The sequence below is a fragment of the Leucopleurus acutus genome, assembly GCF_964270905.1.
Source record: "Leucopleurus acutus genome assembly, chromosome: 3".
In the NCBI taxonomy this organism is placed as follows: Eukaryota; Metazoa; Chordata; class Mammalia; order Artiodactyla; family Delphinidae; genus Leucopleurus; species Leucopleurus acutus.
Genome location: NC_139145.1, coordinates 30,558,582 through 30,702,760, shown reverse-complemented (window position 1 = coordinate 30,702,760; position 144,179 = coordinate 30,558,582). Strand labels below are relative to the sequence as shown.

General features: G+C 45.8%; 3 protein-coding genes across 4 annotated transcripts in view; 2 read left to right on the top strand and 1 right to left on the bottom strand.

Moving 5' to 3' along the window:
- Nucleotides 1-36,266: 36,266 nt before the first annotated feature.
- LOC309960028 (uncharacterized protein C5orf58) lies at nucleotides 36,267-41,140 on the top strand (the record flags this gene model as incomplete). Its single annotated transcript, XM_082836581.1, has 2 exons — nucleotides 36,267-36,360; nucleotides 40,989-41,140. The coding sequence occupies 2 exons, from the start codon at nucleotides 36,267-36,269 to the stop codon at nucleotides 41,138-41,140; spliced, it is 246 nt and encodes an 81-aa protein (XP_082692707.1).
- Nucleotides 41,141-43,444: 2,304 nt separating this feature from the next.
- On the bottom strand, nucleotides 43,445-88,324 carry LCP2 (lymphocyte cytosolic protein 2). Its single transcript, XM_082836582.1, has 20 exons — nucleotides 88,093-88,324; nucleotides 83,975-84,037; nucleotides 79,104-79,150; nucleotides 69,482-69,547; nucleotides 69,028-69,059; nucleotides 68,388-68,425; nucleotides 65,552-65,750; nucleotides 63,298-63,395; nucleotides 60,840-60,906; nucleotides 60,655-60,738; nucleotides 57,808-57,833; nucleotides 57,672-57,691; nucleotides 57,472-57,579; nucleotides 56,065-56,116; nucleotides 53,062-53,183; nucleotides 51,523-51,572; nucleotides 48,098-48,192; nucleotides 47,414-47,491; nucleotides 45,713-45,868; nucleotides 43,445-44,148 (listed from the first exon to the last, which is right to left on the bottom strand). Exons 1-20 carry the CDS (start codon nucleotides 88,168-88,170, stop codon nucleotides 44,026-44,028), a joined length of 1,602 nt encoding a protein of 533 aa, XP_082692708.1. The 5' UTR covers nucleotides 88,171-88,324; the 3' UTR covers nucleotides 43,445-44,025.
- Nucleotides 88,325-126,617: 38,293 nt separating this feature from the next.
- The window catches only part of KCNIP1 (potassium voltage-gated channel interacting protein 1), a gene marked incomplete at both ends in the record, with an annotated part of 357,573 nt that continues 340,011 nt past the window's right edge, over nucleotides 126,618-144,179 (top strand). For both annotated transcript variants that reach the window (XM_082835805.1, XM_082835804.1), the window contains one exon: nucleotides 126,618-126,705. In XM_082835805.1, coding sequence (XP_082691931.1) covers nucleotides 126,618-126,705 — 88 coding nt within the window. The remainder of the gene's footprint in view (nucleotides 126,706-144,179) is intronic.

Below are 144,179 nucleotides of genomic sequence, written 5' to 3'. Positions count from 1 at the left end.
TCCCAAAAGAAAATACACTGTAGTGTCATTTGTTTCAGGGAATGCAAAAAAGGTTTCAACAACTAACAGGGCATGTTTCTGAGCAAAATATGCCCCATATATGATGTTGGAACACATATTGTCAGTGGCCGCTCGTGTGTCTGTGTTCTTGCAAACAAACCCGTGGAGTCGAGTTAGAGAAGGTCACTTCCAGCCTCTTTGAACCACAGGGCACCTGCCTTGTCCACACACAAACCAAGCAGTGCAGATTTATTTGGCGGGAGAGGGCCTCTGAGGCCGGTCATACTCGATGAGCGCATCTCAGGACGAAGTGTCTGAAGTGTTGCTAACTTGGCTTCCTGAGAAACTGAAGGGGGATGTGAGAGAGGCCAAGTGAACGGGGTTCGTGCGTCGAGCCAAGGGAGGCAGGAAAGAGGAAATACAGGAGAGCAGACAGAGGCAGTGACTCCATCTTTTCTCTGGGCTGCATCCCTACGAGCTGAATCCCCACATTCCCAAAAGCTAGAGATCCTTCCATCAACGCTTTTGTTCCACAGGTTACTGACCTCTAATGAGACCCATTTTTTTCATGGATTTGGTTAAAAAATAAATCTGTTATTTTAGTTAGGGATTTGGGTGTCCTGTGAGACCTGGTCACAGTGATGGTTTCATTTCTGCCTGAGAGGGAAGGGTGTCAATTTATAAAGCTTTAAACAGTAATAATTACCTGAAAGACATTTTATGCAAAAATATATATATTCCAGCTGTTTCACCCAATAGCGCTAAGAACTATGCAGGTATCATTAGAGTCACTTTATAGATGAGAAAACAGAGGCTTGAGAGAAGTAAAGTGCATTATCCACGGTCACCCAGCTTGTAAGAGGGAGAATTGAGACACACATTCAGGTCTGTTTGACTCCAGAGGCCATGATCCTGAACTTTACCCTAACCTGCCTGACCACCCATTACGAAAGCCTCAGCCTGTGCTGGGTGCCCCAACAAGGGTACGTCATTCAATCCTCCCAGGTGAGGTAGGCATTATGGTTCCAACACATGGATGAGCAAAGTGAGGCTCCAGAGAGGAAAAGCATTTTCCCAAGTCACACAAATGTTATGGAGCTTGACTGGGGTTCGGACCCCAAGCCCTGATTCCAAATCCTGGGGGATATAAAATGAGAGTTTGAAGGTGTAGTGATTATACCTTCCCCAGCCCACCATGCTCCTTATCAGTCCTACATGTTGGGTGAGTTTCATGGGTAATCAAATCAGTAACCTCATTTTGCAACCTACGATTCCTATTTTTTTACTTGCAGCTCATTTGGACAAGGAAGGTCGCCATGTTTGAGAAGACAGTTCAGTAAAGCACTCTTGACCATCCCCAGGGTTTCTGCATCCAGGGTGGGTTGGATGGGTCAAAACAACCAACTCCAGTTCAAAAAGGAAGGGAGGAAACCCCACCCCAGAGAGCAAGCTGATCTCCCAGGGGCTAAATGCCACGACCCTCCTAACTCAGTCCTGACCCATCCATCACAGATCCCCTGGTGACCTTCCACTATGTGCCCCAAAGTCAAGACAGAACCCAAAGAATGGTGAGTTCTGTCAATCTGCTTTCACTGGACCCCATCACGGGGAGGTGAGAATAGAGAGGACTCACTTATTCGGGCAACAAATATTGGTGACCATGAAATTGGTGACACCATGTCATGGGCTGGGGATTTGGTGGAGAGGAGCACAGACACATTCTCCAGTATCTGAGACTTACATCCTAGTCAGGGAAACAGATAAGAATCGGGGAAACAGATAAACCAGACCAGCTATCAGATGGTGCTAAGTGTAAGAAGACAATAAAACAGGGGGTGTGATATTGGGGAGTTTGGGGGGTAACATTAGATGCAGAGGTCAGAGAAGGCTTCCCTGAGGAGCTAACACTGACTGGGACCTGACTGATGGGAAGGGGCCGCCCTAGGAAGACCTGGGCATCCCGAGCAGCCCTGGGGAACTCTGTTTGGGGCAGTCACCCGTCAGAGTGTCCATGATGACAGGAAGGTCACAAGAATCCCCAGACTCTAATTTCGGTCCACAATGAATCACATCCCTCTGCGAGCACCACGGCCCCAAACCCCCACTGCAGCCACACACCCACAGCAGAAGCTTGTTTGCCCAACAGAGTAGCGTTCCAAAACACACTCAGCGAAAACCTCCCTGGGGAGGTGAGGTCTCCAGTTTCTTTCTTCCCTTCCTTCCTTCTTCCCTTCCTTCCTTTCTTCCTTCCTTCCTTTCTTCCTTTCTTCCTCCCTTCTTTCTTTCTTCCTTCCTTCCTTCCATCTCGGCCATGCCTCATGGCTTGCGGAATTTCAGTTCCTGGACCAGGGATTGAACTCGGGCCAAGGCAATGAAAGCGCCGTGTCCTAACCACCGGACAGCCAGGGAATTCCATGCAGTTTCTCCTTTAAACAGTAAACATTTTGGGAATTCAGAGCTTCTCACAGGATGGCACCTGCTGTAAGGGCCTGGAGTTAATTTCCACACCTGCCTTACTCAGGATTCTGCATGAAATCATAAGGGAAAATGGAGGCATAAGTTTTCATTGCTGATAGAGGCTAGCTGGCATTCGCAAAGGGGAAAGCTACTGGCATTAACTGAACACCTTGAGCACCAGCCTTGAGCTGGATACTTCACCTGTGTTGTCTCCTGCATTCCCAGGCGGAAGGTATTAAAAGATGCAATTTTATAGCCCGGGATACTGAGTTCTCTGAGAGGCAAAACAACTTCTTGAAGGTCACATAGCGAGGAAGTGGCAGAGCCAGGAAAAATTACCCTATATTACATTAATTTCTAATGGGTTACTGATTACATTACATTAATTGCATTAATCCAACGTATTGATCATTAATCCAATGTATTGATCCATCATACTAGGTTCCAGGCTCCTTGTTAGATGCCTAGGCTCACAGATGATTGCACTGAAATCTCACCATATGTGATTCCTATTTCCATCTGGCAGACGATAAGATTGAGACTCAGGGAGCTGGAGTATCTTGCCCGGGTCACTCAGCTCCTAAGTGAAAAGCCAGGATTCAAACCCAGGTATCTCTGATTGACACCCTCTCCCCCCTTTTTTTTTTCAGAAAGAGAGACTAAAGAGACTCAAGCGAGGAAAAGATAGAAATGTTCCATATTAAAAGAGACCAAAGAGCTATGACAACCAAATGCAAAGTCTGATTCTAGACTGGTAACTGTACTGAGGGGAAAGTGTTATTTTGTGGTCAACTGACAAAACTGGAATGTGGATGGTAGATTAGATAAAAATTCGATATTGAATTTATGATGTTGGTGACTCTGCTATAATTATGTAAGAGAATATCTTCATCCTTAGTAAACATACAGTACAGTATTCAGAGGCGAAAGGCCATGATATATGCAACTTGTTTATACGGTTCAGAAAAAAAAAATTGTGTATGTGAGTACACGCATGTGTGTGTGTGTGTGCACACATGCATGTAGAGAGCAAAAGCAAATGAGGCAAAATGTTAACAGTAGATGAATCTAATAGGTTTATTTACTTTTCTGTAAGTTTGAAATTATTTCCAAATAAAAAGTTGAAAAGAGAGAGAAAGAATTGCCAGATGTCAAAATGAGCTTGTGGTTTTTTCCTGAGTCCTCCTCCAAGGATTTTTGACCCTTTTCTGTATCCTAATTCTTCCCCTCTGTCTGAAATGCCACCATTACTAATTCATTCCTTCAGCTTTACATGTCTAATTTTAAAATGCACTTATCTTTGAGTTATGTGTCATTCAGATCTTAAGGAGATGGAGCTGGAAATGTTAATACGCACCATCATTTGTTGAGTGTTACATGCCAGCGATGGTGATAAGGACTTTCTCTGTGTTGTCTCACCTAATCAACTTAATAGTCCCAAACGCCATAAAACGTAGGCACTCTTACTCTCCTCATTTTAGAGACCCAGAAACCTGGGCACAGAGAGTGTTGTAGCTGGCCTCAAGCCCCTCAGCAAATAAGCAACAAATCTGAGGTTTGAACTGAGACATCTTTAAAAGCGCAATCTTCCAAACAAGTGAACAGTTTGCTTTCACAGCAGAAGAAACTAGATACCAATTAATACAGGAGTTTGCATTCTTCCCAAGATGCACAGCTGATTTCCTAATCTCTACTCAGTGTCCCAGGCACTACTCTTATGCGCTGGGACAGTAATCTTCGTTTTCTGGAGAAGAATCTTTAGTAAGGTATCATGAATGGTTCCCTGCCATAGGACATCAGCTGGCTTCTGAGCAACCACAGGGGATGTAGAAATCACTGGCAACTCACCAGGTGCTGTCATTACCATCACCAGGCATTCTGACTTTCCCAGGGTGGTCTCCTTGTCAAATGGCTGGTCCCACGGTCAGACCACAGCTCTTCAAGAGTGAGTTGGGAAAGGCTGACTTCTGTTGGCTGATAACTCAAGAGAATTCCCCTTTGGAAGGCTCTCCACCACCCCAGGAATCAAGTATTAACTCTTACAGAGCATACAAGTTCCTGAAAAATCAGTCCTTTACTTTCCAGTTTCATGTCTTACTGCCCCTCCTTCATTCCCTGTTCAGATCATACTAAGTTTCTTCCACTTCCCTGAAAGTGTCTGATTTTTCTCACCTTTGGGCAAATGCTCTCTCCTATGTCCAGAATGCCCCTTGTCCTAACTCCAACTTTTCCTACAAAATTCTGGTTTGTTCTTTTTGTCACAGCCTAGATATCACTTCCTCCAGGAAGCCTTCCCTGAATTCTAGACTAGAGTAGGTGCCCCTCCTTTGGGGTCTCCAGGCACCAAGGTATTAACTTTTTTTGTTCCCTATTAATCTTGTAAAGGCCCATCTCTCTCCCTATATAGGCTCTTTATAGTCCTGTGAAACAGGGGCTATGTTTTGTTCCCCCAATTTATTGGCCATAGCTTAATACAGCGTAATGACTCAGGAAATATTTGGTCCATGAGTAAATAAAGGAAGGAGAACTTTAATCTTAACCTGAATTTCCATATGCGTTGATGAGGGTTTTGAGTTAAGGCCATGATTCTATAATGCAAGAAGTAGTTTGGAAAACTAACTCAGGTCCTGGTCAAGCAGACCTGCTTTGGGGGCCCAGATCTGCAACACTCTGTGCCTTTAAGTGAGTTACCTAACGTCTCTAGGTCTGTTTCCTCATCTGTAAAATGCACGTCAGCACTGCATCTGCCTCATAGTTCTATTATGAGCATCAAATGTTACACCCATGGAGCTCGTCGTCACTCTCCCTGACCCTGGCAAACACTGGGTAAGTGTAGGCCATTAGGATTGCGATTTGTTATGTTATTATAAGTATTATCATGATTATTATTGTTAAAGCCATATTAGAAGTAAAAGAAGCAGACATAGACATTCAGCTGGCTGCTACCATGGAAACCTGGATAAACACCCAGAAGTGTAATTAACTCTTCCTCCAGATGTTGGATGTACCGCAGCATCGGGGGGTCTTGCCTCAAGCAGGATCTACCTCTGCACACAAGATTTCTGTTTCCTTTGTCAAACTCAAACCTGATTAGGGAAAAAGAAAGCACATCATTTCAAATTCCCAGTCTCTGGTGTCCACAACCAAGACAGATGTGTTTTGCTAAGTCTGGTCTGCAAACTTGAGTCAGGCAAGATAATTCTTGGGTCCTGAAAGTACATTTTTTCAGGTACATTTACCAATAAAAACTGGGCTACCAGCTCCAGAGACTTTAGTCCTATGAGCATGAACGTTGCAGCTGGAGAGGCTGGAGAGGCAGCAATGCACTGTGGTTAGGCACGCAGACATCAGACCCCAGCCCCACAGCTTACTAACTGCACCATCTGGGGCAAAAATTACTTTACCTCCATGCCTCAGTTTCTTCATCTGTAAAATTAGGCTAATCAGAATATCTATCTCAGAGGGTTTCATAAGAGGATTAAATGAGTAGGTATTTGTAAAGGGATTTGAACAGGGTCTCATACTACGTGTTTGTTAAATAAATGTCAGTACTTTGTGGTCAATTCAAACAAGAGAGAAAATTATAGATTGTAACCTCAGAGCCTTGGAGAGTATGGATGTCTGTACTTATTTCTGCATTTTTGTTTCAAAGGTATCTGCTCAGGAGGGCAGGAAGGAGTCAAGAAGAAAATCCTTTTTGTTCTGCCTGTATAGTTGGCAATTCCTATGGGGGAGAAATCAATGAGAACTTGATAAACAGTGTGCAACCCTCTCTGGCGAATCCCTAAAATTGATTCCACTAAGATTCTTGACTTTCAAGTCCTCTATAAAGGAGGCAAAAATAAACACAGACTTTTCTCTAAGCTAGGAGGTAAAATTTTATTTCCAGTTAAAAGAAAAACTTTAAAAAAAGACCAGTTACATCCAAGTCAAAGGTAATTTATTTTACGAGGGGTTGTTCAAGTATAGTATAAGATAGCACTACTCATAATAACCAGCAACAAGTGTACATTTAAAGGGCACTTTAAACATCTCAGAACATATTTGCACATCTTATCTGCCCTCCACACATGTCCCATTCCTTCTGTATTGCAGAGTAAAGAGCTCACGGCCCAGAATTACATGACTTACATTATTCTGTAGGAGCTTCTATTCCTAAGCAAGTGATTTTGTGTTTCTAGGCCTCAGTTTTCCTGTCTATGTAATGAAGATAATGTTCCTTACCTCGTGGTGTGTATTAAGCAAGTAGTAAGTGAGGAAGCTATGCGAAGCCCCTGGCATGGTGACCGGCATATATTGGTAGTATTTATTGCATCGCACAATAAAATGTGAAGGTCAGATTATGAGAATAGAATGTGAAAGTTAAGTGCCTCGAAAATTTCACATGAGGGGTATTATTTTAAATGGGATTCATATTTTAAGGAATAATGGTTAAATTTCTAGGTATGATAGTGGCATTAGGGTTATGTTTTTAAAAGGGACCCTTCCAGATTGTAGTCTCTAAATACCACTAACTATTAAAAAGAACCAGGGCTTTGTGGGAAAAATGATAAGGACTGATTCCAGGTCTAGGAGGAAATGTACAAGATAAGACATCTTGTCATCCAGGGAGCCGTCAAAGACCACCAGGGCTGTGACAATAGGACTCAGGAGCCAGTTTGAAGAGGCTCCCACTGGCCAAAAAATGGGACAACTGGAACATCAGTAAAGGCTCTAACGGCAAAGGATTGAGAAATATCAACTATGCTCAAAGGTGAGTTTGTAAACGTTACTGGGCAAATGACCACTTTGGGAAGATTCTAGAGAGCCAACTTTTTTATTTTCAAAACTGATTTTAAAAAGGGGAGAAAATCAAGAATTTATCCTGCCTTCCTAGAGGAACTGTTCCTCTGCATAATCAAATAGTTTAATAAAAGAAGTCTCTTTATCTAGGAAGATTCCAGATAATAAACTCCAAGGGAATGGTAGAATATCACCATTTTGTACACTCCTAATAGATTAATGGATCTAGTCAATGACCATCCATGGTTGCTCACGTCACCAAAGAGAGACAACCACATATCATGTGCTATGACATAATCTTGTCCCTTCAAAGAATAAAAACATAGAATCTTATCACGCTTCTAGGTCTAATTGTCTGATTACAAAAAGTGCATGGGACAAAGGAATATGTTCAATACCACGCTATAGTCAGCAAACTGAGAAACTACAAGACAAATAACCCCCCCCCCCAATGGAAGAAGATAGGTATTGAATAGAAAGAGAAAGAAAGGGAGAGTGAGGAATCTGTAGATTAAAGGAGACTTAAAAGTATATCAACCATTTGGAATGTATGAATCGTATTTGGATCCCAATTTTAGCAATCTGGTTTTTAAAAATCAGGAAAATGTGAATACTGACTAGATATTTGATGATATTGAAGCAGTTCTTGTTCATTTTGTAGGTGTGTAAATGGTATTGGGGTGATTTTAGTTGTCTTAACTGAGGTGAAATTCATATAACAGAAAACCAACCATTTTAAAGTGAACAGTTCAGTGGCATTTAGTATATTCACAATATAGTGCAACCACCATCTCTATCTAGTTTCAAAACATTTTCATCAGCCCAAATGGAAGCCCCATACCCCTGAAGCATTTGCTCCCCACTCCCCACTCCCTACTTCCTCTGGTAACTACCATCCTGCATCTGTCTTGTCTATCTCTGTGAATTTACCTGCTCTGGATATTTCATATAAATGAATCATACCATATGTGACCTTTGTAACTGACTTCTTTCACTTAGCATAGTGTTTCTCAGGTATATCCATGTTGCAGTATAACTAAATTTGCTTTACAATGGTATGTTAGTTTCTGCTTTATAACAAAGTGAATCAGCTATACATATGTCCCCATATCTCCTCCCTCTTGCATCTTCCTCCCACCCTCCCTGTCCCACCCCTCTAGGTGGTCACAAATCACCAAGCTGATCTCCCTGTGCTATGTGGCTGCTTCCGACTAGCTATCTATTTTACATTTGGTAGTGTATATATGTCCATGCCACTCTTTCATTTCTCCTAGCTTACCCTTCCCCCTCCCCATGTGCTCAAGTCCATTCTCTATGTCTGCGTCTTTATTCCTGTCCTGCCCCTAGGTTCATCAGCACCTTTTTTTTTTTTTAGATTCCATATATATGTGTTAGCATACGGTATTTGTTTTTCTCTTTCTGACTTACTTCACTCTGTATGACAGACTCTATGTCCGCCCACCTCACTACAAATAACTCAATTTCGTCTCTTTTTATGGCTGAGTAATATTCCATTGTATATATGTGACACATCTTCTTTATCCATTCATCTGTCAGTGGACACTTAGCTTGCTTCCATGTCCTGGCTATTGTAAATAGAGCTGAAATGAAGATTGTGGTACGTGACTCTTTTTGAACTACGGTTTTCTCAGGGTATATGCCCAGTAGTGGGATTGCTGGGTTGGATGGTAGTTCTATTTTTAGTTTTTTAAGGAAACTCCACACTGTTCTCCATAGTAGCTGTATCAATTTACATTCTCACCAACAGTGCAAGAGTGTTCCCTTTTCTCCACACCCTCTCCAGCATTTACTGTTTGTAGACATTTTGATGATGGCCATTCTGACAGGTGTGAGTTGATACCTCATTGTAGTTTTGATTTGCATTTCTCTAATGATTAGTGATGTTGAGTATCCTTTCATGTGTTTGTTGTCAATCTGTATATCTTCTTTGGAGAAGTGTCTGTTTAGTTCTTCTGCCCATTTTTGGATTGGGTTGCTTGTGTTTTTGTTATTGAGCTGCATGAGCTACTTATCTATTTTGGAGATTAATCCTTTGTCAGTTACTTCATTTGAAAATATTTTCTCCCATTCTGAGGGTTGTCTTTTCGTCTTGTTTATGGTTTCTTTTGCTGTGCAAAAGCTTTTAAGTTTCATTAGGTCCCATTTGTTTATTTTTGTTTTTATTTCCATTTCTCTAGGAGGTGAGTCAAAAAGGATCTTGCTATGATCCATGGTTGCTTGTTTTGTCCCTTGTTTTGTCCCTGATCCTAGTGGAAATGGTTTCAGTTTTTCACCATTGAGAACAATGTTGGCTGTGGGTTTGTCATATGTGGCCTTTATTATGTTGAGATAAGTTTCCTCTATGCCTACTTTCTGCAGGGTTTTTATCATAAATGGGTGTTGAATTTTGTCAAAAGATTTTTCTGCATCTATTGAGATGATCATATGGTTTTTCTCCTTCAGTTTGTTAATATGGTGTATCACATTGATTGATTTGCGTATATTGAAGAATCCTTGCATTCCTGGGATAAACCCCACTTGATCCTTTTAATGTGCTATTGGATTCTGTTTGCTAGTATTTTGTTGAGGATTTTTGCATCTATGTTCATCAGTGATATTGGCCTGTAGTTTTCTTTCTTTGTGACATCTTTGTCTGATATTGGTATCAGGGTGATGGTGGCCTTGTAGAATGAGTTTGGAGTGTTCCTCCCTCTGCTATATTTTGGAAGAGTTTGAGAAGGATAGGTGTTAGCTCTTCTCTAAATGTTTGATAGAATTCACCTGTGAAGCCATCTGCTTCTGGGCTTATTTTTGTTGGAAGATTTTTAATCACAGTCTCAATTTCAGTGTTTGTGATTGGTCTGTTTATATTTTCTATTTCTTCCTGGTTCAGTCTCGGAAGGTTTTGCTTTTCTAAGAATTTGTTCATTTCTTCCAGCTTGTCCATTTTAGTGGCATATAATTGCTTGTAGTAATCTCTCATGATTCTTTGTATTTCTGCAGTGTCAGTTGTTACTTCTCCTTTTCCATTTCTAATTCTATTGATTTGAGTCTTCTCCCTTTTTTTCTTGATGAGTCTGGCTAATGGTTTATCAATTTTGTTTATCTTCTCAAAGAACCAGCTTTTAGTTTTATTGATCTTTGCTATTATTTCCTTCATTTCTTTTTCACTTATTTCTGATCTGATCTTTATGATTTCTTTCCTTCTGCTAGCTCTGGGGTTTTTTGTTGTTGTTGTTCTTCTTTCTCTAATTGTTTTAGGTGTAAGGTTAGGTTGTTTATTTGAGATTTTTCTTGTTTCTTAAGGTAGGATTATATTGCTATAAACTTCCTTCTTAGAACTGTTTTTGCTGCATCCCATAGGTTTTGAGTTTTCATGTTTTCATTGTCATTTGTTTCTAGGTATTTTTTGATTTCCTCTTTGATTTCTTCAGTGATCCTTTTGTTATTTAGTAGTGTATTATTTAGCCTCCATGTGTTTGTATTTTTTACAGATTTTTCCCTGTAATTGATATCTAGTCTCGTAGCATTGTGGTCAGAAAAGTTACTTGATATGATTTCAATTTTCTTAAATTTACCAAGGCTTGATTTGTGACCCAAGATATGCTCTATCCTGGAGAATGTTCTGTGAGCACTTGAGAAGAAAGTGTATTCTGTTGTTTTTGGATGGAATGTCCTGTAAATATCAGTTAAGTCCATCTTGTTTTATGTATCATTTAAAGCCTGTGTTTCCTTATTTATTTTCACTTTGGATGACCTGTCCATTGGTGAAAGTGTGGTGTTAAAGTTCCCTACTATGATTGTGTTACTGTCAATTTCCCCTTTTACGGCTGTTAGCATTTGCCTTATGTATTGAGGTGCTCCTATGTTGGGTGCATAAATATTTACAATTGTTATATCTTCTTCTTGGATTGATCCCTTGATCATTATATAGTGTCCTTCTTTGTCTCTTGCAATAGTGTTTGTTTTAAAGTCTATTTTGTCTGATATGAGAATTGCTACTCCAGCTTTCTTCTGATTTCCATTTGCATGGAAAATCTTTTTCCATCCCCTCACTTTCAGTCTGTATGTGTCCCTAGGTCTGAAGTGGGTCTCTTGTAGACAGCATATATATGGGTCTTGTTTATATATCCATTCAGCCAGTCTATGTCTTTTGGTTGGAGCATTTAATCCATTTACATTTAAGATAATTATTGATATGTATGTTCCTATTACCATTTTCTTAACTGTTTTGGGTTTGTTATTGTAGGTCTTTTCCTTCTCTTGTGTTTCCTGCCTAGAGAAATTCCTTCAGCATTTGTTGTAAAGTTGGTTTGGTGGTGCTGAATTCTCTTAGCCTTTGCTTGTCTGTAAAGATTTTAATTTCTCCATCGAATCTGAATGAGATCCTTCTGGGTAGAGTAATTTTTTTTTTTAACATCTTTATTGGAGTATAATTGCTTTACAATGGTGTGTTAGTTTCTGCTTTATAACAAAGTGAATCAGCTATACATATACATATATCCCCATATATTTTCCCTCTTGCATCTCCCTCCCTCTGTCCCTCCCTATCCCACCCCTCTAGGTGGTCTTGAGGACATGGCGAGGGGGAAGGGTAAGCTGGGACAAAGTGAGACAGTGGCATGTACATATATATCTTACCAAATGGGTAGAGTAATCTTGGTTGTAGGTTTTTCCCTTTCATCACTTTAAATACATCCTACCACTCCCTTCTGGCAGGGATATATTTATTATTATTATTATTATTATTATTATTACTATTATTATATATTTTTTGGCTGTGTTGGGTCTTCGTTGCTGTCTGCGGGCTTTCTCTAGTTGCAGCAAGTGAGGGCTACTCTTCACTGCGGTGCGTGGGTTTCTTATTGCGGTGGCTTCTCTTGTTGCGGAGCACGGGCTATAGGCACGTGGGCTTCAGTAGTTGTGGCTCACAGACTCTAGAGCACAGGCTCAGTAGTTGTGGCACGTGGGCTCAGTAGTTGTGGCTCGCGGGCTCTAGAGCACAGGCTCAGCAGTTGTGGTGCATGGGCTTGGTTGCTCCGCGGCATGTGGGATCTTCCTGGACCAGGGCTCTAACCCGTGTCCCCTGCATTGGCAGGCGGATTCTTAACCACCGTGCCACCAGGGAAGCTCTATCCTGCTCATTTTTGTATCGAAGACCCTTCTCCAATGTCTAGCATGGTGCTTTGTATTACAAAGTGGGTATCCAACAAATACTTGTTTAATTAACGAACTAATTGTTGTGATCAGATCCCCATGGAGTTTTCTCTTCTCCCGGGTAAACATCCCTCACACATTCAACCATTTTCACTTCTCAGAGCTTTCTCGATGACCCCCAGGGTCAGGACCAGCGAGAAGAAGAGAGACACCCAAGTTGCAATGTTGAAGAAGCCCCAGCTCTCATGTGCCCATCCTGCACTTGCACGAGCCTGGGAGTGAGGACTTCTTTATACGTTGCACCCTGGGTACCTCTCTTGCCTCATCCTACACCCTCTCCAGAAAGGTAACTCTCTCTTTCACATCCCTGGACTCCAGATGAGGTCAAACCAGAAGATATGGTGGAAAAGGCTGTCATCTTCCAAGCTCTGCACACTGTATTGTTAATTCTAAGATTTCACTTCTTGTCTCTTAACACCTCTCCTCTTCACACTAGGTCTGCCTCTGCCCCTCCATTCCCTCCCAGATACACACATGGGCTCTGTCAAGCCAGCACTGGCCCATCCTACCCTTGCACAGTTGATGTCTTAAGACCGGGAGCAGAACTTTACAGTTAATCTGAACAAATTTTGTCTTGTTTCTTTCAGCAACTCCTCCTGCTGTGTATCATCTTTTCTTAGGTCCTTATTTATTATTCAGCCTATTAGCTATTTTCCTGAGCCTTGTTTCCATTCATTCATTCATTCATTCACTCATCATATATTCCCTGAGCACCTGTTCTGAGTCAAGCTCTGTGCTGAGGGCACAGAAATGAGTGACCTGTCTCTACCCTTGAGAATCTCTGGCGAAGGAGGAAACATGCAGGTAAATAGCTGATGACAACTCAATGGGCTGAGTGTGACTGTAGAGAAGAATGGCGGTGCTCAACTCATAGAGTGGCACTTGGACCAGACAAGAGGGCCAGGGAAGGCTTCTGGAGGAAGTGACGTGGCGTGAGATCATAGGGGATGATCAGATGATTGTATCATTGGATCTGACACACGAGCTCTCTACATCTTCCTCCAAGTTGTTAGTGATCATGGGGACGAGACCAAGGCTAAGCCTTGCTGCAACCAGGAAACCACTCCCACCTGAAAGAGAAAGTCACCCTGAGGAATACCTGCGTGCTCTAAAAGACTGCTGAGAGCTCATGTGGGGCCTTAGTGCAAGTGAGAATTCGAAAAGGGCAGCCCTCAGCAGCCTCAGTACTGCTCCCTCTCTCCACCCATCCCCAGTGTGGTCTGGTGCTCTGCTTCTCTTCCTCTTTCATCCATACGCATGGATGCCTCCCTTTAAGCTGGTGTTGGAGGAGAGGGCATGTGACTAGCCTGCAGTCCCCAAGCCAGCCAAAGATAAAAAGAGGCTGACATTCAGGGCCCTGGATTTGGGAGTATCGGGCAACGGATTTCTGTTCAGAACCTACGCGATTCCTGCCACAAGGAACTTACCGCTCCTCAAGCTTCCAACTAAACTCAGTTCTCAAGTTCTGTATCGAAGCTGAAGTTCAGTTGGCCGGCTCTTTATTAAGGAAACAGCAGCCCCTGCTGTCACTCCGGTTAGAGCTTATGACCTGAGCTGTGCTCCGAGCGGGAGGAGGATTTTATTTATACCTCCACCACAACATTTCTGGAAAGGAGTCCAGCCAGACCACTGTCCACTGCCTTTATTTGTTTGCTCGTCTGCTTTATTTCAAAAGAACTTGGGCTGAGGATTTGGGGATGCCATCTGATCTATTATTATTATTATTAATTATAATAACAGCAGTGACCAATTATTGAACACTTATTGTGTGTTAAGCACTTACATGCTTTTTTTTTTTTTTTTTTTTTTTGCGGTGTGCGGGCCTTTCACTGTTGTGGCCTCTCCCGTTGCGGAGCACAGGCTCCAGATGTGCAGGCTCAGCGGCCACGGCTCACGGGCCCAGCCGCTCCGCGGCATGTGGGATCTTCCCGGACCGGGGCACGAGCCCGCGTCCCCTGCATCGGCAGGTGGACCCCCAACCACTGCGCCACCAGGAAGCCCTTACATGCATTATTTTGTTTAATTATCTCAACAATAAAGGTTATTATTCCCACTTTGCAGATTAAGAAGCTGAAAACATTGATCACTTGCTATAATTATTTTTATTTAACAATTTAATAAGAATAATTTAGTAACTATTTATTCATTTATTCACTCCATACATTTGTATTTAGCATCTATTTAGTACCACAAGGAATAAGGCACTGCCTGTGCCTTCATGAAGTAATGACAGAGTAAGGAGGGGGAACAAGAGGAGAAAAGAACTAATATTGATTGGGCATCCACTCTGTGCCACTCTGCTCAATGTTTTAAATTGCATTATCTCATCAAATCTTTCAACAATCCTGTGAGGTAAGTGTTTATATATCCATTTTACAGATGAGAAAAACTGAGTCTCAGGGAGTTCAAATGACTTGACTATGTCTGTACAGCTGGTTGGTGGAGGAGCTAGGATTTAAACTCATTTCTCCCTGATGCCAAAGCCCTACTTCTTGTGAGTATATATTCAAAGAAGTGCTGTTTTTTTAAAAAAAAAAGTTTATTAAGGCATAAGAAGGGGTCAGGAAGGTGAAATGAACAACTCTGCCCAAGGGCAGGCAGATAATTCACTAAAACAGTTGGTGATCTTTGAGTTCCATTGAGCATTCATTTCCTCAGTCATCCAAAGAGCCAGAAAATGTTTACTGAGCACCTAGTTGTGCCAGACATTTTACGGAAACCAGGGAGATGATGGACAAGCTAGTATGATGTTATCTGCCTTCATAGGGATGCGATATCAAGGGATAAGGGAGGTCTAGCATTAAACAATGCAACTCCCAGCAAACTCTCCAGTTGGGATCAGGTGCTAGGAAGCAAGAGAAATAACAGGTGTCACAGAAGTACAAGGGGTGCCCTAAGTGAGACTGAGGTGTGTTGGGAAGCCTGGATGAGGAATTCACATTTGAGCTGCCCCAGAAGGCCATGAGCAGAGGCTAAATAGAGAGAGAGGATGTGAGAGCTGCCAGGCAGAAGGGAGAGCACATGGGAAGATTCAAGGCAGGGAGCAGCTAGGAGCACGGAGTTTGTGAAAAGGAGAGATGGGAAGGAAGGTGAGGCTGGGGAGGGGGCGAGGATCACAGGAAATCAAGCCAGGTTAAGGGTTGGGCACGTATGTCTGGAGCAGGGCTTCGCAAACTAGCTGCAGGAAACAAAAGTTCTGTTTTTGTTTCTCTGGTCTCTCATATACCAACACTTTTGTAAAATACAATAAAAATGAAAATTAAAAAAGCAAACATACACAAAATAATGGCATAAACTTATGACTACCAGATTCGATGGACCTAAAACGGCTCTGTCAAATTGCTGTTTTTCTACTTGTCTCACTGTGGACCAGTTACAGTTTGCAAACTGGCACCTGTTGCGGATGCTTCCCATGCGAAGCACTGCTTAGAGCCTCAGGGAGCCATTGTATCTGTTTCTGGAAGGATAAGTAACATTCAGCCAGGGGAGAATGAGAAAACTACGAGAGGAGGGCCTTGAGGGCAGAGGCAGAGCCATGGAGAGCAACCTGACGTGTTTGGGGAACGGCAGAGTATGGGGTAGGTGGGCCGAAGGGGTGAGAGGCGAGGTTGGCAAGCAGGCTCAGGTCTGGGAGGCTTCCTTAGCTCTGGTGAAGAGATGAACAGTTAGAACTGCACTGAGCAGACCCTAAATAGCAAAAGCTGCTGGCAGGGTCATTGCTCTCTTTTGAGTGGTGTAAAGCAGCCATGGGCAGTTCTATGTGCACGAATCATCATTGTTTGCACACCTGATCGCCAACCTCAGCATTCTCCCTCCCCACACACACACATAAAAAAGTAAGAAAGAAAAACAAAGCACCTGATTGGATCAATACTTAAGTCAAAGGCAACCATTTATAATTTGATTAGAATGCTTAGAAATGCAATCACTGAAGATCTTTAACCAGTAGGAGTGGCCTATACTTCATGGTAACTATGTGACTCAATCTCGGGTATTAGAATTATTCATTTAATCCTTCCAAAAAAGAAAAAAAGAAAAGAAAATTCTAAGTGTAATAGAACTAGCTTCCATTTCCAAGCCCTGGGTACAAATGTTTTTCACACTATATTCACAAACATAGTGAAGCTCAGAGCAATTCCATAGGGTCCCGAAATTCACACAACTAAGTAAATGGCAGATGTAGGATTCCGGCCCGGAACGTGCACTTCTTCCCACGGTTCACACACCTCTGGGCTCAGTCACACTGCCATGCTTGTCAAGTGGGAGACAAGGGACCTGGTGGGTAGGATGGGTGGTTCAAGGGCCCCAGGGCAGGACTGGGAGGGCTGTTGGGGAAATATTCCATATCTTAACACATTTTCCTTTGCTGGGTCACTGGAGTTGGTGGGGGTATTCAAAAGCAATGATAAACTATCTTTTAAAATGTTTGGTTGGAGTAGAAATAGAAAACAACCTAAATGACTGCTTTAGGGAAACACTGAAATGCAAAGGAAAGATGATACAGAAGGGGTGTAAGGGCTGCAAAACTGGTTGTTTAAACATTACCTAGAAGACCTTTCAGATGGAAAATCTGATATCTCCTTAAAATTGCTGGAGTGACCCTTCACTGAACATGTGCTCAGTGCCTTACCTGTATTATCTCATTCAATCTTCACCATGACCCTAGGAAGTAGGTTTGAGTACAGTCATCCCTTGGTATCCCGGGAGGACTGTTTCCAGGACCCCCTGCAGATACCAAAAATCCAGAGATGTTCAAGTCCCTTATATAAAAATGTGTAGTACAATCTGCCCTCCGGATCTCCGGGTTCCCGTGTGTAGATTCAGAAGGCTGATGGTACTCCCGTTATACAGATGAAAAAACTAAGTTCAGGGAAGTTAAGTGAGTTGCTCAGAGACCCAGAGCTAGTAAGTGGAGAACCCAGAATTTGAACCAAGTTACCAGACTCCAGAGGCTGAACTTTCAAACTCAGTGAGGCCTGTCTCTCATGCTGATGAGAGACTGCAAGCTTTGGCCAGTGAAGTGGAGGTGAGACTATCTTTGGAAGGCAGCTGGGGGATTCCCTGGGACCCCTGATGCTGGGAGTGCTGGTCCCTGTGTGTCTGAAGTGGGGGCCCTCCTTCTGGCACCAAATAAATGGAGGTCCCATGGCTCTTCCTGAATGGCCTTTGAGAAATTATCTGGATGGACTCATGGGTGAGGTTTTCATTTCTTTTCACGTGATTCCTCAAACAGTTCTCACCCAGACATTGAACGTCCGAGGACAGCGGCTGAAGGCAGGTCACGTTTTGCACAGGTGGGTTTCCCTTTCTAGTGGGTACAGGCCACAGCACCACAGCCCTATTCAGTGCACATAGCAAGTGGAATCCACCTGTGGGTTGAGATGAATTTCACCTCAGCATGGTGATAGTAATGCTCCTCACAGACAGCATCATGGCAGTGGGAACCATCCAGGACAAATCCAAAGAAGCAAAGAGCAATCAGGGTCAGACAGGCTGTGAAATGCCACCTCTGCTCTCACCCTAAAAGCAGAGTCTCAGAGGGAACTTTTCAATTGAGGTGGCCGCCAACATTACACTCAATTGCAACCAATCATTCCAGAGGTCTCTCTGCACACTTCCTACAGAACTGACAACTGGGCTGAGAAGATGGCCATCCTGACATTAGGAGAACATGTTTGATAATAAATCAACAAAGACTTGTTCTTCTTGAAGCTGCCATTGTAGAAGGCAGAAAGGCATTAACAAAGCAAATTCATAATAAATAAAACAATTACTGACTGTGGTAAGTTTGGGGAAGGAAATAAACTGGGTGATGAGCCAGAGAATAACTGGGGCAGTGAATCATTCAGGGTCCCAGCGGGAAACATTCAAACTGGGTGACTGGAGAGAGTTTTTAAAGAGACAGTTTACAAAGGTGTGGGAAAGATTGGATAAAGAAGAAAGCTATGGGGCAGTAGCACCACGGCTAGAAACGGCACCATTTCTATCCATAGCCTGAAGGGACAAGGGGAGAAGGCAGTTACCAGAACCTGGAACCAGAGGCCATTTGAGAGGATGATCGACAGCAGTTGTGACCTTTGGAAGCAGAAGTGACACCACCACCTTCAATGACCCAGCACACAGGGAGCAGAAGTAATAAATACGACCTAACATCAGAAATATCATTTGATGAAGCAATTGACAAACGATTAATCTCCAAAATTTACAAGCAGCTCATGCAGCTCAATATCAAAAAAAAAGCAAACAACCCAATCCAAAAATGGGCAGAAGACCTAAACAGTCATTTCTCCAGAGAAGATATGCAGATTGCCAACAAACACATGAGAGGATGCTCAACGTAACTAATCATTAGAGAAATGCAAATCACAAGTACAATGAGGCATCACCTCACACCGGTCAGAATGGCCATCATCAAAAAATCTACAAACAATAAATGCTGGCGAGGGTGTGGAGAAAAGGGAACCCTCTTGCACTGTTGGTAGGAATGTAAATTGATACAGCCACTATGGAGAACGGTATGCAGGTTCCTTAAAAAACTAAAAATAGAGCTACCATATGACCCAGCAATCCCACTACTGGGCATATACCCTGAGAAAACCATCATTCAAAAAGAGGCATATATCACAATGTTCATTGCAGCACTATTTACAATAGCCAGGACATGGAAGCAACCTAAGTGTCCATTGACAGATGAATGGATAAAGAAGATGTGGCACATATACACAATGGAATATTACTCAGCCATAAAAAGAAACAAAATTGAGTTATTTATAGTGAGGTGGATGGACCTAGAGTCTGTCATACAGAGTGAAGTAAGTCAGAAAGAGAAAAACAAATACTTTATGCTAACACATATATATGGAATCTAAAAAATTGGTTCTGAAGAACCTAGAGGCAGGACAGGAATAAAGACGCAGACATAGAGAATGGACTTGAGGACACGGGGGGCGGTAAGGGTAAGCTGGGACGAAGTGAGAGTGGCATGAACATACATACACTACCAAATGTAAAATAGATAGCTAGTGGGAAGCAGCCGCATAGCACAGGGAGATCAGCTCGGTGCTTTGTGACCACCTAGAGGGGTGGGATAGGGAGAGTGGGAGGGAGACACAAGAGTGAGGGGATATGGGGATATAGGTATACATATAGCTGATTCACTTTGTTATACAGCAGAAACTAACATACCATTGTAAAGCAATTATACTCCAATAAAAATGTTAAAGAAAAAAAAAGAAAGAAAGAAATATCATTTGAGGGGACTTCCCTGGCAGTCCAGTGGTTAAGACTTCGCCTTCCAGTGCAGAGGGTGCTGATTCGATCCCTGGTCAAGGAGCTAGGAGCTAAGATCCCACATGCCTCTTGCCCAAAAAACATAAAAGAGAAGCAACATTGTAACAAATTCAATACAGACTTAAAAAAAAAAAAGAAACATCATTCGGTGGAAACACTTTGGTGCTTCACTTCTAAGATGGATTTCCCTGGATGTGAGGCTTGACAGTGGCAGGTTAGGGAGAAGAGATGGCCAAGCACAGAGCATGGCTCAAGACCCCACTGTAATCCCACAGTAAACCACACTCTTCAAGTGCAGCTGCTTTGCAGACACCCTGCGATTTGGCCATTGAAAAGGGGCTATGTGCATACCAGGTCAGCCAAGGAACTCTTGTCAGCCTGGAGGGAGGTGGTCTCTGGACCTTGAGCGATGACCTTGGGCTAGCCACTTAGTATTCCCAGGCCTCAGGTTCCTCATTTGTATACAGAGGGCAGTAGGCTTAATGATTTCTAGATACCAGGCAAGGCTGTACAGAGGAAGAAGCACAGGCTTTGAAGCCCAGCAGCGTGAGTTCAAGTCCCTCTATACTACTAGCTGGGCGACCTTGGACACACCATATCTCTGGGCCTCAGCTTCGCCACCTGGCAAATGGGGATGACAGTGTCCACCCAGGCCAATCACGACGTTTAAACACTGTATGTAAAACCTCTAGCATTTTGTGCAAAGAATAGGAGCTCCATGCATGTCTATTCCTGTCCTTCAAGGCAACATGTCATAAGCACCAAGACAACAGCCTCTGAGGTAGATTGGGTTTGAATCTGGCTCTACCACTTTCTGGTCAGGGACCTTGGGCAAGTCATTTAATCTTTCTAAGCCTCTGCATCCTCATCTTTAAAACAGGAAAGAAAAGATACTGCCTGCCTTTATAGGGTTGTTGTCAGAATCAAATGAAATAATGTATATTCTGCACTTCGAATATCTTCCCTCATCACCAACCCTCGTCCCTTCGGCTGTAATATTCTGCAGCTGTACATAATATTACAAAGAGCTTTCCAGAATGTCGTGTGTGAGATTTTCCTCAGTACTTTTAGTTCAAAAAAGTTACATGGGTTTGGTTAAATATGGTACCGTCAGAATTTTCGCTATAATTGGATTGAAGCCATATGCTGAAATCTACCTTGCTTTGCCCTGGGTGACATGCATCCAAGACGACAGTCAATGTGCCCAGCAAAGATGGCACCGGAAGAAAAGAATCTGCATTTGCCTCAGATCCCCAGAAGGCCACCAACCAAAGGGGAGCTGCTGCCAACCCTCCGCATCTCAATGTATTGCCCTAACTGCTTTCTCAGACCCCTGGTGTGGCATGGTATGAAGCAAAAGAAATTGTAGCCACTAAGAAGGGAGCTGCTAATTTAAATGTATAGTTTGGTAAAGTGAGCGCCTCTGAAGAGCTCTGAGGCAGATAGTGGCGGCTTCTGTTTGGAGGCTGGAGTCAGGAGGGTTGTTAACTGCACTTTAGGGCCAAGCGTTGCTATAGCAACAGATGACTTAGGGGCAGTTTTGACAGACTATTTATTTGAAAGAGTTTACATGATAAGAATAACTTGGGTTCTTTCTGGAAGGGATAACATAAGGACTTTTTCCCCTCTTAAACATAAGGACATTTGAAGGCAAATTCTTTTTCCAAAGCTGCAGAATAAGTGGGGGAAAAGATTGGTAGGTTTTGTGCAAAAACATTAGCAGTTATAGTCCTTATGTGGAGAGATTACAGGTGATTTTTTGTTTTACTTTTGGGGCACTTTTCTGAGTCTTCCACAATGGTTTTGTTTTTGTAACTAGGAAAATTTTACATTAAAAATAATATATTGACTATGATAAGACATAAGCCTGGAAATATTAGAAAGCTCAGGATCAAAATGGGGGTGGGTGTCCGTGGACCGAAAGAGGGCTGAGCCTGGACTTGGGGGAGGAATGGCCCACAGGGACTTTACAATACTACTGACCCTTGGCCTGGAGTTCCCTGGCTTTGACTCTGGGCAAGCACCCCAGGGGTAAGTGAGTGACAGGTTGACATTTTGCTGAGGGGAGAATTCGAATCCTGCTGTCCTGGGGATGGAGTAAGGGAGCTCAGCTCCCCCTTCATCACATTCATCACCACTTGACTTTGCAGCACATATGAGGCAATTCTCCTAAGATAAAAACCATATTTCATTGCGAAAAGTGGCCATCAAGTAATGGGGGAAAAAAGTCAGTGGTCAATGTGTGACGTGAGAGTTTACCCAGGAATGTCATGACTGGAGGGAAATGAGATTTGAAAGACATACTGTGCAGATATTTATTTTTATATTGTGAATTAGGCAATTTGTGAAGATCTTGAGATGTTTTTCTCTAAGATGCCTTTTCCAGGGACTGATGGAATTGTTTGTGAGGTGAGAGTGGGGTATTGAGGGGGCAGGGAATTTCAGGGGAGAAAAATCTAAGACAGCAAAACTTTCAGCATGCATTTATTGAGCTCCTTATGTATACCAGGCATTTATTTTAAGGAACTCATAGTTATGCAGTAAATATTTAAGCAACAATAATATGCTATACTATGTTCATAAACAATATAACATGATTGTGAAGGGTTGCAGAATATGCCACCCCAAAATATGCCTTTTTGGCATAAGGATTATTTTGAGCTGATTGTTTTTGAGAACTGCAGACACAAGAGAAGCTCTTAAACAGAGTAGAAGTTACCCTTGTGTAAGGGTCATTTACATTTATAAAGGACATATCTATTTGTAGGCATCTCCGACCCTGTACCAGGAAGAGGAGGATAACTCTAAATCAGAAGAAACTCTGGTCGATGGCGAAGACACTGACTTAAGTCTGTATAGCAAACCTTACCCCTGTTTGCTGTGTCTTTCCTGGGAACTTCTCATAACCAGCCTCTCTTCCTCTCCCCATCTTTCTTTTGTCTTTAGTGGAAGCTGGTATTTAAGGTGGAGGCTTGGACCATCTCAGGGAGTTGCTCAGTTTCTCTGGGTATCTCCCATGTATACAAAAGGAACACATGTTGTTAAAAGCAAGACAACAGGCTTAAAATGGAGTTGCTTATGCTAAGCCCTGAGTCCATAAAGCTGAGGCTTGACTTAGTGAAATTACAGTTTCGGCTCTCCCAGAAAAGGAATCTTAAACCAGTCGATCAGGAATCACCTGATCGGCACTAGTGAGGTCATCTGCCCGATAGACCCCTGCCAACCCCTAAAGGAAAGTAACCTTACAGTAACCAACCCACTTCTTTGCCTAGTATAAAGTTCTTGTTCCTGCTCCCTTCTGCCTATAAAAGCCTTTCATTTTTTACAGCTACTCAGAGCGCTTTTCTCTCTGCTGGCTTGGATGCTGCCTGATTCATGAATTGTTGCATAAAGCCAGTAAGATCTTTAAAATTTACTCCGTTGAATTTTGTTTTTTAACAATTTTAATAAACTTCTGTTTGTTTTTCTCTTGTAATAAAATCTGTCTTTTATTACAGGGAGTTGTAGCCAAGAACTTAGAAGGGTAGAGAGAAAACTATTTTTCCTCTCCCACAGTGTATAAAACCACAGGTTTGGATTCAGATTTACATCTTAATCTGGTTCTGCAAATAACCAGCTGTGTGACTTTAGCCATTTGCTCAGCTAACAGAAAAAAGCCACATGGCCAGGATTTGAACCCATGCCTATATGATCCCAGAGTCCTGGGTTCCTTAAATCAAAAGGTTTCAATTGGAAAGACTTGTTGCTTTCTGGCACGTCCTCAGGCTCCTCTGTTGCATCTGGATATCTGTCTGGCTCCAGCTGCAGTTCTGGCTAGGCAACATTCTTCCCGCAGCCTCCCGTGCCCCAGAATCCAGGCTATGGGACACTGTTTGCTTAGGTTCTCCTACTTGTCTCCATTTTTAATTTTGTCAGAGCCGTGAATTAAGCAGGAACCAGATACGATTTATTAATTCCATTCCTACCCCATGATCATGCCCAGAGGCTTGTAGGCGCACACTGTAAATCACAAAGAATAATAATAATAATAAAAAAGAGCTCTCTGTTGAAAGCTGCCTTAGGGGACATCTGTCAGCTTGTCAGGGACCCCCAGAGAGCCAGCTTCCTCTTTCCTTATTCCAGAATAAACCACAGGAAGAGGAGTGTGTAAGCGACAGGAATTTCGAGGCCAAATGGAGAGTCGTTCCCAGCCCCATCTGCCTTCTTGGCTAGCCATGAAACCTTGCCCCTTGTTTTCTACAAAAACAGGGAATTCTAAACTAATGTGCCAAGCCCTTTGTAAAGATGTTCAGATGCAATCTTCACAACAGCCCAATTAAGTAAATACTTAAATTATCCTCGTTTTACATATGAGGACATGAATACTCAGAAAGGATAAGTAACTCTAGGATGTGCAGCTTATAAACTGAGGAGCTAAGATTTAAATTCAAAGACACGTGATTCCAAAGCCTATGCTTTTTTAACCACACTAGACTACTAGAAACTTCTAGATCCTTCTTGAAAGTCCTTTTCGAGCCTCCCAGCAAAAAACCCCAAACTGTGGTCCTGATGCAAGAGAGAATTAGGTCAGTGAGAATGTTGTTTTAAAACACACAGTGACCTCCAACCGGCTCCCTTCCATGAGAGACCGGTGAAAGTTTCTTATTCACTCAACAAACCCTCCCTGGTCCCCACTCTGAGCCAGGCACTGGACTAATTACTGACAATACAGGGACAAATAAGGCCCAGGCCTCAACAAGCTAGCAGGAAAGACAGACAAGGAAACAAATACAGTAAGCATTTTAGGGTGTTCTCAAGAAGTAGGGGATACATTGAGAGTACATGGGAGAGATGAGTTCCTGGGTAAATATCCCCATGGGATCTCAGAGACACTGCAGGGGAGTAGTAGGCATATGGCCCTGCCACTTCCCAGCTGAGTGATCTCTAGCCCAAGACTAAACCGCTCTGAGCCCATTTTTGTCCTCAGGTGTACAATGGGGACGATGCTATTTTGCAAGGCTCTAACAATAAGGAGATAATGCAGGCCACGCTTAATGCTCCTGACCTTCCAGCACCGTGTATCACTCATCACCAAGTCCATGTTAATTCTATCCCCTAAACACTCTCTGATTTCATTTCCATCTCTCTGCACACCATTTTAAACAAGGTATTGCCAACTTTCACACGGACTATCAACTAGACTCTTAACTGGACTTCCTGAGACTATTCTTTCCCTCTTTCAATCTGTTCTCCATCATGAAGCCAGGGCCATCTTTCCAAACCACAAATATGATCTTATCAACCACCACCATTCCCAGTCTTTACCTGTCTAAGAGCCCTTAGTAGCTTTCCATGGGTTTCAGGAGCGACTGCATTCCTCCACACAACCTCCATGGTCGGGCCTCTGCCCCTTCTCCCATCTCTTCTTGCCCTAGGCATCCCCTTGCTCTCTGCTCTCTAGCCTTGCTGGACATTCTTTCAAGCCCTCTCATGCACTAAGCTGTCTTCTGATGCAGGGCCCATGAACAGGCTGTTTCCTCAGCCTGGAATGTCCTTCTCTCCTTCTGATCTCAGCCTGAATGTCCCTACCTCAGGGACACTCTTCCTGAAAGCTGCCCCCAACACATGGCATGCCCCTAATTAAATCGAGCTGTTTGTGGATTCCAGTCTGTTTTTTCCTCCAGACCACGAGCTATCCATGTCCACCAGCAGACCAGCAAGAGACCTGTCAGTTTGGGCTCACCCTTATATGCCTAAAACTTGGTGACTGACACACAAGAGATACTCAAGAAAGAATTGTCACATGAATGCATGCACGGTACTCCGATAAGTTTACAAAAATGTGTTTCTTTTCCCTTGCCTAGGGCTTCTTATACATGCAGTTCAAAAAAAAGTTGCTCTTGTTTTGTGTCTCGTTTAATGAAATAAACGATTTGTCAAGAGTCCTCAACAGTTGCAGACACCTAGAATTTCTCCCTGTACAAGAGATGGTCGGCAGAGGGCCCCACAGGAGCAATTATTGAAGTCAGGTCAGTGAAAATAGCAGCTGCTGGGAGACAGCAGACCCTGTCCCCAAGTCTGTCTCTCCTTGAACTACTCAGACAGAACACCACCATCAGGCTGCATACTGCTGTGGGCTCTGGCCCACCGTGTCCAAAATCCTTTTGATCTAGCCTCAAGAAACATAGGAAGACATAGGGCAAGAGATCAGAGGCCAATGTAAATTATTTGAACACAAATTCACTACTTGCTGCTTGATTTGTCAGTTTCACGGTAAAGAATTTGTAATCAAGAGCTCGCCCTGTTGGGTAGAATCATGCATGAGTGTTAGGGGAGATTTGCTTTCTATGGGGGCCACTTTTCACTTTGCCAGTCAGTAGTTTTATTTCCATTTTAATTTTCAGAGCATCTGCCCCCCAGCAACAGCCTGCGATTTGGAATTCATGGCTCTGTTGTGTGTTTATGCACTGTGCTTGCTTGTAATTGACAAATTTAAATTCTGGTCATATTTCATTTATTACACAGACCCGGGGAAAAACCTTCGGTGAAAACCTCATTACAGCGAAAGTGCCACAAGGTAATTGCTATGAAAGAACTCCTGCATCAGCAGGGCTGAATATTTCATCCACCCATAAAATGATTATGCTGACAAGATTCTGAAAAATAATAAAATCTGGTTAATAAAAAAGAAGCAAAATATCAGTGTTTTTACACACAAAGTATTAAAACATCCTTCATTTTGGACAGATCCTAAGTCATTTGATTTTTATTCAAATGATGGTCCGCAGCCCAGAGGGTTCTTTTATCAGAGTTTCATAATCCTTCCCACACCACACGAGGCTGCTCTGAAGCTCTCAGGCGTGCTGTTGCCTTCTAGGACAGCCACGAGTGTGCTTTTCACTGCTCTCTTGGATGTTTGGTCTGTGCGCCAGGATGAATCAGACTGCAGAAAAAAACTAAGAATATTCAGTGTTTAGATTCTGTGGTTCATCCACTTTCTCCTTGGCCCCCATGGGAACTGTCCCTCCATCAGAGGGCTTCAGAAGCCACGAAGGTATGACTTCCACTGTCAGAACTTTGCTGAGGGCCCAACAGAGTGACGGACGCTGATGCACACCCCGGTTTCTCTGACTCTACAGGATGCTACTGTAGCAGGCCAACCCCTTCATTCAGTCACTGGACCAAGATTTATTGAGCACTAACTATGTTCCAGGAATCGTGCTAGGCACAGAGGACAATCATAAGCAATGAGTAGACAAGGGTGAGCACAGGGATAGTTTCTTGCCCTTATAAAAGATATGTAGTCATAGTGAAAGAGACCAACCCAAACAAAACTGAAAAGTAAAGAGAAACATGAATTTAAAAAGTACAATTTAAATCAAGTATTATATGGAAACAAATAAGGGGCTGAGAGAGAGGATGGGGTGATATTAGAGGATGGCCTCTCTGAACCCTAAAGCATAAAAAGAAACCAGTTTGGGAGGGTCAGGAGGAAACAACTGCAAAACAGTTGTCAGCATGTTCTAGGACTGAAAGATGTGTGAGACAAACAGAAACCGGAGCTCGTAAGGCCTTATAGACCAGGGTTAGGAGCTTTGTGCTTCTTCCAAAGTGGACTGTAGGAAACCGCTGGAGGATTTGGAGCAGGAGATGCCATGATCTAATTTACCTTTTATAAAGCACATCCACCTGTAGTGTGCAGAGCGAGCAGATCATGGGGGCAAAAGCAGCAGTGGGAAGCCAGTAGGGATGCTATAGCAAGCAGCACAGGCCGGGGTAGAGGGATGGGGGCAGGGGATGGTTTCCAAGACCAGGGGAATGGCAGCAGGGCTGGCAGTAGGGAGTTTTTTAGCACAAAAAGTTACGTATTAAAATGTAAATATTAAAGAAAATCATGTAAAATCTCAGACCTTAGCACTGGAGTTTACATTATGTTGGCAAGGGAAACTGGAAGCAGACAAACAAAAAGGCTAGGAAATAGAAGAAATAAAGACCTGAATTAGGAAGCACCTGAAGCTGGAATATCCATCTCCTTCCTCCCCCCTCCCAGAATCAAGCAGACCTTGTGAGTCTCTGCTGCTATTCCCGGGGAGGGGGGGAGCTTCTGCCCCAAACACTTAATTAGAAATGAAGTGGACCTGATATATGCCTGAAAATTACATACATACATGTATACATATAAGATCTCACGGAAAAACCCGAACGAACTTTTTGGCCAACCCAATGTGTGTGTGTGTGTGTGTGTGTGTGTGTGTGTGTGTGTGTGTGTGTGTGTGTGTGTATATTATTTTATATACATTTATATATATTTTATATACATATATACACATAAAATTTTCAAAAATGACTGAATTCTGGCATCAGTAGCCAAAATAAATTTCAACTATGGTCACACATTTAATTTATGTAGAAAATACTCAATGAAGCCATAAGTCAATATTCCTCAAAATATGGTCCATAGTTCCCCTAGGTTAGAATGGAAGAGGAGGGATTTAAAATGCAGATTTAGGGAGCCCCAACTTAGATTCACTAAATCAGAGTCATTGGGGAGAGCCTTGGAATCTGCATTTCACTAGCTCCCTAAGTAGTTTTTCTACACTGTAAAGTCTGAGAAGCTCTGCCTCAAAGTGACTGATATTTTAACACGGTGAGAAATGCCCTGGAGAGTTTAAACTATAGAGAAGATGGGTTGGGACTAAAGTTACAGCTAGGCTAAATAAATAAATGCAAAAAAGTGAAATCACCCATAAATCTCACTACCCAGGGATAATCATTAACATTTTGGTGTTTATTCTTCCAAACTTGTTTTCATGCACATATACATTTTTTTCATTTAAAAAAAGTGAGTGCACACTTAGAGTCTATTGTAATTGACCTCATGAACATAATACTTTTTTTTTTTCATAAAGGCACCCATTTTTCATTACATGGCTGGCTGATGAGAGTGAGGTGTGGGCATTGGGGGCAATGCCCAGAGGGAGAAACACCTGATCAGGATCTACGTCTTTAATAAACATGGGAAGTATTGTTGGGAGATGGAGGGCTGACATGATAGAATTAGAAACACATTTTATTTAGGGACAGAGAAGGTTTTCCCTGATTGATGGATCTCTGAAAATAAATCCAACTTGTGTCATGAATATGCCTTGCTGGATGAAGGCATTTTCTGAAAAGCCAAGTGCAAAGAGTTTTCAGGCAAACAGGCATAGCAAGCAACTGTCAAAAACAGCACCAAGTTGAATACTGTCGGCTTTTGTCCATCTGCTTTCTCAAAGACGCGTCTTCTTTCTTGGGTTACAAGAATGTTGAAGGAAGGAGGGAGACAAATTCTGGCACAGTAAGTGTCTGCATTTTATTACTTTAGACATCAAGTTGGAAAACCTCAATATTTTCTTGGCTTCCATACCTACCGAATCTACAAGCCTTCAGACTGCTTTTCTTTTCATGGTTGTAGTGTTTGGGGCATAGGATTGCCAGATTTAGCAAATAAAAGTACAGAATTCCCAGTTAAATTTGATTCTTAGATAAACAAATTTTTAATATAATTATGTGCTGTACAATATTTATAGCAACAGGACATTTATGGTAAGGACATATTTATAGTAACAAAATTATCTGTCACTTACTTGCAATTCAGATTTAACTGGATGTCCCATATTTTATTGGCAACTCTATTTGGGTAGCTTCCTATTTCAGAGGGAAATGTTGGCACAGAACTTTATCTTTTGCCCAGCTTTATTGAGATGTAACTGACATATAACATAAGTTTAAAGTGTACAGTGTGATGATTTGATACATGGATATATTGTGAAATGTTTACCACAATAAGGTTAGTTCACCCACCCTTCAGTTCACACAATTTCCATGTTGTTGCTGTGATGGGGAGAACAGTAAAGCTCTACTCTCTTAGCAACTTTCAAGTATACAGTACAGTGTTGTTAACTGGAGTGCCATGATGTACATTACATCCTTGGAACTTATTCATCTTATAACTTAAAATTTGTACCGCTTGACCAAATTTTCCCATTTTCCCCACCACTCAGCCTCTGGTAACCACCATTCTACATTGTTTCTGTGAGTTCAGTGTTTTTAGGTTCCACATATAAGCGATAACATACGGTATTCATCTTTCTCTGTCTGAAAGGTGAATTATGCTCATTTCACTTAGCATAATATCCTCAAGGTCCATTCCTGCTGTCACAAATGGCAGGATTTTTACATAAAGTAATTTCTTAATTAGAAATCAAAATATTTTAGTTAATGCAGTGATCCATGTGGATTTCTGTTAATAACCTCTTTCTAAAGTTCAGAAGTGTTTCAGAGAAAAAGAAAATGACTAGGTCCAAAATGTAATCTCAGCTGCTATGGAAGACAGAAGGCAGCTAATCCAACTTCCACTTCAGACCAGAGGCAGAAGCCATGCACTGTCTTCCTTCCTTTACGTGATTGGCTATGGCGAAAGCATTGGCTGTTCTTTTCTTTTTTTTTTTAATTTTTGAATTTTATTTTATTTATTTTTTATACCACAGGTTCTTATTAGTTATCTATTTTATAATATTAGTGTATATATGTCAATCCCAATCTCCCAATCCATTGGCTGTTCTAATGAGCGAGGACACAGGTCATGCTCCTCAGAGAATGACCCAAGCACATGCACATTACCTCCCAAATCTGTGTACACAGGAGTTGCACAAAGCAATATTCAGAAGGGAGTTGATGCTCCAGCAGGAAGCCAGCCCTAGGCACAGAGACCAGCTCTTGTAATTTACGATGAGCTGTGTGGGAGGATGGGAATGGGAACTCTGAGAACAAGGGGAAGATGTGAGATAATTTACTCAATTTGTTTTCCTGGAAATGAAGACTTTATGTCAAGAATTTGTAATAAAACTAACTGAGGCACTCACACTCAGCTCCATAAAATGCTTAATCACCTTGTTGTTCTCTAAAAGCGTTTTTCTTTATGGGAGAATTTACCAGCTTTTTAATCTCCTTTATTTGATTAACATTAGAATCAACAATAGCAACCAGTGTTGGGTTTCAGTAAAGTGCTGTATTTGCAAACTTATTAAGGAAGATAGATTTTTTTTAAACATCTTTATTGGAGTATAATTGCTTTACAATGGTGTGTTAGTTTCTGCTTTATGACAAAGTGAATCAGCTATACATATACATATGTTCCCATATCTCTTCCCCCTTGTGTCTCCCTCCCACCCTCCCTATCCCACCCCTCTAGGCGGTCACAAAGCACCGAGCTGATCTCCCTGTGCTATGTGGCTGCTTCCCACTAGCTGTCTATTTTACATTTGGTAGGAAGATAGATTTTTTTAGGGCCTCATCTATAACAGTCTCAAGCCTTAATTAGCAAATCATGCTTTTAAAGTTTTATGTTCTTAGGGGAAAAAAGACGGAATCTATAGTAACTTGAGGAGGGAAAGCACTACAATAAGTAGTCATCATTGTTCTAAGACACTTTTATGGAGGAAAATACATTATTACAATCTATCTTTTTCTGACTTCAGATCTCTTTTTCCTTCTTATAACATTAATTTAGAAGAAACACAAAGTTAATTCTTTTTTTTTTTAAAGGCTCATTAATGACTTTTTCCCAAGTACAGTAGTTTGAACATACTCATAAGAAGTGATCAGAACTATGGATGGGTAGAAGGTCTTTAGATTTAATCAAAAATCCTGTGAACAGAATCTTAGTCCACAGGTATTTGAGCTGAAGCAGGTCCTGCAAACACTTGCTGGACCCTGCGGATGAATGGATTCAGTGTTTTGGGGACAATGGGGCCCCAGAGACACCACATCCTACTCAGCCCCAGCCCCCATCATCACTTGATTTTCAGAATTCTCAGCCTCAATGCTGTCTTAGCCCACCTACCTTTTTCACCCTACTTCTCTTAAACACCTTCTTTTCTCCTGCTGTTATCTATGGGGAGTTTCCAAACACACATCCAGAATCATGCAGATCTGAGGTGAAGTTTTCACTAGTCTGCATCAGTGAAGGAGAGGCAAAGAGACACATCCAGTAAGATTTTTGTTAAGGTAGTCCTATTCCAACATTATTATGATCTTCCTTCTTTTTCTGTCTTCCTTCCTTTTCTTTCTTCCTTCCTTTTTGATGTTAAATTATCTCTGCTCGTATAAAACAGTAGTGGCAGTTATTTTTGTTTTGTTAATGATATCCTTAATTCAGAGAATAAATGTTGCTCACCCTATGTTGGTCACATATTTATATGCTCCTTTGTATATTAGTGTGTGTGTGTGTTCAAATTCAATAGTCTGTGAAGCTCAAATCATTTCAAAGCCATGGTGTACTTGTTTCCACCATGTTTCAAAAGATGGGGTCCTGGACTGGCAGACAACTTGGTACAATGAAAAGCACAGAAGGTTCTGGAGTCTCACAGACAGGGTCTGTGCTTGGAACTGAATCTGGTTCTTGTGGCCCCTGAGCAGGCACTAAGCTCTCTGAGCTCAAGCTTCACTTTCCATACAACGAGGGTGATAACAGCTACCTCAGAGAGTTGTCAGAAGATGAACACTTCTAACTTAATGTATAATATAGTGAATGCTGAAAGAATGTTGATTCCCTGGACTTCTGTGCCTCTTTTTGTCCCCCCCTACTCAGCACTTGGAGAAATAGATTAAAAAACGCTCAGTACACAAATCAGAAAAAAAGAAAATGCAAGACTCTGACGCTAGCAAGTGTCTACAGTTAAAATAGTGAGTGAAGGAAGCATTGGCAGAGAGACTAGTTGGAAATTGCAGAGTTGGGTAGGGTTAATTCTGGAAGACTCTTTCCAGGATTGAGGTGAGTTTTGAAGCCCGTTGAGTATGAAGAAGTCTTTTTTTTAAATTGAAGTATAGTTGATTTACAATATTATATTAGTTTCAGGTGTACAACGTAGTGATTCAGATTTGTTATAGATTGTACTCCAATTAATAACTTAAGTTATTACAAAGTAATGGCTATATTTCTCTGTGCTGTATTCTTGTTGCTTATTTACTTTATGCATAGTAGTTTGTATCTCTTAATCCCCTACCCCTATCTTACACCACCCCTCCTCCCCTTTCCCCCCTGGTAACCACTAATTTGTTCTCTGTTTCTGTGAGTCTCTTTCTGTTTTGTTTTATACATTTGTTGGCTTTCTTTTTTTAGATTCCACAAGCATAAAGAAATCTTACACAGGGATGGTGTATTGGACAGCAGCTAATCCTACGTTCACCAATGTGTGGGACATATCTCACTAAGGATATGAGTGATGTTTTATATGGTACAGAGGCATTAAACAATGTGTAGTCACACTGTTAGAGTTATTCCCCATCCAACTCTTTCAATTCTTCTGACTACATCAAGAAGAAAGTCTCAGTTTGTACTAGACTATTTTTAACATTTCTCTAATACTTAATAACCCATTTTAACAAAGAATTTCAGGCTTCAGTATCGCAGCCATTGAGAAGCAAGAAATATCTAAATGATTAAAAATGTTTTATTTTCATTGTCTTTATTTTTCCCATTCCCTTCTGCTTAAATTTTATTTCATTCACATTGATGATATAAAAAAGTTTAAGTAGATTTAAATGTTAAAGGGAAGTAAATTTAAAGCATTAAGGTAATAATGTAGGTGGTACACAGCAAGGGCAACCAATCATAACAGTGGCCCAATAATGAGCAAAATTTAGAAAACACTGATCAGGCCCGTCTCTCTCATAAGGAAACGGATGAGTAAAATGAGATTCAGAGAAAAGAAGTTACTCTTTTCCAAGATCACATAGCTAGCTATCCTTAGGACTGAAGTTCAGTCCTTCTGTGCCGCTGTTCATTTATCTAACTCTGCATCAGACAAACTCTAGTGTTAAACTGAAGATAATTGGATATAAAATAAAAACAGACTATGTGTTGAAGGCTGTTGGGAAGGGACTGGTTGAAGAGGCTGATGAGTGTTATGAGGGAGACTTAGTGAAGGCAGACTTGTATAGAACCTGATGCTGGAGTGCATCAAGGCTAAGGCAATTCCCGAGGGTGTCGTGACAGCAATTCCTCTTGGAATCCAGCAGAGATGGCTTGAATCCCAACTTCTCTACTTGGCAAGAGACCAGTGTACACCTCTCAGCTCATCTGTACAGATTTATAGGAATGATAATAGCTAACATTTATGGGGCACATCATCTACCAAGCCCAATGTGATGCATTATCTCACTTAACCTTCAAAAGAAGACAGAAAGCAGCTATTATTACCCTCGTAAGATAGCTGAGGACATCTACAGCTAAACCAGCAACAGAGTAGAATTCAAGCCCAAGCAGTTTCAGTCCAGAGTCTGACCTTAACCACAATCCTATTCTGTGAAAATTAAACAAAAACAAGGGCTGCAAAGCACCTAGCCAGGTGCCTGGCACATAGGCGGCAAAATGCCTTTCAACCCTCCCTCTCTGCCCATGCAGTAGTGCTAGTCACATCCTGCTTGGCATCCAGAACCTTCTCTGCAGGGGCCTAGCCAGGGACTACAACTCCCAGGATGCACCAGGCGGAGAAACTGGCCAATCAGGAAGCCCGGTCTCATTTCCACTGCCGGGTCTCCCCACTTAGCAGCTAGAACTTTGGTGACGGCTGGCGCGGTGGGTACCGACGGGGTCAGTGTTGTGGGCTGCCCAGGGTTACCAGATTTTAAATAATCGTAATCCAGTTTTGGCGTGTGGGCTGGAGGTGAAGACCGTTGACATGTCCAGGCTGCCTCAGGTTCCATCTTTAGCCGCCAAGCGGGGCGGGTCGCCAGGTCTCCTAGCCCGTGGCTAAGAGCCCGGTTTCCTCAAAGGCATCGTCATCTGTTGGGTCGAGAAGGAGCGGCTGTCTGGGCGGCTCCAGGGAGGGCTGGTGGTCAAGGCTGCTGAGCACGTTTCGCGTTGTCCTGAACAGGTTTGGGAGCCCGAGGACTGCGGAAACTTCGAGGTCGCCTCTGGCTCCATCTTCAGGCCCCAGCCTGTGGCCCCCTAAGGCGTGGGGCTCCTCACGCGTGTCACGCCGAGGAGGAGGACTTGGCCTTTAGAAGGAAAACTTAAGGGATAATAATCGCTCCTCAGGGGGAGGGCCTGGCCTCCTGGCCTCTGGCCCCGGGTTAGTGCCTAAGCTGCGTTCCTGCCTTCAGTGTGGTATCGTGGCCGCCGACCCCCTATTCCCTTGGCCCCCCCGAGCCTGGTCTCCACTTCCCACCTCCTGGGGAAGCACTGCTTGACCAGCCTCTCCTTTCTCTGAGTGATATCCTGACCGAGCTCCCTGGGGAAGGCTTGACCAGCTCTGGCCTCGCTCTGGTCCACTAGGGTCGCCTTGCCACTCTGGCCTCTGACCCCACCCCACCTACGGGCACCTGAGGGCCCTGGATAACCTGACCCCAGAGTGGAGAGGGTCAACTTTCTTGGGCATTTCTCCATCCATTTAGTTTCTACTTATCTCTTGGTTTTTACTTGTATTTTATTTTTACCTTCATATCTTTAAGGTTCTTTAATCCCCACCCTACCTCCTTTATTTTTTTTATCGTCTTTCCTTTCTCCTCAAACCTGGATCTTTGGCTTTGCCGTACCCAAGTAAGATAGCTGCCATTCCATTTTCAGTGCCTAGGGGCTTGTAGGTGGATGCGAAGTGTAGTTTTTTCATTGTCTGGAGATGAAAAAAATGTATTTCCTTTACAGTGGCTCTGAAGTGAGTGAAATAGGATAAATACCCCTGACTCAGGAAAAGGCAGAGGCAAGGAATTGATTTCAAGGTTAGTTTGTTTTCAATTTTTGGACAAGCAGCCTCACGCGTAACTGCCCACCTTCTGGAGCTGTGTGCACGAATTGTGGTTTATTCAAGTTATTTCGAGATATTTGAATGGCTAAGGTTAGTTTCTAGTGAATCACCTAGAAACATCTCTCTATATCTGACACAATTGGCTAAATATATGTACTTTATATATAACATAGTAGCACGTTGATTTACACATTTCAGCTAAATTAAAATGTGTATTGCCCTAACTCCCAAAGCTAAAAAAGAAGTGGCCATGTTGCCATCTTTGTAGTCAAGGAATTATAATCAAATCTTATTTTAAGCTTTACTATGTACTTAAAGAAACCATGTACGGACCCTGTCATTCAAGCATAAGCTAGAAAAAGATGCTGACTTACATAAACAAAATTAGAGAAGATCTTATATGAGATTGCTAAATTGTAAGGTAGTTTATAAGTGCTGAGGCTTTCTGAAACGGGGACATCTGCATTTCCATTGTAAGGGCCCCATCTTGTGGATATGGTTTGATTAAAGAAGACACCTCATCCTAAGAATTCCAGTTACAGGTGTTTTCAGTTGGAAAAATATTAAGTTGATTCTTTCGTAAGTTAGAATTCTAGCCATTATAGTCTCTCTAAAGAGACTATAATTTCACACATATTTTAGTTCTGAAGTAACAGATTTTTCCTTTCAGAAATGCTGAAAATTTAAGTATTTTTAAAGTATACACAAATACTCCTGATTTATACATTGTTTTCGTTTCTCTTTTAAAATCAGATGTCTGACAATAATGTTACCAACCATAAGCTAAATGTGGAAGCCATAATTAAAAATATTAACACAATTTCTTTGGAGTTGAAGAAAATGAAAGGTAAGTATGGATTAAATTAAACATGAATTAAAATGTTTGCATGTCATTGTTATAAAATAAATAGTAGAGTCAATTTGTGCTTCTGCTGGGGCAAAACTGAATTTTGCCAACTAATTAGGATTTTTCTATTTCTAAAGAAATGCTTACACTGTAATATGAACTAGATCTCTGAAGATGCATTATGTTTGAGCATTGACCTGGACGTTAGCAGACTTGAATTTTCATCCCTGAATCCCTTAATCATTACTAAGCCCCTAAAGTTCCCTCCAAGTCAAAACTTGTAAGTTTGCTTGATTGTGTGAATTAATGGTTCTAGTAGGATTAGATCTTATAGGTTATGATGTTTAGTCACTCACCTTAGAGACATATTCTGTAATTTTATCCCAGGCATGCAAAATTTCCGTGATTGAATATTTCACCTATTCTTGACCAAACATTTCCTATGTTGGGAAACTCTCTATATCACCAGTCAATCTATTCCATCTTAGACAATTCCTCTTCATGGACTAGCTGAAATCTTTTTCCCTATTTCTTTCATCCATTGGTCCTATTTCTAACCATGAAAACCACTGAATATGTAGTGGTTATTCTTATGAAAACCTTTGGTATTTGAAGACAGTCTCTGTGTCAGTTATGAGACCTTCCTACAAGTAACAAAATACCAATTTAAGATGGCTTATACAATATGGAAGATAATAAGATTCCAAGGTTGGGCAGCCCTAAAGCTAACTCAGAGTTTTAAAGACTTCATCAGGTACTAGGTTCTTTCCATATTTCTGCTCTGTTATGTTCACTCTGTTTGTCACTTCTTGTGGTCATTACCTGCAGACATGACCGTATACAGACACTGTCTCTGCCTGTGTCTCTTTTTTTTTTTTTTTTTTTTTGCGGTACGCGGGCCTCTCCCTGTTGTGGCCTCTCCCGTTGTGGAGCACAGGCTCCGGACGCGCAGGCCCAGCGGCCATAGCTCACGGGCCCAGCCGCTCCGCGGCATGTGGAATCCTCCCGGACCGGGGCACGAACCCGTGTCCCCTGCATCGGCAGGTGGACTCTCAACCTCTGCGCCACCAGGGAAGCCCTGCCTGTGTCTCTTATATAAGCCTTTCTCCAGATCCCTCCAGCGCATTTCCCCTTTCCTTTCATTGGCCAGATTTGTGCCACATGTGTATCCTACAGCAGCCACCACCAAGGGGAACAGACCAATTTGGACCAGTCAGGACTTACTGCTGGTGCTGGGGAAAGAATCACCTCGAGTGCAATCAAGTTGTGCCCCCAGGAAGAAGAGGGGAGTGGCTGTTACTTAGGCACCGAATAGTGAGTGCCTGTTATGCTTTTCCTATGTGTTCTCCCAAGCATTTCCCAGACTTTGATCTGGGAACACTGCTGTCTCAGAAGATGTTAGTAGATGCTGTGCAATAAAAACGGAGTCCATCAACTGATGATCAGATAAGTTTGGGAAGGGCTTTATGCTATATAATTCTCTCACAAATTCACAGTACATATTAAGAGAGGCTGTGTGGAGTCTGATATAAAGGAATCGGGTTAGCTCTGCTTAATTCATCATCTCTCAAAACCAATCTAAACACTACGACAAGGATTAGGTTTCTAAAATGTAAATCTGCTGAAAATGCTCGTTGGCTCACCATTGTCCTCAGGATAAAGTCCAGACCTCCTAGAATGGACTGTAAGACCTTGAGATCAGGCCCTGCCTATCTCTCCAGTCTGTTACCTCATTCTTTATTCCCTGCACGTTCTGTGTTCCAGTCACATTGAACTTTCTGCATATCTACACGTTTGCTCCTTTTTGTGCCTGTGCCTTAACACCTCCTCCTGCAATGCCTACTGTTGCACCCCTACCTCCACCGCACCAGGTTAACTACTTATTAGTCAAGGTTGCTTACAGTGGAAAACTTTTTTTTAAGCCAGTATATCATCTCTTCTACCTTTTTATATTACCTATCACACTGTATTGTAATTGAATGTCTACTTACTTTTCTTATCCCTGCTCATCTGTAAGCTCCTTAAGGGTATTCCTAGCACTTAACACAGTGCCTTTATATAATAGGCTCTTGAAAAACATTGATTAAATGAATAATTGGTTCCAGATGCTTGCACTCATGTAAAACAATTACAGAAGCTTTAGATTCTTCTCAAACTTTATTATCTAACTGTTCTGGTTTGGGAATTATTCTTTCATGAAGTAAAATAAAATAAATATGATCAATGTGTTTCTGAAAAGTTGTGGGGTAGGGCAGGCCGTGAAGGTACAAGACTTGTAGAGCTAGACTAGGAAGGTAGACTTCTGGTAAACAGGGAAGATTAAACGAACACTGTTATTCCCACTTTCTCCCAAAAGTAATAATATCAATAGCTAACACTTATAGCATTTACCATAATCCAGATACTCTTCCAAGAGCTCTACATAAATGGACTCAATCGTCATAACAATCTTATGAGGTAGGAAATAATACCATTGGCATTTACAGGTACAGAAACAGATATAGAGAGTTTAACTAACTTTCCCAGAGTTACACAACTAGTCACTGGTAGACCTGAGATTTAAATTTAAAGTCCTACAAGTTGAGGGAAAGAGTAGTACTAAAAACAAGGGTCTTAAGACAAAGTTTACATATTGAGTTACAAGACCCACAGTGGGGAAACCCACTTGGCTACAAGACATTGGCAGCCAGATTTATACCCTCAAGCAGATTTTTCTTTCAGGAATCAGACCAGCCTAAGAGAAAAGACCTAAAGATACTGATAGCAGAGGTTCCTCCAACAAAACACCCAACCAGATCACCCCACAATATAGACCACCATGGGCAAAGAACTTCCAATTGTCTTTTTAGTACCATAGTCTTAAATACGAGCAGACAAGTATGGAAAACAGATATTTGAGGAAAGCATCTAATGGAAGGAAAAGCAGAGACAAAACCAATAAATAGATGCAATCAACGGGGAAGAAACAGATTAAACTCCAAGAAACTATCATTAATATCCACAGAGAAGTAGGAGAAGATGCTATGTTCATGAAAAAGGAACAGGATACTATAAAAAATATTTAGAGAACAAAGTTAAAAGTGTGGCATAGAAATAAACTCTGGAGAAGGGTTTAAAGATAAAATGAAGAAAATTCAAGTGTAGAGCAAAAACACAGACAAGGAAGTCCAACATCCAATAAATAGGAGTTCTAGAAAGAAAGAACATAGACAATGGATGGGGAGGAAGTCATTAAAGAAATAATCTGAGAAAAATTTCCAGAGCTGAAGGATATGATTTTTTACAGTGAAAGAGCCCATCACAGTAGATTGAAAATAGACCCATACTAAAAAAACAATAGTACAAAATTTCAGAACACTGGAAGAAAAAAAGATTCTTAAATCTTCTAAAGAGAAACAATGATTAAGAATTAGAATTGTATGAAATTTCTCCATAGAAACACTGGAAGCTAAAAGAAAATGCAGCAATGCCTTTGGAAATCTGAAGAAACATGATGTCCAGCCTAGATTTCTGTAGCCAGTCAATTAAGCACTGGTGTAGAGAGAGAAATTTTCAGACATAAATTTCCCCACCTCAGGAAGTTACCTAGATTGCATTCCACCAAACAAAGGAGTAGACCAAAAAAAGAGAGACCTGAGATTCTGGAAAAAAGATATTCCACATAAGGGAGGGGTGAAAGGAGACCCTAGGATAATGGTGAAGGGAGTTCCCAAGATGTGAGCTGTACAGCAGTCCTAGAGAGCTGTCAGTCCAGACTAGAGCTGATCAGACAGCTCTAGGAGAGGAGAGGCTTTCAACAATAGAATAGTCAAGACACTTGACTATACTGAGAGGAGATTTACCCAACTGCAGAAATTTGATAATTAAGCAATGAAAACAAAGCAATGAAAAAAGGAAACAATTATTAACTGTGGTTAAGTGGTAGCTTGCAGAAGGGAAACATGTAAGACTCAGCTGTAAAGATTATATAATCAAGAAAAATTTAAACATTAAATATTGAGCTAAGAAAAATTGTCCCTCAAGTACAGTGGGGGAATGGGTATAAGTGAAAAGAGCTATATCTTAATCTTCTGTGATCAGAAGCAAATAGATAATACCTAAAATTGAAAAAGAAATATGCATGCCATTTAGAGATATGGAGGTTAAATACCACCCCTCCCAAAACAAACAAACAAACAAAAAAACACAGAAGAGAACCACAAAAGCAACAAAAACAAAATGGGCTCCAAAAAAGTTAAAAGTGGTTGCCTCTGGGAGAATAGGAGCTGCTATTTTTTGCAACATGCCTTATTTGATTCTTTATACTATGTGCATGTATAACAGATAAAAATAGTAATTTTAAAAATACATAAATTTGCATAAATCAAATTGCAATTTAGTTAAGATAACTGACAATTTGAGCTAAAGAGCCCTTCTAGTAAGGGCTTATTTTGTAGTATGTATGCTTATTTTGTAGTATGTAAATTTGACTCTAAGTCAAAATTGGGCACATCTAAATTGCGGTTTGAGCAATAATCACTTAAAAGAAAGCTAAATTAAGAATTAGGAAAAAGCTCCTTAAAGTAATAATAGTTGCCTATGACATATGTGCTACAATATAATGTCTTCTATTATTTTGTTTTACACAGAGCTCTCCCAGTTACTGCTTTGTGACCTTACCCTATGTTTTAGTCATCCTGTGAAGACGGATGATTTAAAGGAAACAGAAAGAAACAACCCCCTCTTTGAAGAGTCTAAAATGTCAGATGTATCTCTTGCTTCTAACAGTTTTTTAATCTGATATTTTATTTATTTGTTGTGAATTTATAACTTTTTATTGTTGAATTAACACATACCTAGGAGAATTGAATTTACTAATATATTTAATATAATAAAAAACAAAATAAAAATATGTTGAGTTGTAAAGAATCATTTCATGCTCTTGAAGACTGTTATTTTCTTGTTTTAATGTTTCAAGGAATGGCTAATTTATTTCATTAATGGCAAGAGTATGACATAGGAAATTGGCCATGAGGCACTGCTTATCCTTTACCCTATGCCTGAATTTGGCTTAGGTTGAAAGAGAGTTACTAAATTCTAAATGTATGGTATGACTTTATATTAATCAGATCTCTCCTGGTAGCAAGTGCCAAAAGCAACTCAAGCTAGCTGAAGCATTTATTGGGTCATATGACTTGGAAGTCCATGGTTGGGATAGATTTCAGGGCCTCCACTAATTCATCAGATGTCTCTATCCTGGTTCTGTTTCTGTACTTGGCCTCATCCTCTCCTATTAAAAGCTGATTTCCTCCATATGCCAGGTAGAAGGGGGTAGAGGTATGGTAGACAACTCCAGGTGTACAGCAGTATCTTTTGGGGATCCCAGAGGAAAGAGATCTTCTCTGTCTCAGTGTTTAACATTCCAGAGAAAGATCCTGATTGGCCCAGCTTTGATTAAGATGGGTCCTGAGCAACTGTGTTTGGTGAGGCTCGTATCATATGCCAGGGTCTGTAGCAAAGGAGAGACCCCACCAAAAGAACAGAGTTGCCATGGCCTGAAGAAGGGGAGAAAGAATGCTAGTCATAAAAACATCAGATATCACTCATTTCAGTCACTGAAGTGGCATAGGCTTTAGTTTTAGGATACCTTTATTCTAAAACTTCCTAATTTCTGTCCCTTTCCACCAACGAAAACTTAAAATAATAAGCGTTTACCTTGTAAACATAATTCACTACTATATAGTTGCTTTGAATTCTACCATGTCCTTCATTTTAGATAATTTTGAACATAAAGTATAGAATACCATGAAGCAAGACACAAGGTCAGCAGAACTTGTAGCGTTTTCTATCCTTGTTACCCAGCACCTAGCTCAGTGCACAGAATAGGCATGACATAAATGCTTTTTGAATATCCTATTGAATAAACAGGTAAATGAATGCAAGATTTTCAGCTCTAGAATTCCTGAGTTCTGGACCCTAATTTGAGAATTTCCAGTTTCTAAGGATGAAGTTTTGTGAAGCATCCTTTTTATCATCATTGATTAAAAGTCTCCACATGCTCATTATCTTAGCAAATCGTGCCAGTGGTCTTTCTATTAGCTCATGAAAGTGAAGATGCAAGATATTCTTTGTGACTCAGAAAACTCCTAGGTTAAACAGAAAAGCCAAATATTTTTGTTAATAAAAGTTTTGGGGACTTCCCTGGTGGCGCAGTGGTTAAGAATCCACCTGCCAACGCAGAGGACACAGGTTCAAGCCCTGGTCCGGGAAGATCCCACATGCCGCGGAGCAACTAAGCCAGTGTGCCATAACTACTGAGCCTGTGCTCTAGAGTCTGTGGGCCACAACTACTGAGCCCGCATGCCACAACTGCTGAAGTCTGTGTGACACAACTACTGAAGCCCGCGTGCCTAGAGCCCATGCTTCACAACAAGCGAAGCCACTGCAATGAGAAGCCTGCACACCGCAACGAAGAGAAGCCCCCGCTCACCGCAACTAGAGGAAGCCCGCGCACAGCAACTAAGACCCAACGCAGCCAAAAATAAGTAAATAAATTAATTTTTTAAAATGTTGTGGAATAACAACGAAGGCCTCAAAGGGGAAAACTTAACTAAATGCGAGGTTTTCATTTTGTGAAATGCCTACTACTTTTTGTTAAATGAGATATGTAGGTTGAAGGAAAGAAGTGAATTGCTTTGAAGAATTTATAAAGCCTTTTGGGGAAGGGTGAAGAGAGGGCTTTATGACAGTTGTCGGGGGATAAATATAGAAAAAAGGTATCTAATTGGAAAGTCTGATCAAATTTTTCCATGTATATATACATTGCTTTTTCATCTTCCCAGGAAGACTGGTAAAAATCTACATCACTTGATGATGCTTTTGGAGTTGGGTAGGGGTGGAGGAGGTAGGGTGTGGGTATTGGTTGTGATGAAATTAAATCCGGGTGTATATGACACCAAAGACTCATCTCTAAATTTAAAATGTTTTCTTTTGGTATTTGTCGCTTAAATTTGCTTTAAAACAGAAAAATAATAGTGTGAATGAAATAAAGTCAACAAAGTTGTTTTAGGAAGCAAAAGGCAAATTAATTTTAATTCCAGGAAGTTATCCCAACTGCATTTATCTTTTTCATTAAAAAAGTATACAAAAATCCCCCCAGCAAAAACACCAAATAAGTATGAAACACTTTTGAAGCCTCTTAAATTATTGCTCTTGAGAAATTAAATTTTAGTAATTTTCAAATTATGCATATAAAACTGATGATTGCTTTGAATGGTAAAGGATTGGCTATTTAAAAAATCAGTTTTACGTGTTACCAAAAGCTATTACCATTTCAGTGTTTCGAAACTTATTCCAAATTGTTTCTGTAGGTATGTAAACTACTGTACGTGGAAATGGGTGTTCAAATACACATCTTTTTAAAATGAATTATTACAGTGCACTACTAGACTTCAAGTGTGAACAATTATTCCTCATGCACTTTGCAAATATTGAAGAAGAATAAATAAATTATGGGATCTTTGACAGTCTCCATTTCAAACACTTTCTTAAGGGAAAGGACAAAACCTTTGTATTCGTGTTGAGGGGTTCAAATCATCCCTGAGTGTTTGACGGTTCACCAACGTTGATTGATCTTCCCAGGCTGGGACAGAGGCAGGAGGAAGGTTCATTTGCTTGGCTAACTTGCTAGGGATAACCTGCAGAATACGTTAATGTGCACTGGTATCTGGAACCTCGGTTCTTCCCATCAATGAGCAGAAGTGGCATTTTCCTGAAGTAGTCGATAATATCTGACACAGACAGAAAGTCCTGAAAGATTCAAAATAGGGAGATAAATCAACATTGGAATAGGTAGTGTGAATTTCACTCTCAGTTTTTTTTATCTGCATAATATCCTACCTCTTGAAGTATGAGGATTATGGGAAAAAAACATGTAAAATTTGGCAAATATTTTAATGATTTCTGCTATAGAACATTAAAAAAAATAATTCCTCACCAATATCTAGCAAACCTTGGATAAAAGACAAATATGTATTTAGGTATATATATTTTTAACCTCATATAGGAAATTATATATATTATAGAGATAGAGAGAGGGAGAGAGGGAGACAGGGAGAGTCTAATTATGATAGCCTTACCTTAGGATCATTCTATCTGTGGTTTGGTTTTGGTTTTTGTATCCCTACTTTACTCTAAATCACGAACAACGTTAGGAGGTATAAGGAATCAGGAAGTCAGACAGCATTGCCGGTGTCTGAAGATGCATAATAGTTCCTTTGTGATCTCTGCCGTGTCCCCACTGCCACCTCCACACTCACTTGCTCTGTAGCAAGTCTTTGCATTCATTACCTGGATCACCCTATCCCTGATGGTCAGACTGGGAAACCCCCATCCATCCATCTAGATATGGGTCAGAGGTCACTTGGTACCCCAGACAGAGTTATGCACTTCCTCCAAGACTACTCTGCTAGGTGCCTCCCTCCAGGGCAACTGCAATGAGTGGTTTGTATTTGTGTGTTTCCACACTAGACCAATAGAAGTCCTGGAGGGCAGACATCTGTGCTTCTATAGGACCTATGCAGCTCTACCCATGCTGAACCAGTGATTCAAACGTGTGACCAAAATCATGTGGGGTTTTTTTTTCTACTGGTTTACATTACCATAACTTAAAAATATTTGGAGAGAAGTGGAAGTTATGGGTATGTTGTTTCTCATTCTGGAAATGTTTGATTCAGCTGATCCTCCTCCTGGAAATTTGAACTTAAAGAACATGTTTGGGACATTCAGTTTAGCTATAGTTTCCTTTGCAAAAAGCAGCCGGGAAAGGTTTCCTTCACACCAGTTGTGATAACTACCCCAAAAGCGACTAGCATAAACCTTGGAAAAATAGAGGAAAATGTCTTTGGCAATCTGGCCACCTTCATTGGCCTTACTTCCATTTTTCGTAAGCAGTGACCCAAGTCATTTTTCCAGATGTCCATTTAAGACACAGCCCTATAAATACACTGTAATCTTACGTTAAAATTATTAAGTCACGGGGGTGACTTAATTCACCTCTGTGTCACAGAAGGGACTTGCCTTTGGCACCATCTAACTGGATTTTTAAAAATTTAAATGCTAACATACATATATTTTTTAAGTTACACATGTGATTTTAGACTATTTGGAATAAAAGATATAAGTAGCAGAGGTAGATACTGTTACCATTTTATTTCCTTCCAGTAAATGAAGGGCTTCACCAATGTGACTTAACTCTAAAGTTGCCAGGCAGTATGGACCCCAAAAGAATGCTACAGCAAGGTTCCATGTAGGTAGGTATGCAGAGAGGTATAAATAGAGAACTGGGGGAAATTTTACAACTAGAAGTCCTTACCTCTTTCCCTCGGAGTCCAGTTCCCAACAAGTAAACTTGGCTTTCCTCCTGATAACGGATCTGGATGTTGTAAACTTTCTCTTTGTACAACACCATGAGGACGTATGGATTGGTTATTGTTTTTCTAGAGCTGTCTCTAACCAGGAAAGTGCCGTCCTAAAAGGATAAATTCTTGTTATTATGGGAGCAGCAAAAGTCAATACTCCTGTTGCCCGTGAGAGCAGTAGACAAGCCTCTAGGGATCTGGGAACCTACCAGTTGACAATTCAGTGAACATTTAGTTCCCCAAAGAGCTGCAGTCCCATGTGGCATGGATTTCTTGGTTGTCAAGAAAGAGGCAGCAAAGATTATGTTAGAGAAATTTCCAAATTTCAAAGAGACCTCTTTGAAGTCTCTTGATGAAAAAGGAATCTCTTTTTCAGTAATAAAACAAATGACAGATGGTTGAGTGGATAAAGGTCCAGCAAAATAAGGACTTTATTGGTTAACTAAAGATGTGTCTTCCTACTGCTGAGAGCTATTTCCCTGACTCTTTCTTTCCACAGTCAAAGTCAGAAAACACCCAAATTCCTAAGAAATTTACCCATTTTAAAACCTCATGGTATCCGGGAACAGTGTTTCATCATCAAACACCTGAACAAAATCCAGTGTGGACCATCTGTGTTCTTATCTCCCTTTTTCTTCTGATATTTACCAAAATAGTTTTGTGATTTGTCCTGTACTTTAAAATTTCATTCCATAAATTATCTACATAATATTAATACTATAAAGACCTAATATTAAAATAAAATGAATTAGGAAGGACTCATTTAAATTACTCCCTCCTCTGTATATTGAATCAGGATGGTTCTAAATAGCCATCCATCTGCGATAATGGCTTTCCTTTGTTCTTTTTATTCCAGGTTGATTGAGTAAATTCTAGTGGGAACATCTCTGTTGAACAAATATACGTGTGGACCAGCGATTCATAGCCCTGGCTTCACTTTAGAATTTCAAGTTTTGGAGACTTCCAGAGCCCACACAGCACCCCTGACTAATTAAATCAGAGTCTCTCCAAGTGAGACCAGAATCAGAATTTTTTAAGGCTCCCCAGGTGATTTCAATGTGCAGCCAAGCTTGAGAACTACTGTTGCAGTCTCGAGATGTGAAAGATGTGAAAGAGGAAGGATCTTTGCTTTCCTGTCTCTGATATATAGATTTAAGGTTAATGTTCAGCACTGGAAGACAGGAAATCTGGTTTAAGATCTTTCATATTAAATGACAGCTAGAAATTTCTAGGGGAAAGGACAAAAAATTGCTGTTGTCTCTCTCAATACGGGTCCCTTCACGTTGATGTGGATGGCAACTGTGTATCAAGAGGAAGATGGAACCGATAAGACATTGGAAATTTGGGGGAAAGAGAGTCTCCTTTTGATTCTGTGTGATTTCTGTGAAAAGATGGACCATTTTAGTTAATAAAATCTCCTAAGATTCTGCCAGCCAAATGACTACCTTAATTTAGATTTTTTTCCCAGGGTCCTAAGAGTCTGGTAGGACACGGGTAGGTGGAAAGCTGGCACTAATTGGCCCCCTTGGTATAATAGCATGAATGGCACCCAGCAGAATTCCTAGCCCATAATTGGTACTCGGTAAAAGTCAGTTCCATTTCTTTTCTTCCATTAATATTTATAACTACTTAAAAAATAAACTTTAGCACAGTACCTGGTTTATCTTTCTAAGAGCCGCTTCTGCCTCTATTCGGGTAATATACGAAACGTACCAGTCTTCATTTAATGAATTCTGAAAATGTAAATTTTTAAAAACGGTATAAATTCTGCAGTTACATATGTAAGTGAAAAGAAAGGCCTCCAAGTAATCATTACCGTAAATCACCACCTCAGTTCCATGAAGTTGGAAGCATTTATTTTAATTTGAATATAGAATCATTCAGGTGAGGATAAACAGAAGATATTTTGTGTGAACTGCTTTTTTTCATGACACTAGTTGCAAAGGTAGCAGTGAATAAGCATTTCATATATAATGAAGCCTCTAATCAGGAACGATATAAATGTAATAATTTCTTCAGTGTAGTATAATAATATATTTAATGAAAAAAACTAGGTTAACGAGCAGTTAAGTGACTTATGCAATGTCATAAACTAAGAAACAGGTGAAAAACAGGATTATTTTTCTCACTGTTTAATGCAAAACACACATTTGCCATTGGAAGAGGAACACCAAGGGAAAAAGAACATATTATTTTTCATCTGAGTCCTCCTCTTGATTTTTTTCACTAAAAAAATTAAGACTAATAGGAGATAAAAGAACAAGAGAGTATTCAATGGGAGTTTCTGATGATTCATTTCCTGGGGTGGAAAGAAAATAGGAACATATGCTTTATCTTACCTCTCCTTCCGAAGGCAATGGCAGCTGAGGTTTGGTCGGGGCTGGCGAGGGAAAGCTCCTGCCTTCACCTCTGGGAGGTGGCCTGTTGCTAGGGCCTTCAAAAGTAGAGCATTCTGAAAGTTCATTTACTTTAAGCAATTTTTCACTTGTCATAACACATTCCCCCCCGCCCCAAATGCCCTTGCAGTTATTCCCAGCAATTAACGTTTCAAGAAACCACAGCTTCAAATATAATTTTCAGGACTTCCCTGGCAGTCCAGTGGTTAAGACTCCATGCTCCCAATGCAGGGGGCACGGGTTCAATCCCTGGTTGGGATCCTGCATAATGCAAAAAAAAAAAAAAAAAAAAAAAGTGTCACTTGTTCGAAACCACAGGGCTGTTCTGTAGCCAGGCCAGTGAAATTTTGAGACACTACCACACATTTGAATGATTGCTTCATTGTGCACGTTACATATATACCACCCATGGGATGACAATGCGGTGATAAAATAATTATGTTCTCATTGTTTTCACAAAAAAATTTGTTACCCAAGAGGAGGTGAAGTTACCTTTAGAATATTTTTAGCTTTTAGAACCAGAGTTTACTATCTGCTGTTCTTTACCAAATTTTCTACAGAGGTAGAAAGGTTCAACTTCCATAGAAAGCCCCGCCAACTATCTGATCAATCAGGAAGTCTGTATTGGGTTCTATAAATTACCCAGCACTTGTGCTTCGCCTTTTCTAACACCTTTTTTTCTTGTTGACAGTTCCCTGAAACTTTCCAAGAGAATGTGTTTCAGGAAAGGTTTGATTTGGTTGATTTATAATTGCCAAGGCTGTCTCCTGTGTGCCAGAACAGCTGTTAAAGCCTGGGAAATTCTGTGAGTTGAATGTTCTCTCAATAATTCATGCATCATTCATTTGTTCATTCAACAGACATTTATTCAGCACTACTCTGTCCAGGACCTGAGTAAGGCACCTGTGTATGCTACCTTTCATTCTCACAGCAACCCCGCAAGGTGGGTATTATCTTCTTTTTTGAATATCAGGAAACAAAGGCTCAGCGAGTCTAAATAAAGCATGTGCTCTTAGTGTCAGCGCCAGGACTTGAACTTTACTGTGCATAAATGAGAATTCCAGGGGGACCCAGTATCACCCAGGCTCAGGAATATGCATTTAACGAGCACTCCAGGTGGTTCTGCACCAGGGCTGTTACTCCATCTACAATACACCACGAGGGGCAAACTGCCTGCCCCTGGGCCACTGAGAGAGGAGAGTTACTTGGGAAGAACCAGAGTCTTCCCAGCCATGTCACCTGGATTACTTGAGATGAGGTTCCCTGTTTCTAAAGAAGCAGATCAGGCTAGCCTGAGCTGCTGATCTTCCTTCTTAAGGCTCCAGGTACCTGAACAGACCTTCCCCATGCCCACCTTTGCAGTCCAACACGGCAGGCACTTTTATAAGGTTTGTTGAATGAATGAAATCTAGCTATATGGGAGAGCAGTGTAATCAAGGCTTACAGTGCATGGCTGTTTTAGAGTTGAGGAATTCTTCTCTCTCTGCTTCTGCATCTGCAGGCTAGCACTACAAAGTCATTATTCATGACAGACAATATACTACTTTTCATTGCAGTCACCCACCACCCTTAACATCTAGATCCTCAAGGGTTTTGGACAATATATAGCACATCCTTTATCTTCCTGACCTTGGGACAGCCAGTGGAGGATTAGACTGAGGACCAGGTGTCCTGGTACTCTTAGGAGAAAAGGGTTCAATTTTGATTAAGGTAGTAAAGTAAGCCCTCTGCATCCACAGGTTCCACATCTGTGAATTCAACCAACTGCAGATTGTTTCAGCCAGTGGGTTGGTTGAATCTGTGGATGTGGAGCCTGTGGATGTGAAGGTCTGATGGTGCTACACCATTTTACAAAAGGACTTGAACATCCTTGGATTTCGTTATCTGTGGGGTCCTGAAACCAATCCCCCTCCCATATTAGAGGGATGACTCTATTCCAAAAAAATTAACCAACTGTTTATATTAATAATGCCCATCACCAACTCATAGAAGTCTTTGGAATTCACTTTGTGAGATACTGCTATAAGTGAAGTGTCTCAGATGCCTGCAGGGGCCAGGCAAGGAACACAACGTAGGTTCACAAAATAATGAGTTGTGGACACTGGAAAATTGAGGGGTGTGTGTGGAGGAACTGTGGAAGCCATATAGTGAATATGGACACTATATCCTCAAATGCTTAGGAAACATTGAAAACGTAGTGGATTTCACTGGTGTCAGCAGTAGGGTCTCACACATACATGGGATGATGTACCCAACTGAACGTAATAGATGTGCTCCTGAAAAAAGTTCTACCCTTGAGTTATCATTTAAACTTACTAAAGTAGTTTTCTATTTATAACACATACAGTACTGGTGTTCCTGTATGTGTACCATGAGTGCCAAAAAAAAGAAGAGTGTTTTGTTTTTTCCTCACAGGACTTTTAAAAGTCTTAAGTCAACCTTTAAAAATTGGGTAATTTCACATTAAAAGCCATATTTCCAGTTTTTCTTGAAAAAAAATCAGAAAATCTGGTAACACGAGGTGAGTTTCCTAGCATGAGAAAAAAATCTGTTTACTAGAGTTGGGTGACTTTCCATAGTCATTTGTCAGTCATTCAACAAATATTTTTAAAGTGCCTACCATGTGCTAGTTACTTGCAAGTCTTTAAGGATAAAAAATAAACACAGTCTAGTCCTACCTTTTAGGTCTTTGCTTCTACTCAGAGCGGTCCATGGACCAGCAATACCAGCATCGCACAGGAACTCACTAGAAATGCAGAACCTCGGGTCCCATCCAAGACCCACTGAACTAGAATCTGCATTTTAACACAACTCCCAGGTGATCTGTATGCATTTTAAAGTCTGAGGACACTCTCAGCAAATACTTATCATGGACACCCAGAGGAGGTATTACTGAAAATGCAGGTCCTCACCCAGACTTACTGTATCAGAATCTTGGGGCCTGGGGTCTCTTAAACTGTATTTTAAAGTTGTTCCTCAGCTAGCAACTCCAGGTTAGATTCATTATAGAAACCAAAACTACAGAGAAAGCCAGCACTGTCCTAAGCACCATATAAAAACAGCAGGGAGGAAAAGCTCTGTGTGGGAAGATGAATGCCAAGGCTGCCTTCCTGAGGAAGTGTGTGTGTGTGTGTGTGTGTGTGTGTGTGTGTGTGTGTGTGTGCACGTGTGTCTGTGGTGTTCTGTGTAGTATCCTATCACTCCAACAGCCTCTGGCACACTACAGAAACTGAGTTAAGGGCTGAATGAGGAAGTCAGATACTTTTAGGAAACAACAAAACCGTTGCCAAAAGGCTTTGGGACAGGTTGGCCGTCCAGTCATGATGGTATATTGGCAGGAGTAGACCGCTAGAGTCCGGAGTACAAACCTTGAGAGAAGTATGGCGGCAGGGAGGCACTCTGCGAAAAACCACTATTGCTGTGGAGACAGAAAAAGAATGGATTTTAAGTTGGGTTAGGTTTAAGGGGCCAGAGGGGGAGCCTGGACTGGGGAAATGCTGCTTCTTTTGCTATTACTTCCCACTCCCTCCCTGAAACCACGGAAGCAGGGCAAAGAGAAGGAACTTGTTGGACATACTTCACAGCTGTCCCAAGATGGACCATCTCAAGGTCTAACAAGCTTCTCAAGCCAAAAAGCAAAAGCAACAAAAGAACTGTGTAAAGGGCTTTAAAAGCTACTTTAAAAAGTCAGCTGCAGTTTGAGGACTTTGAGTTTGCAGCATGACAGAAGTCCTCTGGGGAGAGGACTTCTCTTTCAGTTAGGAAAATATATTAAATGGGCATGTTGTTTGGAAATGGTGCATCCCCAGGGCCTAGGGGTTTATAAGGAGAGGGTAGGGAGGTGAGAAACACAGAGAGGGCTCGGTGGTGCTGCAGCTGACAGAAGCAGCATCTCTGGGGGCTGGGGTGGTGCTGACGAGGGCCTGAGGGAGGCCCCGAAATGCTGTCTGCTCCACGCTGAGCGGCAATTTCCCTAGCCTTTAGCCCAAACCTTCTGTAAAAGTCTGCTCTGCTCAGAAATCTCGTGTGAGTGTTATTTTGTAAGAATGAAGGGTAGGGCTGGGGCCCCAGGTGGGATGAGGTGGCATGAGAAAATGGCAGACATGGCAGAAGAAGGAAAACAGCTGGAAGAATGAGAGGAAGCAGCAGAAAATCAGAGCAAGAGGCACCCAGGGAAAATGAAAAAAATTGAGAATCCTTCCAGATATCTGGCAGGGGTGGAGGGGTCTTGCTGGTGGGTGAGTTTTCTCCCATCATTAGGGTGGGGACTGAGCCTCTCCCTTTGGGTAGTGAAGGAGAAGATGAGCCCAAAGTGCTGGTGGATGGACCCTCGGGGGCACTACAAGGCAGCCCGACGGCTTATTTATGAGACACGACCTGAGTCTTCCTCCTGTCCGTGCCTCTGCCTCTGACAACCTGCCTAATCATGGACCCTGAGAAACACTCTTGCTACTGAGAAAACAGACCTGCTGGGGACAGAGCCTGTGCAGTGAACTCTCCCCACCTGCTAGGTACAAGGTGCGTTTTCTCAGTCTTCCCATCCAAGGTGCAGGGTGAACTCCAACTAATTAAATTAATTGGGTTTCTTGAGTGTTTGTTTCTTTGTTTTAGCTCACAGAGTGAAAACATTCCCTATTTCCCACCAAAGAGTCCATTCTGTCTGGGGCCATGACAGGGCAGTCAATTCTGTGTCCCTCTGACCCCCAAGCACAGAGACTCAGAGGTCAGCAGTGAGTTAACATATGCAATTCTTTATGCTCAGCTTGGTTTTGTTTCTTAAGACCCAAGATGTTCTGACCCTATGACCAGCGGCTCATTTCTTTCTTTCTCAACCCACCCGACATTCGCTCAGTATCAGTGGCCCCAGACGTAATGCTAGGTTAGAACTGAATGACGTCAGCACAAACCTTTCTGAGAAGGCTCTGGGCAGGTGAGCTGATGGGACGGAGTGCTTGGGCGATGGCTTAGTAGATCTTGAAGGGAAGGTGTTGGAGCTCATGGGGAGCAGTGCTGGCTGGGGCAGAGATCTCTGATGTACTTCGGGGGAAAAGAAAAAAGAAAGCAGATTGTCAGGATCCAAGTGTCACAGGAACATCCCAGCACTGCTCCCCAGTTAGAAATAGCTAGTCTAAAGGGAGATACAAAAATCCAAAAGGTCAAATGTCATTAGGAAGTGGTAGGTTGGAAGCCCACCCCGCAAGGTTTTTCTAGATGATTTACCGCCTTTGAATGCAGTTTCAAATGCTGCCATTCTATATCATTCTCCATAACACACATTTATTTTATGTTTTTTTTTCATTTTTGAAATGTTAACTTGGCAGAAAATTGTCAGTTGGAAACCATATGAATTTCAGAAAAGATTCACAAGTTTTGTTTTATGAAAGCCAAATTTTATGCTATGTCATTCATCTGCAGTTAGTGATCCTTTAGCCACATGTGTTAGAGAGCATAAATACTAGAATGTTTTCTATCAAACTGTACATGCAATTTTCAGTTTTGCTGTACTAGTAATCTGCCCTGTTATGCATGAACTTAACAGTTCTCTTTGGTAACCCAGCCGAATAACTCCATTTTATTAATGCAGTATACCAACTGACATACATCTCCTTAATACTAATTTTACAATTATAATGGATACTATAGAGTTTCTGTACTAAATAATTCTATCTGAATGCCTGAGCAGAAAAATGAAGGAATGGGTTATAAGTTGTAAGAAAGCCTTTCTGAACATACCATCATCTTCATCCTGGTAAGGGGAAGAAAAAAAAGACATTAATCTATCATCAAAACACAATTTCTCAAAGAGTAACTATATTTCGGTATTTCTCAATCATAGAAATGTCTCTGTTTTCTTTCTTTAGCAGTTATGTGTCTCCATAATAAAGATACTGTGGAGAACAGTAAAACTTGCTAATTTATGATTTCTTAATACAAACGATCATTTAAAGACACTCCAATCTGAGACACTCTTTATATATTTAACATAAAATAGTTTCTGAGGTGTCTAAAAGGACCCAAAGATACACTAATAATGATGATATCTACTATGTGCCCCAAAGACTCATATACAATATTTCATCCAGTTCTTCAAGCAACCCTTCAAGAATTTAACATTCTCACTTTACAAATGGAAACATGCTACCCAAGAGGGATTCCTAACTCGCCAAGAGTTACAGAAATTGATTCAAACCTAATCCGCCTGACCCAAAGCTTAACCTTCTTTTGCAATGGCCGCTCCTCTTAAAAGCAATGCAACCTTACTGATTCGTAAATAGCTTCCAAGGTGTGTACGCTCGGTTCAGCACATTTATCTTTAGGACAACCTTCTGATATAGATAAGGGAGGGGCTCTTTGCTCTACTCCTCAGATAGGAAATGATGTCCAGAGAGGCAAGAATGATTTTGCCATTGACTAGTAGACCAAAATTGCCAACTTGGACTTGTTTTGTTAGGCTAGCACAGTGGTGGTGAAAGAGCACCTTCGTCAAGGGTTGTTGTGAGGATCAAATTAGTTACTACTTGTGCCTGGTATATGTGGAGTGCTCAGTAAAGTTTGCTGTCCCTAGTCCTACCACTGAGATGAGGCAAGAAGGATCAGAGCCAGAATCACTCATCCCAGTTGGCCAACTGGGAAGGAGTCCCAGCAAAGGGCTGCGTAGATAAATACACATGGACTCAGGGAATCCCCAGAATGAAACTGGTCTTTGACACTTCTGCAACCGTGTCTCCTCTGGTCCAAAACATAAGACTTCTGGATTCTCATGACAACAGGTGTCAGTCCTTCCAGAGATAGGGAACCTCAGGAATGTGATGTTACCCTCATTTTCAACCTTATCTCCTCTTTGTCCCTATGGCTCTGCAGCCAGACTGCTGTCCTCACCGTCCCCACAGGCTCCACGGGCATCGCCACTCACCTGCCTTTGCTGAGGACATTCCTGAGGCTGGAACGCACTGAGCTTTCTCTTGGGGTGTCTATCCCGTGTCCTTCCCATCATTCAATGGCCACATCTCTAAAAGTCACCCTTGTCTCCTCAACCCCCATATATCACTTTCTTTCCTTCCCCTCTGTAGCTCGTTCTGTGATCATATGCTCCTTAGCATGTGGTCCGTGGGTTTGCCTGTCTCCATCATATCTTAGCACAGCATCCAGCACAGAGCTATGAAACACCAGGCACCTGTGGGCTGAGCCCTTGAACATGGCAGGGGTGTGATGGCCTTCAGACAGCTTACAGTATCGAGGAGCTCAGACAGACCTGGATTTCGATCCTGGCTATTGACTAGCTGTGCAACTTACAGTGAGTATCTTACTCCTCTAAGCTTCCATTTCCTCTTAGTGGAAGAGAAACAGTGACTCCTCACAGGGACATTAAATGCAAAGCATATGTAAAGCTGGGATGACCAACTGTCCTGGTCCTTGTTTGCCTGAAAGTGATGGGGTTCCTGGGACGTGAGACTTTCATTGCTAAAACTGGGCAAGTCCCAGGCAAACGGCTTGTCAAAAGTAGCTAGGTTGGTAACATGTACATAGTAGGCACTCAGTAAATGCTGTTTCCCCTCTTTCTTAGGCCATGGAGGTATTAAAGGGGAAAACAGAGGCCTAGGAAACTTTGCTGTGAGGCCCAGACTCTCCCTTTATTCTCCCTTCTACCTACTGCCCCTCCATCTTGCTAATTACCACCTGGTAATAGGGCTGAGACTAACGCATCCTCCCTAGGAATTTTCAGAGGCATAGGAGTTAAGCAATGCAGCACGGTGGGCAGGAGGGGAAGATGGAGGCCCCACCAGGCAGCGGTATTGAGGAGCCTACGGTGTGCAGGCCTGGCTCCCAGTGCTGGATTTCAATGAAGGCAGAGCAGAGGTAGCCTCGACCTCCTCAGAGCCTATACCGGTTTCCCTGTGCCAAGCATTCACCACGTGACATTGAGTACTTACATTCTCTCTTCTGTCTGATCCCCATCCATGCCTGAAATGAATCAGGGCAAAGGAAAAGAACTGAGTATAAAGACTTTCAAAGAATATAGATAGTTTCACTTAATCTAATAACAAGAAATCAAACCCATGAGCCGTGGTAAAATGGGAAGCAAAATCCCCGGCAGGAAAGCAAGGGAGAGGGAGGTTCGGTGACTCAATGTTCTGTCATCACTGTGAGCTGAGCTAGACAACCATTATTCTGCGTAGCTACTGCTGTCAATCATTACATTAAAGAAAAAAATGTTTAATCAACAAACTAACTCTTCGGAGCTATTAAATTTCACTGAGTAGATGTTTCTCCAAGCAAATAAAAACATTTTAGGAAACATTCTCCTTTGCCGATATTTTAAAACAGCCATCGTGGGGCTCACCCTTCGTGTGAAGTGAAGATAATTGGGAAATGCTGCTGCTTCAGGATTTTTCCCTGATGCACCAGCTGGTCAAACAGATTTGATGACAGCGGCCTGAGAGCTGTGGTGGGCAGAGCTGCCTGGGCCCCGCTTCATGTTCTCCTTAGAGAGAGGGACACGAGGAGGACGATTTGTTGGACGCCTCCTGTCGGATGCCTCACGTCATTGCATCCTGTGTTTCTTTGAAACTTTGATATTTTGTTCATTATGATATTTTCGACATTCATTTTGATTTTTTAGAAGAGTCCATTAAAATATTAACTCAGTTACTGAGGTTTTATTGATGCACCCTGAGCCTGGCCCTGATTTAGTCCTCACACTGGCCAAGCAAGGGCCATAGTTATGAATCCTGATCGCACAGGTGAGGTCAACGGAAGCTTTGCTTTTGTCTTTAGTAAGGAGCAGAGTTGGGCCCGACCCCAGATATGTTTGTGCCATTGGCTAAATAGGCCCCAAAAGACTGTAAAGTTAGAAATATTAGAACTGACTTTGGTATTCTGTCACCATAAAACGTGGTTGAGCAGTGAGGAAGACACTAACAGTGACCTAACACTTCCCACAGTGATTTCCTCTCTGCTGCCTATATGGAAATAGAGAATGGTAGGTATAGTTCCTACACCTTGTGATGGAAGGAAAATGCAACCAAAAATCTGACTGGTTGAGGAGAAGTTCTCCACAAATGGCAGTTATTCTTGTGCTCCTAAGGAAGCATCTCTCTGCGTCTCTCTGTGCTAGATTGCCACGTCCTTCCAAGTGACCCAGGCACTCTACATCCAACCTGAGAAGCCTGAACACTCCTCAAGCCCCAGCAGCAAAATGAGCCCACTCCCACCCGGGAGCACCATGGCCTTGGGTCCCTACGCAGAGCTATTTCTACGAGGCAGGAGTTCACATCACCCCCTCTGCACGACAAGCTCAAGCAACAGAAGACAATTACTTTGGCACAGGTGGCTTCTTCCCTGGCAGGGGGCTGCTTCTGTCATGCCTTTCCATGGCTGGTGGCAACGGGGGCTTTTGTATCTTGGGTAAATGCTCCCCGAGAGGCCTGCAGAGTTGAGAGAAAGGATGTGTGGGAAACAAACCAGAGTCTTACAACACGTGCCACGTACCCTCACGCAGGTGCCCAGAACCACTCACCTTCCCGCTGGGGCGGAGAGCTACAAGGCAGAAAGGAAGATGTGTGAGTGTCCTCAGCACTTTCCACAGGATAAAGACAAGGTACAAAACAGAACAAAAATGAAAACAAATGAAACAAAACAAGGAGAAAGCTTACCTTGTCAGAAATCGCTGGTTTCTTTCCTGTAAGTGACAAACAGCAGGTAAGCCTTGAGTTTAAAAGCTAAGCATTAAAACATTGTTTGATGAACCTGAATCCAAGCCCCTTGGAGGGCTGCTTGGGTTTTAGCATTGAGGAGTCATAGACTTTGGACCTGGAGGTGTCCCTTACAGAGCACCTAATTTTAGAGGCTCAGACAAATTAAATGACTTTGCCCAAGGGTCACACAGTGTTGTGTACATACGAACAGTATTGTGGGTTCTGTGCTGCTTTCCATTTTTTTTTAATATAACTGATGATGAAAAGGATTAATGCCCTCTTGAGATTTTATGTCTCTTTCATTTGTCCAGAACTTCTTTATACAGCCGAAGTTTATTTTCATATCTGAAATAAACCCATTTGCCATGGAGGGGTTAATTTGCCTTCAGTCCTCTGGTACATTTGCCATTATGTAAGGTATTACACTTAGTTTCTGGAAAATTTTTTAACTTGGGGTACAGGGTTTCAGGAGATTCTCCTGGTGGGCTGCAAATCATTTTGTTTTGGTTTTTGTTTTTCTTTCTTTCTTCCTTCCTTTCCCTTCCTTTCCTTTTCTTTTCTTTTCTTTTCTTTTCCTCTCTCTCTCTCTCTTTGTCTCCCCGTCTCTCCCTCTCCCTCTCTCTTCCCCTCTCTCTCTTTCTCTCTCTCTCCCCCTCTCCCCTTCCTTCCTTTGTTCCTTTTACTTTTCTCTTGGAACAGATGACATGCAGGCTCCCTGAAGAAATACTAGACATACCTGAGAACTCTGCATTGCAAAGTTATTCAAAGCAATGTATTTTTTTATTCTGTCTGAAGTTCCCTTGAGTAGATATGCCCTATGCCTTCAATGTAATAAAAGCATTAATTAATTGGATTCAACCAGGTTTAGAAGCAAATCCTGTATGATTTTGAGCAAGTTAAAGTCTTTGAGTTTCAATTTCCTCACCTGTAAAATGGGAATTATAAGTTTGCTATAAGAATTATAGTTTAAAACTGCATAGATTTGCTATAAGGATCAGGTGACAATTTATACGCAGGGCCAGGCAATGACCCATGGGTGCTGACAATTGTTAGACAGCTTCTCTTTCTTCCACTCCCTCCAGCCCCAGCTCAGTTAACACCCTAGGGTGAATGGTGATACATCCTTCTGGAGTTGCATTTTCGCAACATGATTTATTCCTTAAAGACTGAATACATCCCTGGTCCATGATAGGCCCTAAGAATCTTGTTCCACTGTTGAAGAGCTCACTGACTAGTGGGAGAGAGTTAGGTGGTATAAAAAATGTTCCTTATTTATAAAATTTTGGTTTGAGGTGGAAACCCTACTTCAGAGGGGTACCCAGAAAACTTAAATTTATATCATTAGATATCATGATATAAATTATATCATTGTAATGAATAGGTTTTCTTTTAAAAACATCTGCTGATTTATGCATATTCCCTGGGCATGTTAGGAGTCTCCCGATAAGAGTCTCAGCATTGTAAGAGGTTAATTCTCCCGAAACATCACGGATAAGGGAGTAATTCAAGGGTAGAGCTGGTACTGTCAGGAAAAGGTGTCTTTAATCCAACTCAGCATTATGTGGTGGAAAAGGGCACCCACTGTGAAGTCAGAAACACTTGGGTTCAAATCCTGCAATTCCCTAATGATGCAAATTTGAGAAATTTACTCAACCTCTCTGAACCTCAGCTTTATCATCTGCAAAGTGAGGATGATAATACTCCCTCTTTGTTGGGCTCGGGTGAGGACTAGAGATAATGTAGAGATAACTCTCCATATCCATGGGTTCCACACCCATGAATCAACCAACCTCAGATCAACAGTATTTGGAAAAATAATTCCAGAAAGTTCTAAAAACGCAACACTTGAATTTGCCATGCACTGGCAACTATGTACATGTATTTATGTTGCATTTACAGCTATTTACTTAGCATTTATATTGTATTAGGTATTATAAATACTCTAGAGATGATCTAAAGTCCACGGGAGGATGTACATAAGTTATATGCAAATACTACACCATTTTATATAAGAGACTTGAGTATCCCTGGATTTTGATATCCACAGGGATCCTGGATCCAGGGATTCCCCCCTATGGATACTGAGAGACAACTGTAACTTATCTGTGGTAAGTAAAGCACTTGACCCATAGTAGGTGCTCAATAAATTGTAGCTAAGTTTTAGAATTGGATTAAAATAGCTTTATGTAGAGGGAACTGCAATCCAAGAATACTCTGGGCCAATTCTGGAGGAAAGAACTGTAGTATACCTACAGTTTGGTCAACCACCCATACAACAAAAGACAACTCTGACATTTGAATAGCACCTTAGAGTTTTATAAAGTATTTTCTCATTACAGAGCACCCACCTTACAAATAAGGAGACAGCTCTGAGAAAGCAACATCCCTGTGGTCAGTGAGCTGCTAAGTTAGCAGCCAAGGCAGCCGACAACAGCTGTCCCAGGCCTCTTGCCTCTTAGCCCAGGTGCCTCCCCATCCTCCTTCAGGAGGACATGGGATGGATGTGTGTACACAGGTGGCACCCATGGAGAAGCAGGCCCAGCACAGGGCTAAGGACAGGAGCTCCGCATCAGGCTTCTCTGAGTCTGGGTTCCCCCCCCCCATCACTTGGTAGTTGAGTAAACTTGGTAAGTTACCTCTTCATGCCTCAGTTTCCTCATCTGTACAATGAGGATGATTCTAATAGCCCCCACTTCATAGGATTGTGGGGACAGTTAAACGAGATGGTCTCTGTGAAAAGCATGCAGTAAGCACTCTATAAATGTTGGCCACTGTTACTATGCAGCAAATATAAAAGATACCAACCTATTGCGAAGGGCTCTCTGTCAAACGGAGCTAAGGAACGATCTAGGGGTGGTTTCGTGCTTCTGTCTATGGAAGGGGCAGGGACTGAAAGGGAAACACTGAAGTCAGTTCAAAGAAGAGAGCAGTCGGCTGGGGCAGGGGTGGGGGTGGACTGGTAGGCAAGAGAGGGCAGCCCCTATACTTACGCTTTGCTGTTTTGTGGTTTCTACTTCTGCTAGGCTCTTCGTGGTTGGGCTGGGGTGGCGGTAGTGGCTGCTTTAAAAGAAATCCATGTATTAGGAAGCATTTCCAACCCATCAGCAAGCCCTGAGGGCTTTATCGCCCTAAATAGGTGTGAAACTGTTCACTTTCCTCCATCCCCATGTTCCACTCACACGTATACCTGCCCATTTCTCACCTGAACTGAGCTTCCTGTTCCACACACTGTGAGAGTGTTTTCTGCATGTCACTCCCCTGTCAAGCTTTTTAGTTGCTCCTATCACATTAGGAACAAAACTAAAACTCACCATGGCCTGCAAAGCTCTGCCTGAGCTGCCCCCTCTCCACCCGTCCAACACCTTTGTACGCTCCTCTCTCCAGTGCCCACCGGCCTCTCACCATAAGTATCTTCCTGCGGTTCCTGCAAAATCTCAAGCTTATGCACTCTTTGGCATCTCTGTACTTGTGTTTTCCTCTGCCTGGGATGTTGTTTTCCCAGCTCTCGCCACAACTGGCTCATCCTGTCCAGGTCAATGTCACCTCTCCACCTACCACCATGTTCCCTGGTCTTCTGTCTCCCTAACCACACATTACTACTCAAATTACCTTGTTTATACATCTCTGTACTTGTTTATCATCCATCTACCCCTAACCCAAATAAAAATTTTATGAAAGCAAGGATCTTATTTGTCTTGTTCACACTCTATTCCCAGCAGCCAGAACACTGCTGGGCACTGCGGCTCAATAAATGTCTGTAGATTGAATGAATGAATTCTGCATCCCAAGAGTGAGGTGAAGCGCTACAGATTTCAAGGGCAAAATGCATGTGTAGATAAATTCAGTTCCATGAGCCCCCTTTGTAATAAAACTGCAACAGCAGGAGGAAGCCATCTGTTCTTAGATGAAGTGTCCCGACTGTGGTGTGATCTGGATTGTGAACTTTGGGGAAAATATGTCCTCTCCTTCCTCCTAGCCCTGACACTCGGCATTCACCACAGCTGTCAAAGCGCTCTGGTCCTTTGTGAAGAGAGCACATTTGCAACTATTGACTTCTGATCCTGAACTTCTCCGGGCCTCTCTGGATACAAGCCTACCTCGGAGATATCGCGGGTTCGGTTCCAGACCACCGCCATAAAGCAAAAATCAAAAGAAGCCTAGTGATGAGGAAAAATCATAAATTTCTCTATGACAGGACAATCAAACTAAGTCAGAACTGAAACACATATAATATGCCTCCCTTGGTGATGGGCCTTTCCTAATGTGCAATGTGCATTTGTATTATACATTAACCAGACCTCCTCAAGGCAGGAGGATATAAACAAACTTTGAGAAAAATGGTACCTTTCTTCTGAAACCACCATTGTGACTTTGAAGGTTAGTATTTCTTTCTCATCCTGTCAGGGAGTCACACTGACCTAAAGGCTCACTCTGTAGGTACACCCCTGACCAAAACATCCCTGATGAACTTTGTGTTTAATACTAACCTGTCAATATGATACATGATTCTTTGTCTCAAAAAATGTATGAAACGGAATCTCTAGCTCCTGACTGGTGGAGCAGTTCTCAGAGCTTCTGAGAGTCTGTCTCCCAGGTTATAATCCTCAGTTTGGCTCAAATAAAATTCTCTTTTTTTCTTCTTAGTTCGATTGTTAATTGAATTTTCGTTACCACTAGTCACACAAATTTTTTTATTGCCCACTGAATATAAAGTTACATCTACACTATCCTGAAGTCTATTAAGTGTGCGATAGCATTATGTCTAATAAAACAATGTGCATATCTTACTTTTAAAATATTGCTAAAAAATGCTAACCATCATCTGACACGGCAGAGTTGCCGCAAATCTTCAATTTGTAAAAAAAAAAAAGCAATATCTGTGAAACGCAATAAAGCAAAATGCAATAAAACGAGGTGTGCCTGTTAGTTAAGTAGAACCACGGGATCTGAGACTGTAAGCTTGAAGAAAGAGGAAACGGAGTTTGCTGCCTCTCTCTCCCTGGGTTCATGGCATTGCACGTTTGGGTCTCAAACCTTTTGTCCGTGGAATTTCAGATGTTGGCCAGCAGGTGGCGCAAGTCTTCTTGCAGGAGGGAAGGCTGGGGACCCAAATACTAGTAGGTGCCATTAGTTTATTTTTCACTTATTTCAAAAGTCAGAAAAAATAGCACAATGAATACTAGAAGGCGACTTTTTATTATACAAATAGCTTATATTGTTTATGGTAAAGAGAAAATACCGATGATAAAAGCATTATGATGTGTATAAAAATCACTAGTATTTCATCCTCCAAAAAGCCCACTGTGAGTACTTGGGAATGCATTTTCCCGGCCTACATATAACTTTTTCTTACTGGCTAGAATTGGATAAAGATGTCTATAGTTTTTTCTCTCTGCAGAGGAAATCATCGAGTGGACACAAAGTGGCATAACAAAGTACGGAGCCTACCGAGTGAGCCCGGCTGCCGGAGGGCAAAGGAAGGATGGCGGCCATCGGCCTCTGCGGGGGCACGGGCGGCTGCTGCACTTTCCCGGAATGGGGCCGGTCTGTGGAAATGCAAAGACATTAAAATGAAAGGAGAAATGCTACATCTAGGCAAGTGTGGGCCACACGCAGGGCTCTCCAGGAACCCATCCAGCGCCGGCTGGGGGCATCTCCATATCGCTGGATCCCACGGACTCCCCCCAGCACCAAGGCCAGCCCCAGCCAGCATGGCAGGGATGTGTCCACACCTGGGTCGTACAGGGTGGGGAGTCCTTGGCCCTTTGCCTTCTCTGTACCTGTCCAGTTTGTCTTACTCTTATACTTCGGAGCAACACTCACCTTACCTCTGGGGAACAGGTATTCATCAGAGGTTTTGTTGATGAAAGCATGAAAAAAGGCCTCTTAGTCATTAACTCAGCCAGTACCGTGAGGGAGTGTTTTCAGACAAAATTGTAAAGAAGTAAACGTGTACAGACACACAAATGCACACATGCATATGTACACACATGCACACGCAGACACACATACACTCAGGCACACCCAGCTGCCTGGGCAAGGTGAAGTCCACCGTCATGGCTCTTGAAGATCCTGTTCTAGGTCCCCTTCCTTCCCCTCACAAATGCTCTGGGTTGTCCTCCCCCCTCCCACTTCCTCCTTTCTTAAAGGGAGGAGCCAGTCACCGACTCCTGTAACCAAACCACAGACTCTTAACGAAACCTCACATTCTTCTGGTCATCACAGAAGTATCCCCGGGCCAGATAGGTAGGCTGGCAGTGTTCCATCCCTTTGCCAGGGAAAGAGCAGGCCAGAACTGTGAGGACGTGACAGCATTCTTACATGTTGTGCCCTGGGTGCCTATTTTGCCTCACCCTAGCCCCAGTCCTGGGGAGGCAACACTCTTCCACAGAGAATGGGGCTCAGAACCCAGCAAGCCTGGTCTAATCTCATACCAATGCACCCACTCTGGCCATCTGTCAGCTCCTCTGACCTGTCATGCTCCTTTCAGCCTCAGGGCTTTTGCACAGCCATTTCTACTGCTTAAAATGCTCTTTCCTTCCCACATCTATGCTCACTTAGCCAACTCCTGTTCACCCTTTAAGTTTCAGATTAAATATCATATCCTCAGGGAAGCAAGTCCAGATCAGGCATATGTCCCAGCCTCATCTCCTGCGCTTGTCTTCCTGAGTATATATCATGGTTTAATTAAGTCATTTTGTGACTCATTTGTTTGATGTTGCCTGGACTATGAATTCTTTAGGGTGAGGCCTGTCTACCGTCTCGTTCATTCTGTATGCTCATAACTGGCATGTATGAGGCACTCAACAACTTAGTTACCTGTTTCTTCTCAGGGTCTACATATGAAACAGGCTTGATAATTGTTGCCTGTATCACGCAGGGTGCTTCAAAACACAAAATGAAATGCCGACAAAGCGTGAAAGGGCTTTAAAATTGCCACGTGTTATACAGCCTAAAGGATTAGTGGTATTAATTTTTGTGATACGGATCATCAACTTTCTAGCTCACTCCTTGATATGCGAGTGTGTACGTGCCTACTTGCTGTTACCACCACTGCTAGAGTGTAAGCCCTGTGAGGCAAGGGCTGTGTCTTCTTTCTGGATGATTTTAAATTTCAGCATTTAGAATGATGCCTGGCTCATAATAGAAGACCAATAATTTTTGTTGAATGGATGAATGAATAAATGAATGAGGGAGAAAAGGGCTGACAGGAGCAGATAGACAATGAAAATCTTGAATACTGTTTAAAGATTTTAAAGTTATGGCCAAACCACATTCAATATTGTTGTATTTATTCTGACAGTCTGTGTGTAGTGGTGCCCCCTAATCATGAATTGGTCAAAGGTGGGGAGGAACAGGAAAGTCCTCTTGAGTACCAAAGTAACACTCAAAATAAGCTATTACTTCCATATACCCTTCACTGGCAGATCAGTATCATCCACCATCAGCAATGATTTGTCTGCAATCATAAATATTTGTCCGCAAATCATAAATATTATTGATCCTCACAGCAAACCTATGTGGTCTGTATTGTTATTGTCCTATTTCAAAGATGAGGAAACTGAGGCCCAGAGAGGTGGAGTCACTCGCCCAAAGCCACACAGCAGGTTAGCAGGCATCAGCATGCCAAGCTTTCTGCTCCATGGGCGTTGGCCTCCCATACATCAGTGGGGGCTGGGGGCTGGGCTGCCAGGGCCGTTACCTATGTATATGGAGCCGGGGTTGGAGAAAGGCTTGGCAGGCAGGATGGAGTTCTGCAGAGCCTCCTCGTTGTTGGAGGGTGGCGGCTCATAATCGGCATCATCTTCCACGAGGGCCTCTTCCTCTTCATTGGGGGACTCATAGTCACCGTCATCCTCCCCATACTGATCATCATCGGGACTTTCATAGTCATCTTCATCCTGCCAACACGGTGATGGGGACAACGCGGTGTGTAGAGGTCCCTTGGCAGTAGGCGTGCCCGCATCTACTCTCTCTCTGCCAAGCCTCACAGGGGTCCTCACTTGGGGGCAGTCAGCACTAGCATGGCCCTCCCACTACACATGAGGAATACTGAGCTCAGGGAGTACAAAATCCCAGGACCAGCAAGATGCAGACGTGGGACCCCCGTCAAGGTCTTCAGACCGCTAGGCAAGTGCATTGTTCTCTACATTTTTTTTTTTTGCATAACAGAGAAAAGCAGAACAAACTGCTTTTGGAGAATACAGGAACAGAGGGATGGGAGAGCCCGCTGTTTTGAGTAAACACGTTTTTTACTCTAGACATTGCCAAGAGGAAGACTAAACATCAGGAGTGTTTGTGATGCCCCTAGTTAATTGTCAGTTCTGTTCTTAGGGTGCCTGTGCTTGAAACTTTCTTCCCTAATGGGGAAACCAGATAACCAAAGCCTGTTAACTAGAAGGCAGGTTAAGTTGTGCCTGAGAGGGGATAGTCAGGGCTGGGCTAGTCCCTTTGCTGAGAGCTGAGCGTATAAAAACGACAGCTTATTATTCGTGACATCTGGCACTGAGTGTGAAGCTGCTGTCTTGGAAGAGACTCTTCCTAAATTTTAAATGACTTGTCGTGTTTTACATAGGCTTCTCTGTGGGTCTCAGGGAAGTTAAGCCCTAGGGGCTGGGTGATTGCCTTTGAAGCAACCCATGAAAGTGGACAGTTACAGTAATGATTTCCCAGGCAGGAGTGGCACCATCAACTGTCAAGCAATGACTAGCTTATCACTCTCAGGTCAAGATCAAGTGGGTCGTAAATGAGCCCAGGGCATTTCTCTAAAGTCGAGGGCAGCGTGGAAAGAAGCGACAGGAGGTTGCAACTTGACGAGGAAAGGTGCACACTGAGAGCCTAGAAATCCTGACAACCTTACTAGGTGGCTTAAGGAAGCCTGTCTAAGGTGCTCAAGTGAAAGATGCATGTGTTAATGTTTTGACTTGCAGAATATGTATATTTCTAATATTGGAAGACGAGGTTGAGTACCTTCCCGAACTCCAAAACAGACTTCGTCCTGCCATCAGTGTTCCTATAACTTGAGAACAGAGGATGGAACCCCTGATGAATGGGAGGGACTTCAGAACCACGGCCTCAGCGCCTCTGCAGCCCATGCCGACTGCCCACTAGACCTACAGGGGCTCCCTGCAATCTCTCAGCCTGCACATCCCAGCCCTGTGGCTCCTGACTTTCCACTAGGCCTTTACCCCATATGCCCTTCTCAACAATAGACTTTTCCTCTCTGCTTCTAGAAATATTATTTTCTCCCAGTGATTTGACTTGAATATTTCTATGTGTGTTTTTGTTCCTAATCATATTCTGCCCTGTGTATGTGTTATCTAAGCTATAAAATGCTCATAGAATTGGGTTCTTCATCTCTACCCACCCCCCAGTGCCCTGTGCAATGCTGGGCACTTCATAGAACCCCAAATGTTGTAGCCAGTGGCTAGTGGAGACTCCCTGTTTACAGAGAAGATGGAGGTGGCTAGCCTCAGGCTGAGCTCACGGGAGGGACTGCACGGCAAGCAGCAGCAAAGATGCAGCTTCTGCCTAAAAATGTAAACATTTGGGGGGAAACTGGTCTATTTTCCCTTTGGAACAAAATTAATCTGTCATATTCCTTTGTTCTCACGTAGAAAGCACAGACTTAGCTAGGACTTTTTTTTTTTTTTTTTCCAAATTCAATGCTTTCTTTTACCAGAATCCCATCAGGACAAGGGATGTTTAGTGCCTGCTTCCTAAAGGCACTAGAGGCAGCCGCTTACCAGAAAGACCCCTGGACGGAGGGTGGGCGACCCGGGTCCTTGGCCTGCCTCTACCTAGACGTGTGGCTCTACGTAAGTCACGTTCTCCAGCGGGCTCGCCTGCTTCATCTGTAAAATGAGCAGACTGGGCTACGAGCCGTGATGGAGTTCTTAGCCTGAGTCTCTGGTTTCAAGCGTGGTGACTACCTATGCAGTTTCCTGGGGACAAGATGTGCAGAATTCATTAGATTCTCAAAGGCGTCATCATGACCCCTCAAATATAAAACCCAGTTGGATCAGCCCATCCCTGAGGTCTTTCCAGGGCTGAGAGTTAATTCTGAGCTCCCTTTCCCTCTGGGTCACCGGTGGGCACTTAAGCCTATGAGAAAGGCTACTTTAAATCTACTTTAGTGTAGACCGTGTGGAGGAGGGGTTTGGGGGAGGGCCCTGCTATGGAGGTGTGCACGGTGGATAACGGTGTGGTCAGCACCCCACAGCCCATGGCCGAGTCCAGCCCACTGTCTGTTGTTTGTCAAGTGAAGGGCTGGTGGCACAAAACCAAGCCCATTGATTCAGGTGTCGTCTACAGCTGCTCTCGTGCTACAAGGGCAGAGGGGAGTAGATGAGGCCAGAGACGCCGTGGATCGCAAAGCCAGAAAGTTACTAGAAGGCTCTGGCCTTCACAGAGCACATCATCTGACCCCTGGGTGGCTCTATCAGGGCCTTGCTCCTTTCAGCATCGTGCTGGTTCCTTATGACAAAGGCGCTCTGGAAACAGCTGTAAGGTGGAAGAACGGCCCACCCCATACTCACAAAGGATGACCAGCCTCCGTTGTCTTCTTCATGGCTTTCTGTGGAAGAGGATAACACCAGCATCGGTACCAAAAGGAGCCACAAGAAGGAACGTCAGAGCCGCTCCCCACTCCGGGATCCTTCCCCACCACTGCCCCATGCCAGGCCTTCATGCTACATACCTGGGGGTTAACAATTCAGTATCAGCTCTAGAATTTCTACTTGAGGGGCTCATTCTGCCAGACAGAGGCAGTGGTTCTTAACCTTTCACATGCATAAAAGTCACTTGAGAGTGCTTTAAAATATGCAGATACCCTGGGCCCTATCCCTAGAGCTTCTGATTCAGCAGGACTGAGTGGGACCCAGGAATCTGCATTTTAACAGGATGTGCAATTTAACAACGGAATAATTGCCTTAAAGACTCAGAAGCAGGAGGGCTGGCTCTGCTTAGGTGCTCAGTTCAAAGCCTGGCCCGGGTCATTCCATGCACCCCACAGAGTCCCTCACTGTGTCTCTGCAGAGGGTCCCAGCTGAGAAGGGGCCATAGCCAGGTGCCCCGGCATAGTGACATCTCTCCTCCCCTCAATCTGGACCAGCAGACAGAAGAACCAAAGCACCTGTCACCTCCTAAAGCCATTGCTCTCACCCCTGAGACCTTTACCTGTTTCCTCAGGAAACCGCTGGACTTGGGGTCTGTAAAGACAAACACATTGCATTAATGGCCCTACTGACTTAGGGAGATCTCCCTCTTTCCTCAGTCCAGCCCTGCAAGGAGAGCCCCCGGGGGAGGGTATGTCTCACCACCGAGGACCACGGTCCCCGTTGCTCTGAAACCAGGGCCAGACTACCCGAAAATTCTGGAAACCACCAAAGCCATGCTGGTGGCACAACTGGGAGCTTGTGACTGTCTGACTCTCTAGGGGAAGTTCCCCTGATGTCCCAGACACAGGGCAGGATGCAGGGCAGAGAGGAGGGGACCCCTGGACTGAAGGATCACTGCGGATCAGAAATGGGGGCCAAACCAGTCCCGTGACTCCCATTTAAAGTTAGACTTGGGTTTGAAAATTCCTTGCATTTCATTAAAGTGACACCAGGCCCTCAGCTGCCCCACTCACTTGCGTGTGAAAATGCTCCTTCTCTCTTCATTCTTGTTGATTTCTTGACTCAGCTTACTGAGAATCCTACAAGATAAAGGACAGGGGAGGTGACAAAACAGTCATCTCCCCACTGGCCCAAACTTCCTCCCACGGAGCCCTGAAGTTCCCTGATCTGTGTGACCTCAGGAACCTGGGCCAGTATTGGCCAGCCTCTGTTCCTTTGGCCTCCAGCCAGGCCCCTCCCCGTGGGGCCTCTGCTCCTCGCTTCCTGAAGAGCTTGTCACCTCCATCCCCCTACCAGTCCCTGCTCAGGAAGCTCTCTGCTGGGGCCTCGGTCTAGCTCAGAGCCCCTCTGTGGAGACTGGTCAGCTCACGCCTGGCTCCTCTTCCTCTGAAATCCTGCAGCCTTATGATCTGGACATGACCGCTGCGTATTTTATTGCGTTAGTATTCCCCGGGGCTGAGGTCCCCTGACTCTGGGTTTGGCATCCCTGTAGTGATATCTAACCTCTAAGAATCTTCAAACCATCTCCGAGACCGGGAGGAATCAGCTGCTTGCTGCATAACTCTTGACAAGAGCTCCCGTGCGCTTCTTGGGTCTGAAATCTCCTTCCATTCTCCGCTCTCTGACTCCTTCTTGGAGTGACATGGATTCTTTTTTTTTTTTTTTTTTTTTATAGCTCTTCTTAACTAATTAAGTCAAGGGCAGTGTCAACAGGCCAAAATTATGTAATTTCTAAGTCACATTTAGAATGAAAGAGACCCATTTTTACTTTTATACAAGCAAACAAATAAATCAATAAATGAAATGCTCTTTTAACGGATTCTGGTGGGGAGGTCTGGGTCTGACCTTGTCCACGATAAGGTTCACATGTCAGTACTTTATTGCTTGCTCCACTGCCTGACAGCAAGGTTACTGGCTGCTTAATCCTAATTTCTCAAGCTCTGTCAACAACAATTTCTTTTCCTTCAAAATGGGATTGCAGTTCTGTGAAATGATTTAAAGTTATTTTTTAAAAAAAGCTCTCTTAAACCCAAGCAAGAACTAAGAAATAACATCTTTCCATCTTTCTTTAGCAATCTTAGAATGGCAAAAGTTTAATATTAACCAAATTACTATAAACATTCAGGAAATATCCAGGGATGTGAGAGAATTGGAATCTCATGAAACTCAGTCAGTTTTTAACTAACTGAAGATTTTGGAAAAAAAAATGTTCATGACATGGATTCTTTTTTTTTTTTTTTTTTTTGCGGTACGCGGGCCTCTCACCGTTGTGGCCTCTCCCGTTGCGGAGCACAGGCTCCGGACGTGCAGGCTCAGCGGCCATGGCTCACGGGCCCAGCCGCTCTGTGGCATGTGGGATCCTCCGCGACACGAACCCGTGTCCCCTGCATTGGCAGGCGGACCCTCAACCGCTGCGCCACCAGGGAAGCCCTGACATGGATTCTTATAAACACTTGGTGAAGTGTGTCCGATCTAGGCCCAGCCTGCAGAGTGGGAGACTCCCTGAATCACCCACGCCCGGAGGCCACCCTTGGCCAGGACCCTCTTATTCCTTGGATGTTGTAAACTAGAAATCCCCAAACCCCAGGACAGGAAGGGCCTTTGTGAGTGGGACGGCACCTCTGGCACACCCTAGCAGTCAGCTCCAGCCTCCCTTCGCACCATTGCTGTGACCAAGGGCGCCCTCATCAGTAAACAGGCTCATGTCCCCTAGAGATCTGGGGCAGCTGGAGGAGCCTCAGACGTGATCTAGTCCAGCATCATTTTACAGACGGCACCACAGAGACCCAGACGGCGGAAGGGACCGGCCTGCACCGCGGGTTAGTGATGAAGGCCACCCTCTCCCCACCACACGCACCAGCCCCAGAAGCCAGGCTCCCTGGTTTCCAGAGCAGCACACTTTCAACACACCACATCCCGTGTCCGTGCCCCTGATGCCAGAAGCCCCCTGGGAGTGAACGAGCCTGCATCCCCTCTGGAAATGGCCCAGGGTCTACACTGCTTCTGCTGAAGTGACCACCTCAAGGTAACAAGTTTGGCCTAAAACAAAATTGCTCAGTTAGCAGAAGTAGTCTTGGCATCTACCACTTCTTGCTTCCCCCATCATCCCCCAGGCCCCCAGTCCCCCCACTTCTCCTTGCTCCCCGGGACCTGCTGCTCGGAACCCTCCAACTCATTAGAGTGACAGGATAAATGAATTGTTAATAAATCCACTGGGAACTTTAGAGGACAGAGAAGGAGGGAGGGCAGCGTTTAATCCTCCATCATAATGTCGTTGTTGGGATTTCACACTTCACTGGGAGATGCTTGGGGATGGGGCTTCCCAGTGGCCTCCTGATCACACCTGCAGGACGCTTATTCCTGGTTCTTCTGTTTCCTTTAAGCGATGGTTTTGAGAAGCTGGTGGGAGTCCCTCTCCTCCCTCCTCTGATGTGTGGTGTCCCACACCCTGGCCAGGTGCGTCTGTGATGGCCGCAGCACTCATCCCCATGCAGTCACACCTTCATTCAACAGCGCGCACTCAAGGGCTTCTAAGTGCCAGGAGCTCTGCTGGGGCTCAAGGTGCCTCAGGGAACAAAACAGAGATCCCTGCCCTCCAGGAGCTTACTTGCTAGCGGAGAGAGACAGACAATAAACAACGAACATTTAAGGAAGTGACATTCTAGGTGAGAGCTGTGTGTACACACATGCAGCAGAGGTGCGAGCTGGGTGAGGGGGGAAGGAGTGCATAGGTGGGGTGCGGTTGCAATCGAAAATGAGCAAGCCTCTGGGAGGAGGTGACTTTTCAGCAAGACCTGAACTGGGGGATGCTGGGCAGCACATCCCTGCAGAATGTAGCGGGTGGGGGGGAGGGGGGAGGGGGAGACCCTGAAGGGCTCGCACAGCTGCTTTGATCCTGAAAAGACCTCCTGCTCTCTGCAGCTCCTCTGCTTACTGGTATCTTCAGCAGCCAGGCTGGAAGCTGCTGGGCTCCTAACTGGTGAAGGAAGGAAATGTCAAACCACAGAACACACAGAAGAGCAGCACAGAACTGAGAGCAGGCAGAGCCAGAGAGGGGCTGGCAGCCCAGCCTGCAGCAAACATGGGCGCCCAGGGCCTCCTGCTTTGGGGGGCCTCGGGGCAACCTTCCCAGCCGGCTGGACCACTGCTGGGGGTGAGTGCAGAGGGTAGCAGTGCTGGTGGACAGAGCAGGAGGTTGTTGCCACCTCTGTGTGCAAACCTTCAAGGTTGTCCCCGACTCCCACCTCCCCAGAGGACCGAGTGACAGTGAGTGGTCAGAGGTGACTCATTCCCTGTCTTCCCCACAAACCCCAGGCCATACTCAGCACCAGGGGGAAAGGCAGAGGGGGCTGGGCAGCTGGTAGACACAGTTCTCTCTGCTTCATCTGTTGTAGCCCCAGAAGTGGAGCGAAATTTTCCACAGGAAGTCAGGCCATGGCAGGAGACAGAATCCTGCCATGACCTGGGTTGCAGCCCTGTTGCATCCCTTAGCTTGCTGTGTGATGGGGGCCGGTCTTTGACTTCTCAGTTGAAGGCCTCTTCTGGTGATGTTAGAAGGTACAGAGGGTGGGACGGTGGGTCCTTGTTGAGTTTGACTGCAGCACCCTGCCCAAGGGCAGTGTGACCTCAGGCAAGGCATTTGCCCACCCCCCCCCACCCCCCCCCACCCTGCTTGGCCTGGATTCCTCTTCATCAGCAAAACAAGAGGGTTGGCCCTACTTAGAGAATCCGTGATCGGCCTGACCATAGAGATTACATGTTACAGACACTGAGCCCACTGGTGACATAACCCATCGGAGCCTCCAGGAGAGATGCCTCGGGGTGCGGGTGGGGTGTGGCAGTAACACAAGCACCCTGGTAACATGGGTGATTCCTACCGTCTGCAAAGGTTGTGAAATCACTCCTGTCATTCTGGTATTCTTGGAATTGTTTTTTTTGTTTGTTTTTTTTGTTTTGTTTTGTTTTGTTTTGCGGTACACGGGCCTCTCATTGTTGTGGCCTCTCTCGTTGCGGAGCAGAGGCTCCGAACGCGCAGGCTCAGCGGCCATGGCTCACGGGCCCAGCCGCTCCGCGGCATGTGGGATCTTCCCGGACCGGGGCACGAACCCGTGTCCCCTGCATCGGCAGGCGGACTCTCAACCACTGCGCCACCAGGGAAGCCCCTGGAATTGTTTTTTAAAAACAAAAAAATGGAGGAAGAGGACAAGGAAAAGGAGATGGAGGAAGAGGAGGGCGAACGAGGTAGGGCAGCAGGAGCAGAATACGGGATCTGAGTCTGTCTTGACGTGGTCCCTGTAGGATTCTCCCAGGAGACCTGGGGCTCCCTTTCAATGGTCCCTATACTTCAGCAGCTGTGGGTAGAGGGTCTTGAAGTGCGTCTTGAAGTCAACTTTGCTGATCACACAGAAGAAGGAAGCTATGAAAGAAAGACAGGCAGGCAGAAAGGAAGTCAGGGAGGAAGGAGGGAGAGAGGAAGGAAACAGAGCAGATAGAAGCTATCAGAGCCCACAGCACACAGTAAGAGTCGATATTATTTCGTGAACACTCTATTCTTGTTGCCTGTGTTGTCACATGTACCAGCACACAACTTAAATGTATTTCTTACCAAAACTTGCATAGCCTGAGCTTTAGATGAGCTTCCCCTGTCTCCCACGAGGCTGGGAGCTCGGGGGGGAGGCGGGGAGTTGCTCCCCTGACTCTGTTTCAGGGGCACGCTAGTCTCTCCCATGCCCAGAATTGGGCAGAAGTCTGCATTTGCTCCACGCTGCCCTCTCCGGCTCCTCAAAGCCTCTCTGTCCTCTGACACCACCTCTGTGACCCCTGGCCCGCCTCCCAGCCCACATTCTCTGTCCTAAACTTGCGCTCGCTCTGCGTGTCACCCTTCTTTAAAGGAACAAAACTCCTCCTTTAAAAGTCAGCCAAAGTGAGAGAGTGGCATGTAATATATACACTACCAAACGTAAAATAGATAGCTAGTGGGAAGCAGCCGCATAGCACAGGGAGATCAGCTCGGTGCTTTGTGACCACCTGGAGGGGTGGGATAGGGAGGGTGGAGGGAGACGCAAGAGGGAGGGGATATGGGGATATATGTATACGTATAGCTGATTCACTTTATTATAAAGCAGAAGCTAACACACCATTGTAAAGCATTATACTCCAATAAAGATGTTAAAATAAAAAAAAAAAGTCAGCCTCCTTGAACCAAGAACGAAACCTTCCAAAGTTCTGTCCTGTCACCTGAGAAGCCAGGGAGACGCCAGGACATGGGTCTCAGGACTCAGGCCTCCGTGTAGAACCAGGCACGTGAGGGGGAAACAAGAATTTAAGGGCACAGCAGGGTCTCCCCACTTCTCAGGCATGTCCTCCGCCTGACAGTTTTATTTTAATTGTACTTCACAGTCGTCTGGGTAGTAGCCAAGAAGAATTATCCCCACTTTTACCAACAAGGAAAGCAAGGCGCTGGGGAAGTGTTTGTCAAAGGTCCCATGATGGTTTTTACATGGAGCTGAGCCAGAAGTCAAGTGTCCTGGGTTCGCACCGGGGAAGAGGAGGGGCAGTCGGTGGAGAGGACGCACTTTTCATGCGGGGAGGACAGGGCAGCTGGACGGGGATTAGCCAGTGAATGGGAGCGGGGAGGCGCGTGTGAGAGAGGGACCTTGTCACTGTCTCCATCCTGCTGGGGGCTGGGCACGTTCTTTCATGGGCACAAGAATGTCATGTTCAGCCCTGGGGCCCTCCTCCATCCTTCCTCCCCCATCATCCGCTGTCTTTCTATCTTAGGTAGGCACTGAGTAGATGAGACAGGAGGCTGTCTCTGAGGTTAGGAGACCGACAGCCTTATCAGAAGACAGACAAATGAACAGGCATGCCTGCATTACCTCTCTGATTGGATCTTAGCTTTTCCCAGCCTAGCTTCACTATCGGTAAATGGGTACAGTGTGCTTTAATGTTATAAACAGAATCATCCAATGCCTATGTGCTGCCACCACCACATTGCTGCCCTCTCCTTATTTTTTAAGTTACACTATATTATTTTAAATATAAAACTTATAGCATTAAAAAAAACACTCCAAATGGTCATCAACAGATTTTATCACGTGTTCTATCGATTTAACCAGAGCACGCTCAGCTATACCATTGGTGTTAGGCTAGGTCCTCTAAAAGGAGGTTAACATTGTTTTATTTTAAAACCCTCCTCCATTACATTTTCCTTGATGTCTGTGGGAAAAACTATGTCCTGAGAGAGCGACTATATCTTCAGACAGAGAATGCTTCCTGGCCAGAACCTGCCTGCTTACAAAATCTATTTAGTACTGACTTTTTAAGCATCAGGGAAGGAAATTGAGGTATGCAGAGGAGTGTCATCTTGTTTTGGTCTGCTGTACCTAAACACAATTTCTTTTCTATAACCCTTTAGGGTAATGATCCAGGGCAAATGAACCTGTGTACGAGGGAATGGAACAAATAAGCACTGATTACCTCTACTCATCAAGGACGGCGCCAGGCAGCTTATATGTGGGCTGTCTCCTTCATATACACCGTTCCCTGAGAGTTCCTTCTTTCTCATCTATCGATGAGGAAACTGAGGCTCAGTGTGTTGAAGCAGCTTGCCTGAGTCCCACAGTTGGTAGGAGGCAGAGCCCACCTTAGAACCCGGATCTCCCTTGCTCCAAAGCCCATGCCTTTCTATTCTTTCATCCTCCCCAGTTAGCAGGATAAAATAATGAGTAAACATCTGAAATTGTGCTCATTGGGATTTTGCATAAAATGGTTAGAATAGCTAACACATCTTCAGTACATTTTATTATTTCCCCATTATTTCCTCTAACGTTCCCACTGGCCCTTTGAGATATGTTCTATTATTGTCCCCATTTTACAGATGAGGAAGCTGAGGCTCAGGGAACTCAGATAACTTGTCCACAGACTCACAGCTAGTGAATGGAAGAATTTAGTCTCAAGTTGTCTGACCTCAGAGCCTGCATTTTACTCACTAAGATCTCCTGTCTGCCTGTTCAGATCTTAAATAATATCCTTTAAAAGAATGAGCCCATGCAGTTCATGTAACCCATTCCTTCGTTTTATAGACTTGGAAACTGAGGGCAGTCTAGGACTCATCCCGGGCACAGAGCTCACAGAAGTAGAGATGGAATTGGTATTTATTATACATTTATGCCAGGGACGGTCACTATCAGATTCACCTAATCAGGGCAGCCCGGACCTTCCCCAGATGCCTTCCCCATCACTCCCCACGTTCACCCTTCGTGTTCCATGGGCAGGCCCCATAGCTTGTCTGGGGCACACATTCAAGGACCTCAGAGTGAGATTTTACTGCAGGCCAAGTTGTTTAAGTTTTCAAATAACTGAAGAAATATCCCACACCTCTACCTCACCCATGTGAGTGTTCAGAATCGTTCTTCTGCATTAACTAGCAGTTGCTTCTCACGCCACCTCCTTCTCCTGACTCTCAAACATACAGATGTCAGCTGAGCTCAGCCTTAAGGTCAAAAAGGATCTTCCCTGTTAAAAGTGCCTGCCTCATCGCTTTTCTTCTGCTGCTCTGATGAAATCCCCTCCTTCCAGCATCTTCATAGCCACAGCCTAGGAGAAGGTCCCATCTCATAGTGGGATCACAGCTGTCATCTCCTAACTGGGTTCCATGCCTCCAGCTGAGCCCTCCTCTGACTCATCTTTACCTGCCCCCGGAAGAGTCAAGATGCAGGCTTGACCTAGTGTCCTCCCTGGTGAACTCACTTCACCAACACTCTCAGACTCCTTAGAATGGCTCAAAGCATCCTTCAGAATTGTGACCCGGCACTGTGGTCTCTTTACTTTTTACTTCCCCATGTATACGCCACAGCTGCTCTGACCTACTTGCAGTTCCAGTAAAGGCGCTGGTGCCATGCCTTCGCAATATAGTCCCCATTTCTAGAATGTCCTTTAACCATTTTTCATCTGATCACTCCTAATGCATTTCAAGATCCAAGTTAAGTTCCCTTCTTCCCCAAAGTCTTTCCTAATGCCGTATCTTGATTTTAAAACTCTGTGTGGACCAAACTTAACGTGTCTGCAGGCTGACTCTGGCCCACCAGCCACTAATTCTCACTCCTGTGTGTTAAGGTCTCTCCTTTACATGGAACTATGGTCTTTTTCTAGAGCATCACATTTCTGTAGTTATAGAAATGTTCTATATCTGTACTCTCCAATAGAGTAGTCTCCACTATATCTGGCTTTTGAGCCCTTGAAATGTGGCTAGTGCCTCTGAGGAACTGAATTTTTAATTTAATTTAGATTTAAATAGCCATTTGTGTCTAGAAAAAACTCTAAAGAAGAACAAGGGTTCTTCAACAATAGTTGTCCCTGGAGATAGGCGGCACCAAAGGCAAATCCTTATTCCTTTCTTTTTCTTTTCTTTTTCCCTTTTTTTTCCCTTTCTTTTTCTTCGCCCTTCCCAATGAGGGAAACTGGAGAGTCATATTTTCCTTATTTGAGCTCCCTGGCAGTCTACCTACACATGGGACTTTTCAACCTCCTACTTCATTGACCTACTTCCCTTTTATCATTGTGAGCTCTGAGACTTTTAGAGCAAGAGAAAGGACCTCAGAGGATGTCTAGAGTACAGATCTCAAACTGGTGGCCCCCAGACTAAATGTAACCCAGAGATATGTTCACTTTGGCATTCACAACATTTGAAGATATTTGAGCAACATTTAAAAATTGAGATACATTGCATAAAACGGATATTTCTTGCTACTTTTGTTAAGTTCGAAGACTGGGCATCACTGGGTCCACGTTGACTGGAGTTGAGTAGCTGCGGCTCCCTTTGGATGGAGACTATGATTCCAATTTGCCACAGTCTCCACCACTCCCTGTTGTTCACCAACAATGAGGCTTTGTGCTGATTACCCCTTTTATCATCATAATCGTGCTATTATTTTTCTTACAGTGGAGAAATAGTTCTCCATATCCATGCTTTATTCAAAGGTGGAAAATGATAGGGCTTTGTACTTTTCAACCTGACCCATTTCACCCATTTCTATTAGCTGTCTGGCTCCTATAAGCATTTGCGTGTAGGGCTCCTACTTGAGGGACAGAAAACCCATGGTACAATAGGCACACTGCAACTTCCCGTTTCAGCGCCCATGTCACACCCAAGAAATGGCCCCCCTTTCCTCAGAATTCTTCTCAGCACGATGCCTGGGACAGCCATTCCAAACAGTCAGTACTGACAGACAAAAGGAAGTTCATTGCCATCCTTCATCGGATCCAACTCTCTCATTTTACTGAGGTCCAGAAAACTAAAGCAATGACTGAGTTGGTGATGACACCATGAGGAAATCTCAGATCTTTGATTCTAGTACTATTTTCAAAGGCCAACCCACCCCACTGGGAAGAGAGGAAATGAAAACGTGGTCCAGAGTCAGGCTTATCTTTGGCAAGAGCAGCCAATACACCAGCTGGGCTAAATCTGTTATTTCTTTTTCTCAAGTCATCTTGTAACTTCTCTTCACTAAACCCTGTCCTTGCCTTCACCCTTCCTCCTCACTTTCTTATTTCAAACCAACAGTGATAGATAACTGACTCAGCTCCCCCTGGACTAATCCCCATTCTACCCAAGGAATGAGGGGGTGTACTTACGGCACCCGGAGCTTAGGGAATTTCTGGATGTCATTCTCTGCCAGGTTCTGAAATGAAGACAGCAGTAGGTTACAACCCACAGGAAAGGGTTCTGGGCCTGGTGAGTAGAGTATGGTATGAAACAATAGGGAACAGTGGGGACTGCAGCAAACTGCAGAGTACACCCCACTCATCCATCCAAAGCGGGCAGCTTCTAGATGGTGCATAAAAGCCTGTGGGCCTAGTGTTGCCAGATCTTTTTCAAAGGGAATCCCGAAACCTGGATCTTATATGAAATGTCCTGAGTTCTAAATATTGACAAATAATTTTAACTGAAGCAAACAGCAAACACTATGAGAGCCAAATCTGTGGGACTACACAGGACTTGTTTTGTGGGCTGAACTTGGCCATGTCATGACATCTTTCTTAGACTCCAGGGCCCCTCTCAGCAGCCGTATGGAGCAGCTATGAGAAGCCAGCCTGGAGAAGGCATCTGTGCCCTTATAACATCATCACACCCCAACTGCCTCTTTCACCAGGGTTATTAGTAGAATTCTCTAGATGTAAGGATGCAATAAAGAGACTGTCCAGAGGGAACCAAGAGGGGAAAGGAGAAAGAAACGCGTATTTGTGAAGAACTGACTTTGGGCCTCTCCTTACAGCATCTTGATTAATCCTCACATCAACCCTGTGATGTAGAAACTACCAGCATCATTCCCATTTTAGTGAGAAAGCTGTGGCCCGGGGATGTAAAGGGATTCCAGGTTGTAGGTGATGGAGGTGGCACTGGGACCCTGCTCTATGGCATCCAATGTCTATTTTCTTCCTGCAAGCTTCACTTTTATCATGTCCAAGCCCTTTGAGGGTCCCAGTGACCTGTGCTGGGGGCAGGTGGTGAGAGAAGAAGGCACCTGAAAGGGAGGAGGAAGAAAAGAGGGTGGGCACGCTCTCCATAGAACCAATGCCGAGGCAAGGAAGGGGCCTCCTTAACGTTCTAATTGAGGTCAGAATCCCAGTGGTTAGAGTGGGAGCTCTGAAGTCAGACGGGCTGGTTTGGAATCTTGGTTCCTTCACTTAGCAGCTGTCTGACTTGAGACAGACGTTTAGTCTCTCTAAGCCTCAGTTTCCTTATCTGTATAATGGGAAGCGTAATAATATTAATAGCCCCGTTTCAGGGGTTGTGAGGATTGAATGAGATGACGTATGTCCTGTGCTTGGCTCAGTGCCTGACATACCTTTTGTGAGTGATAAATGGAGGTTAGGTGAGTAATTTCTGTCCCGGGGGAGGGAGCAGCTGGGGTCTGGCTGGCTCTTGGATGTTAGTGTCTTTGCTTCTACTTCCGCTCTGGGCTGGGAGCTGCCTGGCAGGTTGTTGGCTGCTTTCTGAGATGAGCTGGGCAAGCTTCCTTTTAAGCACAGGGCCTGGGGCATCTTAGCAATGTGCTTATGGCCTCATCTGCTCCACTTCTTAGGAGCAGTGTCTGACCCTGCGGCAGGGCTGGGGGGGGGGGGGGAGTTTGCCAAGAGTCCTGAGACAATCAGGTCTTTGGTCAAAATTCTTAACTTCTTTTATTTATTTTTGCATCACTGAGCTATGGCATCCCCTCCCTCCAGAGCCACCTCCTCAGGGAGGATACCAAGACTCTTGTTCAGAGTGTGGCATGATGAGTGGAGGACTTCCTGGGAGTTGCCAGAGGGATGAATGCTGAGAACTGGGCAGTTTCTGTTCTGCTGAGTCAAGGACATAAGCTGAGGGGATTTCAGGAAGCATGTGAAGGAGAAGGTGAGCATGTGAGCATGGCTGGAGACATAGAGGCAGAGGATATTAGGAAAGAGAAAGGCCTTTAGCAAAGTCTGGAAACTCTGGGTTACTTGTACAATGACTTGGAGTTAGACTTGTGGCTTCGCAGGAATACACTTATACGCTGAGTGTGTCCTCAAGAGAGACACGAGAGAAAGGAAAGCTGAGAATTGGACCCCACCTGGAGAGGCAATGTGGCAGGGACTGCTGCTTGCCTACCCAATATCCACTCTCTTTCTCCCTTACTGATGGGACCCGGATTTTGTTCAGGGCAGTAAATGTGCCCAGTTCAAAATATTTAACACCCTAGACTCCCTTGCATATGGCCAAGGTCACGGGACTCCGTTGCAGCCAGTGAGATATAACCTGAAGTCTAACTGGATAAAACTTTTGGGAAAGTCTCCCTGAAAATAAGGGGGAATGCATTCCCCATGCACTTCTGCATTTTTTATTCTTTGCCCTTCCCCCCTTCCTCCTGCCTGGAATGCAGATGTGATGCCTGGAGATGGAGTAGCCATCTTGTAATCATTAGGACAGAAGCCACCAACGGTTTCCATTGGCCGGATGGGGCCTGAGTTCTTGATGACTTCCTTTAGCAGCTCACCAGCCTCGAGTGCGTAACTCTATATTTCTTATCTTGAGAAAGATAGGCCCCTATTTGGTTAAGCCACTGTGGTTCAGTTTCTGTTTCATGCAGCCGCACACCTTTCTAACTGACACAGCTTCCAAGCACATGGCCTCCTCTTCTTCAAGCTTCTGGAAGCGCAGCACCCCTATTCCCTCACCAGACTTCTCAATGGAAAACGAAATGGCAGCAAAACAGATTCAAAGGGCCTGCTAGATCCTACACTGAAGAAAGGAGGAAGGAACGAAGGAAGGAAGGAAGGAAGGGGGGGAGGGAGGGAGGAGGGGAGGGAGGGAAGGAAGGAATCAAAGAAAGAAAGAGGAAGGGAGGGATAGAGGGATACAGACTGGGGTCTTCCACTTCTGCTTCGAATAGCAGAATGGTCCTGGATATTATAAAGCTGGAAAGGGTGAGATACAACCTGAAGTCTAACATCTCATATAGATGAGATATTACAGCTCAGATCAGAGCCCAAGTTGTACCCAGAGCACCTGGGGCGGAGAGTGGTCTCAGCAGAAGCTGCCGGATCAGGTCTGGGTTCTGCTGCCCGCTCTCCTGGCTCCTCGAGCCCCTCTTTCCACTTCTTCCTATTTGCACAGTGATTAGAGCATGCAGCATATTCTCTGAGGGCCTGACAGGTCCCAGATATTGGGGCAGAGGAGGCAAGGCTCCTCGACCAAGGCAACAACCCTGTCCTAACAGGCCTGAAGCTCACAAGGGGAGCATTGGGGGGACTCCCAGAGCTGGGAGGGACTGTCACCCGCTACCACCCAGTCCAATGTGCTCTGTTAACAGAGGAGGGAGCAAGGAGAAGCTCAAGAGGGCAAGTGCTTATTCAAGGTGACCCAGGGCATCAGGACCACAACTGGGACCATCCTCAAGAAAGATGTCTTACTCTCTTTCGACTCAGCCCTGAGAAGTCTCTGTTCTCAGTGCTAAAGGCATCAGAAGGAAATACTCAGATTCAGCAGTAATTTGCAAAAAGAAGAACAATAAAACTACCAGAACTCTACTGGCTCAAACCTCAGTATAAAGAAATAGCCTTGTTAAAAACTTATGCATGGTTAGATTAAATTAAATGTGTGCTTTAGTCCAATTACTAGGTGTGTGACTTAGAATAAGTCACATCACACCTCTGTACATGTTTCTTCAGTTGCACCTGAGGTGGTTGGAGCCTTCCTGAAGATAACTTCCTGCTATAAAACAAGCTTCTGGAAGGCAGAAAACACATTTTAATCATCTCTATATTCCCAGCGCACGGCATGGTCTGGTATGTAAAAGGAGTTCAGGAACATGCTTGTCAAGTGAATGACTGAATGGTTTAGGTGGGACAGTGAATAAACATGTCTTACGTGGCACATGAAAACAAAACTCAGACCAAAAGGGGCACAGGTTTGGTCTTGGCATGAGACTTAAGAACTGACCAGAAAGGAACACATGACTATGGGTGGTAGTGAGCTCACTATCACTGAAGGAATTCAAGAAGCTCTTGGTGGCAGAGATGCAATACAGGAAATGGACTGGTGTGCTGGGTGGAAAACTAGAACATGCGCCCTCTCTGGCCCCTTCCAACCCTGAAGTCTCATGGTTCAGTTCCCTCACTGCTGCTGACTAGGTCTTACAAGGAAACACAGCTTAACTTGCCCCCCGACTCCAAATCCAATTTGGGAACATCTACCCCATGAGACCTTTGAAGTCTTTTTCCTACTTCTTTTTTAAATGATGAAGGAACATGACCAGAAGGGATAGATTGGTGCAGCCAGGGTCTCTCTTACCCATTGGCAAAGGTGTCATTTTAGGGGAAATGCTCAGACCACCGCCCCAGCCACTACCCAGTGCCTCTAACTCCACCAATTAGAGCTGCATCCCTTTCTATGTAATGGCTTAGTCCTCAATAACAGCTGCATCTTAGTCTTACGCTTGAAGCTTTTTGCAATATAATGGAGTGGAGAAAACCATACCCCATGTGTGTTTAATTGGCACAAAACCAACTATGTGAATTTAGTAGAGAAAGAGGGACATATTGAAATAAGGAGGGTGATTCTACCCTTTATTCTAGTCAGTGAGTATGTACCCCAGAGTGAGAAATAGAGAAAGAGAATCTTCTATTCTCCCATACGATCATTTTCCCCCTTGGCCTTCTCAAAGTATGAGCGGTATTTGAATAGATTTTCAAGAGGCGTGTGTGTGTTAACTATAATTGGATTCCTCCTTATACCTTGACTTTAGAATGTACCTTGGTATGGGTGAAAAATCTGGGAGGTATCCTAAATAGGAAGGATCCTGAGAGGTGATGAGAGAGGCGTTCATACAAAACTGAAGAAGGCCACGGGCTGTGTGGCGATCCTGAAGACAGGCATTGCCCCTGGGCATCCCCAGGGACAGGGTAGCCCAGTTGGCCCTGCAGCCATTGATTAAAGTACAGGACAGCTTTGGTCTCAATGGGTCAGACTAGCCAGCGCTCACCAAAAACCGCAGCCCGTCGATGTGATATTTCTTCACAGCCTTTTCACAGTCCCTGTAGTTCAGCTGAAAAAGAGGAGGGGAGGTGCTGTCAGTGCGGGCAGTTCGTGCCATTGGTTCCCATCCCTTGCCTGCCCTAGAAGCTTAGCGATTTGTGGTACTTGTGGCTAGCCAGGTCCCTCACTCCCCTCCCCTGTCTAACAGAGGGGCCCCATCCCTACCTCAGCCCTGCTTTCACTAACTAACCCCTTGGGACTCTCTGAAATGGAGAAATTGCCTGTCTAAGGCCTTGGGGCCAACCCCTAAGGGTTGGGGTACAGAAAGAGCGCCTTCAGAGCTTCAAAGGGATGGCCATACGCTCCTCTAGCAGCAGAAAAGAGCTGAAAGAAGAAAATAAATGGCATCTATCATCTCGCTACCCAAAGACAACCTCGGTGAAAATGGCGGTGTCTTTCCTTCAGTGGGTTTTCCTAAGCATCTTTCTAAACATAATCGAGGTTATCATTCGTATTCAACCTGGTTATCTTGACTTTTCCTCCTGAAACATACAGGCACTGCTTCATGTTATTACAAACTGATTTTGAACATTATTTGAGTTTGCTCCCTATTGCTGAACATTTAAGTTGTTTCCCAAATTGCTGTTCTAATAATGATGATAGAAACTTCTAGCAATTACTGAACACTTGCTATATGGTAGGCACTGTTCTAAGTATTTAAACCAATTTTAAGTCATTTAAGCCTTATGTTTTTCAGATGGAGAGTCAAAGGCACAAAGAGTCAAGTAACTCGTATAAGGTTCCATGGGTAGGCAGGTGATAGAGGTGACAACCGGGCTTCGGAGCAAGGAATGTTCTCCTTTTAGTTAATAACAGTAAAACTTACATACAGTAAGTGAACAGATTTAAGTGCAGCTTAACATACCAGATCAAAAAACATCAGGGATATTCTTTAACATACAGCTTTTTCTTCTATGTTATGTAGTTGAAGTTAGATTCTCAAAATAGAATTATAGAATCAAAAGGAATGAACATTTTTAGGGCCTGGTTGCTTTCCTAGAGTCACATCAGTTGACAATTGAAGCAGGTGTCTGTTTCACCTCGCCCTCAACAACATAATCATTTCTATTTGAAATATCTCTAAATTTGATGTTTCTAGATAGAGTATTTAAGGTAAAATATTTGTCCTTGAGAATTCTAGCTTCTCCTCTCAAGTATGGGTCTCACAGTCTGTGGCAGCCTTCTTTTGGGGCAAACTTCACATCATGACCTTTTCTTATGGCCAACAAAACTAAAGAGTGAGAGCAATTGTTGTAACCTCATGGCCTGACAGGGTAGGACGAATATTAGAAAGCTCAGAAAAGGCGATTTAGCAGTCATATAGAAAGCAAGCAGTCTCTGCAGGGCCCCAAACACCCCTTTTATGCATAAGCCGTGAGGTGACATGGTTCTTGGAATTTTCGACTGCCTTTAATTCATCATTTTAACTGTCCTCATCATCAGCTGAATCTCTGATTTTGCAGAGTGCTGACCTGGACTCTAGATAGACAGACAGTCCTGCAGACTGGGGCCTGCCTGGGAGTTTGATTCTGAGCCAGTAATGTCTAGGCCAGAGGGTGAGACTCTGTTCTTTTAGCAAACGCTTAGACGATTCTTAGGAGTGCCCAGCTTTGGTTGGTGCTGGTCTAGAGCAGGTACCTGGTGTTGCAGATGGGACCACTGAGGCCCAGAGAGGGGAAGGGACTGGCCTAAGGTCACACAGTGAGTTGGGGACACAGCTAGGATTAGAATTTATGGCTCTGAGCCAGAGTCTTCTCCACTGCATGGCCCAGGGATGCCTTCCTGCCAAGTCAAAAGGAATTGGAGGAGTTAAAGAAATAGAAAACATGACCTCAGTCCTCAGGGTCTTACGTTCCAGACAGAGGATGAGCTGCACGTATTTGAGACAGTAAGACACAAAGGCCCACTGCTCTGCATGGAGTCCCCAGCTAGGGCCCAGTGAATAGGGCAGGAGAAAGGGAAGACTGAACATGAATTGGCCCCCTGTCTCTGCTGGAGGCCTCACACACGTATTTCCTTTATTTCTCCCAACAATCCCATGAGGTTAGTCACTGTTACTATCTCTGGTTTACTGACGAGGAAGCCGAGGCACAGAGGTGAAGTAAAAAAAAGGAGGGTCACCAAGCTAGCAGGTGGCAGAGCCAGGATTCAAACCAAGGTGTGTCTGACTCCAGAGCTGGCCGGGGAAGTGTCTCCAAGGAGGACCTGGCCCCAGTGCTTCATTAGAAATGACACCTGCTAACAGGACTTTTGCTGGCCAAGATCCGTCCCCAAATGACTCCGCAGTCAGTCCTCTGCGTTTTCCCTCTGGGGGAATTGAGATGTTCACGTTTGACGGATGTCTACCTGGATCTGTGGGTTCCTGGATCACAGGTGCCCCTCAGTCTCCTCATTCCTGCCTTCAGTCCCGTCATTCTGGGAGGGGAAAGCTGTCCAGATTCTGTGGACTTGACCTGGAGTCTGGACTCTCCAAGAAGAACATTCTCCCTTCCTCCAACTCAGGCAGAGAGCCGTCCTCCTGAATCATCCCTGACCTATAGTCCAGCTCTCTCTACGAAGGGGAACTTTACCTTTGGATTCTGCAGCTGCTGTACTATCTGTGTAATTCTCCTTCCCACATTGGAGATGGGGCCTATCTGTGCCTCTCAGCCCATCCTCAGGTATGCCTTGTTAATTCTCAATTCTTTTCTCCTTTCTTTATTGAGGTAATATGCCGCTTTATAGCATCTTAGCAAATTTCACTTGTGGCCCTAATTTATTTGGTCTGCATTTAAGAAAAGTATTTAGAAAACTCTTTCAAAAGTCAGTTACCTCAGTGACCTTTGCACCCACCGTGCTGAAAGCTAAGTTTATTATGACCTTTTCATAAGGGAAAAATAACAGAAAGGAGATGCACAAAAAGCAGAAAGTAACAAGATCTGTGGGCTGTGCTTCTATCGTGCCACACCCAATTCAACATTTTCACATTTTTCTTAGGGAAGAACAGTTGTGACAGGAAATACCTTGGTACCGTATGGACCCCAAATTAGACCATGTGTCCCTGGGAGCCTACTCCATCCCAGGAAAAACAAGAAGTTGACTTAGACAACCTCTAAGGTCTTGACCTAAAATCTTATGCTTGTGATAATCTGGAGTAACAACTGAATCTGATGCCAGCCTCCAGAGGTGGGGGTGTTAGAAGCTCAATTGTCCCTCACGAGACATCGTATCCCTCGGACAGGGATAGAGGGTCCCTGAGTCATGTGACTTGGGATCTGCCCAAGCAGACATGTGACCTGTGGTCCCACCAGCAGATGACCAAACACAGGGATCCTTGAGCACCTTCAAGGCTGGGAGCCAGGACAGCAACACTCAGCTCTGCCACAGCTTGGCCCCTGACCCTTCCTGGCCAACCTTCTCCTCTTCAGGGGCCTCAGTTTCCCCAGCTATAGTCTGAGGCTCATGTCAGTTTCCTAGCCTGCCTCATAAGACCCCCATAAAGCTCCAGTGACACTCTGTCCAGGTAAAGGCTTCAACAGCCCTCTTTCAAGGTCATGAGCAATGACTTGCCCTGACGCCATCTCCAGCATCATTCATCACAGCCTCCAACCTTTCCTTTCTTCTCTCCTACCCCAGGACTCCATATCTCCCCTTTCTAACAAGTAGCCTTGATCTCACTAGTTGTTACAGCAGTTCTGAGTCTCAGAGAAAGGACTTTGAAACCAGACAGGTGTGACTAGAATCCCACCTCTGCCACATGCAGTCCCTGGGGCTTTGGGCCAGTTAGCCTCCTTGAGCTTATGTTGCAGCTGAGCTGGGAGGACAGCAGTCTTGGAGAGGGTTAGATGGGACTGTGCCTGAAGAGCACAAACTCGAGCCCTGGAACACAGTAGATATTTGTCCCTCTGAGGGCCTCCCATCTCCCCAAAATGCATTGCCAGAGTACTCAGTGGTGCTCACTCAACTGGCGAGGTTGCATGGAGTTGGAAGTTCCACTGCTATCTTTCAGAACACTCTCATGTTCTGCCCAGACTCCATCTTCAAGCCTCTGCCCAGCCCTACCACCCCCAAAACATCAAGGCTCACCTTCTTGAAATAGTCTGCAAGGGTGTCAGGGTCCCAGGCCAGGACCTCAGAGCGAAAGGGCACGTTCCTGAGTGCCATGGTTGCTCTCCTGGGACGAAGCTCACAAACTGAGCATGGGTGTTGCACCCATGGACAGAGAACCCCAAATCCAGAGCGTGGAGGCGTCTTCGACTCTTCCAACTCCCAGGTACCCTCTGGAAAAGCTCTGCTGGAGCCGATGTCCTTTCTGCTATAGCCAGATCCCAGAAAGCAACGGCTTCCTCTGAGAACATATATGGTCTCTTCTCAGAAAACGACTCAGCAAGTTTCCTTTACCACTTCCTCTACTGGGCTCTAAATAAGTAAACAAGGAAGCCCAGCTCTGGGGGCTTGCGAGGCAGAGAGAGCTACAGGCTGGTAATTCCCCACTGGCCCCATCTACCCCAGCCCAGTGGGAGGGGCGATGAAGAGAACTTAGACTCCAGTGGGAGTCCAAGTATGTTTCCATTAAAATCCCTGGCACCCATATGTCTAAACCACATTCCTTCTTGGCTGGGTCTTTGCAGGTGAAAATCTAATTTGACGGTTGACCTAAAATATAGACAGTCTCCCACATCAGTGAAGGGGAAGGAGCGTGACCTTTTAATGCTTTCCAACCACCCCTCAGTTTCTCTCAAATGGATAAACTTGAGCTTCTTTCGCTTCTTCCTTATAGTTATTACAAACTCTGTGAGCCAGTGAGCTGGGCACCCAGGACTGAGAAAGGGGATCCACTGGGCAGAGCCGGGCTTAATTTCTGCTATGACTCTTTCCATGCTGGGCAACCTCAGGCAAGGGCTGAAACTCTAGGAAACTCAGTTTCCATATCTGAAATACAGGAACAGAAGAATTGCTTCCTATGTACATAAAACTTAGATGCATTTAACTAGACAAACTTAAGGGAAAAAAGTTAAAAGAAAAAAATACCGATTGCTATCGATGCTGCCATATATTCTAGTCACTATTGTTCCCACCGTATATGCTACTTACTATTTATCCCTCCCCATATTCTATCTAAAGAGCATATCCCTGGAGACAGGAGATGGGAATCTGGGTTCTCTCAGTTGGTTTCTTAGACCCTGTGCGCTTCCTGTATCTGAGCATCTCCTTGACTGAGGGTGAGTCCAGTGTCAAAAGCAAACCTATTTGTACAACTTCACAGCCTCCAAACACAAGTTCACCACTCATTTAGTGCTGCATGCACAGGCACACACAGATGACCGTCTGTCCTGACGCTTAAAGAAAGAACAGAGCTCTGTTGCACTTACCGAGTGATGTTAGGTTGGCCCCTGAGGTGATGCCTTCCTGAAGCTTTTTCAAGGATAGCTTTGGCCGTGCAGTTTCCATCTTACGCACAATCTAAGGACCCTCACTGTAACGTACCAGCCTCGCAAGGTCGTTGTGTGAATGAGATCTGCACATTGTCCCAGGCCAAGCGCCTTTATGGAAGTGGTTCATGAACCTGAGCTGATGTCATCCTCACCTCAGAGGGTGCCAGGGACATCGGCTGAGGCAGCCTAGGCCGAGCACTCCTCACAGGGTGGTACCTAAGAGCTCTCAGCAACGGACTGTGCTCTAGAAAGCACGGCCTGCTGTTCAAAACTCCGCCGCTGGTGGGAGAGGTCACTTCACTTTTCAAATTCCCAGAAGAGAAGCAAATGACAAAAAACCATTTGAAAAGACAGGAAGAGAGAGGATTCGCCTCCAAGTAGGGCAATCAAAGAAAATATCATGGAATTAGCTGGGATTTAAGCAGGACCTTGGAAGATGTAGCCAAGGGAGGACATTCTGAACCTGTGTGTGATGTATGATGTGTGTGTGTGTGTGTTGGGTTCTACTTCATGAGCCAAAAAACACACCACACCTGTGGAAAGGAACATTCAAGATCATCCTTAGAAGGAGAAGCAATTTCTTTCAATGATGTTCACCCACACTCACAAGAATGCAAATCTAGGGGCTTCCCTGGTGGCGCAGTGGTTGAGAATCTGCCTGCTAATGCACGGGACACGGGTTCGAGCCCTGGTCTGGGAGGATCCCACATGCCGCGGAGCAACTAGGCCCGTGAGCCACAACTACTGAGCCTGCGCGTCTGGAGCCTGTGCTCCCCAACAAGAGAGGCCACGACAGTGAGAGGCCCGCGCACCGCGATGAAGAGTGGTCCCTGCTCACCACAACTAGAGAAAGCCCTCGCACAGAAACGAAGACCCAACACAGTAAAAATAATAAATTAATTAATAAAACTCACTCCAAATTTCATACACAATAAACACTGCTATAAAAAAAAAGAATGCAAATCTATAGAAAAGCAGAAGTTGGAATTAAGGTATAGCTAAACATGAGGCTCTTTTGGAAGAATCATCCAATAAATGTGGCCACGATGGACAATCTGTAGAGCCCATTTGGAAGACAGACACAGCAGTTAAGAAACCTGGATGACAGTGATGATGACTCTAAGAATCATCACGAATCAATGTGTGGAATCCTTCACGTGTGCCAAGGAGTGGGCTAAGGACTCTCCACTAATTGACATTTAATTGTTGGCACCATTATCACTCCTACTTTAGAGAAGAGAAAACTGAGGCTCAGAGAGGTGAAGCTCCTTGCCCCCCTTGCACCCAGCAAGTAGGTTGTGCGGCCAGGTCTTGTCTGGAACTCTGAGTCTAGAGCCCCTGTCCTTCACCTCTCTGCCACCTCGGGGCTCTGAGATGTTATGTAAATTGCACAAGGCGGAGCAGGGGTTCAAACCCAGCTCCGTCTCCAGCCTGGGTAATTTCCTCTCTATCAGTCTGTCTTCCACAAAGAGCAGGGGAGTCTGGCAATTAGGAGCAGTTAAGAAGAGGATGCAGCACTTTCCGCAGGGCAGGACTTTGATGCGTGCACCCTCCCCACAGGGTCACGGGCCCCTTCCCCAGAAAGGGCAGCTGAGCCGGGAGACCAGGTGGCACAAGGGGAAGGGGCTCGCTTCAGCTTGGAACCTTTATGTTTCCCCAGTCCTCGGTAATTTCCCAACACTCACGAGTTTCACATCTCCAGTCTCCAGCTAGAGGGTTCCAGAAATCCCAGGGGCAGGGCTAATTGACCCCCAAGAGAGGCTCAGGACACCAGAGTGACCCTCGACAGGCTAGCTCACTTGGTCCAGCCACAGTCTCCACACCTGTAAAATGGGCGGTCATGAGAGCAGCCTCGGGGAACGGCCCACGGCAGAGGGTATGCCATGGCGAGGAAGGCTGGGACCAACTCACAACGATCCTCCAGAGACCATCGGTCTTGGCTTCAAGCACGAAGCAGAGCAGAGAGTGGGGAGCAGGTAAGGCACAGTGACGTAGAGCCATGGCCTCGGGGGCAGATACCCTCTCCCATCTCTGTCTCCCCCAGGCAGGTGGGGAAACCAAGAACTCATGAAGAAGCAAATTAAAAGGTTTAGTGGAGATCTTCTCAGGCTTTGTAATCTCTGTCTGCAGGTTAGGAAGGGGGCAGTCTGTGCACAGTAAGAACAATGTCATATCAGTACACGGGGACAGGGGCTCATGGCGTAGAAAATCTTAAATGTGCATCCCACAAAGCCTGTGGATAAGAGAGCAAATCTTGCAGGGAGTAACATGTCAGATTTTTAGATCTTAGAGACAAAGAATGGATATGGGAACAGCATACTGCACCCCAGAGTTGGGGGAAGGATCCCCCAATATCCCCCCTGCCACACCCTATACTGTCCAGACTTGAAGCTCTCTCTTTTCCCTGCTAACCCACAGAAGAATTAGATGAGGAGATAACTGCTTTTCTTCACAGCTAATCGTAGAGGTGAGAAAAATATGCAATTTATTAGAAGAGTCTTGTGGGTTGCAGCCTCTGGGGGAATGGGAAGGAGTTGTCACTTAGAGACCAGGAGAGAATGGCAAGTAGGTACTTTGGAGGAGAGAATGTGTTGACCTTCTTAGGAGAGGTACCTACAAAGCTAGAAGGTGGAAGGGAGGATGTGCTTATTTGGATGTGATTTGGACAGAGGGTGTTGTCTGGGGGAGAGAGACAAAGGTGGTGGCATGTGGCTCAGAGAAGGTGGCATCTAGGGACACCGCGAACCATGGAGAGAATGTCCTCATGTGGGTTCACTCCAGTCTCACCTCCACCAAATTTATATCACCTGAGGCCGAGATGAATCTCTACTGGAACTTCCCGTAGGGCCTCTGTGGGTTTGTCTATAGTGGGGACCAGAGCTGCAGCTGTCACCTTCGCAGGAAGGGAACTATTTTCCCCTCCGCTCTCAGAGGCTGGCAGTAGAAGCCCCATCTGTGTGGAATCCTTCTGGATGACCAAGGGCTCCACCCACACAGGAGGGTCCAGCCAGGAGAGCCAGGAAGGGGCCCTGACCGTTGGGCTGAGCGGGGACAGCTCCATGCACCTGGCAGCCATACACTAAGACAGAATTTGGGGACCCTGCCTGGGAATGCGTGTGTCAGGAGGGACTGGTCTGCCACACAGCCATCCCAGATGTGCAGGGGTCGTCCTCACCATCACTCCTGGAGGCTGGGGGAGGGGGGGAGGGACAGGGGGAGGGGCTCAGGCAAGACCCCGGGCAACCCTTCTCCAGACCTCACTGCACTCTGTGTCCTGAGAGCCACTCCAGTCTGGACACGGTCCCCAACCCCACACACACACAGCCTGGGATATGCAGGAGGAAAGCATGAACCAGCTGCTGCATGTGAGACAACGAAGAGCAATATTTTCCACTTCCTCAGACCTGACAACTTCATTCGTTTCAAAAATATATATATAATTTTTTCATCCTCTCTCTGTGTCTCTCTTTCTCTGCCGTTTGGGCTGAGGTGCGTCAGAAGTTCGAAGGTGGGTGGGAGGAACTGCTTATTTGGACTTCCTGTCAAGCCTCTCTTCCTTGTCTGCCCTATTTTTCACTCGGGCAGCCTATCCCCAGATAGCTCTGCTGCGAAGAGACACTCCCCAGGTGCCCGCAAGGGTGAGTGGGTTGTGGGCAGTGGACCAGAGGGGGGAAGACAAGCTTCTCTGCTTGACAGAGGAGAAAAAACCTTGCCCCCTCCCCCTCCCCCTCCCCCTCCCCCTCCCCTCCCCCTCCCCCCTCCCCCTCCCCCCTCCCCCCGCTTCCTTGGGCAAGCTGGAGAAAGGCAGTGGAGGAGTGGGCAGAGTGGGTGCCAGAAAGGCAAAAGCAATTTTACCCATAGCCCAGCAAAGGTGACCGTGGCTTACTCTGGCTGCACTCTCCCAGGGAGAGCTGTGGGCCCAGGAAGCCCATACCTGCCCCTAAGAGGAAGAGAAAATTTGCGACCAACAAGGCCAGCAGCCCAGCATGGCTCAAATCCATTATAGCTCTCAGCGCATTTCACCCTCACAAGACACGTATGAGTAAGTAGATGGCAATTTTATAGAAGCTGAGAGACCAGAATTCACTTGCCCAGGTTCCCATGGCGAGTCAGTATGGAGCAGGAATGCCAGCTCAGGGCCAGGTGGGTTTCCATCTGTTCTACCTTCACCACTTCTCCCTCAGTCTTGGCAAGTCACTTAGCTGTTGACTTTGAGTCTGGACATTCCTGCCTCAACTGTGGCCCTGGTGCTTGTGGCTGCCACACTACTTCTGGAGCCCCTGATGTTGGCTGCGTTACCTGTCTTAACAATATCAGTGCCCTGACTGCCAGTTTATATATGACCTTCCAGAATTTTGACGCAGACAGAGTGCATCTTCCAATACTCTGTCCTGGGAGAGTCACCTTGTTTGGCCTCTTCAGTCCTTGACACCTTCCTGGGGGTGAGTGTCAGAGCTTTCCTGTGAGCATGTTCCTGGAACAGAGGATGGATCCCTTAGAAAGAGGGGGTTAGGGGTTTGGGGAAAAGAGGATGCATGTAGAAAACTGGTAGTGTGTCTATCTAGCCCTTCTGTGAGACCTCAAGTGTTTGGAGAAAAGAAATGCTAGAATCTTATATGTATAATATCATGTGATCCTTATGACTGCTCTTTGTGAAAGGGAGATAGGGGCATATACACCCATTTTACAGATTGCAGAGAAAGAACAAATGTTTGTCCAAGGCCTCACAGATAACTGGAGGGATTTGAAACCAAACCTGTCTGATGCTAAGACTGTTTCCACTGAGAGATGTCGTTTCCATAGATGGAAACTTTACTAGGTGAATAACCAATATTTACCTAGAACAGTTTGTACCAACCATATTTATTAGGCGATGAAAGAAAGGGTATTTTGTCTTTGAGTTCTTCTAAAATAACGATTCTTGGTTTGCCTACATTTTTCTCTAATTAAAAAAAAAACAGGCTTAGCAATGTGAATGCTAAGAATGTGAATGTGTGGTGCAGGCTCATCGAATCCCCTGACTGTACCCTGCAGGTAAGGAGACATTTACTTGGGGTGACAGGCTTGGCTGTCTCAGGCTGTGTGGGGATGGGAGAGGGGGGTGGCCAAGGAGAAGAGTAAAGTAAGGGAGGGAAATGACCGGCCCTCATTCATTTCATCCTGGGACCCTGAAGAAGTCTGCATCGCTCTGCTGTGGAGACCCCTGGAGTTGTCTGGCATCTTCGTGTTCAAGTCTTGTTCTTAAACCATCCTTTTGAATAATGTAAGTTCCCCTGTACTCCGTTGCTCAGGTAGCACAAGGTTGGGCTCTGTTGCTTGTAATCTGTCTTAGTTCAGGCTGCTAAAACAAAACACTGCAGACTGAGTGGCTTAAAGCAACAGAAATTTTCTCTCAGAGTTCTGGAGGCTGGAAGTCCAAGATCAAGGCATCAGCATGGTTGTGTTCTGGTGAACAGAACCTTCCTGGCTCATAGCCAGCACCTTCTCACTGTGTCCTCATGTGGTAGAAGGGGCGAGGGAGCTTTCTGAGTTCTCCTTTATCAGGGCACTAATCCCATTCACAAGGGCTCCATCCCATGATCTAAGCCTCTCCTAAAGGCCCCACCTCCTAATACCATAACACTGAGGGTTAGGAATTGAATACATCAACTTTGGGGGGACACAAACATTCAGACCATAGTACAACCAAAAAATCCATTAACTCTCTCTCTCTCTAAAGGCAGAATCTATAGGAATTGAGATTCAGACTCTGGAGTCAGAATAACATGTTTGAATTCCAGCTTTGTTACACACCAGCTGTGTGACCTTGGCCAACTTACTTAACTTCTCTGTGCCACAATTTCCAGAGGGGGATGGGAAAAGCTAAATAATAGCATCGACCTCATTAAGTGGTTGTGAGGATTCAATGAAATAAAATTTCAGGCAATGACTACAGCCCCTGGCACACCATAGCTGGTGGTTCTTGCTGGCATTGTTCACTGCAGTGAACATATCTGATTCATTCGTCCTTCCCCAGAGACCGGCAGTTAGCTCTATATTTCTGTGGGTTCCTGGGCTGCATACAACACTGAGCTCCCCTTTCCTGTGTCATATGTGGGTAGGGTCCATTACATACACTACTGTGTGATTCTTCTGATGTAGACAGATAGCAAGAGTGGTAGAGTTGAGATTTCCTAAGAATTAAGAAAAGATGCTGCAAGCTCAAAGGCCGATGAGGCCAGGGGGAAATGCAGGTGAGAGAAGTAAGCTTGGTAGGAAAAATGATAACCCAATGCAATGACAAATGGAAACTTAATCTGGGCATTAGTCAGGAAGATAATAAGGAGGGGTGGGGACTAGGGCAAACAAGGAGCAGCTCAGTCCAAGCCCATTGCTTGCTGTATTGTAAGGAGAGCCTGCTGGTGTAAGAATGGGGCCCAGTGTTGCCAGATTCTTGATTAAGAAAATCTAGAAACATGTTACAAAAAGAAAAAGGAAATGCAATCTACTGTGCTAGGCAGAATATAATCAACTACCCTTAAGACAGTGAGATTACCCTGAAAACTTGGGTGGGCCCACAGGGGTCCTTACAAGTGGAAGAGGGAGGCAGAAGAGGAAAGAATCAGTGGGACATGTGATTATAGGAGAAAGACACAGAGAGATGAGACACTACTAGTTTTGAAAATGGAGGAGGTAACCACAAACCAAGGAATGTGAGTGGCCTCTAGCTACAGGGAAAGGTGAGGAAAAGAATTCTCTCCTAGACCCTTCAAGAAGGAACAAAACCCCAAAGTTTAGCCCAGTGAGACCTATGTCAGACTTTCAACCTCAAGACTGTAAGATCATGAATTTATGTTGTTTTGAGTCACTAAATTTGTGGTAATTTGTTATCGCAGCAGTAGAAAACTAATACATCAACTAACTTAAAAAAAAAAAAAAATGTGGGCCCAGCAAATCACACCTGGTATCTGTTCCTGCGAGCCACTTCTGATTTAGAATCACTGAATGACATAGAATTCATTGGAATAACCCATTGGCCTAATCATTGCTCAGAGGTGCCCCAGATCACACAGCTGTGACTCACACTAGGGATGCTGATTCTTAGGGCAGACTCATGTCACTACCCGGGGCATTGGCGGAAAGCAAACGGAGGTGAGCTTATGTTTGTGAAGTCCCGGCCGTCGTGACATTCACATCATGTGCGCCATGCCTTACGTAAATACACCTGTACATGACTGGGAAGAGAGCAAGAAATACCAGTTTCAATGGTGTGGGTCACTTGGCCTACTGATCTCTTTAAGAAAACAAATGAATGGACCAGGGTGAGCTCACAAAATCTGACTACAGTCTCTGTCTTCAGAACACGAATCCTGTCTAAGAAAAGACTTCCTTCTAGACACAGGGCATTGTGAGGGGCCCTTTCCCTGTCACTGCTGTCAACGTGGCTACGACTTCCCAGACTAATGTTCCTGTGTCTCAAGCCAGTCACATTTTATTCTTTGTGTGTGTGTGTGCATGTAATTTCTGAGGCACCATTCCATTTCCCCGGAAAGATCTGCACTGAGTGGCAGCATGAATGACCATGTGTTCATTCAGCAGCAGCAGCATCTATGGCACTGGTTTTCTAAGCTCTGGGTCCTGTGATGCTTTACACTCAGAGGACACCTATCAGGGCTGTGGAATGTCTAAAGTTGAACCTCTGGAAATTGGAACCAGAGACTGGTAATTCTAGAGCAATAAAGTCCCCCAAAGTGGCCACCCGTGGGTGTCTTTTAGCTATGTGGGTAATCTGCTTGGACCACAGTGCTTCTCCCCACTGCCCCGCCCCCCGAAAAGGACTTTGAATACTTTTACCTGGGACATGTTCTCTTCAGTCTGCTGTAGCCCCCAATCCTCCCCCTTTATCTTATACCATCACCCTTCACTCATTCACATTCCCTGCCAAGCCCCCAAAAGAGTTTGAGTTTGGGACAGTTGATGCTTATCCAAGTCCCACATTCAATTCAATTCACTTATTTATTCATCCAAGAAATATTTAGTGAGCACCTACTACATGCCAAAATGTTCTAGGTAATGGGGATTCACCAGAGAACAAAGTCTTTAGTCTTATGGGGCCTTATAATGAAAATAGCAATGGCAAGAGGGTGATGATGATGATGATGATGGTAATTAACAAGCACTGAGTATTTACTTTGTGCCAGGCTATGTTCTAAGCCATATATATATATATATATATATATATATATATTTGCTCAGTGCATATATATATATATATATATATATATATGTATGTTTATTTCCTCCTCACAACAGCCCTATAAACTATTTCCCTCACTATAAGATAAGGAAACTGAGGCACAGAGAAATTCCCTGCGTATGTGGGAGATAAACATTAACAAGGAACAAATAAGAGACTCTAGGTTTCTACTCTCCAATATGGTAGCCGCTAGCCACATCTGGCTGTTTAAATTAAAAGTAATTAACATGAAACGAAATAAAATTAAAATTTCAGTTCCTCCGCTACACGCATTTCAAGCACTCAATAGTCACCTGTGGCCAGTGGCTACCATTTTGGACACAGAGCATTTTCCATCATTGCCAAGCTCTTTTGCGCAGTGCTAGTCTAGAGTATTGTCATCAATAATGGAAGCTCCAGGGACTGAATCTTCTCTGACACTCACCAGTTGGGAGACCTTGAACAAGTGTCTTGGCTCTCTGAATCTCAGGCTATTGATCTATAAAATGTAGTTAGTAATAACACCATTCTCAAGGAGTTTGGGGGAATATGAATTATTTATTGGTTGTTTAGAACACTGTTCAGCACATAGTAAACATCTGATCCATTATAGCTATTATTATAAATATATAAAATGATGGGAGGGAGTGATAAATATTATGAAGACAAATAAAGCAGAGACAGGGGACAGAAGATGAGGGGCACTTGCTTGGACAGGTCAGTCAAGGAGGTCCTCCTGAGAAGGTGGCATCTGCATGAAGTCAGGAAGCTAGACTTGGGTAACCAGGAAGGACACCCAGGTAGAGGCTGTGGATGAAGACTGTGAGGCTGCAACTTGCTTGGTGTGGTCCAGAACAGCATCATGGCAGAGAAGCTGGGAAGGGGTGAGCCAGCGAGAGAGGAGAGAGAGCAGGGCTCGGGTGATACCGAAGGACCATGGGGAGAACTTTGGCGCTTGTTCGGAGAGTGGTAGGGGCACCCGGTGGGTTTGGAGCAGGAAAGGGATGGGATCTGACTTTTATTTTAAAAAGTCACCCTAGCCATGTATGGAGGGAGGGCCAAGGGGGCAGGAGTAGAGGCAGGCAGCTGGTGGCACGGAAAAGAGTGAAGATGAGAAGGTTTCATATTCAGAGCAGCCCTTCACACCGCTGTCCCCTCTGTCTGAACCTTTGCCCTGATGTTCTCCTGGCTCGCTCCCTCAGCTCCTCAGGTCTGGACTCAGAAGAGCCTTCTTGTCCCCTTTCCCCCACCCCTTTTGCTCCTTCCCACTTATCCTGATCTAAGATACAGCATATTTTCTTGGTTTTGTTCACTATGGAGAGAACACACGAGGGTGGGGATTTGTATCAGCTTTGCTCTTTACTCAATCCCCAGCACCTAAGCAGTACCCAGCACACACTAAGTGCTTGAGAAATATCACTGAATGACTGAACCGGTGTATGAATTATAGAGAGAAGGAGGAGTGTAGGTGACAACTGAGAAAACTGAAGCCCAGAGAGGGAAAGTCACTGGCCTAAATCCACAGAGCAGTCGAGGGCAGAGCTGGTACTGGAACCCAGGCCTCCCAACCCTGGTCCTGTCCTGTCCCTGCTCCCCCACCACCTCATGTAAGTTTTTCCTTTATTCTTGGAGCTCTCAATAAACATTTTTCTCTCCATGTTTAGTTGTCACTTTTCTCTTGAACCAGCTGTGTCTTGACTCCCTTTCTCCATATTTTCCGGAATATATTCTTGTGTTCAGCTGAACTTTCACTTTTTCTGCAAGCCTGACCCAACTGCAATACCCAGATCATCATCTGCATCACATGAAAGAGACGAAACAGGAAGCCATGATGCCCAATCTGGTTTCCCTGCCAGGGCAGTCTGCCCAGGAAGATGCAGAGACACTGCCCCATGGCAGGGGGTGGAGGTGCTGAGCTGAGCTGAGCATATCCTCCCCCCAGACACACAGCTGCTGAGCAAAAACGGAGGTCTTGCCGTTTGCTCAGGTACAACGAGTCCAGGGATCGCCCCGAGAAACCTCATTCAATTTGTCCTCACGGGCAGAGTCCCGACAGCTCAGCCTTCCCTTCCCTTCCCTCTGTGTGATGGCAGAGAGGTCCTCAGAGCTGGTCACTCCATCATGCCCCTTCCCGCTTCCCCTTCCTGACCCGTGCAGGAGGGAGGTAATTCTCCAGCTCGTCTGATGGCAATTCTGAACTCTTGTTCTATCCCACCTCTGGTAAAACAGCAAAAGTCTCTGTTTTATTATTTACCATAATATTAAAAATTAAAAGTTACACTTTAGAACCCTTATTCTATATTAGGCACTTTGCAAATCCACAATCCTTGCATAGCCCATCTTACAAACGAAGACTCAAACGTTACCCCGTGGGTAAGTGGTGGAGTTGGGCTCAGTCCTCGGGTCTGCCTGTGTCTGAATCTGGAGCTTGTTTTCTTCCCTGAGACGCAATCGCCTTTCACTGATTCAGCAATTTTTTATCAAGCCATGCTATGTGCCAGGCACTGTTCTAAGCATCAGGTTATGATGATCAACAAGACAAGGTCCAGCCCTGGAAGAACAAGTGGGAGAGAAAACAATGAACAAGAAGTAAACAATGAACCCAGAGGTCACGTTCAATAGATGTATTGGCCATGGACGCATTGAAACAAGCCCGTGTGAGAGAACAAGCACAGGACAGGGGCTTCTCGGTTTGGTGGTTGGGGGAGGTTCCTTCATGCTGATGGATGCCAAAGACAGCAGGAAGGAGACACTTTACCAGAAGGCCGTGGTCCACCTCGGGAGGGGGCCATGGATTGAGGCAAGGTGTCAGGAGGTTGTGGGGGGTGCATGGCTGACCTTGGGGAAATTCATGGGGTGGTGTGTCTCTCTTTAACCACTAACCACGCAGGGGCATCTTTGTTCTTCACCTCCAGCCGTGTTGATTAAGTAGTGTATACCATTTCCCCTGTCAGGTTTAACGACAAACATCTCTTCCTCTGTCCTGGTCCCTCTCTCCTCTTCATGCCCGGCTGGGTCCCCTAATGGGTTTTTCTCCTCCTGACACCAAAGGCTGAGGAACCTTAAAGCCACCATCACAAGGGAAGAAGCTGCAGCAGCAACAGCTACCTCGAGCTCCCCCTGGTGGCCTTTCTGCAAACTGCATATCCCTCGCCCTCCGCGGCTCCTCGAGCCGCTGGCTCCCTGCCCTCTCGGTCCAGACCCCTTTACCGGAGACTTGGTCAGACCTGATGCCAGGCGCCCTCCCCCAACACCCCCATGCTTATCACCCCTCCTGGCTCTTCTTAGCTCTTGTCTGGTCACCTGACAAGGGGTCTAGAGCCCCATGATTAGACTCAGAGCCCCCAGACCCCACTTACCCAGAAAGTGACTGCAGAATCACTTCAGATGACTCGATGCAGATTGAGAACATTATCCTGTCCCTTCTAGGAGAATGTGTAAAGGACCCGGTCCCTAATTCCCTTCCCTATCGATGCTGAGCATCACCTCCTTGGGAAAACGTCCCTGAGCCTCCAAATGTGGGTCAGGGTCCCTCTGCAGTGCTTCCAGCGGGTGCCGCACCTACCCCTCATGTAGCCCCACCCAGGAGTGGCCACCCGACCCCTCATCTCTCCCACTGGAAGGGGGTCTCCTTGAGGGCAGGTCAACACAATATCTCTAGGAGTGACAGGGTTCTTGGCACAGGTGAGCCTTATGAGACCCAACTGGCCCGAGTCTGAGGCTGCTGCAGCCCTGCTGTCCGGACCCTGGGAAACCAGAGCATGCGATTGTTTCCGTTTCTAACTGTCCAGGATGTGGGAATCCTTCCAGACGGTAGTGCCACTTCAGCTTCCTCTTTGGTTTCTCTTGAAAAGTACAACTGGGGGATGTGTAGGCTCAGCCAGGGTTGGAAGGTCAGAAGCACATAAGTCGAGAGCACCCTCTGATCACAAGCAGGGAGCTGAGACTTTCTATGACATAACTGAAAGGGCATATGGGGATTTTTGTATCTCCAGGAAGACTCCGAGACACCCCTGTTTAGAATGCAGTGACTCCTTAGATTCCATACATATGTGTTAGCATACGGTATTTGTTTTTCTCTTTCTGACTTACTTCACTCTGTATGACAGACTCTAGGTCCATCCACCTCACTACAAATATCTCAATTTCGTTTCTTTTTATGGCTGAGTAATATTCCATTGTATATATGTGCCACATCTTCTTTATCCACTCATCCAACATGTATATGGAATCTAAGAAAAAAAAAAAGGTCATGAAGAACCTAGGGTTAAGATGGGAATAAAGACATAGACTTACTAGAGAATAGACTTGAGGATACGGGGAGGGGAAGGGTAAACTGTGACAAAGTGAGAGAGTGGCATGGACATATGTACACTACCAAACGTAAAATAGATAGCTAGTGGGAAGCAGCCACATAGCACAGGGAGATCAGCTCGGTGCTTTGTGACCACCTAGAGGGGTGGGATAGGGAGGGTGGGAGGGAGGGAGACGCAAGAGGGAAGAGATATGGGAACATGTGTATATGTATAACTGATTCACTTTGTTATAAAGCAGAAACTAACACACGATTGTAAAGCAATTATACTCCAATAAAGATGTTAAAAAAGAATGCAGTGACTCCCCGGCGCTGTCTAGGGTGCTGAGCTGGTCAGCCGGCAGAGATCTGGAAGATACCCAGAGGGGGCGGGGGTGGGGGTGGGGAAAATGGCGTCACGCCCTTGCAGCCCCCAAATCCCTTCAAGTTGTCTGCTACCCTCATATTTTATACTGTTTGAACAAAGTTTTGATTTTTTTCTTCCTACAAAGGTAAAACAGGCATTATGGAAACTTTAATAAAATATAAGCAAGAAACAAGAATAATAAAAAGTAAACACTTCAAATTTACTGTTTCCTTTTTAAAAAGGAAATTTAAAAAATTTTTTTCCTTTTGCACTGTCAAAATAGGATCACATTCTTCTCACAATTCTTCACAACCTCTTTTTTAAAAATATATGCAACATATTGTGAACAGTTTTCCATGTGGCTGAATGTCATCCTGGAGCAGCTTTTTAGATGACTATAGGGCACCCTGTAGTATGCAGGTACTCGAATTTATTTCAAAAACTCCCTACGGTTGGATATTTCGGTGGGTTCCAAATTTCACTACTGTAAACAACTCAGAAATGAGGCTTCTTTTATCCATGATTATGTCTAGGATAAGTTGTTAGATGTAGACTTGTTGGTCAAGGATATGAACTTTTATAATTTTCCTACATCTCACCCTGCTCTTTTCTATGTATAAGTTTATCAAATCATCACATTGTGCACCTTAAACTTAATACACTTTGATATGTCAATTATATCTCAATAAAGCTGGAAAAATAAATTATTATTTTTTTAAAAAAGAGAAAGAAAATCGTCAGATAATTCCCGATTGAGGGACACTCCACAAAGTACCAGATCATTATTCCTCAAACTGTCAAGGTGATCAAAAACAGGGGGAGCCTAAGAAATCATCAGAGCCAAGAGGAACTTAAGGAGAGAGGACAGTAAGATGTAATGTGGTGTCCTGAATGGGAGCCTAGAACAGAAAAAGGACATGAGGCAGAAAAGTAAGGAAACCTGAAAACTGTGTGGAATTCAGCTAATAATAATACATCAATATTAGCTCTTTAATGGGAATTCCCTGGAGGTCCAATGGTTAGGACTCCTTGCTTTCACTGCCGAGGGCCTGGGTTCAATCCCTGGTGGGGAGCTAATATCCCTCAAGCCTCGTGGAGTGGCCAAAGGGAAAAAAAATTTAGGTCATTAATTATGACAAATGTACTATACTAATGTATGATGTTAATAAGCAGAGGATATTGAGTACAAGGGACCTCTGCACTATCTTCACAGTCTTTCTCTAAATCTAAAACAATTCAAAGTTTGTTTAAATAAACAAGCTTAGTAAAATGTTCATGGTAGAACCGAGGTGGTGGATAATATTGGTGTGCACTGTACAATTCTTCCGACTTTGTTGTGTGTTTGAAATTATTCATAATTTTAAAATTTATTTAAAAAATGAATGTGTGAGCATTTTGTTTAAACTGCAGGGTAGGAAAATCCTGAAATGCTTCAAGCACCTAGCAAGCAAACAAAAGATTGTAAATCAAAATGAACCGCATAGCACTAATAAAGATGTGCAAATTGCCTCTGAGGTCTCATCCTCACTTGGTGTGCTATGTTCCTGGCTTTATATTGCTCAATGTAAAGCCATTTATAAGGATATTAATAACTTTCCCATCAACTTTGGTTTCCCCACCCCTGGACCCCCTCTTGAGATTTTAAGATTCTTAATCACAATTTCTCCTGAATGCCCCACAGTTGGAGAGATGCTACATATTTACATATTTCCGCAGATGACCTAGTATCCTACTTCACAGACAAAAAACTGAGGCTACCAGGCCTAACTCCCCCACTTCCTGTCCTCCTACCTACAAACGTATTTATAACCTTCCCACACTCGCCCCTTCCTTCCAGACTCAGAGAGCTATTTCGAGTTGACTCCTCCCTCTGTCCTCCATCCTCCCCTTTCTAATTCTTCCAAGACAGTCATATCTTCCATCCATTATTTTATCTCTCTTCCAAATCTTCATATCTCCTCTACCAACTCTCTTCACAGCCCCCCCAAGCCTGTGAATTTCATCTTTTAAACAACGAACTGAGTCCTCCAGAAGCAAAGCAAACCAACCATAAAAAGTCTTTTCCCTCTGCCTCCGTTCCCCTCTTTTTCTCATAGCCAGGGTTCTCAGGAGGACACGGTCTACACTTGCCGTCTGCACACACGTTCATTCCCCAGTGCCTAGCTCTGCACCGAAGCCTCTGCCCATCTCACTGTTGGCTTCCCCAAGGCCCACAATAGCAGCCTGTACTGTCAGCAGCAGGGGACCCTCAGGATCCAGTGCCTGCTGGGCATTCTCGCCTCCCCTGGCTTCTAGGACTCGCTCTCCTCCCACCACCACTTTGTCTGATCCTTGTCAGCCTCTCTTGCTGGTTCCTCTTTCTCTGGTCACCCTGATAGGTATTAGAGCTCTGTCCTTGACCTTCTTATCATGCCTTAACACACTCTTCCTGCATGACCCCACTCCTCTCAAGGTCTCCCTCGTTCTGATGACGCCCAGATCGGCACTTCCCCACACAATACGAAGGGCTGACATGTAACTTGTTTTGAGGACCTACTACACGCTGGGCACCGTTTAAGGACTTTCCATACATTGTCTCATCTGATCTTTACAACAAGCCTAGGAGGGTGGTACTATGATTGTCATCCCATTTTACACAGAGAGATCAAACCATTTGCCCAAGTTCACACAGCCTGAAGTCAGGATTTGAACGCTGACCCATGCTGTAACCACCACACTACTCTCCTTGCAGAACATCTCCATCTGGAGTTTCTTCATTTGCCTCAAGCTCAACATGCCCCAAATGGAACTCATATTCTTTCCCCACCTTGTATTTTTAGAGGAGGCTCTATACTTGCTTCTACAATTGGACAGGGAGGAACTCTTTAAGAAAAAGAAAAGAAAAAGAAAATAGTGACTACAAAATCAGGTTCAGAGTCCTGAAGCTTCAGCCTGGACTTTCCCCAACACATTTCCGGTGCCGCGGCAGGGTGACCGTCAGAAACACACATCGCATCAACCCTGCTATGACTCCCTATCTTCCTCTGGCTAAAGTCTAAATGCCTTTGCCTAGCATTTCCCAACTCTGGTCAGCCTTGCCAGGCTTACTTCTCACTGTGCTCTCCTTTTGTTCCTTTTTTCAAGAAATAATTCTTGAGCACTAAGGGTTCTGGACCCAGTTCCAATGTGTGTGTGTGTGTGTGTGTGTGTGTGTGTGTGTGTGTGTGTGGTGAGGAGGTTTTCCCACACCACGAAGCAATGCTCAGGGCATCATCAAGGTGTCCTATAACCCAATTCAAATTCTGATGCTATATTCCTGAAGTTAGCATCAGATCCCATAAGTTAAGGGCTCAGTCTCACAAGACTGCCCCCTGCCCCCAGCTTCAGGGGCCAATATCAAGTCCAGGTTGTCCCCTGTGCTTCTGACCTACCGGCTGTGGATCAGAGATATCCACAGCCCTCTCCTTAGGTTCTATTAACTTGCTAGAGTGGCTCACAGAAACATTTTACTTACTAGATCATCAGTTTATTATAAAAAGATATAACCAGGAACAGCCAGATGGAAGAAACAAATAAGCAAGATGGGTGAGTGAGAAGAGTACTATAAATTAACCAAAATCACGTCACTGAGGGTGCTACTTTAGAAGAGATGGTCAAGTCCCTTTACGAGAAGGTGACTTTTGTGTGAACAGCCAAGCAAAGAGGAATAGAAAGTCCTGATGTGAATGACTTGAGCATGTTCGACGATCAGGAAAGGGTAGGAAGAGTAAACAGGGAGAGGGCCGGGACGTGAGGGTGGAGAAGTCTGCAGGGACAAGACCATGCAGCGTCTTGCAGGCCATGGAAAGGAGTCTGGACTTCATTGGAAGTGAGTCAGAGGCATACGTAATTGTTGAGTGGGTGAAGGAGTGAGTGAACACATAAACACGATGCATGTGCACTGTTTCAAATGTAGTCTGTCTCTGGTGTGTCTCTGCCTTGAGCCCTCGGCGCCACCTTTACCTGGACCCTCTTCTGACCACCTGGTTGGTGTCAGGTAAGACAACCTTTGTCCTGAACGCCAGGCACGTTGCTGTTGGACAAACCGAGATGCCCCAGGTCCCATCTCAGAAAGGACAGTTATCACCCTTGCCTGGAAACAGCCCGGGGCTAGCTCTTACCTCCTGGTCCAGGGCTGACCTCCTTGCAATCCCTCAGGACTCCTGGGTGAAGAGCGAGGTCATAGACTAGGGTGGCGGGAAGGGCCAGGGACAGTGCAAGAACTGGGAAAACCCAGGAAGTTTGGCAACAGAGCAGATTTTGGATCCTTTCAACCTGCTGTAGAGCACAGGGAACTATACTCAGCACCTCGTAATAACCTACATGGAAAAGAATCTGAAAAAGAATATATATATATATATGTATATATATATATATATATGTGTGTGTGTGTGTGTATAACTGAATCACTCTGTTGTATACCTGAAACTAACACAACATTGTAAATCGACTATACGTCAATAAAAAAATTTTTTTAAAAGATTTTGGATCCTTTCTTGAGCATTCATCTCTACATGAATGACCTTGGACAGGCCTCTTCACCTCTCAGGCTCAGTTTCCCCACCGTGACATGGGGACACAAGTCATTGGGTTTGGGGGAAAGAGTAAATAAGACCGTTTAGTAAAATAATAGGTTTAGACAAACATTATTTGCTCTTCCTTTCTTTAAACAAATAATGACCCCGTTGCCTAAAAGTTAAACTGTACCGTCAGAAAGCACCTTTCTTCTTTGCTCCTGTTCTATCAAACCGAGAAAACACCAAGAATCATGTGGTGAGTCTCAGTTCCCCATTTCGTTTATATCCAAGTTGATATTTCCCTTTTGCCACAATAGAAATAAAAAAAGGAAAAGAAAACTCGAAACGGCTTCACTTCCCCTTCCCTCAAGATCCAGCATGACAATCCCTCCAGAGGCAGAGCTGCAAATCAAAAGAAGCAGCAGAGTCTTCAGAAGGCAAGGGGGCATCACTCCAAGGCTTAGAAATCGAGGACAAGAGCTGGGAAGCCGGCGGGCGCTGGCATTAGACCAAGCGTCCGAGGGCCTCCGTGAGCTTGGCTTGTACAATACCCTCCCCTTTCCCCACGTCGCGTGGGAGCAGATCATTCAGATTATTGTGGGAGCAGCGATTCATGTGGCCGAATTATTTTTCTCTCTCATTTAGTTCTTTTTGTCTTGCTCTTTAAAACAATGTCCAAACAGACTGTGGGCCACACCGGATCATCTAGGGTTCAGTGTTTTGGGAGCTGGTTTTCTGAAAGCCCTGGTCTCAGGAAAGCTTAGCAAGTCGCCGCAATTCACTAGGGGGTCCAATGTGGAACATGTACATACACACACACACACGCACGCACACCCCTCCCCTTGCCCCAGTTCCACACCACTCCCTTACCCTCAACCGCAGGAAGTAGATTTCTCAACCAGCAGGGCCGGGTATGAGTCACAGGCAATTCCGTTTTCTTTGGGGGCATAAGACTTCCCTCTCGCTCTTGGGGCCACGAGGGGTTGCTGAGAAGGAGATGTGGTCCTGACCTTGAAGGAAATTCCCATGTCTGTACCGTGGCTGGGGAAGAGCACAGTTTCTTTTCTCAGCCATCTCGAGGGTCAAGGATGCCCTCGTTCCTGGTAAAGGACTGATGTCTGCAGGGGTTGGTGCAACGTGGTGTGCGGACGCTAGGGAGAGGGTGCAGGAAAGGAGGGCTAATATGAACTGTGGGCTCCTCAGCAGAGGCTGCCCAAGGTCACATGATGATGGGGAGTGTGTATGTACGTGTGTGTGTGTACACACACTTATGTGCAGCTGGTTACTGAGGCTTTCAAACTTTCCTCCAGGAGCTGCTGCCTCTGCGGAGGGAATAAAGGAAAAGTCCCTCTCCCCTCTCCCTCCACCTTGGTGGATCCATGAGGAGGGGTGGTCAGGTCCATTGCTCACACAATGTTCTCCTTTTCCTCAAATCAGCTCAGACTAAGCAAAGAAACAGGGTGGTGGCCCTCCCCCAAAACGCATCATGGTGGCAGGAGAGGAAGGGCCCTACTTGGGGGGACAAGACTCCCCCTGAATCCATGAGCGTTGTCCCGACGGCTCCCTGGGGATGGTCAAGATGAGTCTTCAGGAAGACTCATACCAGGCATCTTCTGTTGCGTTTCCTTTCTCGGGTGGAAATGATGCATCCCTGTCTTTGTGATCCGCCTGCAGGCTGCCCACCATCCTTGAAAGGGACGGAGAGGAGAGAGACAAACCAGGCAAAGCCAGTGGGCTTTGAAAGCAGCCTTAGCTCCGATTGCCGGCGCTGCCCCAGGGGCCAGCCCTGCCTGAAGCCCTTTGAGCCCAGGTCACTGGAAGGCTGCTATGGGGCCATTTGGTGACCAGAGGGGCCTGTGCCTGTCTCAGGACACAGAGGGCTTCTGTTGGCCACTAAGCCCAGCGTGGGCAGGTGGGAGGGTACCAATCCCAGACAGCAAGTTGATGCAAGACGGCACCCTGCCCAGCCAAACCACAGGAAGAAGAGAAATTCAGTAAACAGAAGACACTTCACTGAACCCAAATGAGGTAAATGCCTACGTGTCTGACTTTCAGAAGAAAGGGGAACATGAAAAATGTATTCTTAGCAAAGCTTCTTCAGCAAAGAAAGTGTTTCACATCATGTGTCCTGGTGTGGGTACACTTTGGGTCACTGAGTCCAGAGCCCAGGTCACTGGCTTCTCCAAGTTCGGTGCCAAGAGTCCACGATGGCCTCTGCTCTGCCATCCAGGCTGCGGTCTCAGAAAGATCCTTCCACTCTCAAGATGTGGAGCTAAAGAGGGTTTCCACTCAGATAACCTGAAACCCAGGAAACGGGTTAAGCTCCGCAGCCCCTGGATTAAGTGCTGTTTTGCTGTGCTTACCCCAGCAGAGGGCAGGGCAACATTGCTCTCTTCTCTCCCCACCCCAGCGCCAGGTCCAAGGCCAGAGGAGGTGAGCATTAGCAAAAATGTGGCTTTTTTTCCTTGGGTGGAAAAGCTGAAAGCCTGACTTGCTTCCGGGCCTTCGGCTGGCCTAGGTGCTACAAAGAGGCTGATGTTACTGCTTCGAGCATCAGTGCTGTGGACTGTGCCAGGAGTGTGGGTGTGTGCATGGGGGCTGAAGCCTCTTTCACCCTGAGTTCGCCTCCATCCCTTCCATGGTGAGGCTGGAAAGAAAGCGTGAGGCTTCTCCCGAGGCCTTAATCAACACCCTTGCCCCCATTTAAATCCTGTCTGGCGTCTGTCTCCTGCTAAGGTTATGACATCACTGCACGACGTTTCCTCTTTAGCAAAGCGGGGTCCAGGTGATGTTCAAGGATTGGCCCCCAAAACTGAAGAGAACAAGAATCAAGGATGGTGTTTACTCCCTAGGAAATGTGCTGTTTCTCAGGAAAACTGCAGAAGCCCCAGATGCGTTTGCCAGACAGAGCTGGATCAGCAGAACAGTGGGCTTGGACTTGGAGGCCAGTTCAGTTCCGCCAGTGGGAAGAAAAACAATGCAGAATGTGGTTTTCTAGTTCCTGGGGTTTAGGGAGCTCAGAAACTCCCTCTCTCTCTCTGCCCTTGCTGCACCATTGTTAATTGTGGAGGAAACTCTGCCCTCTCTTAGCATCGACATTGAGCTTCCAGCAGCCTCAGTTTATCTGGCAGTGAAATGGAAAACCTCATTTTAAACTCATCACCTATGGTATGAGAGAGGCGGGTGTGACTCCCATGGGCCTTTCCATATCTTCTCCTCCCCCTCAATCACCCTTTCTCTTTCTGCCCTGGCTTCTGCTTGTTGTTTCTCTTTTCCTCCTACTCTCGAGGTCCTCTGTCCTCTGTCATCTCTTTGCCCCCTCCAGGCAGCAAGATGAAGAGCGTGCCACATTCTGGTTAAGAAGTTTTGCTTTGCAGAAACACAGCCAATTTACGATCCTGCCCTTCCCACCTAGGGACTTGTTTATTTACATTTAGCAACACGAGGAGAGAGGCTTAGCTGGGAGTTTCTGAGGCCGGGGAAAATTACAGTGATACTTAAAAGTGATGCCCTCACCAAGGTGCTGAGCTGGTGCTGTGTGCCCAAGCGGCCACTGAGCTCTGAACAGAGGGGCTTGTGGAGGGGGGGTGTCGGAAAGGAGGGGGGCTAAGATTCCCCCTTGGAATCATGGTTAACTTTCTCCGTGTTCCCAAGCCAAGAGACAGAGACAGAAGCACAGAGGGAAAGAGGGAGACAGAGCAAGACACAGAGAGAGCCAGAGAGACAAAGAGAGACCAGAGAGGGGAGAGACAAAAAGTCCAAAGGGTAAAGAGAAAGAAAGAGGTGTGGCAGTCTTGAATACGTTTAAAAATCACAAATAAGATTTGAACAGAGGGGAAAGGGTTTAAAAGGGATCTTTCCCCTTATTTACTACTAAATGAAAGAAGCCCTGCAGCAGGTGACTGGCGACCAGGGGAAGTTCCATAAGAACCAGGACCAGTTAAGTGGCAAGGTCCCCGAGCCTTTGTTCCTGGCCTGCAGGGCAACTTGAACCTTCTGCATTTTTCTGTGGTGCAGGGTGGTTGAAAAGTACGGTAGACCAGGCACTGAAGCTTGTCCTGAAGAGGCAGGTCATGGGTTGATGTGTCTGGGGTGTCTCATGTCTCCCATCCCATTAGATATCCCTGTCCTACTAACACCTCTCCCCCTCAAGCTGTAGATGACGTGTTAAAGCAGGGAGTGCAGGCCCAGGATCATACATATCCCAGCTGGAACCCAGGACCTGCCACTTACTAGCTATGTGTTTGAACCAAATTCCCTAATCTCTGCGAGCCTTGGTTTTCCCATCTGGAAAATGGAGGTATTAATATCCCACAGTGTTATTATAAGAATTATTAATAATATTAGTACACTATTAAACAAGGAAACAAGTAATGGTCTTGGCTCTTAATCAACACATACTGAACACCACACTGTAGGTGTGTGTCATACATTCATGATCCCAAGTCGTCCTCACATCACCTCCACTAGGTATGGACCACAAACATTCTCCCTTTTTTTTTTTTTTTTTTGCTGTACGCGGGCCTCTCACTGCTGTGGCCTCTCCCGTTGCGGAGCACAGGCTCCGGACGTGCAGACTCAGTGGCCATGGCTCACGGGCCCAGCCGCTCCGCGGCATGTGGGATCCTCCCGGGCCGGGGCACGAACCCGTGTCCCCTGCATCGGCAGGCGGACTCTCAACCACTGCGCCACCAGGGAAGCCCAACATTCTCACTTTTTACATGACACTGAGAAAGGCAAAACCAAAAGTTCCCGCTGACAGGGTGGCTCCAACACCCTTCCCTTTCACAGCCAACACATCATAGGTGAACAAGATACGTGAGCTTCCTTTCCTTCTCCACCTACCAATGGTTTGGCTTTCTGTTTGGACAGGCCCATTCCCTGCAGCTGGAGTCCAGCCCTGCAGAGCTGCAGAACCCTGGAGAAGCAGCCCAGCCTTGGAGGGCGTCGGGAAGCACCTCGTTCCAAATCCATCAGCCAATAGCTGGCGGAGGCACCCTGGGCAAAATCATTTTCTCTCTCTGAGGCCTCTGATTCCTCATCAGAGGAACGGAAGTAGAGGCGATGCTAAGGGTCTTCCTGCCCAGACAAGTTATTTCGAGGACCCAGGGTAGGGAGGCGGTGTTATCAGTACAGAGAAAAGCCACAGCTCACAGGAAGGGCAGAATTCTCTTCCTCTCTCTCAGCCCCACCAAGAGCCTCTGTTAGACCTATAGACCCTCGGGGCATAGGCCGGGCTGTGGCTGCACCCAGACTTTAGAAGGGGAAAAAGGAGGACCACACAACCTGAAACTTACTCTGACCTGGGGTTCAGGCCCCCAGTCCATTGAGAGCAGTCAAATTTCAGGATAAAACACATAGGTTGAGAGATCAGACATGTGGGGCTTCAAGTCCATCTTAAGAGTCTCTTCCTAGCTGTGTGACCTTGAGCAAGTCACTGTCTCTCTGAGCCTTAGTTTCCTCATCTACATAATGGGAATAAAACTAGTGCTACCTCCAAGGGTAGATGTAATAAAGCAAGGCTTAGAAAGCACCTGGCCCAGCCTCCAGGGCACAGCAAATGCTCATCCACGCTGCTGCCCCTGTACCCATGCTGAGAGCCGAGGGGCTGTGCTCCCGGGCTTCCCATCCCCACCTGACTCAGGGCCTCGTCCTGCCACCACGGTCCATACCGGGTACGAGTGCCACTTGCAGGGTACGTAAAAGGGCGTTTGAAAGATGAAGGCTCTGTGCAGCTCATGGATTTTCTGTTTAAATTTACTGATTCCCTAATTATAATCTCAGCAAGAAGGAAAGGACCGAGACCAGCAGGGGCTGTCGAAGAGCAATTACTTGGCAATTTTCTTTTTTCCAGTGGAAGCGAAGGGAGGTGTAGGAGCACGACACAGGGAGCTCAGATGGGCGGCTGCCTGGGAGCCGACTCAGCGCTTCTTTGGAGGGTGGCCACGGGGATGGTGCTTGGGGGGCAACGGGGGAGGGGGAGCTGGTGGGTGACTTACCCATAAAGTGACATCTCTTTGACATCCCCCTTTCTTGCAAAGCTGAAACAGAGCCTGCTCTCCCCTTCCTTCCTGGTTAACAGATAACTGTAGGGCACATACCTATTGGACAGATCTTTCTTTTTCTTTCATAATTTCCAAAAGTAGAAAGAACACTTGCATAGAATTATCCAGGGTGCTTGTCAGAGATTCAGGCCCCAAAGTCTCACCTCAGACCTACAGAATCAGCCTCTGCCGCCTGGGGTGTGGGCACTGACATCTGCACGTGGCTAGTGGCCTGGGAGATGCTTACAGATGCTGAAGGCCGAAAGTCCCCCACGGTGGGCTATAAACTCCTTGAGCCCATCTTGTTTCCACATGGCAGCAAGATGCAAGGCTGGGCCCAGTGTCTGACACCTGGCGATCCGTCATTGCATCCTTGGGCAACTCAGCTCATCACCTCTTGGATGCCTGGAGTCACCAACTTTGGAAGTGTCAGACGCAGAAAAGGATGGCTGAAGGCTTGCCTTGTCCTCTGCACAGAGTGACCCAAGCCAGTACATTGTCGTTTGCAGAGTGTCAGATCCAGAAGGACTCTAAGCAAGAAATTTCTGAGCGTGAGAACAAAGATACCTGGGCTTCAGAATCTCATTCCACCATCACTTACCAGCAAGACAACTTTGGACGTGTTGCAGCACCTCTCTGTACTTCACCTTCCTCAACTGTAAAAATAAGACAATAACAGAACCATCTTCCTGGGAGGATAACTTACGATTACACGGGACACATGCACACCAATGCACATGTACGCCCATGCATGCGCACACACAAACATGTGTGCATGAACACACGGTACCTCACAAAGTGCTGGGCACCTGTGAACTGCGAATTGACTGCTGTTGCTGGAGGCTTACTACACTCTAAGCACAGTGCTGAGTGCCATAGCTGGATTTTCTCATCAAATCCTCACCACCTGGTAAGTAGGTTTTGGTCCCATTTTACAGAGGAGGGAGCTGAGACTCAAAGAGATGAAGTAAGTGGTGCTAGGTTAAAGAAGCAGTAAGGTTGCAGCCGCTGGTTTATTCATAAAATATTGATGGCTCTGTGTGTGCCAGGCTTTATTCAAGGCGTTGGGGATTTTGTGGAAAACAAGAAAGACAAGGTTCCTGGTCCCTTGGCAATCACGTCTATTTGGGGGAGATTTGGAGACTGACTCTAAATTGTCTGACTCCAGAGCCCAGATGTCTGCCCACCACTCGTACTGCCTTCTTCATAGGCGTTGGGTCTTATGATCATTGTCAAGCACACGGCCAAGCCTCTCCCATCTCCTGTCGCTGCGTCTGGGTCCTGGGACTCTGTACTTGGAACAGAGTGGGACTTGCTGAGAAGAGCTCTGATCCTGGGATGGGGAAGCAGGTTGAGGGTAGAATACAGACCACCAGGTTCCGAGTGAGGGTTGGAGGGTCTCAAAAACTGTGAGTAGAAACAGTGCTCATTTTACAGTCAGATCTAGCCTTTGCTGCTTGTGATTCCTGAAAACGTTGTCCAAAGCGCATTGAGCTCTCCCCATCCCTAGGAAGGATACCTGCTCCTCCCCCAAGTCCCCTGACCTACATCTTCTCAGGATCAGAAGGGCGGTCACCCCTAGCCAGGTGGGCTGCAGATCAGGGAGTAGGAACTTGGGCTCCCTCTAGTGAGACAGTGGGGGACCTGCGTTCTAGGCGCAGAGCAGCCTCTCTGTAGGACTTCCTCCCTGTCAAGAAGATGGTGGGGTTGAGAGAGTCCTGGTCAAAAATAGCCCCTCCTGTGGCTGCCAAGAACGGCAACAACTCCCCAGTAGAGCTGTCAGGAAAGCTCGCTCTTCTGAGGTCCTTGCCTCTGCACCTAAACTTCCCCCAGCTGTGCACACACAGATCCCTGGGTTCTGGCCCCATGTAGCTCCCTCAGCCTCTGCACCTAAACTTCCCCCAGCTGTGCACACACAGATCCCTGGGTTCTGGCCCCATGTAGCTCCCTCAGCCTCCACACCATACTCTTTGCCACACCAAACAAGCACTGCTTTCCCTGCTGGGCCCGTTGGGCTGGGCTTGCCCCTGGCCCCTTCCTGCTCACCCCGCTGCTCCCTACCGACTGGGGGTGGGCCATGACAGAGATTGGCCCTGAGCCCCATTTCCGTGCTCAGCTTTTCCTCCTGGAAGCCACCCCATAGTATTTTTGGAGTCACTTAACATCCTAATGATTAGCAAACTCTTGCAACCAGATGCCTGGGCTCTGCTGAGTCAGCAGATGTCCCAACAGCAGTGGAGAACAGACCGTGGGCAGTGTCACTTCGAATGAGTCTCGTGACCTCTCAGGGCTGCAGTCTCCTTGTCTGAAAACTGAAACAAAAGGCTGAGGTTAAAAGGGACAAAATATGGGAAAGCACTTTGGAAAGTATAATGCACAAGCCACTGTTAGTATTTCTATTATGTTTGAAACCGGGAAATCAGCTGAGATGCCTTATCCTTTAGGATTCCAATGGCTTTTCTTGGATGTCCCCCCACCACGACCATGTAGTGGGCCCCTTCTGCTCTCAGTCTCTCTGCTATTATGTAGATGTGGGGAGAGGTGTACGGAGGTCAGGGTATTCCCAGTCACCTGGACTTCTGAGCACCTGCTAACACTGAATAAGGCCAGCTTAGGGACCTGCTTGGTTTCATAGGTACCCTGATTCTATTCTGCATCAAATCCATGTGAATTTGTAATTCAATCCCTTCTCCTAGTTTTCACTTTAAAAATCTGACAAATCCTTTGTATGTAGCCAACGTCACGGGAAGTCTGGTCTGGGGAGACAGACGGAGCTTACCTCACAGCCACACAGACAACTTAAAGGTGAGTTTCGACATCTCCCTAAACATCCCTTGGTTATTCCCAATACCTGGAGGCCAGCCTCCATCTCCACTTTCCTAAGCCCTCTTCAGCTCTCTCCCATCCCAAATTCCTACCACAGAGAAGTTTAGGTCTTTCTTTCTTCAGGGACCCACACCTCTATCTACAAAGGCAATCCCTTCCCTGAGAGGAGCTTAGGTGTCAGCTGAGGGGATAATAACTTCTTCCTCTCCACTACACTTTATCTCTGGACTCCCCATTCATGTGGGTAAGAGATAGGAAAGAATGAGGGCTGATGGGATGCTACTGCAGGGGCAGAGCGTGAGGACATCGCAGAGAGGAGCTCCAAGGCTGCACAGAGTTCTGCCCCATAGTTATTTTGGAGGGAGTCTTAGCCCCTCAAGTCAGAGAATCAAACTCAAGCATTGTCTCCTCTACACGGCAGAGTCTTAATAAAGATTTGTCCTGAGCTGACCTAGTTCACTCACATATTAAGGAAGGCAGGACCCATACTCTTTCCAACCGAAGCTGAAGCCACAGAAGCAAAAGGGCCCTGGAAACGCCTCCAGGCCCATTGTGTCTGGTCCTTCGTCCTACTGCTCTGGGACCTCTGAAGCCCAAGGACACCCAGCTCTCAGACCCGTGGCCAGAGACAGAGACAGGAGATGTGACTGAAGCTCGTGAGTAAGGAGGAGAGACGCACAGTCATTGCAGACTCCAGATAATTCCGTGTGGGATCAGCACACCCTGGAGAGGCAGCCGCGGGTCTCTTCATCTGTATAGTGGTCAACATCATAACAATAACAACAGCAGCAACTGCAAATGATAATAGCTGTCCTTATTTGAGCGCTTATGATGTGCCACGTCCTTACACACATTTTTCATTGAGTACGGTAATCATAGGATGTAACTACCCTCATTTCACAGAGTGAGGAATGGAAGAACCGAGGCTTAAGAGGTTTCGCTGGTCTAGAGGTGACATAGCTCGGAGGTGTAGGAACTGGGCTTTTAACCATCACATGGCCCTGCCTCCTAACCAGTATACCATTGAACACGTATCAATTCTCAACTTAGAAATGAACTTCTCAGGTATGATTTTATTTACCCCTCACCTCGATATACCCAACCTGGAAGCTATGTTACAACCACGTCACAGACAAGGAAACGAGGCTTAGACAAACGACAGGGTTCGTCCGCCTCTCCTTTGCTCACTGGAATTCGAGGGCGATGCCAAGGTAAAAGGTATTGACATTCTGCAGTGGAAAGATAACCTGGGGCGGGGGGAGTGTATATTAAAGGGGTGAGCATCTCCCTCCCCAGCATGAGCAAGCTTACGGACTAGGTGGAGAAAAACAACCCAAAGTACCCAAAAAGCTTTCACATCCCCTTTGGTATGCCATTGCCTCCTGCCCTTCTGGGAACACGCCAGCTTGGCACTGAGCTTGAATTCCTCTAAGAGTCGAGTTGGTTTCACTATTTGAGGCTCTGGGCGCGGTGACAAGGGCGGGTTTTCTCGGATCTGCAGTGACCATCACACCAGAGTTTGGGAAATAGCCCCTACTCAGCACTGCACCGATGCAAATGCCCCAGTGTCTCCCTCCTGCCCACTAGCCACCCAGGACTCTGCCGGCCCCCCTGGGGGCTGATGTAATTACCAATATGAGGAGGAATATTTAAAGGGACTTTTATTTAACCGCTAAGTGCCTCCTCTCCAAGTTTCCTCCATCACTGCCTCCAGATGGATTTCTAGAAGGATTGTTCTGACTTAGACCCGGAGCTGCCTGTGGTTTGGCCTTGGTCATGTGACCATTCTCCCGGCTTTCTTGGTGGGTGGCCTTAAAGGTAGAAGGGACTAGTCAGTCTGGCCTGGCTGTGAATGTCAGGGTCAGCCCCTCTATTCTCCATGACCGGATCTGGGGAAACAGGACTGTGACTGGTACAGAGACAGGGAGACAACCATAGAAGCAGAGGGGACTGGCCACCCATGACGAATTACCTCTTTATTATTTCTGACACCTGCCTTGGTGTCACAAGGGATTTGGGTCATTTGTGACAATATATGTAATAAAATATAAAATGCAAGTGACCCAAAATCTGAAGGCAGTGTAGAATTTGGGTTAAAAACGCAGGCTCTCCACTCTCATTGTCATTGTTGTGGGAGAGCCCGCCTCTCTATCTGTGCAGGGGCCCCTAGAGTGACCCAGGACTGTTGTGATTTTAGCAACTGAAAGTAGCTGCTTCCCCGGAAACTCCTCGGTCCTGGGAAACCAGGACAGTTGATCACCCTGCCCGTTTAACACCAGAATCAATTCTGACAGTTGGGAGGTCTTATCCCCATTTTAAAGATAAGGAAATAGAGGCTCAGGAAGCTGGAATACCTGGCTTATGGGCACACACCTAATGAGTGGTTACGGTGGCAACTTAAGTTGAAGTCTCATGGGCTCCAAAACCCACGTTATCCATGGTGCTCTAAACCAGGCAAGATCCCGACCAGAGCAAAATTTCAAGTCTGTTTTGGTGAATTTATTCAAAAGAGCTTGGTGGCTGGAGGAACCCAGCTTGTCTCCATGAACAGTGGGGAGGTGGGCATTCTTCCTTGGGCCGCCCTTGGCACTGGGGATGGAGCAGAAAACAGACCTGGTCCCACTGTCTGGGAGCTTGCAGACTCGGGGGACAGATATCAGGCAGACACGTATATAAAATAGAGTCAGGGAAGGCCAAGTGCCCTGAAGAAAGATACATGCACACACACCTGCCCCCGCTGGGTAAGGGAATCGGCGGTCAGAGGGGCGCTTTCCCGATGGAGTTGTTGGAGGGACCACTCTGCGGAGGTGACATGTGAGCAAAAACCTGAGTAAGGTGAGAACAACTTTGTGTGAATAGCGTTCCAGGCCGAAGAAGCACAGTGCAAAGTCTCTGAGTCCAGAACATGCTTGGCCTGTGTGAGGAACAGCCAGGGGGCCCGCGAGGCTGGAAGGGAGTGAGCGAGGCAGAGGCTGCCGGGACCTTAACCCAGAGCCTTGCAGGGAGGCTGCTGGAGGGTTCAGGGCAGGAGAAAGACAGGACTGTGAACTGGAGGTGACAGAGATCAGCCCCTGCCCCCCACCGCAGTCTCAGCCACAGCAGTCACGTCTCCATGGGCCCCAGGGCTGGGGTCTCCTCTGGCCAGGGGGCTCAGGGTCAGGGCCACCGAAGTGGGAGATGAGGGTGGGGTGATGAGGAGTACCTTTCCCTGTGTCCCTGGTCAAGTGGCTCAGCTCCCTTAGTCTACCTTCCTCCTTGTCTCAGCATCACTCCAGGGTCAGAATCCTTTGTCCAGGCATCAAAGTTCTCAAGACGCTCTCCGTGCCCAGCACTGTGCTGGCTGAGGGAGCATGGAGTACGTGTCAGGCCTGGGATAGAAATGTGAACAAAAGAGACACACTCTCCCTGTTCTCCGGGCAGCTCACATGCAGGGAGAGAGGCTGTCATTAAACCAACAGACACACAAAGGGGTCCACATTTATATGCGAATGAATACAATTGTGTATCCTAGGTGAGATGAAGTTGGAGAGATAAACAGTGGTGGGATCACAAGGGCCTTGAAAGCACTGCCAAGCAGTGTGGGTGTGATTTTAAAGGCAATGGGAAGTCATTGATGGAATGTAAATGAGGTGCTGACTGAGCAGGTTCACTGTGAGAAATGGGCCAATCAGAGAGGTACAAAGGAAGCAGAATTGACGAGAACGGGGGATAGCTTGGATGGAACTAATGATGGCATGGAAAGACGGGAAACTTGGGTAGTTTTCCCCCAGAATGGATGTCCACCAGGAACCTCAGAATGTGACCTTATATGGAAAGAGGGTCTTTGCAGTTGCTATTAGTTAAATTAAGTTGAGGTCATACTGGATTGGGACCATTGTCCAATGACTATTGTGCTTATAAAAAGAGAAAGCAGACACACAGGAAGAAGTCCACGTGAAGATCAAAGCAAGTTGAGAGGGATGTATCTACAAGCCAAGGAATGCCCAGGACTGTCGGCAATCACTGGAAGCTAGGAGAGAGGCAGGGAGCGGATCCCCCCCTGAGCCTCCAGAAGGAACCAACCCTACCAACACCTTGATATCAAACTTCTGGGCTCCAGAACTAAACTTTAGTGAGCGACTAAATTTCTGTTGTTTTAAGCCACCCAGTAGGAGGTAATTTGTTACAGCAGCCACAGCAAACTAATACCGAGGGGAAAGAGGATGAGGGAGAAATCAAGAATGACCCCCAGCTTTGTGACCTGGGTATCCTGGGAGGCCATGATGTGGTTTGCTGAGCTAAAGAATATGGGAAAAGCCATCTGGGCTATTTGCAAAGAGCAGGGCCCTGCAGACGCAGAAACAGGACAGGTATATTTTGATGGGAACATAAGAATTAAAGAAGAATCCAGAATCACTTGTATCTAGGAATTGGGACCCCAGCCCTAAAATGTGCATTTTGTGAAGCTGTGTCCTGCTTTCAGGGCCTCCGGGACGCAGTGGTGAGACACAGGGAGGCTGACTTCTAGGGCTCCCTGTTGGTCAGCCTGGGGCAGCCAGACCACACCTGTGGCCTTTGGTATCCAGCTGAAGCTGGCTCTTCTCTTTCCACGCTTACATAACACAGGGGGTCCGAGTCCAGTTCTGAGCGTAGTACGCAAGGGTGGGGGTCAGGAGAAGGCAGCACTGGGCCGGACGTGTCGATGGGTAGCAATGGGGTAGCATCTGGGGCCACCAGACGGAGAAGGGGAGGTTTCAAGGACCCCCTTGGTCTCTCCCCATCTTTTCCCTGGAAGTCTCTGCAGCTGCACCATCCCCCTTCTCGCCAGTTGCATAGCAAAACCGTGGTTCCTCCAGCTCCGAGCCAGGCCCTGCAGACGTGCTGACACAGTTGAGGGCAAAGGGCATCAAGACCCCAACACCAGGTGCCCCGCCCTCAACACAAATGGGCCTGAGCAACGCCAGCCAACAGCACTCATGAATCTCCATCAGCTCTTAGGCATCATTTCTCATAATGATAATGGAGAAGGACACGGAGCCCCACTGGGAACATGGAGACCTAGAGCAAGGTGAATCCCTCTCTGAGGACCACACTTGCACAGAACGGATTTTTCTGAGACTCCGAGGAAAAGGAAAACAAAAACTGATTTAATTCTGAGGAAATTGCCTTTTTTACCCACCTGTGTAAGCTTGTATTTAAATGCTAATATTTTGGGCCTGCTGGGATGCCACATTTATTTTCTCCTAAGCAGAAACAAAAGATCATTTATTTATGAGAATTCTAGCTCCTACACTCTCTCCTGAGTTCCTTACTTTCATTTCCATCGACGAGCTAGACTTTTCTCTCCCTAAGACAAATGGAATCTGTAACCATTTCACTCCCCAGACCTGATCCTCTTCGTATCCTTCCTGTTTCTGTTTCTAGGAACGCTGGTGGCTTTGACTCCCTCCCATCCCTGAGACTTTCCTCTGATCAGTCACCAGTCCCACTGACTCCACTTCCTCCCCTGGAGTGAATCACCAAGTCTGCCTGAGAGCCTCCAATTCCCCATCTGTAAAATAGGTAAAATTAAATCATAATACCAACCTCATGAGTTTGTGACAAGACCCAGATAATCCAAAAACAACCCCCAGCACAGAGTAACAAGTCACGGTGATTATAATGATCCTGACCCCCATGGAATCTGCCCTTTTCCTCTTGGTGGTTGTTCTATTATGAGCTGTTTAGTGAGCTCTGAGACGACTCAGTCCTTCTGATCAGAAAAACAGACACTGGGCACTATTTGCTTCAGAGTATTTTCATGCTCTGAAATTCTCTACCTTATAAATGTGTTTGTTTATGGTCTGAGCACCCCTCCCCCACTCCACCCGGAAAATGCAATTTCCTCAAGGGAAGGGATTTTGTCTTTTTGGCTGGTGCATCCCCAGTGCCTGGCACACAGTGGGATCCTAGAATTTTAGAAGGGAAGACACCTAGACTGTGCCGGTTATTAAGCTACTGACCCTCAGCTTCAAGGGCTCCTTTCCCTGCCCCGCTCCGTGATGCTGGGCTGGGACCCTGCCAGCCACTTCTCTGCTTTGCCAGCAGTGCCAGGACAGGCTGTGCCATGGCGGAGAGGGAGGCTGCAGGCTGGAGAGGGGGCCTTGTCCCTTCCAGGCAGCTTCCTGCTCCTGCCCGTGTCCCCACGGCCACAGTGCTTTAGCCTAGCAGTGGCGGCATCTTCCGGTTTCTGATATATACTTTTTTGAACTTCCAGAATCAACCTCATAGCTCTGCCTCAGAGATGCTAGCACCAGCCAGCCAGCACCCCTTCCTCAAAGGTCTGAGTCTCACTGTCACAGAGTCCCTCCTCCAGGCTTCTAGGTCCTGAGGATCCCAGTTCTTTATGTCGTCACCCCTACCCCCAGCCCCAGCACTAGAGCAGGCAGCTGCTTCCCGCAGTTACCACCTCTGTGAGGCCTCACTGTCCCCCTTTGCCTTTCCGGTCCTCCAATACCTGCTTAACACATCCTTATATGAAATTCTCTCTGTTAAAATAGCTGGTGTGGCTTGTGTCTCCCGGCTGCTCTGTGACTGAATCTGTGCCTACTCTCCACCTCCCTCCCATCCCCACAGCTATGGCCGCGGAGGGAATTCCCTCCAGGATGAATGTCTCCATTCTCTCTCCACGATGTTTTAGGGATGGGGAGTTTATGATTTTAAGGGACAGCTGCTTTTTTCTTTTAACAGCGAGGCAAAACGCATCTCTCTCACACTGCCAGTGGCTTTAATTTTGAACCCTGATGAGACACTAAATAAGTTTCCATGAATTTTCGAGTCAAATGTCAAATGGTCTTGACTCAAGATGGCTGTGTGACCATCAACAAGTTACTTTCCTTCTCTGAGTCTTTCCTCACCTGTAGAGTCGGTAACATAATAGTACCTGCCTCACAGAGTTATAAGGATTAGATCTGGGCAAAGTGAGTGTTTAGAGCAGTCACCTGCACGTAGAAGGCGTTCAATGAATCCTGCTGTCATCGTTATCATTGTGAGGACAGCCTCTCCACCTCTAAAGAATAGCATGTTTGTCCTGTCTTAGCCTTGCACTCAGAGAGGTCAGTGCACTTTCCTGGGCCCAGACGCCATCTGGAGCCCCCATCTGCCTCTCCTCCTTCCCCCTGGAACTAGTTTGTGAAGATTCCCATAAACAGTTTCAAGTGGAGAGATAACTGTCTTCCCAAGTTCCTTTGGCTAACGCACACCGGTACAAGGAGGCTGACTAATTATAAGCCTGCTGACGGTTTAATTTCCCTGGAGCCACCTGAATACCGTGTGGCCTCTTCTGTTCTTGGTTTTCAGAATACCGTGTTTCTTGAGCAGAGAAGGATCCTCTCCCATACTCTCCTATCATGAATGTAATATAGGCACAACCTGCCTTCCTTCGCTGGGAATTTTCTTGGCACACTAAACACCTTGCTCACATTCCTGGGGGGGTTGCTGTGTGATATTTTGGATGCTGTCGACCCTCTCTGGGCCTGAGTCATTTATTTAAGATTGAGGGTTCAGATACTTGTTGCCTTGCTGTGTTCAGAGGAGGATCTGAAATGCTTAGTGTTTGGGTTACTACTAGGGGAGATTAAACCTTGGAGCCTGGCTCCACCATTTCCAGTGACCATGAAGCTTCACCTACACAGCATGAATTCTTTTAGGGGACGGGGCAGGAGTGGTGGCACTAACAACAACAGTGGCAGTAGTAGGAGCAGCAGGAATGACCTTTGCCCCTGACAAAGTGGTTTACTATGCCAGAAGCTAAATTAATCACATTGGTTTCATTTAAATCTCCCCCAAACTTTAGGAGGGAAGAATTGTTCTTCCCATTTTACAGATGAAAAAAACTGAGGCTCTTTGGCTTGCTCCAACAATTGCTAAATTGCAGACCTTAGGATCTCAGGTCTGTCGTTGGCTTTTGTACTTGCTGTTCCTCAGCCCTAACAGTTGTTACCTCAGGGAGCTGTATGGCTGGTTTGGAATCTCTGCTTAAGTGTCATTTTAATAGAGAGAAGACTTCCTCGATGACCCTATAAAATAGGAGCTCCTGTCACTCTTATCCACTTACCTATCTTTTTCTTCAAAGCACAATCGATATATGCACATATTGGTTGACTGCATCTGTCCTTCCACCATGTGAACGTGAACCTGACAAGCACAGGACTTTTTCTGTTTTGTCCATCACTGTATATTCAATGGCTGGAGCAGAGGTCATGGTAACAGTGTTTTCAACATATATGGGTGTAGAATGAACGAGTGATTAAATACCAGGTGCAAAGATCCATGGTCTTAACCATTATCTGTCTTGCTTGGAGGAGTTATGAGATACTTGTTTATAAGATTGGCCTGATCCTTCCAACAGCAGGTGCTGTTGTTTCGTTACCCCTGTGTGTTCAAATGTTGGGATTCCAGATTCCTGAGCTGGAGCCCAAATAAGAATCCCCTCCGGACATCTCTCATCATTCCCAAACAGATGCTGCTAACAGCCTTCCAGAAGTACCTCCACCAGCAATGTTCCTGGCCAGGTTTCCAGCCGAAAGACCAAGTTCAGGGTCAGCTAACGTCACTAAAGTCACAGCCTTTGTTCTTTTGGCTTCTCAATTTTCAGTGTCCTTCCCTTGTGTGGGATGGAAGAGAGAAGCAACTGGGTGTAGCTGAGAGTTCCATGTCCTACGAAGTGAATTCTCCATTCAGAGGGCGGTACTCTCCTTGGCAAAACGGTCAGGTGGGTACCACATGCTCTTTTAATCTTTCTCTAATCTTTCTCCTCCTCCCTGGTGCCCAGGTAGTGCTGCCCTTGGCCGGCTGCTTGCCTACCCAGTGATGTTTCACACCCCAGTTCTTTCCTCTTTCCTCTCCACCTCTACCTGCCCTGCGTCTCCATCCCACTAAGATTCTCCAAAGTGAGCAAAGTTCATTGGATAAACGATTCTTGACAAGGGCTTCACATCTGATGATGAGTCCACTCCACCGTTAGGTCCAGGAGGGCACCGACCGTGCCTATCTAGTGTGCCCGGCTCAGCAGTTTCTACATCCGGGGCCCTCAGTGCTTCCTGCTCCCAGGCTGCTCAGCCCTTTTCTACAGACTGTGAGCTCAGTAAGTACTGGATATATAAGCAAGTGTACAAAAGAACAAGAGCCATTAATATTCCCAGATACCCCATGCATTTTAACTGGGACCTTCAATACCTTAAGACAAAGAGTGAATAACGTGGCGGTTTCAAACCTTAAGACATCAAACGCAATGGGGTATTTTCCTCCGGGGCTCCTTTCTGTTGTATGTGTGGTGGCTCATACCATGCCGGTGAGTCAGGGAGCGCAGGCCACTTTAGGGCTTGGAGAAAGGCTCTGTGCTAGTGGGCTGTCTCCGGGGTCTGTTCGTGGAATTGAAATTCGTTGGTGACCTGAGGGCTGAGGTTCGATTCAAGATTCATTTCCACATGACTCGCAGAAGATGGGGAAGAAACTAGACACGAAGCCTGAGTTCTGGCATATGTGGCATTTTATCAACAGGTGGTCTCCCTTCTCTGGCTCTTAAGCAATCTAGTGCTCTGAAACATCCCAGAGAAGCAGATAATAGACAAGCCGATGGAGAGAAAGAGAAAGACATTCCCAGGGCATGGCTTAGTTCAATGCCAGGTGGATTTCATATCTGCTGTTCAAATGGAACCACGGTGCATTGGTAGGTGGTACCCATGGTGATGGCCCATGGGGACCCTTTAAATCACCAGGGAAAGTAAAGTGGGGATGTCATGGGGGAGGTTCACGGCCCTGTGTAGAGGGTGGGATGAGCTGTCCCCCTGACGTTCCAGGCAACCCACATGGTCTACGCTACTGAACAGCAGCCAGACTTTTTATTAAGCAATAGTTGGGGTTCATATTTGCATACTACCATGCAGTTTTACTTCTAAGAGTATTGTACTGTAGTCAGATTGTTTGAATTTCGGTCATTCCTTTATGGCATCTCCGAGGAGTACTTTCTTCATCAAGAAAAGCCCTAATTGCACTCCTCTGCTATCCTGATGAGAGAGCACAGACTCTTAGCTGCTCTGTAGGGGTGGGAGCTGGAGTTGAACCCCCGACTTTGAGTGGGTGTGTGTTGGGGTGGAGGGCGGGGCACCTGGAGCCGGGAAGCAGCAGAGTCATTGACTTTCCAAATAAACAGAGGCAGACAGCCTCTGCTGCTGGTGCCAGAGAGCTGCACAAGCCAGCTCCCCCAGGGCTCCCCACTCAGCCCAACTTCTCCGTGATGCAAACCAGGCCGCTCAGAAGCTACCTGCAAACTTTGCACTGAGCGCAAAGCAGTGGTCTCCTACTCTGGAGGGAAGTCCTCCCAGATCCCGATCAAGGCACGGCACAGAAAATTGATCTATTAGATTAACCAGGAAGGAAAGAGCGGGAGAGTGAACCGGGAGGCTGTGGAGTGGAGTGTTTTTGCGTAGCAGTCCCCTCCCTTCTGACTCGAGTATTAATTGCTACATTACCACTGCCATGTAAGAAAGACAGTCAGCAAAGCCTGGGAAAGCTCCAGCTTCTCCCTCCCCACGCTGCTCAGCTTCACCCTCCTCCTCCATCCCCTCAGAGCGCCCTGTGCCCTGGCAGTGCTGCCCCAGCCCTGACATCCTGAGATCCTCCTGTGGCGAGGACTTGGGTGGACGGCGGGAGGGAGTGGAGGGAGGGAGGAAGGAAGGGAGCAGATATCGTGCCCTGCAGGCTCTCTGGATGCAGAAGCCGGACTCACTGCAGAGGCAGCTGTGCTGTTCCCGTAGCTTCTGGGGTGCGTCCTTCTCTCAGGGTTCGCCCAGGCAGGCTCCAAGTTCCAGGGGCACGCAAGGTGGGTGCCTTTCCTTCTGAGTGCCGACAACAGAGCCTGCCTTCCCTCTGCCACCATGAGCGGCTGCTCCAAAAGATGCAAGCTTGGGTTCGTGAAATTTGCTCGGACCATCTTTAAGCTCATCACTGGGACCCTCAGCAAAGGTAGGGAGCCTGGCCTTGACCCTCGTTTTCTGTATTGGTGCGGTCTGGCTGGTCAGAGTGCCTCGGTACGGTTAAGTGTGGCCATTCCCGTGCGCCTGGGTCTCAGAGGAAGCTGGGGAGAAATCGGGGGCTGGATTTCAGGGTTGCTGACAAGCTGGGTCCTGGCTCCGAGCAGGCGGGCACCAGGCCAGGGAGTTCAGCCGGCTGTAATTGCCTGGAACTTTGGAAATGGGTCTGGCGGTGTGTGGCTGATTGGTTACAGGCGGGCAGAGGGACAGAACCCTTCCCAGAGCACTAGAAGCAGCTTAGCATGACTAGAGTTTCAAGAAGTTATCCACGGAGTGTTGTGCCTTGTGATAAAAGAGAGATTTGATGCAGTGGGCTGTGAGTAATTCTGCAGAACAGAGAGGCTGGAGGGGGCGCCAGCAGGAGGTGGCTCAGGGCTGGAAGCCACCATGCACTGGTGAATACAGGATCTATATCAGCTCTGGGTCTGATGTCAGGAGCCAAGAGCTTCCTCTCACGGGGTTCCAGGGTCTTGCGTTTCTGGGTCTTTGTTCATCGTTTCTTTGCTTTTTTTGGACCCCTGTCTCTCTGCATCTCCTACCTATGCCCATTCCCCAGGAGCAGGCGTGGCAGGGAGTTTTCAGGTCTGACTGCCTGGGTAGCCCAGAAGGGATGGTTGTGGACCGGAACTAGACTGCATGTGTGCATTTCAGCCCCAGGATGCAGAGGGGAGGCTAACTTCTCAGGGACATCCCTGCCTCTGGGGCCCCATGTTACGCTCTGTACCAAGGAGTGTGAGGGACTCAGAGACACTCTGGCAAACTTTCTGGAGATAAAATTTAAAGAGGGAGCAGCGGCGTGATGTGGCTGCACTGGCTGAAAAAGTGTCTTTAAATATTCATGCCCTTCGTTCAGGAGGAAAGAGTCTTTGGGGGAGATGCACTGGAAGCGGCAGGCAGGGTATTTGGGGAAGGAGGGAGGCCCACATACTCTTGATCGGGGATTTTTTTAAATGACAATGAGAGAAGATAAGGACTGTGTATGGCCATCTCTAATGACCTGGTTCAGGTCCCCGGCTGCCCGGCAGGTCCAGCATGGTGAAATTGTAAGGTGGGTATGGGAGAAGGAATGGTGAGATTTGGCTCATCTCCTTTCTCTGGCCCTTTCATAGCTCCTGTTCTGTCCCCATTGCACTTCTGAAATAGGGCGCTGCCCCTCCAGGAAGCTCAGGTGGGTTGAATGCCCAATGCTAAGGGTCAGGCTGCCAGGCAGAATTATTAGGGGCTCCAAGTGGGACAGACTGAGGTGAGGCGGAGAGAGCAGAGGGCTTAGGGGATGGTGCGGGGTTCCCCCATTCAATCCTCTCATCAAGGATCCCGGGATCTCAGGGGGTGACGGGTGAGGGGCAGCATCCTATCCCAGTCTCTGCTTCCCAGAAATGCAATGGAAAGAGCTTTGGCCTGAACTTAGGAAACCTAGGTCTCAACTCCAGCTTCGCTCCCTGTGCAGGTCACAGCCTCGCTGAGCCTCAGTTGCCTCATCTGTAAAATGAAGCTAACCTATCTACCTCCCAGCCCCGTTTCAAGGATCCAGGGAAGCTGAGACACAGGATCCCTTTACGGAGTGTGTGGCAGTGACCCCACACGAAGAAGAGGTCAGGGACTGAGATGGGCATGCGTCTGGAGAGGGTGACCCAGGCCATCCCCTCTGCCTGCCCAGGGTCAAAATCTCTGTAACGTAGCCGACTGCAGGCAGGTCTGTACACTCCAGGCAGCATCAGAGGGGAAGAGAGATCACAGAAGGACATAATGCCTCAAGAGTGGGTGAGTGTGAGTAGGTGAGGTCAGTCAGGGAGAGAGAGTGTATGCAAAAGGGTGTGTGTGTGTGTAAGAGAGAGACAGAGAGATTCAGAGAAAGGGTGGATGGCTATTTGAATAAATGAGGAGGAGGATATTTTCGCCTGCGTATTTGCCCACAACCATCCCCTTGACATTTATTTACTGAGCACCTGCTCTGCGCCACACTCATTAGACGCTGGACATATGGATGAATAGGACTCGAGCCCTCCGTCAAGAAACGTGCCTTCCGGTGGGAGCACAGACCAAAGACACAGACCCCACGGGGACATCACTCTGAGTGCTGAGAAGGAGGGAGGCGTGGGGGCCAAAGGGCACAGAGAAAAGTAGCCTGAGCAGGTGAAGAAGCTCCTCCAAAAGTGGTATCTAAACTGAGCCGAGCAGAAGGGCCAGGGCTGGGCAGTGGAAGGAGCTTGGTGCTCCAGAGGGAGCAGCACTGGAGCGTCAGCCTTTGCAGAGAAACCAGCCAGTGGGTCAGGACGGCCCCCCCCCCCCCTCTGCTCAGAATCCCGGAAGACTAAGATCCGTGTGACACAGAAAGGGCTCCACGGGGACCGGTAGCGGGGACCGAGTGGCCGCCTGGACTCCTTCTGACCTGCTTCACCACTGAGTTTTCTCAGACTCGTGTGAGAAGCGACCCACGGCAGGCGTCAGGGCACGATCCTGCCTCCTGGCTCCACAGAGAGCACCGAGAGTTTACACAGCCCTGGCTCTGTGCCAGGCACAGGCTGGGAAGCCAGTGTGCTGCCCAACCCAGGTGTTCAGTAAATATTTTTTAAAATAAATGACCAAGAGAGCAGAGTCAAGCCTTGAGCAGGAGAGTGGAGAACAGTCTTTCTAATGTATAGACCGGCCCTAGGTGAATTTAGATTACACCCTACGTGGACACGTGACATTTGCCTAATGATTTCTGGTTTCCGTTGTGATTTCACTTATTCATTATTCATCACACTGAGTCCTAGATTTGCAATAATCCAACCTTTAGAAGAAGTATTTCTCTTTGCTCCTTTCAGGATTGAGGAATGTAAAGATTCTATAGGACCAGGTACCTCCTGCAGGTCCTGGGGGCAATGTATTCTTTCTTAACCTGCCTTGGGAATAACTGGGGAACAGGGAGGGCCCATGACCACCCCCTCTGTGTCCTGCCTGCTCCTGTCCTGGCCAGCTCCCCCCGATGCCAGCAATCCCCCGTTCCACTGCTCTCAGCTGCCAGTGGCCCAGATTTCTCATGGAGGTCCTTTTCAGAGATCAGGTCCTCCCCCTCGACTTTGACCTTTTCCTTCATAGCTCTGATCACAATATGTGATCCGTGTCTCTTTTAGGAACATGTTTGCTTAAGGCCGTCTTCCCCACTTGACTTAAGCTCTGTGAGGGCAGGGCCCACGCGCATTTTACTCACCACTGTAGCCGGAGCTACGCCTCCAGTGCCCAGCCCAGAGTGAGTACTCCACCAATAGCATTAAATGAATGAAGCAGCGCTACGTGGCCCCCTGAGATGATGCTTGTAGTAGCCTGAGCTTCTAGGAAGCACCGTGCACACACCTGTCCCAGAGGTGCTCAGTCTACGGTCAGAGGGTGAGCCTCCAGCCAGACAGATCATTCAGAACCGTGCCTGAGCTTCTTAGGGTCTCGGGAAGGGCATTTAAATTGTCAGAAGAGGGGAGGTTGTGTGTGTTTTGGGGATGGGGGAGTGTCCTAGCACCCTCACTCCTGCCCCTTCAGCTCTACTTTGATTTGTTTCACATACTGGACGTCTCTGAAATTTAACAAACGAGTTTAAAAAAGATTAAAAAAAAAAAAGTTTGCAAACGAATTATGCAGTGGCAAAGGCAACTGGTTGCCAGACTAGGATATCTTGGGTTCTCTGCATACTGGCTGGGGAGCCTCGCGCCAGGTCCCTTACCTCTCTCTGGCCTCAGGTACCTAATCTATAAAATGGAATCGTAAATGGCCTCCTTACGGGACTTAATGAGATTGTGCATGTAAAGCTTCCTGCGCTAATAAGGACCTACAGTGTCGCACAGGGAACTGTACTCCATACTCTGTGATGGCCCATATGGGAAAGGCATCTAAAAAAGAGTGGATAGATGTATTTGTACAACTGATTCACTTTGTTGTACAGCGGAAAGTCACACAACATTGTAAGTCAACTATACTCCGATAAAAATTAAAAAAAAAAAAAGATACCCGCATAATAAGTCCTGAGGCAATGCTCCGTGGGGCTGCTACAGTGATTAGCTGGTACTCTCGGGGCTGTGAGCATCTTAAGGCAGAGACTTCTCACTCACTGCTTGTTCCTTGAGCCCCTGGCGCAGACTCTGAGAGCAGCTTCTCGTCTCTAGCACTTTTGCTGTTTCCCCTCCGCTGAACTTGCTTTCCTACGGCTCCACCCAGTGCAGAGACTGACACGCGAGCCACTTCCCACACCTGATTCCCTGATTAGGAGTTAGGAGTGTGACTCCCAGAGCCAGGCTCTCCCCTGCTCTAAAGAAGAGCTTACCAGATGCTCAGCTCCTGCCTTGGATGCCCAGTTACACTGGGCTCTGAGGAACGTGCCTCTTCCTGCGCAGCTAGCTCCCCAGCCCTGGCAGAGACCCCGGGGCTGGCGGCGGGAGCCAGAAGTTGTGCAGGCTCCACTCTGGCTGGTGAGGTTTAAGCCCATTTCCTTTTGCATTTTGGGGACCCATCCATTACCCCAGGCACAGATGGCAAAGCCAACGCAAAGCAGGAGGGAGAAATCCAATCCAGGAGAGCTTCTAGTTGTCCTGGCCACCCGTGTAGCTGCGGGGTCGGAAGCGGGGGTCGGCAGGGGGGCGGTGCTGACCGTGTAAGGTTTGTCTCAAGAACCTTGCGCTGGAGCCCCAGCTCTCCCTCCCTCCCGGCCCAGGTCTGTTCTCTGTGTGCTAGGCAAGACCTCAGCTTCAGACCCATCGGAGACAAGCCGTTCCTCTTGCCTCCCCCTGACTGCTGTTCAGGAACCTCAAGAAAATGACCTTGAACGTGGGGAGGGCTCTGCCCTCAGGCAGACTGGGCTGGAGTCCCAGCCCTGTGGTCCACCAGCTGTGTGAGCTCGCGTGAGTTGCACAACCTCCCAAAACCAAGGTTCTTCCTTGATCATTGGCGATAATAGCAATATCAACCACGCAAGGCTGTTTTCTAATTTAACAAGGATAATACAAGTCACAGGCTGGCAGCAAGCAGGTCGAGAGGGGACCCCGCACTTGCAGGGAGCTGAGCTCCTTAAACGGCATGCCCTAGGCACCTCTCTTGCCTTGCCCCATCCTGACCCTGGAAGTAGGCACTGCAATCTCCATTTTAACTTTTAAGGAAACGGACCTTCAGCTTAGCCAGGTCGCCCAGCTGGCAATGAGTGGCAGGGCTGGAGAAGAACCTGAGTTCTACTGGGGTCAAGACCAGGTGCTTGCCTCTCCACGGGGCTGGAGAGGATGCCCCTGCGGGCTTTGCTCCCCACCTTGTCACCGGCAGAGTGCCACCAGCTCCCCACTAATTTTGTAGGGGGGTTTGTCAGAAATGGTTGTACCTGCTGGGGTGCTTCAGGGCAGCCACCTATCTTGCAAGGGGTTGGGACAAATTCCATTATGTGGCATGACCTGGGTTAAGGAATAAGCTTGATGGGGAAAGGGAACACCCCACAGGCCAAGGTCAGCAAGACAGACCCATGCGTGCTCTCCTAGCGGCACTATCACCTCTGGGACAGGTGCGCTGGGGCCCAGACACCTGCTGTCTCAAGCTCCTCGCCCATGTGGGACCCTCCCTCACTGCTCTGCATCCTTACAGGGCAAGTGTGAGAAGTTGTCTTGCCAGTGGAGAAATACACAAGTTTCAGGGCACCAGGCAGTCTGGAATTACTAGAATTGTCTAAAAAAAGCAATGACCTTGACTCTGGGGATCTTGGAATCTGTGAGATGTGACAGTGCCCTCTGCCAGAAGGAGGGCACCTCCTGTCTCCTGAGAAGCTCAGCTTGTGTGCACTTCCCTTGGCTGGGGAGGTTAGAGTCCCCACCAACCCGGGTCCCAGCTGGCTTGCTCTCCTGGCCACTCAGGCGAGCACCGGGCTCATGTTAGCTCAGCCCCATCCCTGGTTGCAACTGGGAACCTCTGAGTGCTTGTGCCTTGTCATAGGCAGAAAGTTCCAATATTCTGGTCCATTCCTGCCTCTCCAGTCCCAAGCCAGAACCTGCTAGGGTGGGCAGTGTGCTCGCTTTGGCTCTCCCACATCCAGTAGCCCTCATCCCAGCCTACAGGTCTCTTGTCCTTGTCCCTCTGTAGCAGACCCATCACCCCCTGTTTCATTTTGCTGACCAGGAGCTCTCTGGGGTCCCCGTAGTCCCATAGCAGAGGAGAGAGAGGAAGGTGGGACCTCCGTCACCTGCCAAGGCTGTCCCTCTCTGGGACCACTGGTCCTTTCTTCCAAATGACACCAATACCAGACAGGAATAATTTGTTCAGCTGCTTATCCTAGCCCTGCTGCACAGACATCCTATTAACTCTAGGACCACGGGGGACCGGCTGGTTTGTTCCAAATTAAAAGTAGCTGGAAATGGGCCCCTCTGGCAGGCGGGAGGGCTGCAGTACAAAGACACAGGGTGGAGTGGATCAAATCAGGTCTTCCTCAGCCTTTGGAGGCCCAGAGGTCCCTGGCCCCGCCAGTGTGACCCTCACCTTCCCCATTCTTCTTAGGATTCCAGAATCTTCCAGGCCACAGAATCTTCCCCAGACTACCTCTCTCATTGGACCACAAGTCCCAAGTCCCAGACAGCTGTTGATTCATGAGAGCGGACGTGGTCATGTGAGGCAGCCACAGACGGCAGGAAGATGCAGGGCAAGCAAGGGCACAGCTCTGGAGCCAGACAGTCCTGGGTTCAAATCCTGCCACTTACTGGCAGGATAGCCAGGGACAAACCATGTCCCACCTTGAGTCTGTGTCCTCCCCTGGGAAATGGGGCCAGTAATTCCCTCCTCACGGGGCTACGAGGAGATGGTGCACATGGCATACCCAACACCCAGCACATACCTGCTGCCCAGGAAAAGTCAGCTTCCCACCCTTCTCTTCTTTTCATGCAATTAAACCTCGGACTCACAGCCAACAGAAAGGAGGCGGAGCCGAACGAAACAAGGCTATGAGTCAAGTCTTCTTCCGGCTCTTCTCTAGACGTATGGCTCCTCCGACGTTGCCCCCTCCACGCCCAGTCACTCTCAATTACATCTTCCGTAATCGGGAACTTGTCAACAGCCGAAATTATCCTTTTCATTTAGTGGTTTTCGTTTTTATTGGTCATCCCCTCGCCCCTGTGAGAACATGAACGCTCACTGCATGGGGCTTATTGGTGATGCCTTGAGCACCAGATGCATGTTGAATAAATGATGACGAATCACTTTTCCTGCCCAGCAACATCAGGCTGTGAGACTGGAGTCCCTTTTTGAGGCCTGGGCTTTGTCAGGCTGATTCAGAGGCCTCCACGCCCCATCTCCCTGTTCTGAGTTTCTGTGCAGGAGTTTGACAGAAGCCACCAGCCACAGTGACCTTGATGAGATGAGGGATCAGTGCAAGCAGGACCAGGGGCCTGGCCATTCTTCCACCCCAGTTCTCCGGTGTTCTGTGGGATGGCCCTCGCTGCCCGTCCGCTACAGCTGGCCAGATGCGCAGAGGGGAGGTCGGCTTCCCCCTCAGTGTCCATCTGCTCCCCAACTGGAAGGGCAGGAGGGAGGACCCAGGCTCTGAGGGCCCCACAGGAGGGCAGGGAGTTGTGCAGAAGAAGCAGAGATGAGAAACTTGTACAGGCACCCCAGGCCATCTGGATGCAATGGAAGCCAGGACCCCAGGAAGAGACATGAGGGAGAACGTTTACCACTGCCAGTGATCCCAATCCCTGTACTCCTGAGTCTGGAGGCGGAAGGAAGCCTTACTCCTGTTGGGATGAGTGCAGGAGGACGATGAACTTAAAGCCAACCATGGTCTTCTCTTCTTGAAGCCATTGTGTTCCTTCTTGTGGTCTTAGAACCACAAAGAGCAGCAGATTGGGAGCGGGGCCTTCGATTCCAGATCCTCCCCTTCTCTGGGCCTCCGTTTCTTCATCCCTAAAATGAGGGAGTTTCTGGCTTCAAGCGTCCCTTCCAGTTTTGGAATTTTAAGACTTTATAGCGATCATTGCAGCACTACGCATGGCACCTGCTCTGTGTCCGACCTTGCTCTAAGCACCGCACACACAATTTTATTTAATACACACAAGAACCCTAGAAGGTGGAGGGCTCTCGTTAACCCAATTTATAGATAAAAAGTTCTGAGCTTCAGGACGGGAAGGGCCTGGCTCTGGGTCACACAGCCAGCTCGGAACAGAGCCAGAATTGGAAGTCAGGCTGTCTGTCTCCAAGTTCCAGTTCTACTTCCTATATGACGCTCCCTTCATTTCTAAAACTCAGAGCCGGCATAGGAAAGTAATAAAGACAAAACGGGTTCTTCCGCAGCTTGACCAAGAGGCGACACATGCTCTTATTTGAGAAATCAAGGTTTCAAGGCCTCTATTCTGACGGAAGCAGCACAGCTTGGAAGATTCTGCTGAGACCTGTGCCCCCCAGATTACACCCCAGACCATCATCCACATACACCCCTTCTCCAGTCAAACCACAAAAAAATATGGGAGAACTAGCCTGACAGCTGAGACTGCACAGAGGGGAAAGAAATGAAATACCACCCAGCAAGCATTGCTATTGTAATTCCAGTCTAGCCAATTTTCACTTTTTGCTGGCATGAGCTGGTTTAGAAGCAGAGGCAGGTCATCGGGCAGGAATCAGGGAGGGAGATGTGATTCTGAGGCTTGTGTCGGAGAGGCTGGGGTTAGCCCACCCCAATTTTCTTTCTGTAATCTTCTGATTAACCCTGAGCCAGTTTGGGTGTCATTTTTCAAACCATCTGTGCTTGACAAGCAGAGCCAAGCCCAGGCTTGCAGCTCGCTCTCTGTAAACATCAGCTGGGAACCCGCTGTGCCTTGGAGCCTGGGATACTCCTAAGACACCAGGCATATTGGACGGCAGTCCATCCAGCCCTGGCCCTGCGAGTTACCTACTTCCGTTATTCCCATCCTGGAGCTGGGAGAGGTTGAATAACTTGCCCAAGGTCACAAAGCCAGAGCTGTGACTCTGAAGATCCCATACAGTATCAAAGGAACACTCTGTGTCAAATCCCTCAGCATCTTCACCCCTGGGATGGACTGAATTGTGTCCCCCCAGATTCATAAGTTGAAGTGCTAACTTCGATGTAACTGTATTTGGAGGTAAGATTTTTAAAAGGAAATTAAGGTTCAATGAGGTCTTAAGGGTGGAGGCCTGATCCAATAGGACCGATGTCCTTATAAGAAGAGGGAGAGACGCACACATAGAGAAAAGGCCATGTGAGGACACAGCAAGAAGGACAGAGTGGCCATCTACAAGCAGAGGAGAGAGGCCTCACCAGAAGCCAGCACCTTGATCTTGGACTTCCAGCCTCCAGAACCACGAAAAAAATAAATTTCTGTTGTTTAAGTTGCCCAGTCTGTGTATTTTGTTAAGGCAGCCCTAGGAAAGTAATGCACCCGAGACAATTCTTTGCATAGCATCCTTTCGCATATCTTTCTGTTGTCATAAATATACATACAATAAAGTTTACCATTTTAACCATTTTGAGGTGTACAATTCAGCGGCATTGATTACATTTCACATTGTTGTACAACCCTCATTGCCACCATCCACCTACAGAACTTTTCTTCTTCCCAAACTGAAACTCTGTCCCCATTAAACAAGAATCCCCCATTCCCTCCACCCTCGTGCTCCCAGCCCCTGTCCAGCATCCTACTTTCTGTCTCTATGAACTTGACTATTCTAGGTACCTCATATAAGTACGATCCACACCGTATTTGCTCTTTTGTGTCTGACTTATTTCACTTAGCATAACGTTTTCAAGGTTTATCCATGTTGTAGCATGTGTCAGAATTTCATTCCTTTCTAAGGCTGAATAATGCCCCAGAGTAGGGATATACCATCATTTTTTTTTAATCCATTCAACCGTTGCTATTCATCCACTCCCATATTTTTAAAAGACATAATCCCCTTGCTCACAACTCTGTCTCCAGTGGTTTCTTGCCACATTCAGAGTCAAACGCAGACTTTCGTCTCTGGTCTGCAGCCTTTGCGTGATCTGTCCCTGCATTTCTGGCCTCCTGCTCCGGTGGCATTCTCCTCCAGGAGTGCACCCCAGCCACCAGGCCATGTTGTTTTTGCTGGAACCCCAGCTCTTCCAGCCTCTGGGTCCTGACGGTTACTGTCTCTCCGTTTGGACACCCTCTGCCAGCTCTCCTCTGGCTCTCTCCCACACTTCATTCAGATCCCCTCCTGTCTACAGTCACCCCTGCTGTGCACAGTGGTATTTCCTCCCACCTAACGCTGCCTCATTCTCCTGCGTAGCCCTCCTGCAATTACATCACACGTTTACTCATTTGTTTCTGGTCTGGCTTGTGCTCTGAGAGTCCAGCTTCACAAGGGCAGTTGCTGCTTCCCCAGCACCTGGCACAGGGCCCAGCACATAGTAAGTCCTCAGGGGAAGCTGAGAGGTCCACCAGGCAGACGAGAAGCCCAGGAGGAGACCACCTGGTGGGTGGCAAAGCTGGCCCTTGAACCTGGGCCTCTGAATCCACTTTCCTTTCCTGAAAGTCTCTGTACTGCGTGCCCATTAAAGGCCCCGGTTCTGTATTCTGCCTTCCCAAGTCCATCTTTCCAACCACACTTACCCCCTTAGCAAAGTGTCGATGATCCTGACTCAATGGAGGGATGAATGGAGAAAGGAAGAAAGGGAGGGAGGGAGGATGGATCATAAGTCCTTCGATTTGAATGTCTTCCTGTGCCCTCTACTCAACCCTCGTAAAAGCAAAGCAGACCTCTCTCTCCTGACTTCACTGTTTCTCTGTATGTGTCCCCAGTTTGCACCTTCCATTATCTTTGCTCACTGAGTTCTATTGATTAGTTCTCCCTGGTGTTTCTCTTGTCTGTCACTCTTTCCATTCTCAGTGCTGTCCCCAAAGTCCAAACTCTCATCACGTCTCATTGCTTTGCTGCAGCCCGCAGACTGCATTTCTTTCCACTTCTCCCCTCTTGTCTCCTCCACACCAGGGCAAAACAAAGAGACAGTCCATACAACCCTTTGACCAGAGAGCCCTACTTCTAGAAGTCTGTTCTAAGCAGATCATCAGAGATGTACACCAAGACTTTTATTCAGCAGGGTTCACCATGGTACTACATTATAATAGTGAAAAATTGAAGACAATCTCAACTTCAGTCAAAAAATAGTGGGTTAACTGAATTTTGGTTCATCCATCTGATGCAATAATATTAAACCTTTGAAAAATTATTTTGAGGACTACTTAATAACAAGCAGAAATGCTATTGATGTAATATTAGGTGAAAAATCAGGATACAAAACTATAAGTACAATGAGGTTCCAATCTGTGAATAGATAGGTGGGTAGAAAAAGTAAAACAGAAAAGAAATAAACTGAAGTATCCTGGGTTTTAGTTAAGATCAATGGTTATATTTTAAAGTTCTTCTTGATAGAGGAACTGTATTGTCCGCCTTACCTTCAATAAGCATGTATATTTAATCAGACCATAAAAATACCATTCCCTGAATACACATCTTTAATTTTTTAATTCTTCCCAATACCTTCAATAAAATTTATGCTTTCACTGCACTGTGTCACTGCCTGTCCTCACCATGTTAGAGCACACCTGAAACTTCCAGACCCGGCTGTCATAGCTGGCATCTCATGGTCTCAGCCTGCTTCCAGCTCGTGTCTCCCCAACTACAAACACATTCTCCAGCCAAACTCGTCCCCATGTGATTTCCAAACCAGACTTGTGTTTTATGTCCCTGAACCTAGCCTCAAATGATTCAGAAAACCAAATGCACACACACACACACACACACAGAGAAGGAGTACAAATATGGCAAAATATTGATAATAATTTGTGAACCAAGGTGAAGGGTATGCGTCTCCTATATACTAATTTTGCAACTCTTCTATAGTTGGACATTTTTAGAATTAAAGTCGGGGGAAATAAAGGAGCAGTATAATCTGGCATTTAAAGGCATTGGCTCTGCTATGAAATGACCTTAGTTTAAATCCCAGCTCTACCACCTATTAGTTGGGTGACAATGACCTCAGGCAAGTTACGTACTTCCTAGGTCTCAATTTCTTCATCAATGAAATAGGGATAATGAAAATCATCATGTATTTATTTCCCACCATTGCCTGGAGAATGGAATACATGAGTGTAAAGGACTTGGTGAAGAGTCTGGCCACCCTTGTTCGTTGTGAACGACTAGTGTCAGTGTTCAATATAGAGATCAGATTCTTAACCATGAAGTTATCCATAATGCTCTCTACCTTCCTAAACAACTCAACCCTGGATAACTAAGTAAAGTGCTGTGGTTTGGGAATCTTTTGCTTATGGGATTCTCTTTCTGCCACTGGCACAGAGCAGGGAGAATGCAGTGCCGTTTCCCGCCAGCATCCACATCTCCAGGCCCTGGCACAGTGCCTGGCACAGAGGAGGCAGCCAGTAAGTGCAAAAACCCCAAAATGAGGAGCTTGAAGGGTTCAAGTTGCGCTTTAAAGAAAGTTCATCTCATCAGACACAAACTTGTAACCTTGCTGATGCAGCCACTCTATTCCCATAGATGAGGCATCACCTTGATAAATTAGCTGTGGATATAAGCACCCTGCAGTTGGCATGGAAATGCAATTTAATTTCCAATTAAGCCTGATTTCTGGGCCGAGGGATTTGCCTGCCTCACACTGAGAGAATCGTTCCGGCCAGACCTATTGTTGTCAATGTTGGTGGTTCTCCCATGAAGGGGACTATCATGGAAACTGGTCCTTTGGCCCTTGGATGGTTCAACCAGGTTCTGCTTTTCCTCCAGAACTGAGTTTATAACAAGAAGATTCAAGAAAGTTCAAAGCAAAGACAGGCTCTCTGTGGCAGAAATTCTTAAGACAGAACACAGCTAGAAACAGATTGAAAGGGAGAGAGATGCAAGATGGTCCTCAATGATGCTCACAAGAAAGAGAAGTGAGAAGTTGTGCATGAGAACAGAGGGGTGCTGGGAAGTTCTCTGAGCTCCAACAGAGAAGAATCTGTATAATCAGAGGAAGGAGATACGTTTGCTCAAATGGAGAGTGAACATCTGTGGAGCATCTTTTATACACCCGACACAGTGCTGAGCGCTTCACATTCAGTATTGCACTGAGTCATCACAAGCACCCTATAAAACAAAAGATGTTATGCTCATTTTCCAGTTGAGGAAACGGAGTCTCAGGGAGATTGAATAAACTGCCCAGGGTCATAGAAAAGCCAGATTCGAACTTTCATTTTTCTGAGCTTTCCTCCCTGAAGACTCCCTCTCCAAACACAAATGAAACATGTAGTTTAGAACCAGAAGAATAAGGTTACACTAAGCTGAAACTTACCTCCCGCAAAATTTAAGAGTAAGAAAAAGGCTTTGAAAACATGTTCTGAGAGAGAGAGTAAAAACAACTGACTCAGTAAAAATAACCGAGTTTGCTTGGGGCACGTGGTCTGATGGAGGGGCAAACGACACCTATTTCTGCTTGGGTTTCCCATCTTCCCCACAAGGTGAAAGACTGGACGTGATGGTCCAGTGTGGCTAAGAGGCTCACAGGTGCTCAGAAGGCTCAGGCTACTCCAAACCAATGAGGTTCTGGCTTGGGGCTCAGAAACTTTCAGTTCCCGGAGTTGGAAAGAACCAACGGAGGGCATATAAAACGGTGTTTAAAGATACACATATATATATGAGATGTTTCCAAGACTACCACTTGCATGGCCAACAGAGTCACAGAAAAATTAGTTAGAGACCAAGAAAGTGTCACATAGCTCAATTTTTATTAATGATTGCAAAAGAAAATTCTAAAGCTATGTATAAATAAGCATGCTGTCACCTCCTGGACACATCCTAGAATGGACTGTTGAACCAGGGATTTGGGAACACTTGGGGAAAAAAAGCAGGGTTGACTGACAGAAGTGTGGGATCCCTGAGAAAGGGACAAGTCAGCCCAGCCTCTCTTCCATCCTGCTTTTTAGTAGAGACATCAGGTCAGGGACCTGACATCAGGTCAGGGACCATAGCCTGCCTGGTTGGTGCCATGGGCTGGGTGATCACCGCATCAGGCAGACTCTAGCCAACCTCATCTGCTTGTCCATCTTGGCACTTTCGCCATCAGAATCTTTGCAGAGCTTTTTCGGATGCATATGGTGGGGCCTCACTCCACAGCTGTGGACTCTTCAGAGGTGTGGCTCCAGGAAACCGTTCGAGAGCCTCGGCTCCATGGGAATGTATATAGAGGCCCTTAAAAAGCTCTCAGTACTGAACTTGCCCTGCTGGGAATTTTCCATTTTTGATACGGGGCAGAGATTAACGGGCAGGATGCACAGTGGTTAGAGAGTAGAGCCTGGAGCCGTACTGTTCAGGTTTGAATCCCAGCTCTGCTATTCACTAACTGCTACTTACTGACTTCTGACCTGCGGCAAGTTAAATCTCTGTGCCTTCGTTGCCTCATCTATGAAGTGGAGATAGTAATAATAGCCTAAAGGATATTGTTAGGGTTAAATGGACCTTACATGTAAGGGTTTAGCCCGGATCCTGGCCTACAGTGCTCAACAGATGTTAAGTCTTATTATTATCACGGATGATAGATTCTTGTTCCAGATGTAATTTGCTAAATACATCCTCAAATGGAAGTAACTACCTCCCAGTACAGTGAGTTATTTGTCAAAAGAGATGTTGACGTAGGTTGTTGCTAAAGGGGAATGTTATAGGGAGGGTTCAAGCACCAGATCAGAAAGTGAAGAAGCACTAGATGATCTTTAAAGAACTACTGACCCTCAGAGAAGATGAGTTTTCATTTGAATATAAGAAATCAAAGGAGTGTCGAAAAGTAGAGGCTCCAGAATTGACAGACGAGGGCTCAGGGCAACAGTCTCACTGGGAGTGGAGAGAGAAGATGGGTCTTAAAGCTGCAGATGCTAAGTAAACCCCTGTTTTTCTTTTATGTATATCGAGGGAGGTTGGTGTGAGATGCGGGAGATTATGGGAGATTGAAGTCTCTCTAATGGAGGCAGAAGGTGCAAGCTTTGGGATGAATCACCACCTTGGTCCAACATGCAGTTGGAGTTGATTGCTTTGCATTTATAGACATCTCTTCCCCGACCTCCTTAGCACTTAAGGAAGTTGGCTGATGAGCACAGGCATGATATGAGTGGGAAGGGAGAGTTGTGGAAATCTAGGAAGGTGCTGAATTCTGTATTTGAATTGACATGACGAAGTTCCAGGAAAGCACCTGTGGAGAGGAAGATCGTCCATAAACTGACCCACCTGTAGAAGAGACAACCCGGAACCAGGAGAGATGGGGAAATGGATGCTCTCCTCCTGGCCCTCAGTGGGAATCTGATGAAACTTAGAGGAGGGTTTTGGATGTGCACAGGGCATGGCTGGGAAGAGCAGGGGGACCCTGTCTGTCTCTGGACTCACCAGGCCAGCAGTTCTGAAACTATCTGGTCTCAGAATCCTTCTCCAATCTTAAAATATGTTGGGACTCCAAAGAGATTTGGTTTATATGGGTTATATTAACTAATGTTTACCATTTAGAAATGAAAACTCAGAAGGTTTCATTTAAATGAATTTATTTTAAAATAACAATGATATACCCATTACATGTTAACAAAAAGACCATATTTTTATGAGAAATAATTATATTTTCAAAAACATTATTAAGAGGGTTTCCCTGGTGGCGCAGTGGTTGAGAGTCCGCCTGCCGATGCAGGGGACACGGGTTCGTGCCCCGGTCCGGGAAGATCCCACATGCCGCGGAGCGGCTGGGCCCATGAGCCATGACCACTGAGCCTGCGCGTCCGGAGCCTGTGCTCCGCAACGGGAGAGGCCACAACAGTGAGAGGCCCGCGTACCGCAAAAAAAAAAAAAAACAAAAAAACCATTATTAAGAAAAGTAGCACTGTTTTCCCTTTTTGCAAATCTCTTTAATGTCTGGCTCAGTAGAAGACTGCTGGACTCTCATGTCTGCATTCAGTCTTTTGTGATATCACATGCCGCATAAGCTCTGAAAAATTCCACTGGTGAGAGAATGAGAGCAAAAAAAGCAAATAGTATCTAAATAGTATTAAAAAAAGAATTTTCACCTTGCAGTCCTCTGCTTTGAGAACCATTACCCTAGTCTCTAGTGAATTTCTTCATGTCTTCCTGATTTTCCTTTGGTCTTACTCTTTTCCCTACGTGTGAAAGGGCAGTGGCTGGTGAGGTATAAGACAGCTGCACTTTGTTCAAACAGTATCTTTGCAAATGTTACATATAATTCAAATTCCCCCAAACGCAAAAGACATTGGCTATTCTTATGCACCAGCCTGTACTGCCAATTAGTAATAGAGCGAATGCAGTCTACAATCCGCACACCCGAGGAGTTTTGAAATTAGGAGGAATTTTAGATGCATTGTTGATGGCGGTCGGGGAGGCTGGCATCATTTCAGGAAGTCACAAAAATTGAGATTTTACTAATATTTTTACATTGCATTATTTTGAATTTGCATAAATTACGTTCTTCGCTGTGGAGAAGGAAGCCCTTGATAATGGTAGGGGAGGAGGGAGACGGAGTGTCAAGAAGATGATCAGCTCCTTGAAGGCGGGCACTCTCTGCCCCTCCTCCTCTCCTTGCCGCTGACCTCCACCAGGCGATCTGAGTTGGGGGGGTTGCAGGGAGTGATCCAGGTGCACCTCTTCAGGTGTGAGTCACTGGCTCAGGAGAGAAAAAGCAAAACCAGTGGAAGCACTAGACTTCATTAGCGGAGTGATTTTTTTAAGAACTGATGAGGGCTCTCTGCTCCCAGGCAGCCATTATTCCAAAACCATTTTCCTCCGTGTCTAACTCCATCATGCTTAAATGCCCATTATGTCACTCTTGTCTTGGACATGAAGTTCTGTGAGCAACAGGCAGGTATGGGATTTGATAGAAGTGGGCCAAATTCGTTGACAGGAGGACGACATGGTCTCAAGCAAATGAAGATCATTGTTAATAATGCATGGATCAGTGGGGCTGGGCATCCCCAGGTACTTTTTGCTAGAAAGTTATGGCCTTTTCCCCTGCAGGGGCTATTTGGATAATCTGAGCTTCTCTGTGTTTCAGCCCCAAATGCAGGTGCATGGAAAGCATATGCAAAGGAAGCCCTGTAAATGAGACTCACGATGGGGACTTTTTTCTTCTTGTAGATTCCCATGCAGTTGTAAGAAGTAACACAGACAGGTCCCATGTACCCTTTACCTAATTTCCCCCAAAGAACTATAGGACAGTATCACAACTGGGACTTTCTAGACTCACAAGGCCCTTGAGAAGTCCCTGACCTCAGAAGGAAGAAACTCCAGGGAATAGTGTGCTACCTCCCCTTGGAAGGATTGTCTTCAGTAAGAACCTGGAGGATGTGAAGCTTGCATCAGGGATCCCTGGCTGCAAGTGACAGAAGTTGGTGCAGATTCCAGGTGCTC

Bases quoted from the DNA above. Each gene is read 5' to 3' on its own strand.
- LCP2 (XM_082836582.1), bottom strand. From the start codon at position 88,170: ATGGCACTCAGGAACGTGCCCTTTCGCTCTGAGGTCCTGGCCTGGGAC. The intron at 63,396-65,551 runs GTAACGGCCCTG...GCATTTCCACAG, and splicing joins CCCCGGCTCCATATACATAG to ACCGGCCCCATTCCGGGAAA. The intron at 45,869-47,413 runs GTACTGTGCTAA...TTATCCTTTTAG, and splicing joins CTCTTAGAAAGATAAACCAG to GACGGCACTTTCCTGGTTAG.